Source organism: Microchirus variegatus, assembly GCF_963457635.1.
Source record: "Microchirus variegatus genome assembly, chromosome: 1".
In the NCBI taxonomy this organism is placed as follows: domain Eukaryota; kingdom Metazoa; phylum Chordata; class Actinopteri; order Pleuronectiformes; family Soleidae; genus Microchirus; species Microchirus variegatus.
In genome coordinates, this window is record NC_139802.1 from 32175272 (window position 1) to 32292175 (window position 116904).

General features: G+C 40.4%; 4 protein-coding genes across 6 annotated transcripts; 2 read left to right on the forward strand and 2 right to left on the reverse strand.

The window, feature by feature from the left end:
- Window positions 1-11091: 11091 nt before the first annotated feature.
- On the forward strand, window positions 11092-51280 carry prkx (protein kinase X-linked). 2 transcript variants are annotated; one of them, XM_083901386.1, is made up of 8 exons: window positions 11092-11144; window positions 34377-34545; window positions 36456-36719; window positions 39489-39608; window positions 43245-43340; window positions 46303-46360; window positions 49359-49436; window positions 50909-51280. In XM_083901386.1, exons 2-8 carry the CDS (start codon window positions 34448-34450, stop codon window positions 51032-51034), a joined length of 840 nt encoding a protein of 279 aa, XP_083757512.1. In that variant the 5' UTR covers window positions 11092-11144; window positions 34377-34447; the 3' UTR covers window positions 51035-51280. The 2 variants fall into 2 exon arrangements, with proteins under 2 accessions (XP_083757512.1, XP_083757511.1); XM_083901385.1 differs by lacking the exon at window positions 11092-11144 and adding an exon at window positions 27523-28213.
- An 18759-nt stretch (window positions 51281-70039) lies between these two features.
- On the forward strand, window positions 70040-80136 carry mxra5a (matrix-remodelling associated 5a). The gene is made up of 7 exons (XM_083887922.1): window positions 70040-70250; window positions 70386-70512; window positions 70928-71318; window positions 72037-75999; window positions 76736-77654; window positions 77755-78081; window positions 78377-80136. The coding sequence occupies exons 1-7, from the start codon at window positions 70060-70062 to the stop codon at window positions 79962-79964; spliced, it is 7506 nt and encodes a 2501-aa protein (XP_083744048.1). The 5' UTR covers window positions 70040-70059; the 3' UTR covers window positions 79965-80136.
- Window positions 80137-91058: 10922 nt separating this feature from the next.
- On the reverse strand, window positions 91059-99067 carry gyg2 (glycogenin 2; the record flags this gene model as incomplete). Its single annotated transcript, XM_083900534.1, has 7 exons — window positions 98937-99067; window positions 98645-98819; window positions 96736-96898; window positions 96305-96431; window positions 95841-96111; window positions 95245-95364; window positions 91059-91196 (listed from the first exon to the last, which is right to left on the reverse strand). The coding sequence occupies exons 1-7, from the start codon at window positions 99029-99031 to the stop codon at window positions 91059-91061; spliced, it is 1089 nt and encodes a 362-aa protein (XP_083756660.1). The 5' UTR covers window positions 99032-99067.
- Window positions 99068-101216: 2149 nt separating this feature from the next.
- Window positions 101217-113621, reverse strand: cd99 (CD99 molecule). 2 transcript variants are annotated; one of them, XM_083901682.1, is made up of 13 exons: window positions 113471-113621; window positions 111965-111997; window positions 111099-111155; window positions 110875-110907; window positions 110067-110114; window positions 109892-109930; window positions 109714-109770; window positions 109527-109613; window positions 108410-108451; window positions 106590-106610; window positions 103583-103699; window positions 103371-103424; window positions 101217-102930 (listed from the first exon to the last, which is right to left on the reverse strand). In XM_083901682.1, exons 1-13 carry the CDS (start codon window positions 113532-113534, stop codon window positions 102902-102904), a joined length of 681 nt encoding a protein of 226 aa, XP_083757808.1. In that variant the 5' UTR covers window positions 113535-113621; the 3' UTR covers window positions 101217-102901. The 2 variants fall into 2 exon arrangements, with proteins under 2 accessions (XP_083757808.1, XP_083757809.1); XM_083901683.1 differs by lacking the exons at window positions 101217-102930; window positions 103371-103424; window positions 103583-103699 and adding an exon at window positions 104777-106155.
- Between the last annotated feature and the right edge of the window lie 3283 nt (window positions 113622-116904).

Sequence of the window (116904 nt, forward strand, 5' to 3'; positions counted from 1 at the left end):
CTTTACGGTATTTTGTATATGTGTACTGGGAAAGTTTAAATAAAGTTTATTAAAAAAAAGTTTTGGCCCAACACGAGTCAACAGGTTGGTCGAAGACATGCACGACAGAACCCCCACAGACCCGGAGCACTTCCGTTTTGTTACTTGCTGGTGTTTTGGGGTTTGCAGTGTTTGCCCCTGTCGGCCACCATACAATTTACATCTTTAACATATTCAAGATAAAAAATGAGCTGTGTTATTTTGGTCTTCTAAGTCAGATATTTCAGCATCGTTTAAAAATCCACAAATTTCTGTACACGTTTTGTCATCATCTGACCAACTCCCAATTCAGGTCAGTGGTAATAAATAAATAATCACATTTGTCAAAAAATACTGTTCAAATAATGGAAGATACTCTGACATTTAAAAATTAATAAAAAAGTTAAAGTAAGTATGAAAGGCTACATAAAAAGCCAGATAAATAATACAGAAACATTTGGAAAAATATTATAAAATACGACACAATAAAATGGTATGGTAAATGTGGCATTTAGTGTAAAGTACACTACAACTCTTGCTGCGTCCCCATCTGCAGTCATGTTTTCACTGACGTGGATGCCCTTTATCTACCTCCTATAATCACACATTTTAAAAAAACTGAGCTGTCCCTTTAAAGTGGCGTCTCTCTCACCAAACATTTGCACGACTTCCTACAATTTCCCCTGCGTCCCTCTCCCTCCCTCCACCCCCTCGTCTCAGAGTGAGTGGAATCCTACTGAACACGGCAGGATTTCACACTGCGTATTAGTGAAGAGTCTTAGAGAGTCAGATTATCTCAGCAGTGCTGCATAGGGAGGACAGAAAAAAAATGGGTGAAGAAGAGAAAGGCATGACATCCCCTAAAGATCGTGAATCACATCCCGATCCCTAACAGGATTACATGGTCCGCACTCGGGGGTTTTCGGAGCCACCACAGTGGCAGACTGCAGCCTCTACTGGAAGCTCGTGTTGTGGCCTTGTGAACTGACACTGAATTACGACTGCTGCTATCATTCCGTCGTAAAATTTGGGTAATTCTTATCGTTCTGGATATTGATAATGTTATAAAGTGTTTGTATGAGGTACTGATACTGATATAGACACTTGTGGTCACTGATAATAGAACCAATTTTAGCTACGTAACAAAAAGCTCACCAAATAAAATATATGCCTGCTTGAATCTGCAATATCTTAAGTGTGTATTTGCCAGTTTATTGCATCAATAGACAGTCTTTTATAGCTGGAAACTCAAGTTTGTAAACTGCTCTTTCTCACTCTCTCTCCCACAGTAAAGTCCATAGAGGAAAATCAGCATTTTTTTAGCTCACAGGGACACAAGAGCGTCTGGTCTACTTCTGCTTCATATGTTTAGTTTGTGTCGCTGAGGAAAATCTGAACGACACCAAACATCACATTTGAACTTAAAGTGATGGAGGCAGCGGTGGATCGAGAATTCCTGTGTGCTGTGAGGGAAAAATTGCTAATTTCCCGATGGACTTTGGTGCAGGGAGTGACCTGATCTTAAAGCTTCAATTTCCTGTTGTGAAAGACAGTCAAACAGAAAGATAAAGTGGCAAACATTTCCTAAAGATACACTTTTAGGTGGCTAAAATATGTTGTCGTGAGCAGGCTACTAAACTTTGAAAAGAAAAACAGCTAATTACTTTAAAAACACATATACAAAGAAAAGAAAAGGTTGCAACCAGTGTTGCCAGATCAGATTGACATTTCCGAGCTTAGAACGCGCCCAATCCAATAAAAACCAGGCCAAACCACGAAGTTGCCACACTCTTAGAAATAAGGGTTCCAAAAGGGTCGTTCTATAAGGGCTGAGGTTCTACCTGGAACCATTTGCTTCTGAAAAACCCTTTCTCTAAGAAAGGGTTTTTCAAGGGTTCTTGGTAACACAAATGGTTCCAGTAAGAACCATTTTGATCCAGAGAACGCTTTAAAACCCCTTTCCTGAATAAAGGGTTTTCAAAGGGTTCTTAGTGGAACCTTTATAAAAAGGTTCTACATGGAGTCCAAAAGGGTTCTCCTTTGACGACAAGCCAAAGAACCTTGTATGTTTCTACAAAAAAAACGCATCCAGAGCTTTATATCTGCAACAAATAACCACACATAAATGACAGACAGGGTATCTGCGGGGTCTTAAAAAGTCTTAACAAGTCTTAAATCCAATAATTTGAATTTAAGGCCTTAAAATGTCTTAAATTCCCCTAAAATCTCATAAAAGGTCTTACGTACAATTTTGAAAGGTCTTAAAAATCTATTAACGTTACTTTTATTTAAAACATGCATAAACTTCAGTCTCGCTTTGAAATGTTTCTATTTTTGAGGATGCGATAACATTACTACAACACGGAACTAAAGTAGGCCACCTGTGCTGCCCGGTGAGAATTTACGGAGCACCACTAGCTAGTGTGCTGTGCACACGCCGCGGACTGTTAGAGCTTAGCATAGCAGCGAAGAAAACTTAACGAAAGCTCACAGCTAAGCCGAATTACTTGCATAAGATGGGTAAGTGCAAGTTCAACGATTTGTGGCTCTAAATTCCCTTCATGTATTTTGTAATTGTTTGCCAAATGAGTCTTAAATTGCATTCATTATGGTCTTTAAAAAGGTCTTTAAAAGTCTTAAATTTGACTTGACCCGCAGAGACCCTGGATAGATAAATAGGTTTTTGCCAATTGCAACCAACAAGAGCGTAGTAAATCCAAGCGCCAGTCCCATATTAGTAATAATGCCAGCTCCATGTAAAAAGGTGCACGTTTTCTGACGTAACTGACAACCCGTGCTGACTAAAATGATTGGTAGACGGCGGTAGGTGGCGCCACATGCCAAAACATGGTTTCAAAACATAAACATGATTTGCAGTCTGCAAAATATTTTTTTTAATGCAAATATTTTGTCTGTACTGTTGTTGTTGTTGAGTTCAGTTTGTTATATGAACATTATTCCTGAGTCTCTGTGACATATTAGGAGGATTTTATGGCCAGTTGATTTAGATTTATTACATAATGCATATTTAAGGTGCGTAGTCCTTATAAATTTCATTATTTACGTCACAAATGACCTGTATGAGGACTACAAAAACTCCCCAAATGTGGACAAAAGCAGCCAGGAAATCTGGCAACACAGGTTGCAACAGCTTTTGATCATGTAAATGTAATCAGCATTTGTGCCAAATTTGAACAACCTGACAACTAATGACTTTGCTCACAGCTTTTTACCAAAGTCAAGGAAAAAAACATTGTATTTCTGTACCGTACACTTTGCTTGTTTCCCCAAGGGCATGAATAATCTAAAATTGGGAACCAAGATGAAATTTCAAAAACCTGGTATTACACATGATTTTATCAAACCAGTGCACATGAAAACGCACTGCACTATCAAGTGTGTTGGTGGAGCAGTAGAGGAACAGCAGGCTTTAGCTCAGTGTGTGATTGACTAAGGAGATGTTTGCAGGAGACAGCAGTGTTGCAGAGTTTGTACACAGACTTCTTCACCTCTTCCAGCAGCAGCCTTATCTCGGGCTCACTTGTAGAGACTGGCTTCAGGAAGTTTTGGAGGAAAGTGAGGCAGGTAGACTTACAAGGGCCCATTACTTTCTTTATATAGTACACTGCCTGTCCAGAATATAGATCAGGTTGCGGCGCAGTATCTGCTCCTCGCTGTTCTGTCCTTGAGAGGAAAAAAGCAGAGGGAAAGGGAGACGGGGTGTATTTCTTCGGAAGAAAAGTTAGTCCATCTACAGCTTGAGGAGAAGCGGCTACAGTTTTGATAACATTGATCGGACACAGATGGTGGAAACTGAATAGCTCCTCAAGTATGTCCTTGAAATATTATTTCCATGCCGGTGATGTCATTTCAAGACGTTGAAGTTAAAGGGATGTTTTTTTTGAAGTGAGGTTGTGTGAGGTTCTGACAATCAGCGCTGAGACATTTAAAAACATGAATGTCAACAAGGACAACAAGAAAAACCTCCACCTAACAACATATTTGCCAGTCTGGTGTGTCATTATATGAACCACTTACTCCCCCGTGTTGATTCACTGCTGCCTCAAGGGTATGAAAATGCCAAGAAAAACGTTTAAATGTGGAAAATCAAGTCAAAATGACGAGCTACAAATATGGTGGTCAAAATGTTGAGAATATAGTTGGCATTTAGTTTTGAGAATAAGCGGAAATATTGAGAGTCGTATCGAAATTCAGAATATAGATAATTACGTCAAAATGTCAAGAATAAAGTTGAATTTATCCTCGGGTGTCAGTCGAAGTATGGAGAGTAAAGTGTGGAGAGTGTAGCCGACGCTCAGTTTTAAGAACAGGAAAAGTTGAGAATCGAGTTAAAGTAAAGAAGATAAAAACTCGGGGCATGGTGATGGTGTCAGAATGTCGAGAATAAAGATGAATTTATCTTCAGGAATAAAAGTAAAGAGTCGAGAGTAAAGTGGAACTGCTGGGAGCATTTTTTCAAAATATAGAAACATGTTGAGAGTAAGGCAAAAAAATCGAAAATGTGGCTGGAATATCAAGGAAAAGGTGAAAATGTTGTTGATTTTATTATCATTTATGGAAAAAAAATCATACTGTTTTGTCTTAAAAGGATGAATTCTATGGAGGATGAAACCTGACGTAATAATAAGGTTTCGTCCTCCATAGAATTCACAAAGAAAACTCTGTTCTAATCAGATTATCATGCTGAGAATGTTGAACAAGCTCTTCATGGAGCAGTTTTGTTCTTAATTCATGTCATCACGCAGAAATAATTCACTGGCCGAGGCCTATAATCTTTCCATTAATCAAACACCAAATGTTAATGTTTTTCTCCATCGATACGAAACACTTTTCTTTTCTCCGTGTCACGGGGTCAGTTCTCTCTCGGCTGAAGATAAGAGCTGGAGCAGACCGTAACACCACACCTGCCTTATCTTTCATGTTAAAACCCCCCTCGCCCGCTTAATATGTTAAATGATGGATCATCCTCTTGGTGTATAAGGGGCATCCGTACCCCTGCAGTTTGGAAACCCCATGCTGCCCTCCAGCCCGATGATAGATCACCGCCTTTATCTCATCCGGCTGATTATTCCTCCTCTATCGTGAAAGCCGAGTGCGAGCGGAGCTGCGATCGCCTCCTAATGTGTCCTGAAATAGCGTTGATTGCGCTCAGGTTCATTTTCCCCCTCGTTATCAGGCTGCATTATTTCAGCGGGCAGTCTGTTTGTCATTACTGCGACGCAACCGTCACGCCGGGGACTCCATATTTGAAAAGATGTATGGCAAAGGCAGGAGACGTACCTTCATTACAATCCGTAACCTCCAAATAACTGTCAGGTATTTGTCTAATTTGTGGCGGACGAGAATTATTAATATAATCAGAGGCGCGAACATGAAGTGAATTAAGCCGCGTCCTCGCTGGTATCTTTAACATTATCAGAGATTGAGATCTTTAGGAGAACATCTATCAGAGGATTATTAAGCCCACAATCACTCACACAGTGACAAACTAATTAGGTACACATGAGAGAAGGAGTTTTACAAGATTATTAGTGTCATTTATTAATAATCCCAGTCGGACTCGATTAAATCTTAAAAAAGTGACACTTCATTCACTACACATCCACTTTATTGGGAACACCTGTTAAACAAATATCTGGACATATCTAATTGTGATTTTCTGACAGATAATTTAGGGCCACGCGGTTGTGTAGTGGTTAGCACTCATGTCTTTGCAGCATTAAGACCTGATAATGACAGCGGGCCCTGTACTCCTCCAGAATCCTTGAGCACTCGACTGAGGTCCTGTGTGACAAATGATTTAGCATTAGCATATGGTTAATGTTATTACCTTGGTGGTAAAAATCCGCGGACGGATGGTCACTCACCCATCGCCGAAAACATTACTCCCATCAGGGTTTTTCTGCATGGAGTTTGCATATTCTCCCTGTGTGTGTGTGTGGGTTTTCTCCAGGTTCTCTGGTTTCTAGGTCAATTTGACATTCTAAATTGACCATAAGTGTGAGAGTTGATGATTGTTTGTCTTTATGTGGCCCTGCAATAGACTGGCGAACTGTTCTGGTTGTTCCCTGCCTATCGCCCTATGTCAGCTGAGATTGGCACAGCAACCCCAGGGGCCCTCATGTGGAGGATAAATCGGTAGAAAATGGATGGATACTGCAATTTAATCATCTTCTACCATTTTAAAGGGACACTGCGTAGTATTTATGGGTTTATATAACCCAAAATCCACTTTTTTATACATGTTATGTGCTCCTGCATGGTCTAGTCGCTGTATAATAGTTTTTGTTTCATTTTCGTAGTGTTTCAAAAAGTCATGTAAAATAACATGGTCGCGGGCCGCGGTTGCATTGTCACTGTTAGCAGCGAGACGCCATGTTTCTACCGGAGCCTGTAAGGACAAACGCGAGAGAACAAATCAAGCGTCACTTTACTAGTAGCGGAAGTCCCGCCTCCACTCTCTCCACTTCGTCTGCTACGGCCGCGGTAGCTCGCCCTCTCCCCCTCTCGTTGTCTGAATAAATACTAGAACCTCATCTGCTGACACGGAGAAAGACGACGAGGACGACATTTGGCCGGCTGAGGATACCGTAGCGCTCAGGGAAGGGAGGGGGTGAGCAGAGGAGCAGTTCTTCGTTGTAAATTTCAGCCTGTCCTCTAGATGTCACTATAAACTACTTACTTCACCTTTAACGTCCACAAAATATTGCAGGGGGCACTGGTGCCATTCCCAGCATACATAGGGTGAAAGGCGGGGTACAAAGAAAGAAATGTAACCCCAAAGAAAACCCACATATACAAGGGTAGAAGATGCAAACTCCATGCAGAAAGCATGTTCCTTCTAGCTGCGTGTTAACCACTGCACCACAACAAGTGCTCAGCATCTCTGGGAACTCCTTCAAGGCTGTTGGAAAACCCTTCAGGTGACTCCCTCATGAAGCTCATCGAGAGAATGCCAAAGACTGCAAAGCAGTGATCAAAGCAAAGGGTGGCTACTTTGAGGAATCTAAGATATGGAACATATTTATTAGTTTAGTTTCACACGTTTTGTGTTTACTACATAATTCCATATGTGTTCATTCATAGTTTTGATGCCTTCAGTCAGAAATAAAGAAAGAAACATTAAAATGAGAAGGTGTGTCCAAACTTTTGACTGGTAGTGTATATATATATAATACATATATATATATATACAAGGTTCAGCTGCTGTGAAAGAGAACGTAGATATAACCAAGACTAAAGCGCTGAGTGAATTCACTATAAACCCCCATAACCTGCTGCTGACATGCTCTACTGCTCCAGTGACTCCACACACTGATTAAAACATCAAGCCACAAAACAAAATAATTAAAAGTAACTGCTAAAATAATCTGATGCAGTTTTGTTTTGGGGACAGCAATACTGTACATAAGTGGATACACTTTTAATTTAGACGGTTAAATGAGTTAAAATGTCGACGCAGTGTTCCTGAACGTCCCCCGTATTGATCTGGGGATCAATGACAGCTTAATTTATCTCGATGATGTGTCCTGTTCCTGTGTGTGTGTGTGTGTGTGTGTTTTAATTAGTGTGCATGAATAATTTATGAATTTATTTTCATTATGACACCTGCCTCTGTAGAAAATACTGTATATTCAAATGCGCAATAATGCTTCGAGACAGTTAAAGCTGACACATTTTGGCTAGCGGCCCAAATATGAAGGACAAGTTCTAATGTGTTCTAGTCGTACAGGGTTTGGAACTGAAAGTTTTACTGTTTAATATATCACATTTATCACCCTTGTTTACTGCAGTGAATTTAATATACAAAGCAAATAAACCTGTGTTTATATGTGTCTCAGTCACACCTAATTCATTTACCTAATGCAACTTACACGTAAAGACTTGAAGAATAGAGTTTTTTCAAACTTTATACAAACATTCCACGCACTTGGGGATGAACTGATTAGCTGATCAGTAATGAAACACTATTACTGTCTCTTTTAGACCTGGTTTCATTTGTAGTACAGTAAGCCTGTACTGTATTATAGTTACAACGATAACACTTTACAATAATGGTCCCTTAATTAACGTTAGTTAGAACATTATTAAGCGTTAATTAACTGTTTAATAACAATCATTAGCATGTATTACTTTAGTAAACATATTAGTTAATGCATTAATAAGCAGTTAATTAATGTTTGCTACTCAAAGTTAGTTAGTAAATTCATTAATGATCAATTTAACCTTCAATTATACTTTTCAGCTTACCCTATTCACGATTGGTTGGTTTTGCCATTCAAGCCAAAACAAACGTGCCATCGGTATTCATGAAATCCGCTAGTAGTGTACTCCCATCAAAAATAACAATATGGTGAAGGGGCCTCACTTACAGATTTGGTCGATAGAATCCAAAATAACACTTATTCCTTATATTTCTTGCATAGTTTAGTTCAAACACTTACCGTCTAAGTAACAGTAATGCCCACACGGAACTGATTTACTATTCTTTCTGTTCCTGAAACCCAAGGCCATATTATTCCTCCTTTCTCAGGCGCCTTTTGTGTGCTACACAGATAAATTCATCACGTGAGCTAGCAGCTATAAAACTATGTATTTTTCTCTGGGCCTCAGAGACATTTTGACTTGCCCATCTTGGCTTTGTCTTTGCAAAGAAATAAACATCACTTCAACAAATCCATTTGATACTCAAGCTTGTACGTCCTCATCGGACATGTTAAGACACATTTTTCCACAACACTCTGTTATTTTTAGTGTATAGGCTTTCATAAAACTCTTGCCTTTGCAGCAAGAAGATCCGGGTTCACGACCCGGTCGGAACACGGGCTTTTCTGCATACAGTCACAGTCCAGAAGCATGCAATATGGGGATTAGGTAAACGGGACACTCTAAACTATCCAGGGTGTACCCTGCCTATCGCCCCCCAAGTCAGCTGAGACAGCTCCCCCCGCGACCCTCATGTGGAGGATATACATATATATATATATAAATACTGGAGTTTTTATTGCACAGTAATGTGTGGTTATAGTGTATACAAGTGTGAGCTTCCATTAAAGAGGTTCTGCCCAACGACGCAGTTCCCTCCTGATGGGAGTAATGTTTTTAGGCGATGGGTGAGTGACCATCCGTTCGCGGATTTTTACCACCAAGGTAATAACATTAACCATATGCTAATGCTAAATCATTTGTCACACAGGACCTCAGTCGAGTGCTCAAGGATTCTGGAGGAGTACAGGGCCCGCTGTCATTATCAAAACACACTCTCTCTAAAATAAAAGGTTATGCATTATTTAGTCTTACTCTGATCACCTTCGCTGATATCATCGCAGCATTTATGGATACGTTTAGAGTTTGATTTCGCGCACAGTAAGAATGAAGTCTCCCAGTGCATTCTTTTACGGTATAGATGTTTTGTTTTTTTTTATTGCTGAGAAGATGTAGAGATGTGTGGGTTATAAAATAGTCACTTAAAATGATATTTGGGGTCTTTTGAAGCATAGTATATATAGTATATAAGAAAGCCTTACGCAGAGTTAGCTCTGATTACGATGTGCAACTTCCCAATCAATTTAATATCAAGTTAAAATGAGTTAATTTTGCGTCATAAATATGTTATCATTCCATAAACAAACTGTGAAATATCATCATGATGTTGAAAGCAGGCTCAAGCAGGCCTACCTTTTTAATGACTTTTTATCTTGTCTTACATTTCCTAGTTATAGTTGCCTTCTCTTTTAGCATATTCATACTTTTAACTACTACCTTGTGTCTTATTTACTTATTTATCCACTTACTCATAGATCAGTATCTTATGTTACTTAGTTTTTAGTTGTTAACTGCAGTGTTTCCCCAGCGAGAGGGTGGAAGTGATTGTGTTTTTATTATGTGAAGCACTTTGTGCTACATTTGTCAGTAAAGTTTGATTGATTAATTGATAAATATATATATTTTTTTTTTGAGTTTTTTCCCCTTTGACTGGCCCTCAGTGGCCACCAGGTCATTGTAGTTCACCTTCACGAAAGTCCATAGAATAAATCGGCATTTTTAGCTCGTGGGGACACAGGAGCTGCTGGTCCACTGTTGCCTTGTTTGGTAAGTTTTTGTCAATGAGTTTAATGTGAACAAAGGATTTCAAACACCAAAGAGACAAAAACACACATTTTAATCTTAATTATAAGGGCAGGTTTGGGTCAACGACCCTGTGTGCTGTGTAATAAAATCAGTGATTTTCTCTATGGAGTTTGGTGAAGAGAATAAGGTAACACAAACTTAAAAAAAAAAAAAGCTGTCTCGCAGCGAGAAATAGCAACAAACATAGTTGTTAAAAGGTTCCAATCAGTTTGTCCTTTGTCTCTGCTGGCAGCCATGTTTCCACTGAAAGCGTGCATCCCATGTGTCAGCATCTCACACAGCCAAACCTGGACTGTGTGGAAGCGAAACAGATTTAAAAAAAATAGCATGCTCTGCAGATTAGTCTACATGTATACCTTCAGAAAATTTCCATTTCTTTCCATCCCCATGCACCAAGAAAACAGTAATGCACGTGCAATCTCAGCACAGGCCGAGCCACATGAGATAAACAGTGGTCGGGTGGGAGAAAATTACTATGTTATTGGGTTTTGAATGGAATTGTAGCCCTGTGGGAGAGTCTGACACTGCCTTTGTTATGTGTTGTGTGTTATTTTGTCACATGGCTGGCACGCCGCTGGCAGCTCCTCCACGCCCGCGTCTCAATTGCTGTGTTAACACAACTTTACATGGAGCTCATGTCGCGCGTGACAGTGACGAGGGACGGAAGGCGACGAGCGGCTGCGTGTTTCTGCAGAGGGTTAGAGCAGGTGATGCGTGTGTGTGTGTTTGTGTGTGTGTACAGTAGGATGAACCATAAAGCCATTGCTCTGAAAACACACAATAAAAACAAGATAGGAAGAAAATCTATAGAATTATTCATGGCTACTGTTTTTGTTTTTTTATTCAACAGAAAGGTGACAGAGGCAGCGTCGGCAACAGACATGGGGCCCCACGGTACATTTCTGAGATGAACAAATAAACTGAATCAATATCCCCGTTGTTGATGCCATGTGGCAGCGATTGATATTCCGCTGGTGCGTATGAAATATGCATGACTTTCTAAATCCAAAAATATTGTTTTTGTGAAACCAACCCGCCGCAAACTTTTAGATTGTGTTACAGGCAGCTAAGAATACACACGCCTTTGCCCTCCATGATACTGACTGGTATTTGAAACCCAGGATAATGTCAGGCACTGGATGCCACCGTCTGTGACTAAACAAAAAGAAGCGAGAAACTCCCACAGTATATGAAAATGAACAAATTAGTTTTGTTTTGTTTTCCTAATGAACTCTAGATATTGAAGGTTGTGAAAATTGATGTTTATGATACAAATTAGCAAAATGAAAACCAGTTTAAATCCATATTAAAGGAGACATATTCTGCAAAATCAACTTTTTAATCAATTTACTACTTTACTATATTTGGGACTCTGAAGGCCCTATGCGAAGGCAAAATGTGAGAAAAAGATGACTCACTCATGTTTTTGTGGTCCGCCTCAGTCTAAGTACAAGAAATAAAACATGCAATATTGACTACCACACTCATTGTTACGTCACAATGATACATTCCTGGAATTGTTGTGTGACGAGGGCAATAGTATCCGGAAGAGCGGAAGTCTGTGAAGTGTTCTATTCTTGGCTCCACAGTGCATCACAAAGTTCTCGACAAACTTCCAGCCTCAGAGGATTTATGTGTCCAGTGTATACATTTTATACATGACGGCAATGTGCCGGCTAGAGTCTGCAAATGATCTCTTTTCCGTTACTGCTGGAGCCTCAGTGACTCTGATGTAGTTTCCTGTGTCTCATTTGCATTCAAAGAGACAGGCACTCAAAACCGACCGTTCTGAACAGGTGTGTTGTGGCAGGGTGATTGAACTGCTGTGGTGCTTCATCCTTAAGGTATTTTGACCAAATCATGTGGCAGACATGTTCATGAGGACCCCAGGGAACTAGGTTAACTTTTAGAAATAGGGAATAATAGGAGCTCTTTAACAATTTTCCTCATGTTCCTCAGGTTTCCCCGTCGACATCCGACAAAATAATCAGAAATATCGTTATTATATTATAAATTATAAATATTATATAATTATAGGTTCCATAGTTCAAGTTCGTCACTACTTCCGATCCATTGAGCTGTCGCTTAAAAACTCGGTAGCCAATCAGCGGGCAGCTTCCTCAGGCCCGCCTTTGGTCAGAATTGCAAACAATTTAACAATTCCAAACAATAAAAATACAGCATTTTTGAATAATTAAATCTATATCCCTATAACTTCAGCTACATCAGATAAACACAGTCACTGTGGCTTTAAGAGTATTCATTATTAATATTAATTATGACTGAAAATACTTTTTGAATGCTTGGCAAAAACATGTGTATGCAAAGGATTCTGGGTACTTCATCTTTGCTGAGGACGCACAGCATGCGTCCTTGTAAATTTGTCTGTAAATGACTCGGTCCTTTGTAGAATCTGAAGGACCCACATTGGAACAGTCCAGTGACGGTGGTTCAGTGATACTTCAGTGATGCTTGAACTTCGGGGATCACTCTTGACGTGTTTGCGGGTTTGAGCTCGCTGAGGAGGATCATGTGAGGCTGGTTAGTCTATCCATAAATAAACCCTGCAATCAGTCTCTCTCTCTCCCCGCAGCAGTGGCACCACCCTGTGTGATGTGGCAGTCAGTGTTACAGTGATGTTGTGCATGTGTGATGTGAGCTCAAACACTCTGATCATCGCTGAAGCATCTTAAAGTAATGGTAAAGCTTTTGCCTCATCAGTATTTTATCCATAACTAAATCAGAGCGAGCTGCTGCTGATGCTGCTGATGCTGCTGCTGCTGGCTGTCATGTCTTCTGTCTCACAGAAACCATTTTCACTGCTGGAAACATGGATCTGTACAACATTAATCAGCCTCTCTGACAGAGCAGGCAACAGAAGGCATCAAACGGAGTATATTTTTGACTATATGCAAAGCATATCTGCATGTTGCAGATACACTAGAGGCACTGGATCGTCATTTGCCCGTGGGCATTGCATGCATGCATGCAGGTGTAGAAATCTCTTGCCATTTCACAATCTCTCTGGGTGATTACCACCAGAATAACTATGCTAATTGTTTAATAATCGCACTTTGCTCTTCATCAAAGGAGAGATTTTTGCATAATATTTCCCGCAAGTTCAAAGCTATCTTTATGCTGAACAAATGGCCCCGACTCTGGAGGCTGCCTTTAAATGCACCAAAGAGAGAGCAGGGTTAGAAGACAGCCATGTAATTGCATAATTAAAACAAGGTTATCAAAGTCGAAAGCAAAGCACTTTTGTCATACATTTGCCATTAAAAAGCTATAGGCTCGTTCGGTGCTGCGGGGCCTTACAGATCTTAATTGAGCACCAGTGTCAAATACTTAAGCTCTATCTAATGTGATTTAATGTATGCACTCTCTTCTAAAACCTCTGGCTACACAATGGGAATATCACTTTTCTGAGTGTGCGTGTGTCTTTTTTTTGTAAGTCCTCCAATTGTCCCCATCAGATTTTTTAAGTCAGCCAAGGTTGGTTGAGGTTGAGGTTGAATGTCTGCTTGAATCGCTCTGCATTCAGTCTCTGCATACGAGACATGAGGCAATATGCAATGCTATTGTGCATCAAGATACAAATAAATATGTTGATTGTGGTAATGTCCATTATCAGTATCGGTATCAACAACATGATTTATTTTATATCAGCGCCACAAGGGGGAGCCTGCATCTTTCCAGTCGTTCCCAGACCTGTTCATCACAATGGTTAAATGATTCTCATTCATTTTGTGCAGGATAATCATGACATTAAATGACTTGATCATCCTGTGCCCATTTGCAATACACTCTTAGAAATAAGGATTCCAAAAGGGTCCTTCTACAAGGGCTGAGGTTCTACCTGGAACCATTTGCTTCTGAAAAACCCTTTCCCAAAGAAAACGTTTTTCAAGGGTTCTTGGTAACACTAATGGTTACAGTAAGAACCATTTTCAATCTCCAAAAGGGTTCCAGAACTTTATAACTTCTTTTATAACCTTTATAAAAAGGTTCTATCTGAGGCCAAAAAGGGTTCTCCTATTAGGACAAGCTGAAGAACCTTATATGGTTCTACCCAGCACTTTTATTTCTAAAAGTGTAGCATCTGTCAGACCTTTGGTCAAAGTTGTGTTTTTTTGTGATATTGGTACCTTTATTTTGAAACTTTATGCCATTTTTTAACATTTGAGGTAATGGTACATTTCAGTAGCCATTTTAACACATTTTAGCAGGGAAAAGCAAAAACACCATGGCTCTATTTTCTTCATGTAAGTCAGGACACTGTGACAGTGAATGTGCCCTGAAACAGAGCGCTAAATGGAGCTCAGCCATCAATAATTTGTTTATTTCCACCTGTGTTTTTCCCTACTGTGATCTGTCAAAATGGCCGTTGTGTAAAGAGCAAAAACAAAAAAAAAATGTTTTAAAGTTATGACACTAATATCATGAATCATGATTATTTTTGTCATCATAAACATGACATTGTTATAGCGTCTCATGCCTATTAGGATGAGCAATTCCACTCCCTCTCATCGACCTTCTGGTCAAAGGTCTGTCCTCAAAGCACTGGAAGACAACTACAGTCACGTTTTTGTAACTTTAAACCTATTTTTGGGGGGTAATATAAGTAATGTCATGTTATTTTTTGAACAGTTTTAACCTTAGTTCATCTGCTTTGTGCCTGGTTCCCGTGACTCACAGCGAGTTTACAAGGTCACGGTGACAAAAAGGGATTGCATGGCTCACAGCAACCGCATTCATCGTCCTCCCCCTCTGTCTGCCTCACCCACTTTTAACAGCACAGTCACCAGGTGGCAACACTTTAACATTAAAATTTCATGAAAGACGCAGAACGCTCACTGTATACTTTTCATTAAAACTTGAATCTTACACAGGGGAAACACCCACACACACAAAAAAAAACCCTATAACAGTCCACTTCTCTGGATAATTTGGGTGACAGGTGCACTGAAACATAATAAGATCTCAGTGCCTAAATATTCATCAACCTCTGTGGAAACAGATCATTCCTCACAATGAACCGTCAACCCCACTGTGTTAATGTCAAAAAAAGAACATTTTTCAAAAATAGAATCTCTTCTCTCCTTCCCTCTATTCCTCCTTTTTGTCACCCCCATTCCCCTCTCCCTCGTATTATTATTATTATTATTTCCCTTAGTGTTTAATGTTTAATTTAAGCTCCCAGTGCAGAGCAGAATCAACAAGAGAGGGTGCTCCACCAGCAGCAGGCATAGTTCCACAGCGCCCCCACATGGATGTGAACGGAGACGTCCCCCTCATCCCCTCCTCCCCCCACCTGGGCTGTGAGACGCAGCAGGTGCAGTTCAGCTGCAGAGAGCAGACAGATATACTTAGACAGTGATGGGTAATGATGTCAGAGACCTCTGTCTTTGTGTGGACAAAGTAAGATTATTAACCTTTGGAGCTCATCTTCCGAAGGTCATGAAAGTGCTATTGTTGTGTTTTTAAGCAGCTACAGAGTCTGGCTTTTCTGCTCTCGGTAGTTGCCGGAGACCAAAGTCGAGCTGAGAGGAAAGATGATGTAGGACACAAACATGTTGTTTTGGTTTTAGCAATTTAATCTAATTATATTCTCTCGTGAATTGTGCTCGATTTGCAAAATATGTCACAGTGGACATTATGATTTAGTTAGAAACGGCTGTATATTCGTACAATTATTTAAATGTTCTTGCTCAGTGATGTGGGTTTTTCTCTTTTTTTAGTCTCTGAGATCTGGAGAAACTTTTCCTCTATCCCATAATACTTAATCCAATCAGGAGCCAGAACTCCACAAACAGTGGGTCCTCTTTGATCATTTGGCAAATTCTACAAAAAAAACAAGCTATCGATGCAAATCAGGGATTATTTTAATTTGTCTTGCACCTGTGCATCTTATTTCAGTGGAATAATCATTTTAAATGTTCAATCTTCTATATGCAAATTAAAATGTGCAACACAGACTTGGGGGGAGACGACTAATATTTTAAATCTCTCATTCATTTTCTGTCACACAGTGAATATTGAACTGAAGCTTAATCCAGCAGAAAAATTGCACTTCTTTTTTTTTTTGAAAGATTAATCTTTCATGATAGATTGGGATTATCCTAAATTCAGTGTCGTATGATCATATTGACAACAAAGGTTTGATTATAAATAATATTATTATTATGATACTGTGTCAAAATTGTATGCACTTAAAAAACTTCCTACTAGGCTGTATCTAATATTATTACAGATAAAAATAAAATAAAATAAAGCAGACATCCAAACTAAAGCCTCCTATCTTCACCATCAGCAGCAGCGGCAGATGAACTTGTTTTCTCAAAGAACACTAGAATATCTTTATCTGTGCTCTCGGTGAGAAGCCCCCGCCGCTCGCTCGCACTCGCCCTCGTTTCTCTTCTCCTTAGAAACATTTTGCCTCCAATCGGAGGGGAAAATGCGCAAGGAGTGAAATATCTGAGTCATCAGCAAAGACTGCAGGTCTGCAGGTGGTTGAGATGTGGAACATCAAAGTTCCCAAACTGCTGTGAGGAGAACTCTCGGTGCTGGAGGGAGCTTTCATCTCGGGCCGTGTTCTTAGAGGGATGGATACGGCAGGATGTGTGGGCAGTTTTACTCGCAGTGGCTCAGCTTTTAAATCAGAGCTTCCACTTCCGTAGTTTGTGATGGCAGAAACTATTCTAGTGATTCAGGAACCTTCAAACGGTTCTTGTTCCTGCTTTTCAACTGGCGGTGACTGCTAAAATGAAATTGAATCACTGTCTAAGCAGTAAAGCCCAACAAAGCATGTATTTTAAACATTATATTTCAGGTTGTTTAAAGTGTGGTTGTTTGAGGTACTGAAACGGAGGCTTAATGAATTTATTAACCCTTAAAACAGAGCATTTCAGCTACTTTTTTCCATTACTATGTTTAAACGTACAGTTTATACAGAGGCTATAAGAATGTGGAGTGTCTTATATCATTTTTTTAGCACAACATATGTGCAATCTGATGGAAAACTGTTCAAAATGTTTAAAATCGGATTCAATTTGTGAAAATTTGGAAATAGGTCAAAGTTCACTTGGCTCGTTTTTATGAGAAAAACACTATTTTGTGACTTCTACACAGTTATTGCTACTTTATATAACTATTAAAAATGCAATGTCAAAATGAATCATAACTTTGACTCAACAACACATTAGAAGAAGAAAGAAACTAATTTTTTTAAAGCCACCATATGTGACCTATAAGCACACACGCCCAGGATGTCCATATAAGGAGTTGCGTATTATTCCCACGGCAATTTACCATGGGTGCACCTGCCATTTTATTTACACTTTTTGTGAGTGGAAATTAAACATTGCTTTACCACATGGAGAAAATCAGCAAATCAGCAAGGATTTCAAACACAGAAGTCACAAAATAATAATTATATTAGCACTCCATTGTGCTGTGATGTAAAGATTTCCTCGGTGCTCTTTGGTGCAGAAAGTGAGTGACTCACAAAGACTGTCTAATGACGAGATGAAGTCGCTAACACGTTGTTTATCGATCCCGCTGCATGCCGCCCTGTTTTTATTGCACATCATTCATTCGTTCGCACAGCTGCCAGGAGCAATCACTGGGGTTTCGTGTCTTACCCAAGGACACATAAGTACACACACTGGAGGAGTGAATCACTGACCTTCTGTTAAGAAGATCGACAATACTTCCTCTTGAGCCACAACTTTAATATGCACTCCAAAAAAAATTGTGTATTATCTTTTATTTATTGAAGTGCTTCGACATCATCTGCTGCTTCGGTAACGCAAAAAAAACATTTTAAAGGTGCATTATGTAATAAATCTAAAGCAACTGGCTATAAAATCCTCCAAATATGTCACAGAGACTCAGGAATAATGTTCATATAACAAACTGAACTCACCAACAACAACAGTACAGACAAAATATTTGCATTAAAAAAAATATCTTGCAGACTGCAAATCATGTTTATGTTTTGAAATCATGTATTAGCATGTGGCGCCACCTACCGCCGTCTACCAATCATTGCAGTCAGTAGAGTCTCAGCTGCCGAGCAACCACGGGTTACCAGTTACGTCAGAAAATGAAACCTAAAAGACCTCGGTATTTTGAATTTGAATGTAGTAACCGTTTTTGGCCACATTCTTACATATGGCACCTTTAAATTTAAGATTTGATTTAACACCAAGGTTTTCCCCTACTGATAAAACTGAGAAAAGATCAAGTCTGAGCTGACAGAATTCTGACCAGAACACTTTATGACTCCTAAATCTTTCCACTAGTCAGATGGCGGCAGACGGCTAATTTTAAAATAGCTCTTTAAAAGAAAAAAAAAACAGACAAACATGCCTGATGTTTTTTTTTTTGTTTCCCCACAGTGCAGCTGAGGGGCATCAGACAAGAGATTCAGGTCAGGCAGCCTGGCAGCCCCTTCTCCTCTCCTGGTAGAGACTGTGAGCGAGTAAATGTTGTTTAACTCTTACACTGATCGCTGTGCTGCAGCTCTGCCTCGTGTCAACATCCACATCAGTCAGTGGCTCACACTCTGACAGCAGCTGACTCTACTGTCTGCTATTTTCCAGGTGACTGAGCTTATATTCACAGGGTTTCCTCAGTTGTTTCTTGCCATTTACCCCACACCCTTACTTACACTTGGAGCCCCATTTACTGCAGTTTTCATCATTTTTTTTTTTTTCAGTCCCAAACTCTAAAATTAGTCAGCTTCTCACCGGGGACAAATTAACAGCTTTCCACAAAATAGACCAGCAGCGTGATGTAGCTGAGGATGAGAACTTGCAGGGACATGACTGATGCTGCTGTCACTGTGAGTGAAGGCGCGATTCAAGCCAGACGTTCTCCTGAGTTACTGTTTGTCCAGACTGCAGGAGAACGTCCAGAGCATTCAGGCAAGGGGTGACAATGGGTTCTTTTGGGACATTCAATTTTGACTATCGGAGGCTGAGAGGAAAAGATTTTGGCTCTCAATTCACAAGCCAGTTCCCACTCTGACCAAGAAATGACTGTATATAAACCAGGGCTGAACCATTTTGATTAAGTATCTAATTGCAATTATTTCTGACTGAAATTGTGATTGCGATATGATTTGCGATGTCAGAGGCAATTTTGACATCATTTTCATTTGAATAATATGATTGCTGTGGGATATTTTTGCAGATGTGTGAGAAACATAGATGTCTGTAGAATATGATGGTTATAGAGCAGGACAATGTGAAATGTAAAATGGTAATTTGACCAGTATTTTGGCTCTAAGATATATTGCACCTGTGATTTATAGTTTAATTCATTATTCGGCCCTAATGTACACAGCAGGTGTAAATCCATGTCAGCCTTAAAGGACTCATATTATACCCTATTTCTACAAGTTAACCTAGTTCCCTGGTGTCCCAATGAACATGTCTGTTACATGCTTTGGTCAAAATACCTTAAGGATGAAGCACCACAGCAGTTCAATCACCCTGCCAAAACAGCCCTAATCAGAACGCTCTGTTTTGAGTGCCTGTCTCTTTAAAAGCAAATGAGACGCATGAAACTACGTCAGCGTCACTGAGGCTCCTGCAGCTAACAGCAGTTAGCATTTGGAAAAGCGATCATTTGCCGACTCTAGCCGGCACATTGTCGTCATATATAAAATGTATCCACTGGACACGTAAATCCTCTGAGGCTGGAAGTTTGTGTAGAACTCTGTGCTGCACTGTACAGACAAGAATAGAACACTTTGCTTATTTCTGCTCTTCAGGATACGATTGCCCTCGCCTGCATTCTCGTGTTTTTTTAGGGACAAAGCGGAGCTCCGTGAGACAATATTTCCAGGAATGTGTCATTGTGACACAATGACACATTGTAGCAATGAGTGCGGAAGTCAACATCGCATGTTTTATCTCCTGTATGGACCACAAAAACATGACTGAGTAATTTTCACACTTTGCCTACTCAGGGCCTCAAGAGTCCCAAATATAAGTATTAAATTGATTAAAATGTTCATTTTGCATTATGTGTCCTTTAATATTATTATTGCCACTAAATGAACGGAAACAAGATGCAGTCATGCAGCCATACATGTATAGTGAGAAAATATCCTGAACTAATTTCTGACTATTTGGGATGTCTCAACCTCATTTAAATGGTTATGTCCCTCTTTCACAATTCTATTCTTAAAATATTTGCACAATGAACTCCTATTTACACAAATTGTTGTGTAAAGCAGCTTTGAGTGGTCATCATGGCTAGAAAAACGCTATATAAATACAGAGCATTTATGACCAGTGGAAAATGAATGAATGTCCAACCCGAGGCGGCGTGCTTGACCCTTTTTAACATTGGTCGTAAACTGAGGCGTGCATGCTAATATCCACATGTATTATTGGCAGTGTTGGCAGTATTCACTTGGACTGAGCGGGTGACACGACCACATGGAGGCACCATAATTGTCCCTTTTTCACAATGTCGCTTTTTTGGTCTTTTTCATTGACTCCACTTAACATCAGTGCTGTTTCGTTATTGTTTAAATGTAATCTCAGGATGCAGCATTTCAGTGAGAAATGTGCTCCCTCACATGCCAGGACATTATCCTGATAGCACTTCAGAACTAAACATGATCCTCAGACGTTGAATAGAGCAGCTGGGACAGAAGCTGCAGTCTCTTTCAGAGTGTTCTCAAATGCCTTTGACCTTTGTGGTTCACTCTGGTTTTATCTTTGCAAACCACAGGCCTGCACAATATGTCTTTCACACCAGTCTGGACTCTCCACACCTTATCAGTTAGAGCACAGAATAATGGTGCAAAAGCTCTCTGTTTGAGATTGATAAAGGAAGGGGGACAGTTTCTCCCATCACACACTTACAGCTTATCAAAGATGCTCGTCTGGAGAGGTGGTTGGATAGTGAGTTTGCATTGAAGCCGTCCTGGCTGAGGAGAAAGGAGACGCATTCAGCATTACAAAGTCGGTGCTGAGGAACTCAACTTATTTATGCTGTTGTGTTCAACAATGTGCCAAAAAACTGGTTTTGGACAAGCATTCACTTGCCACTTTATTAGGTCCATCTGTTCCACAATTAGCCAAACCTATGACAGCAACTCAGTGCATTTAAAGGACTCATATTATACCCTGTTTCTACAAGTTAACCTTGTTCCCTGGTGTCCCAATGAACATGGCTGTGAAATGCTTTGGTCAAAATACCTTAAGGATGAAGCACCACATCAGTTCAATCACCCTGCCAAAACAGCCCTGATCAGAACGCTCGGTTTTGAGTTCCTGTCTCTTTAAATGCAAATGAGACACAGGAAACTATGTCAGCATCACTGAGGCTCCGGCAGCTAACAGCAGTTAGCATTTGGAAAAGCGATAATTTGCGGACTCCAGTCAGCACATTGCCGTCATATATAAAATGTATCCACTGGGCACGTAAATCCTGAGACTGGATGTTTGTGTAGAACTCTGTGCTGCACTGTGCAGCCAAGAATAGAACACTTCACATACTTCCGCTCTTCCGGATACTGTCGCGATCGCCTGCACTCTTGCGTTTTAGGAGTGTGGAAGTCAACATCGCGTGTTTTATCTCCTGAACTTAGACTGAGACAGACCACAAAAACATGACTGAGTCATCTTTTTCACACTTTGCCTACTCATAGGGACTCCAGAGTCCCAAATATAACTATTAAAATGATTTATAGTTGATTTTGCATAATATGTCCCCTTTAAGCATGTAGATAAACTGCTGAAGCTCAAACCAAGCATCGGAATAGGTGATTTAATTTTCTTTGAATGTGGTTACCAGATGGGCAGGTCTGAGTACTGAGAAAGTGCTGATTTACTGGGAATTTCATGCGCAATCATCTCGAGGGTTCACAGAGAATAACCGCTGAGCGCGTACGTCAATAAATTATAATTTATTCCTATTCGCAAATCACAGTTTGCCCTAAAGCTGCAGTAATTCCGCACAATACCTACCCAATGCACCTTTAATTATCTCATTGTGCTGCCACAGAAATTATTTTAATCATCACAGTGAGAGTAATCTTCACTGAATATAACTCAAAAATGTGGGGAAAGGGCCACAGTGAAAGTGACGGCACTTTTATCAGCCTTTATCTGGATTTGTTAATATTTATACTGTGACAGGGGCTGAGTGGAGAATGTTCCGCAGTGCGCTCCGCAGAGACTGACTCGATTCTGGATGAATCAGTCACAGGAAAGAACAGCACTCTGTATACAGCACATCTTGTTCATATTGAATTGCAGTCCCCAGCTGTCTCCAAGATTAAAATCCTCCCGCAGCTCGTCTGCTTTTCTTTATTTTCCTCTGCTCTGTGATATCTGTGCAGATTTGATAAAAGATGTTCTTAACAATAAGGATTTTATCTGTGTTCACATAATCACTGTTTGTAGTGGACCGACTGTTCGTATACTTTCTGTAGCAGACAACAATGAGGAGGGGGGGGAGAAAAAGTTCACGAACAATAGTTGTTGTTGCTTGTGCTTTTTCAGCATCAAAAAGAGCTTATTGAAGCAAGTTTGGGCCCAAATTGTTTTCTGAGTGCAGAGAAACTCTCCAAGCTCCAAATTGCAGGAAAAAAATCGAAAGACTTTCAATTGAGCAGTACAAAAACACACCGGGGCAGAAGAAAATGTGTCGTTTTCATGCAGCACAAGCTGCCAGGCTTTAATATGACCACCAATGTGTAAGTTATGAAATAGATAAAATTTTGTGAAGGGTAGCTGTATGAAGTACTGAGGCAGGTGAGGCTCAAATGCAATTCTCAAAACATAACAAACACTGTCATTAAGAATTGGTGCTGAATGATTCCATGGTGATTTCACAATTATGTTGTGGATTTGAGCAATAATTATTCTGTTGAAGGGGGTTTCTTTGTTATCGTAGTTTTGGATTTTTCATTAGTTTTATTTTTTACATTGTTTTCATTCGTTTTTAGAGTGGGTTTTCTAGTTTTTATTTGTTTATATCACAGTCTACAAGAAAGTAACCTGAAGTGTAAAATGTGCATTATGCTGCTGAGGTTGGATGCAGTTAGTGTGAAAGGTAAAACAAATATACATAGCCAACAGACTAAAGACACATGAATATAACAACATAAATAACAATGTATATCCCTCATGAGACACATTGCTTGTGAGCCTCCACAATCAGTCTCAGCAGCTCAATCTTAGGAAGAACATGAGCAAAATGTAAGGTTTGATTCACTTACATGAACCAACTCAACCCAATGAACTACATAACAAATATTAGGATTGTTTAAATAAAACCTTTCGAAATTGCCAGCAGAGAAAAAAAATACTACACATTTTTGCACATTTTCACTATAATTTTAGTATTTTATGAACACACAATTCAGTTTCAATTCGTTATCTGTTTGTTTTGTTTTTTTAACTCTCGTTTTAATTTTTACGAAAATGTCCGTTTTCTTTATTCTGTTCGTTTTCATTAACTATAATAATCTTGGTTGTAAACATGTGACGGCGTTAAAGTTTGATTTGCAATTTTGTATTTGGACACCAATGCAACTGGGTCACATGACCAGAAATGGAGTTCCTAAAATAGAGATGCATACATATTTATTTGTATTGTTTATTATGTCAAGGTATTTTGAATAATATGACATTTTCATACAACACTCTTAGAAATAAAAGTGCTAAGTAGAACCATATAAGGTTCTTCGGGTTGTCCTCATAGGAGAACACTTTTTGGTTCCACCAAGAACCCTTTTAAAACCCTTTATTCAGGAAATGTGTTTTAAAGGGTTCTCTGGATCAAAATGGTTCGTACTGGAACCATTAGTGTTACCAAGAACCCTTGAAAAACCCTTTCTTCTGGAAAGGGATTTTCAGAAGCAAATGGTTCCAGGTAGAACCTCAGCCCTTGTAGAAGGACCCTTTAGGAACCATTATTTCAAAGAGTGTATAAAGAACAAAAAGGTCAATGTAATTGGTCAAACTTGAATGTGTATTAAACCACAAAAGCTGTGCTTCTGTGGCAAAGTGGTTGTCTCCCAGTCAGAAGATTCAGTGTCCCTAGACAACATAATTACCCCCCAGATTTCCATAATATAGCCAGCCACTGGAAGTCCACTACACACTCTAGTCCCGGTCCCATTCCCAGATGAAGACAATTGCATTAGGAATAGCATATGGAATAAAATCCATGCTGAATTATCAATTTAGCAGGGGAGAAACAACGACTGTTTTCCTGGTCCTGGTCACTTTCTTTTCACAGCAATATTTTTGGGCTGATGATTGGAGGCATTGAGAAGAGAAGACGTGTGATATCATATTGTTCTATCTTCTTACAGATCTGCCCAGTGGTCATAAATCATGCTGCCTCTCTCTTTCCCCCACCCAATATATTCTCATTCCCCATGTCCTCTTGAGGCCTTTTTCTGTATTCAAGCAAGAATCAAAGAGAGGAAAGGAAAAATAACGCAGTCTTTAAAATGGTTTCTTAACTACTGAATAATTTAAGATTTTATTAAGGTTTTGGGATAGTCCAAGCCAAGGTTAGGTTCCTATGTAGAACACTAAGAAAGTACAACCTTCAACAAGATGGACACTTTTTTTTTTTTTAAAGCTGCATGTGCCGTTTGACTATATATACATTTAGTGAAGCGTGTTAATGCTTCGATATGCATGCGCTCAATGATGCGTGGATGCGATGTGATAGATTTTGATTTTAATGTAACTTCAAAAATGACAATCTCAATTTCACCAGTATAAAACTAATAATCTGAAAAGAATGTGGAAGATAACGTGACTGCCAGTCGCAAGAGAAGGGGACATTTATTTCAGGCGCACATAATTAGTACCAGTTTAAATCTATGATTGTGTAAACCCCTGAATCTTGATCGGTCGCGCTCTTGGGGCTGTGGGGGATACGCAAGGTTACAGGCAGGACAGTTCCATCGCATGCACACTCCGTCACTGAAATCGCTCCCACCTAACACAGGCAGGTAGGAACCAAAAACACGAGGGGTGGAAATAAAACATAAATTCACATTAAAATAATCGCCCTTATTATTTATAGACACATATAGATGATGTATCAGTTTACTAGTCAAGATATTTAATATGTTCTATATAATATAATATAATATGCACAACGCTATTATATTTAATAGCCTATATGAAGATTAATTTGTAATTATGTGCAACTGAAAAAGAGCATCGTAAATTAATATCAATACATAACAATATGTGTCATCTTTGTACAAATATACCTCTGTGACACAAACTTCCCAAACAAAGCAGCATCAGACCCACAGCTCCCAGATTTTGGTTTTAAAAAAAACAAACAAAAAAAAAAACTTCAGTTTCCAGCTGTAAAATGCTGTCTATAGCTGTTGAAGAAGCACTTCAAACTAAAAAAAAAAAAAACTGAATTATCCTTTCAACTCATCACAATAACTCATTCAGTCACATCAGGTAACGCAGCAGCCTGAAATCCTCCTGAAAACCATGTCTCCTTCAGCTTCAGAGACACACTGTCGGTATCATAGTGGAGTTCCAAATAGGTTCACAGCTGGTTAGGCCACCGCTGTCGATATCAAGCACATCTTTATTCCATTCACGCTGCAGACAGACTGATAAAAAAAAAAAAAAATGAATATTAAGGGAAGAAATATAGAGTGCAGCATGAATACTAACAGTATCTCCTCTGCTTTGCATTGCTAATGTGGTCTGAAAACTTTAACTGTGAAATAACTGAGTGTGCAAATCTGAGGGTCTGAATTAAGTTTTATTCAAATTTATGACATCGTGTTGCAGATTCTATAATTTTTTTAAACATCTGTGTGATACGACTCCTGATTGAATAAGCTCAGATGAGGCAATGCCCCCGTTAATGGAGAGTTATGTTACATTTAGGTCAGACAGGATTCCTCGTCTCTGGGGAGTGAAGTGAGAAGTGAACAGAAAGCAGCTGACTCAGGACGGACTATCTTAAGCCTGTGTGAGTGACACACATCTTGGGTTTCCTCTTTTACACCAACGGCAACTTCCAACACATGTTAAAAATCACCCACGCAGCCAAAAGCAATGTTGTCTCTGAAGATTAATATGTTCCGAGATGCAGTACGCATTCAATTAAGACATAAGAACCTTGACTGGAAACTTACATTTCTAAACTTGCTGACTACCCTGCACTAAAGGCCATAGAGGAATTCATATAAAGTTTAACTTTTTTCTTTTTTTCAGTTTAAAGCTGTAAAACAGAAATAAACATTTTATTTAAAAATATATTTTTTCTTATGTCTATGTGGGCAATCATGTTTTTATTCAAACTTTACAATAGTGATAATATGGTGCATGTACCAAGAGAGAGAAAACCACACCACGGAGGGGAAAAAATAAATGAACACAAGAAGTAAAATAATTAAATTATGAATCAAACTCATTTATACAAAGCTCCACTGATGAAAACTATTGTTTATAAAACCAAATGTAAGATTGCTCCTGGGTGTTACACTGATACTGCTCCTGTCTGTCTTTGGTTGCCACCCTCTCTCTTGCACCTGATTGGTTCATGTCCTCTGACAGCGTGGTTTTCATTGGCCGAGTTTTGTCAACATGCAGCGCCTGTCGACCATATGTGTCAAGGCACCTCGAGTCAGGTAGGAAACACAGGAAGTTACCGGGATACAGTACAGTTTATGTGCTGTATGTGTCCTGTTTCCTTCCTGGGAGTAACCACATTAAACAATGTATATGAAGAAAACTATTTTTTCAAGCAATTTTGTTCACATTTTTAATTATTAATGTAATACAATTGTTTTTATCAGATGGGGAAAACACATAGATATGTGATATCCAAAGTACAAAATCTATGCTGGTCAAACTCCATGTTTGCTGTGTAACTCCTGTGACTGTAACATAGTGATATAGTTAGTGACACAGTTAGTTATCACCAACTGTTTGTTCAACAAATCAGGGTTTTTTTTATCCTTGAAAAAACATTTCTGGAAAATGTTGTTTGTCATACTTTTACTTTGAAGTTTTACTGGACGCTGATACCGGGTCGTTTCCGGGTGGTTGATGTGTACGGACAGGAGGAGCTGTGGTGACGGGTGAGGTCTCTTGTTGTGGCTGAGACAATTGTGGACAAAGTCTGGAAAGTTAAGACCGAAAAGGGAAACGGATTTTCGGAGTTAGGGCGCAATTGAAAGTCCCCTTTATTCCGGAATAGCAGAGATTTTTTTCCTGCCTTTTTACCACTTTTCTCCATTGGCTGTCCATGGATAGCTAGCTGCTAACGCTACATTACATACCGGAGCACCTGTCTCCATTGTCTCTGTCACGTCGGCGACTTCCGGTCGTCGTGTCCGCCAGGTCCTCTCAGTCTGGTACGATAAACAGCCAGCTGTTTTTGTTGTTTTTGACAGTCACACTGCTCTGCTGCTTCCACTGCCAGAGGCGGACAAACAAGATGGAGTGAGAGGTGCCTCTGTCCCGGAAATGCCCATCACAAACTGTAACTGGGTCCCACTGGTAGGGCTGGGCAATAATTCAGTATCGATATATATCGCTATAGTATTTCACTAATAGTTCATTAATAAGCAAACTTAATTGTTGATATGGTGTTTGTGTACTGTGTAAACGCACTTTGAGACATAACATATGATTGCCATGAAGGTTTTATGTCTAATATGTGACATGTCTCACAATGTAACAAGCGTGTGTTGTTTTCTGCCCACAAAGAAGAAATTATTAACTGGTTAATTCCTACAACTGTCACATTTGTAATATTTATTTAGCGATTTGACACTTTTCAATCATAAAAAAAAACATTCTTGGCAATATCGCCCAGCCCTCCTGTGCTATATATTTCATAGAACACTGAATTTCCCAACCATAAAACATGGCATCCCCTAAAGCAAAAGTAGGAGTCAACAGTGAGAGCAGCCCGCTGAAAGAATGCAGTGGTCAAGCTGGAGAAGCAGCTCCAAATCATCGGATATACTGTCTGGATGACCTGGAGACCGTCGCCACAGTCGGTGAGTTTCACTATGTCATGTGACATTGACTCAACACAACAGAAAACACATCAGAAGTGTTTGGACATCGAAATGGGGAAGGGTCACTACCACTTTCACATGTCCTGATACGATATACTTTACCAGTGATTCCCAAGATTGGTTCTGGACCCTCAAATTGGTCACTGGATATATTTTTTTTGGTTCCCCAAATTTGCAAATATTTATTTGTGAATTAAATAACATGATGTGATAAGGGCTGCAACTGTCGATTATTCACTTGATTAATTGAGTAATCTTTTCAATCATAACTGTCAGAAGATGTCAGTGTGTTTCACATGTGGAAATTATGATATTCTCCAATATTTAGTTTTGTCCACAGACCAAAATGATTTAATGATATCTTTGTTAAATGGAAGAAAGAAACTAGAAAATCAGAAAAGAAAAAAGAAAACTCAAACCAATTCATCAATTATCAAATTGTTGTTGTTGTTTCAGCCCTATCAGATGGATTTACCAAACATCTCTTGAAAATGATTAATTAACTAATAATTCAAAATGATAAAAACATGACATGCAGACATAAAATGTAAATTAGTTGCTACTTTCTGTGCAAATTGGATCTTATCATGACTGAGATTGTGATTTGGGTCAAGGCAAGAGGATAGAAAACACTGACTGTTCTGTACTATACTGATACAATATCTCAGCCTGAGTCATTTTACATCTTGTAAACTACAGTGCTCTTTATAATTGTGCTGTATATTTATTCTCTCTGCATAGATATGTATGACTCCAACTGTCTAACTACAAATTTAAAGGAAGGTTTTTAAACTGCACATGTGACTAAAACAATAACATGTTTGTTTTTTATATTGACATAAGTTCTCACAGCTGAAATGACCACTGTCAGATGTTGACTTGACGGCTCTCTTTATAGCCTGTGCTCAGTGAAGCATATATTGTTTGTATGTATTATTTAACATCACAATCAATACTCATGTCAGATTTAACTTTCCTTTATTTTTGATATCAGACTCTGACCAGTCCTGCATCAATACCATCCTGAGTATTGTTCTTCTTCACAGGCTATTTTTATTTATTATTACACCTAAACAACTACTGTGTTCAAATCCCCCCTAAGGACTTCTCTTTAGTTTTTAAAATGCCTTGCATCAATTTAACTATTTGTATTATTGCATCCCATAGGCAGTAACAAAAGATTTAAAATGTGTGTATTAAAGTTATCCATAAAATTCCTAGAAGTCCACTGTTGACCTAAGGAAGCTTAACTCACAAGACTTGTGTTCTGTTTCCCTGTATCCCTGCCTGCAGCCATGGTTTCAGTAGGAGCGAGCCCCCATGTCTCAGACTTGCGTACCTAAAGTAAAGCTTATAAAACCTTAACGAAAACATTTATTACCTAGACCGTGGCAGCTCACACTCTGCGCTGATGATCTGAAATGCTTTTACGCTTGTCATAAAAACAATAATGATCTCAAGCTTAGTGTTTCGTGCCATTGCTTCATCATAGGTGTGTTGCAGTCTTTGTCCTGCTCTTGCGAAATAGCCAAATCTGCATTTTTGTTCCACCTTGTCAACTCTCCTCTCATTGACAAGTGCTGCGCCGGAATGTGATGTTACTCTGCTCAGCTGCTGCACAGAGCATCAACCAGTTTCTGGTGTTTGTATCTGTGTGATTAACTTGTCTACACAACAGCTGTGTTATTTAAATGCGTCAGACACACAGGCTATTTAATTAAAATGAAAGTAACATAAATTAAGTCTGGGATTGGACTCGGCATTGGCAGATACCCAATATTAAAAGACTTTGACCAGGTTAGATGCCAAAAACCTTAATCAGGACATGGATCTTAATACATTACAAGTAAGATACTAGAATTATTGCCTCTTTGTGTGGGTGTCAGGGTTTACATTATTCAGCATATGCCGTCTTTGGCTGATATTTTTGTTGGAATAGAAAAGGAGATGACAACCACACCATGCAACCCCCTTGTCTGCAGCTCAGATGCTCAGCAAGATGATGTAGATTTATGCAGATCGGCGATGTTTGACAGAAAGACACTTTTTCTACTTTTCAAAAACCACCTGCTTTTTGTCAGCATTTTGAATTGACATAATCAGCATTCACTCTCTGGTCAATATTGTCTGGATGTAAAACTAGCATGCAGTTGGAAACGAGAAGCAGATTTTATCCTTTGCAGTTGTTCACTGAGTCTCAGAAATGTTTAGAGCAGGAGTTTGTTATATTGGGGCAACAATGAGGTGGAGCTAAAAGTGAAACTGACTGTTGATGATTATTCAAAGCTGATCCTGGAAAACTGTCAAAATTCCATTCATCAGACAATTATTCCAGTAAACGATTACTCTGTTGTTTGGTCTATAAGATGTCAGAAAATATTCCATGCAACTAATTTTGTTGAACATCTGATATGTGTAAAAAGCTTATCTGCATATTAACAAACAATAACACAGAACTACCACTGAGAGTCTGCTTCCACCATCCATTATTTTTTGCACAAAAAGCACAAGTATTGCGCTACCTAATCCAACCAGAGAGTAAGTGCTGTAACAGTGGTGCAGGCTGATCATAACAGAGCAGATGGTGATGGGAAACGATAGCAAGCCCCACAGAGTGATGATGATACGTCCCTCAGACCTTTTTCATTAACTATAATAGAAGTATTTTACAGAGAGATTTACCATACATTCTCATTTATCATCTCACGCTGCGTAGTTTATGGATGGCATGTATTTCAGTGGTGTACATAAGGTTGCATGTGGAGCAGCAAAGCCGTGGCCTGATGTCTGGTAGAGGTTTGCAGCTGGGAATGACATTCATCCTGCATTGTTGCTGGGAAAGCCCCAAGCATATGAGCCCTGTATTTAAAAAAAAAGAAAGAAAAAAAAAAAAAAGCAATTTACCCAAGGCTTTTTTTTTTCTGATGACAGGGATTTGCTGCCTTAAACAAATCAGGTAAAGCTCTTTATCTGTTCGCTGCTGTTTAATTGTCATTGAAATCATGAGGCTGCATTACAATTTTTTTTGCTGCTGTCACATCCTGAGATATGGCCTGGAAAGTATTAGCAGAAGGCAACACCAACTGCAGTCCTGTCAGAGGAAATTCATTTTTCAGCCGGATCATATTCCCCAACCTGACACCTTAAAAATTTGCTGTTTAAAAAAAAAAAAAAAAAAAAAAATCTAGAACTTATGAAAGTTGCATTCAACAGAAATGTCAAGATTTGTGAGCAGTGAAGTTGTTTTCTAGAGCCTTGGGAAATGCAAGTTGATAAGGAATGACCCAGTATTACAGTGAAATATTATACTATTTTATTGTGCATCAAGACAAAAAGCTCACACAATAAGTTCAGTATCAGCATAATCTTAAATGAGAAAAGTTGTAAATATTTCATGAACTTCAAGAGTTTAACGCACATTCGCAATAACATTGTAATGAGTGAAACAGAAACAATTTGGTCAGGATAATTGTGACATGAATTTTTCATGTTGTCCAATGCCCACTCAAAAATCAGCTGGCCTTTCCTTGGTTCTGCCTCATCATGAGCTGCTATGTCCCTGCTGGGTTTCTGATAACAGCCTTGGCTCAGCAAATGCCAAGGAAGCGGTGATTTACAACATCACTATGTGTGTAAAGAGAATAGCCTCTCGTGTTCTCTGTGTTCGAACAAGTTCTTACAACGCACACCTTTTGCAGTTAAAGAGTTGTTCAGCAAGGTGACGTGTTGGTGTTACACGAGTTGAGCACCCTGTTCTGACAGGTAGCAGGTAGGTTAGATACCTGCTGATTCTTTATATGTAAATGTTGAATCTATCAGCCTTGGCGTTGTTACCATGGATATTACATATTCAAATAAATTGTGTGTGTGGTCAGACGGAAGTGAACATTTCAGTCCTGCATCTCAGTTTTGCTCGAGTTACCAGGCTACAGTTCTCCCTGCCCCTGGAAGCCTAACTGCTGCTTAAAACCCTAATTATCAACAACCCCAAAAAAAATCAGATAATACACATACACAAATATTTTTAATTTTCAACATAGTTCTGGAACTAATAGTAATATATATGTTTTAGTTGGTTGTTGTCTGTTGTTTCCAATCAGTCTAGTTTTGTGTTGTACCAGTTTCATAGTTTTTTCAAATTTGTTTTGACAGATCATTATTATTATTTTTTTTTTTTTTTAATACTAGAGGAAATGAAGATGAAGATCGACCCAGACGCTGGTGTGTGATATATCTCAGACTGGGCACAATCCTGAAACCTGGCATATGGTTAAAGGTGCCATATGTAAGAATGTGGGCAGAAACAGTTACTACACTCAAATTCAAAATACTGAGGTCTTTTAGGTTTCGTTGTCAGACGTAACTGGCAACCCGTGGTTGCTTGTCAGCTGAGACTCTATTGACTGCAATGATTGGTAGACGGTGGTAGGTGGCCCCACATGCTAAAACATGATTTCAAAACATAAACATGATTTGCAGTCTGCAAAATATTTTTTTTAATGCAAATATTTTGTCTGTACTGTTGTTGTTGGTGAGTTCAGTATGTTATACGAACATTATTCCTGAGTCTCTGTGACATATTAAGAGGATTTTATGGCTAGTTGCTTTAGATGTATTACAAAATACACCTTTAACAAATATAACTTATCTTATTCTGCTTTGAACAACAGATCCAAGGCACACCAAGCAACTATCCACACTTGGGAGGATCCAGACCCTGGATTGAGTCACAGCTTATGACTAAACTTTCTGTGGTCATGTTGCATTGTGGGCGATGCTGGTGTATGCATAGTTTTTATTAAAGACTGGATCTCTTGTTCATTTTCCCACACAAGCTCCAGCCATGGCTGCAGTAACTATGTTTTCCGTTCATCCGTCCTGTGTATGATATTTTCTATGAGATATCGCCAGAGGGTACAATTCAAAAAATTGTTTTATTCAGTTCTACATTATACATCATTGGAGAGATTGTTGCAATTACTAAAATAACAGAATGTTCATGCTTCTAACAAAATAGGCGAGGCAAATGAATTTGTAAGAGCCCATCTCGACAAAGCAAATTACTGAGACAAGGGTGCTGCTCACCCTCACTGAAAACATGGCTGACAGTGGAAACAAAAGGAAAAACAAATTACACCACTTTAAAAAAAAAAAAAAAAAAACCTGAAACACTTGGTAATAAAATGTATGCCCTCTTGAATGCCTACGATATGTTCAGAATATGTTCACCTTGTTATCTCGCACTAAGTCAGCCTTTTTCAGCTGCCTCATTTGTAAGTTTGTGTAACTTACTGATGAAGACTGCTGTGGATCGACAAGTACTGTGTACTATGATGTTAAAATGTCAGATTGTTTTTCTTTTTGGGCTTTGGTGCAGAAATAATTCCCATATTAAAAACCGATTCGTGGCTTAATGCACAACCTGGACACCTGTTAAAATACCACAAAACCCCATTACCTCACCACAACCCATGGTCCGTCTAAAAATGTTTACTGCTCTGTGTTGCCATGGAAACCAATTGGCTTAGACAAAGGTTCATTGTAGGTAAAGCAGAGAAACAAGACGGTTACATCACACAGTACAAGGAATCACAAGGTACCTCACGATACTATACGCGATACATGGTCCACGATACCAATACAACAACAAAACAATTCTGTGATAATCAATATATTGTTAGACAAGCATATCGCGATACATCACAATATCTGTCTAAAGGATGGAGAAAAAAAGTTAAAAGTGCAGAATTTTGCTGTTTATTCACAACATAGAGAACACAGTGTCATCTGCCATTTATTGTGACTTTAGCAAAGAAGGAATAAAATGACAAATCTTTCTCCTCATCCCTGTATCAGTTCAGTTTTTCCAACAGCCAAATGTTAAAACAGCTCCATCTCACCCACATTTACACCGATTAACAGAAGATGAAAATGAATGTAATGTAGATTTTATTGATTGTTGTTTTCTGATGAATTTGTTTTCGACCGTATGTCAAATTCATTGTGTTACTTAGTGGAGCTATTGAGCCAGATACATCTTTACTGTGATAAGAGCTTATTTGTCAGGGTCAGGCTTCCTGTGTGTGCGTGATGTGTGTTCCAGTCACGGTTGTTAATGTCCTCGCCTCCTCCTCTTCCTCAGGTACTGGGACATTTGGCAGAGTCTTCCTGGTCAAGGACAAAAAGAGCAGGGCCTTCTTTGCCCTGAAGCAGATGAAGATACCAGATGTGATCCGACTGAAGCAGGAGCAACACGTCCACAATGAGAAGGAGGTGCTGACAGAGGTCAACTACCCCTTCCTCATTCGACTGTGAGTCCACCATCTTACCTATAAACACCCTGGGTGCTGCACAGTCCTCTGGGTGGCCATATCTAATGACAAACGTTTCAGCTCGGTTTCGACACTGAATCTCTACACAGTGATTTCAGTCATAAACACTATACATCTGAGTTCATCTAATGGTTTTATCGTCATGATACTGATGCTGTTGCACCTCAATCTATCTATCGATGCAAGGGAAGTCTGTCTGTCAATTACATATCAAACATATTACATGAGTACTGCACTAGTCATATTTTAATCTTATTGATCCACTGTCAAAAAGCATTATCATAATAAAAAAAATAATAGCTGTGCTTGTATTGATCCAAAAATTGGGAACTTCATGTGTTATAGCAGCAGGGTATCAGGCAAATAACAGACTATACAAAATACAGAATAATGCTCCACAGCTATACAAAAGATTTGGATGACCAGGTAAACAATAGAGTCCAGTCCCTTGGCAGGAAAAAATTCTTATAGCAGTCATTGTGACAGTGAAGCTTTAAAATTAAGCCATCTGTCACATCTGGCTTTCAAATGCTGTTGTATTAGTAAAATACATCTCATTTAATGTATACCATCCATATTCACTGATCACATTGGGATTAACATGGTGCCTCATCTTCTGTTCTTTATCCGTAAAGGGGACATAGTATGCAAAATCAACTTTTCAATCATTTAAATCCTTATATTTGGGACTCTAGAGGCCCTATCAGTTGGCAAAGTATGAAAAAAGATGACTCACTCATGTTTTTGTGGTCCTCCTCAGTCTAAGTACAGGAGATAAAACACGCGATGTTGACTTCCGCACTCATCGCGACGTCACACAATGTGCTAATTTCCTGGAATTGTTGTCTCGCAGAGTTCCACTTTGTCCATAAAACGTGCGAGAGTGCTGACGAGGGCAATGGTATCCGAAAACAGGAAGTCAGTGAAAAGTTCTATTCTTGACTCCACAGTGCAGCACAGAGTCCTACACAAACTTCCAGCCTCAGAGGATTTATGTTATATATGATGGCAATGTGCTTGCTCGAGCCTGCAAATGATTACTTTTCATAATGCTACCTGCTGTTAGCTCTCAGTAGCCTCTGTGGCTGATGTCATTTCCTGTCCCTTAAGTTTCGTTTTACTTTTTTTAAGGTGGATCTTTAGGGTGGACCTAAAGATACTACTAAACCGAGCGTTCTGAAAAGGGCTGTTTGGGCAGAGGGATTGAACTGCTGTGGTGCTTCATGCTTATGGTATTTTGACCAAAGCATGTCACAGACATGTTCATTAGGACACCAGGGAACTAGATTAACTTTGAGAAATAGGGTATAAAACGTATATAACCTTTGACATAGGTTACGAAAAACTGCCCTTTCCTGTAAAGTGTGCAAATAAAACTACTACAGACGTTTTTGTATCTTCTATTGTGGGTAAAACAACATAAAAACTGCTGACTAAACTATAATATGTTTATGCGATGTTTGTGCTGGTGTACATAATATGTCCCTACTGTATATCTGAATGTATATTAGGTAATAAAAGAGATTGCAGATTTAGGTAAGAACAGAGTAAGAAAAAGGAAGTACAGAGACGAAACAGCAGTGTAGAAAAGTCAGTAATTGTCTTTGTGGCCTACAGCCAGCACTTATGGAAAGCACTGGAGCCTCCTCCATCTTCATCAGTGACAGTGCTCTCTTGTTTTCATTCCTCTGATGTGCCCTTCCTGCTGAAATAGTTGTACCATAGTGCTCCAAACCCCACGAGGGAATTTAGAGCCTGAGACTGATACAGCCTCTCATTTTATTTGATTCTACAACTTGTCCGACAGACAGACCGTCGAGCACTTCTGACCTAAAGTGGACCATTTGCATCTTATTCCACCTGTGTTTATCTCATCTGTTGTCCCTCAGGTTTTGGACTCACCACGATGAGCGCTTCCTCTACATGCTGATGGACTACGTTCCAGGTGGCGAACTGTTCAGCTACTTACGCAGCCGTGGGCGTTTCAGCAACAACGCAGGCCTCTTCTACACTTCTGAGATCGTATGCGCCATCGAGTACCTCCACTCCAAAGAAATTGTTTACCGTGACCTAAAACCTGAGAATATCCTGCTGGACAGTGAAGGACACATCCGTCTGACCGACTTCGGGTTTGCAAAGAAACTCTCTGATAGGTAAATTATTTTTGTCAACCACAGTTACAACATAATTTAATTCAGTCAGTGAATTGCGTTAAAGCTTGTAAATTTAAAAAGCTAAAAATCAACACATCAGTTATGTACCTATCAACTTAAGTTGTGTCTCAGAATTTTATTTATAATTTGAAATTGTATTTGAGGCAGCAACCTAACCTTAACCAAGCTGCTGGTCTACTTCTGCTTGTTTTGAAGGTTTGTGTCAATTGTATAAATCTGAACCAAGGATTTCAAACACACAAGTCACAAAATTACTGATGGAGGCAGCAGTTGATCAACAGCTCCTGGGTGCTGTGATGTAAAAGCGCTGATTTTCTCTATGGACTTCAGTGTGAGGAGTCAGCATAAATACTCTTGATATTGCAGACTTAAGCAGGTGTAGATTTTATCAGACGAGCGTGTGAGCGAGCCTGTGATCTTTGTGTCCCAGCCGGCAGCCTTGTTTTAATTAGAGCAATCGTCCAGGTCTCAGTCAGGATTAGTCAGCACTGTGCTTTGTATAACCAACACTGCAAGAAAACCAAGACGATCCATCAACTTAATTTTTTAATTCGTTCAATTAGCTCCCGATATGATGAACTTTTTAAATAGTTAAAGAAGACATTTTACCACCATGAAACTTGTACTGTATGACAGTAGAGAAATAAGGAAGGACCACACTCCTTCACCCCTGTGATTTTCAGTGTCCTTGCAATACTATTGCTCTTTGAGAATTCTAGGGAATCCTCCCAACACAGAGAGACCCATGGCAATGTCACTGAAGGATGAGCTCCCTCTGACTGATATAATGTAGGCTGAATTAGAGCGAGGCCTCTCTGTGACCGTAGCAGAATTGAGAAGATGCACTATAGGGGAGGAAAATAGACATCTTTCTATCTACTCTGCAGCCTCATTACAACACTTTTCCTCAACAGCCTTTTTACCCAGCACTGCGGTGACCCCCTGCTGACATGTAAACATAATGGAGTAAGATTACATTTTCCCCCAGACAGAGCGAGAGCAAAACAGATGGGGAGAAGATACTTCTCTGATGTGCGAGTGACCCACTTGTGTAAATGGAGGGCAGCATGATTGCATGGGATAGGAAGACGGCTACCTCATTGCCACCAGCTCTCTTGTACTTTCCATGTTCAGGGTGTGATGGAGTGTTGTCGCAGCAGCCCTCACTATGCTGCCACAGTGACCCCTGCTGGCAGACACTATCATCAACACGTTTAAACATGAAGTGTATTGACACACAATGACAGCACGTGACTCATTTCCTCTGCGGTCGCACCTCTGCCTATCCCGTACACAGGCTTTATTCCCCTGACATCAGCAAGCCTCATCATCCTCCACCAGGACCAACATCATTTCCATACAAATTACTGCTGCCATGGCAACTGACTGAAAGAGGTCATTACCCAGGTGATATTGGTGACAGGCGATGAAAGGCTGGCGCCAGGCCAAGGGCTCTTCATCAGAGGACAAATGTCTTTGAGAGAGAACAATATGCGTGTATGTTGCACATGCAGCGTGTCAATCAGCTGCAAATAATCTGCTCCAGACTCCACTTATTCACCTGCACTTGTTAGCCTGTGTAGCATGTACCGAGTGACACTTTCACATCTGTTACTGCTGTATCCATACACAGGTCTTATATCCTCATCACGACACATGATCCAGGCAGATCACTTAACCTGTGGGTGTCATCTTCCACTCCTCTTTCACGCAGTATAGAATGTGCGTATCATATATACAGAGTGAGCAGTTATCCCCGTCCACACTACCTAACAAGAAGTGACACTATGGTGAATGTGTTTGCATAGGGAGAAAGAGATATATTTAAATACTGTGACAAACTGTGACAATTTTGCAGCACTTTTTAAGCTAATGAGCACAAATATTTCCAAGGTTCCGATATGATATACGTTCAAGTGTAAACACGTCACAACAATCCTAAACAAACACACAAACGTGCACACGCATACACAAGAGCACACACAAAGTAAGATGATTATAAGTGTAATTGGAGTTTCTGGTTTACATATTTGACCTCACAGCGCAAAGTGACTTGAGATAATGTATGTTGTGACAAATAAAGTTGACTTAAGCACTTTCAGCTCTTAGTACCTTAAAATGGAGGAACTTCATCTCTGGTTTCTAATTGAACAAAGGTGTGAAAGTGTGAAAACACTGCAGAAAAAGAGAAAAAAGGTTGTCATGTATAATTAAAATCAAGAGAACTCTAATTATATTAAACATTTGCACATTTTCTTCTATGCACTCAGCTGATGAGACATAATTCAGACATATTTTTGATAATTGATAAACAAAGAGAACAATTTGTTTTAGTTTTATTTCAGACATGATTGTCAAAAGTAGTTTTGCAATGATATCATGAAATTTAGCACCTGGCACTAAAACCTGCAGATTTACATGATTCTAAATGTCCAGTTTGTTACCACGTGGGAAAAAGCTGAATCCCATGAACATAAACTCCTTAAATGAGAGCATTTCAGAACACAATACAGTAGTATGATTTATCTACAAGTAGTAGGATTGAAAACTGGAGTATTTAATTTTTTAGTTTTAATTAAAGGTATTATTTTAATTCGCCAGAATGATGTTGCTCGTTCAATGAGCTGCAACTGCTTTAAAGTACGATCTGAGACAACAAACACCTGAAGAAAGAGCTCAAATAATGCCCACAGAAAAATGTCAACCTTTATTATATATATATATATATATCTGTCTCTCTCTGAACAGGACCTGGACTCTGTGTGGAACTCCTGAGTACCTCGCTCCTGAAGTCATCCAAAGCAAGGGTCATGGCCGAGCAGTGGACTGGTGGGCTTTGGGCATTCTTATCTTTGAAATGCTGGCTGGGTAAGTCACTGCATCATGGAACAGTGTACACATGCCACCGATTTCACACACTAGGGGCCGCTCTTCTCCATCAGAGCAGCATAGGTGAAGCAGTAGAGACAAAAACATTGACCTTTTATTGCAGCACTTGCACTTGAGAATGTTGCAGATGTTCATTCTTTATCCCTGGAGTTATTCATTTTTATTAAAATGTGTCATTCAAAAACAAAAACAGGTTAACACCTTTTGTTCCATGGGCCTCTCACAGTACCAAATCTTTATTACTGGATTCTGATTGACAGTTTAATTTCCTCTTCTCTGCAAAACTTAGCATTTGTATCATCAAACAGAAAGTTAAATGACATCGACTCGTATTTCAAAAGATTGCACTGGATTTGATAATATTTTTGCATCTTTCCAGTTCCAACTTCTTTGCTCTATTCTCTTTCATGTCTGGGTGCATTGCCTAAATGAGTAACATCAGACCAGACACCTCTGCTGCAGAGCTGCATTCTTAATCAAGCAGCTTGTCGTCGTGTCAGATATTAGCATTTTATGTTTTCTTTTGGACTTAAATAAGTCAGATTCAGTCCTGTGAATGAGGCGGGGAAAGAGTCGGTTTACACAGAAACAGAGGAATTATCTATTATTTCCATTGCTGTTATTGTCTCACTGTGGGAAATCTGTTCATTGTGTGCAGCAGAGCCGCGACAGTTGAATCCGCAAATGGGATTCATTGTTGTAGGTGAAGAACAATGACGTCGATCCCCCTTTAGAAAGCACCCAGGCTTATTCTAATGTTCTCCATCTACCGCTGCGAATAATAATAATGCCTGTGCCTCGTTGGCATTCAGTGAGAACAAGCCTGAAGGTTGAGATTGACTGTAACATTGATTTAGACATTGTTTTAGGGACACAACAGGTGGCGCACTATAATCCAGCTGTTAATTAGTTTAGCGAGTACAATAGCTGCTGCTGCTGCTGCTATTCTTTGGCAATGTGCACTAACTATTTTTTTTTCTTTTTATTTGACTGTTATCAGATGGGATATCAGAATAAAAATAAATGATGTTTTATTTATCCAGGGCATGCAATTATGTCTGGCATTTCTGCCTCCAACCCAAAATAATCGATATGAATTGATCTTCAGTTTATCCACTTTCAAAAACACTGTTGCCAGTGCAATCTGGGGATAAACGGCGTAACTGGGACAGTTTTACTGATAGGACAACAAAAAACTTTCCTTATGACTCAAACAGGGTGACATTTTGCTATATACCTGAACTAATACATTTACATTTTTCAATGTTAAAATGTTATTCTCTGTTCATGTTTTGTTTTTCTTGTAGAAAACTAGTATTTAGCATTTTGGCTATAAAAATGTAAAGTAACAAACAACACCTATCCATCAAGTAACTTTTGGTCAAACCTTATCGCTTTAGCTCCTGAATATGGAACAGCTTCCTCCGGTCCTGCTCAAAGGTCACTTGTGTGTTACATCCATCTTCTTTATGCTCGGCTAGGAAAAACTGTGTGGCTTAAAATTAGTCATAAGAGTGTGACCTTTTCCCAGCATTCATCAGGACATCGGTGTTTTCAATGTCAGTTAATGTCAGTACCTCATACAACCACAATTTCAAAAAAAAACATCCCTTAGAAGGAGGAACCAGACTCCAAGAGAGGAAACCAAGAGAGCAACAGAAAAAGAAGTAGAAGAAAGTCTTATGGCAGTAATCCTGCCTTGAGGGCCAAATTTCCACTCTTAATGGGAACCAATCATCTTCTGTGTGTATGAAATTGTGTGTGGCAGTGGACATGAAGTCTGACTTTCTCTCACGCTGAAAAACCTGCTTTCTCTCTCTTTTTATTATTTTTTTTTTTTATTCAACCCTAGATAAAAACCTGCTTCAGTTTACAAAAAAGCAGTGTCAGGTTGTGGCGGCTCAGTTGGTCCCCGTAGAACAAGGCTCCCCTTTAGAGATGAAACACTGTCCTCTTAAAGCAGCCTGTCACGCACAATGTCAAAGTGTCATGGAGATGGAGTATTTTTGTCTCAGGATGCTCAGTTTACTAGGACTTCCATAAATCACACTTGAGATACAGGGATGAGGTGACATCAGTTGATCATTTGTTATTTTTAGTTTGGGAGGGGACTTCAAAGGAAGGGGACAATAAAGGAAAATTTGAGATATGAATTATGGATACCTGTGGGGACACAAGGAAAAACACATTGTAGCCTTTTAATCAAAATACCTTATGAAGTCTAAGACATCTTAACCACGTTTGCCACTTAATTTTGCCGTTAGACAGCCTTTTTTGACTGGAAACTGACGATTGTGTCACTTTTTAAATCACTGTCTTAGTCCACCAAATTCCATGGAGAATATCTGTGTGTTTACACCACAGCACACAATTGCTTTTGTTCCACTGCTGCCTTCATCAAATGAGTAGAAATGTGTTACAGAAGCAATGCAAATGGGCCAAACATTGCAGCAGTAGCCTCTGTGTCCCTGTGAGCTAAAACCACAGATTTTCTCTCTGGGCTTTGGTGGAGGACAGTGAGAGGTTTGCAAATTATTATTTCCAGTGGGAAAAAAGGCTCTTATTGCAGTGCTCGTTATAAGTCAGTATCACATACAAACAAAGAAACCTGAAATATCCCTCTAAAATATTTGTCATTATGTGTCAAATATAAAAAGCTGAGTGCAGCTGGCATTAGTTAGTGCTTTCATCTCATCAATGCAACTCCCAAATGACGTCTTTGGCAAAAGACCAAAGTTTGTTGTTGTTTAATTTATAGCATCCCTCTTTATAAGATTGTAATGTGATATTTAGGCTAATGGCTGTCATTTGTTCTCCAAGTTTTGCTATTGCTCTTTCTTCTGGGTTAATAAATTCTGAGCAATTATTCAGAGGCAACACACTTCCACCATAAATCACTCCCACGTTTGCGTAATTTATTAGTATTTGTTACATCCTTTGTCGATTTCTCCATAAACCATCGGTTAAAGTCAAAATTCCTCATATCTTTTTTTATCCTCCCCCATTTTGCTGGAGTGACCCAGATTCTCCAGCAATGACTGCATCAGTTATGGGGGGAAAAGAAAAACAGGAGTGCAGTCTGCGGTGGACACACTCCCCCATCCCACAGTCTACTGACCGACTGTGGAGCTTTTCTCTGGGAAGGCAAGCGACGTGTGACAATAACTGGTTCGATTTTGCGCTTGTCTTTTCCGTGTGTAATGCGTTCAGAGGCCAGTGCCGTTATGTAATTTGTGGCTGATAACTTGTCCAGGCCGCAGCAGAGGGAAGAACAGGAGAGCTGGGAAAACACTTAGTGGAGTGGAGCAGGAAAAGGTCTGTGGGTGACAGAAAACACACATAGTATTGTGAAAATAGCTGTAAACAAAGGTTCTTCTGTCCTTTAGTGAAGGTTTTCTGACTGGTGACCTCACCACATGTTCACTTACCATTTTTTGTTCAGACTGGAACACTTGATTGTATGTACGCTCTTACCTGCTCTGTCTGTTTCTTGCATCACGCTGTTTTGGCAGAGTACAAATTGTGTTTGCACACTCAGTGTGTGTGTGTGTGTGTGTGCATGTAGGTGCAGCTTCAGTCGGGCAGGCTGGAGTTGACATTTATGTTTCTCCACAGGTACCCTCCATTCTTTGATGACAACCCATTTGGAATCTACCAGAAGATCCTGGCCGGAAAGCTAGAATTCCCACGCCATCTGGATTTCTATGTCAAGTAAGTGCCAGACGCCAGTATTTGCCGTATAATAAGCCTGTATGTCCTCGTATGCACCTATGAAGAGACACAGATGTACACGCATAAAAACATCACTTGGTCCCTGAAATGTAAACAACAATGTTAACATAAAGACTATTTATATATTAAATGAAGTATGATAATTAGAGTTAATATTCCACAGTATTACCCGAAAAACAATGGACATATACTATTTTAAATGGCCTACGTGTGTCATGACATCTTAACATCTATAAAATCTATAATTACATACCAGCTCAGTGGCTCTGTTCATACAGGAGGTGAATGATTACTCTTCTGCCTATTCGTTATTCTTTTATTATAGTCTTATTCTGAAATATCAGGGATTTGCGAGATTAAATCTCAACCAAAACATGTAGAGGAGCTGTTTCGGGAAAGAATCATTATGTGCTTAAGAGTGTAATGAAACAAACAACACGAAAATGAACACCGTGTCCTCAGCAGTGATTTCAGCAAACTGGGAAATGATTTTGTTATCGTGCTTGACTTAACCTCATTGGCCTGATTGGATAACCTGAACCATTAAACTAGTTATCAATTGGCTCAGTCAACCCAGGGTTGGTGCATTCCCACCACATAATTAATAATGATCAGGACAATAAGTTGTAAAAATAAGTTTCTAAAACACAGAAATCTCTTAATCTTACATTTTGGTATGCAAGGCATAGTGTAGGTAACTTTTTATAGTGATAAATATGCTTAAGTAAGGTCATTATACAACAGGAGGTCATGTCCTGGAATGACTGGAAAAATGCAGTCTCCCCCTTGTGGTACTTTTATATAAACCGCTGTGATTATTTTTTGGTGAGCTGGACAGCATTTTCAAGTCCCTCACGTCAAATATTCATGATTCTCCACGTCCACGATATATCCTGATAATGGAAATTCGCCACCATTAACTCGGTGAGTGCTTTTTATCACGGCGCGCGAGACACGTCTTCCCCACTGATATGCCATCTATCTTGTGGCCGGCAAACGGAGAGATTTAAAATATTTCCACTGTTTTTATCACTGTTAAACAGTTCCACGTCACACACTCCCATCCATCATGAAGTGAAATGCCTTTCAGAGGACTGCAGGCAGCTGCTGCTGCGCACAGACAAACAGAGTGAAGACGTGTCCCAGGTTGACCCCAGCCATAAAAGTCTTGTAAGGCGTTAGTAATAAAATTAGCTGCTAGTTTAGGAGTAGTTATGGACATGTTGACACTGTGTCGATCTGACCTTTAGCACTCATTTCCTCCACTCTCTCTCTCTCTGTATGGTGTGTTTGGTTTCCTAGGGGCTTAAGAAGAATGTGTTAAAGCAGTGGTCACACCCTGTGTATTTAGTAGTAATGTGCAATAAAACCCGTGGATGAGATGTAATTAATTGCTCCTCCGTTATGAGCTAATGGAAGGCACAAACATCCAGCTGCTGCATTGGGTCTGTGGATCTGTGATGCCAACAGTTTAACCTGCAGCATGCACTGATTTGTGTAACAGAGGCAAATGAACTGAGAAGAGCGTGTACCTCAGCCAAGTTGTTTATATTTTTACAATTTAATAAATAATGTAATAACATTAAAAAGCACATTACAAGGTATGGAAGTTTATTTCACCCAGGAGGATGATTAAACAAAAAACGTCCCCGTCGATCGGGGATAATGAGGCCATAAATTCATGTTACACTCAGTGAAAGTACACATTTTGATATTAAAAACCTATAAAATAATTGTCATAAAAGTTGAACATTTCACAGTGAAATTGAAAAACCTAAAATGAGAATGAGCGATTCAAAGTGTTCATGTATATTATGCATCACTAAAAACATTTTCATATGAAAACATCACTAAAAGGCTTGTCTTGAAGCTGCAGTGTTTTGGTTGCTTGTTATGTTAATTGTCTTCCTCTGTTTTGCTCTTTGTGATCAGAAGCGTGTCATAGTATTTGTGTCCTTTCCTCTTAAGCATTACTATCAGAGCTGACTGAGGGAGAGTTTGTGTGTAAACAGCAGTGCAGTGGCGTCAAACCTCGTAACCGCCAGGTTTTTTTTTTTGACAAGTAGAATTCATTCCTGAAACGTTTCGTTGGCGCTTCTTTGTGTTTTCAGTAGTGCTGGGCACCAAGTTAATACGCGTTAACCCACAATGCATTTCCATGACTACTGACCGGAAAAGACGCGTGTGAAGTCATGTTTACGTCCCGCGACACCGGAGTCCAGGCACCGTTTACCAGTTAGCTCCGTCAGTTCCATTAGCTCGTTTAGCGCCGTTAGAGCGCCTACAGTCGAACTGGAGCGCTCTGTTCATTAAACGAAAAGAGCAGCGCTTCAAATAACCAGCGTACCTGTGTACTGCGTATGTGTGCCTCTGTTTTTAAAGTTTAGCGTTACTTTAGAGTCTCATTTTAACAATCGGGAGTCGCGTAAACGTGACGTCACACACGCCTTTTTCCAGTCAGTCATCATTTTCCGGTAATGTTGACGCCTTTCACGCGCCCAGCACTAGTTTCCAGTCAAACACCAACCTGCTTGCAGTCGTCTGGCTTTACTAGCTCAAAGTTGATGTTGTCTCTGTCTGTCTTGACATAAAACAGTTAACCTCCTGTCTGCCCTGCGAGAATGCCTCGCGATCTAAACACTCCTATACTGGGAAACACAGAGTTGTATGAGCTCATTTTACAACCAGCCACAACCATTTTATGACCATTTATATCACCTTTCTTTCTCATACACATATTAAATTACAGATAAATGTCCTCACGTTCTGCAATTAAAAGATCAACCCAACACAGCTCACTTTTAGACTCTCTCTGTTTGCATGTCAAACTGGAGAGTACCAGGACGACTCCATGTGACAGTGAAGAAGAGAGACCACTTCTCAGCGATGTACTCTCCAGCTGTGCATTCACTCCCTCTTTATGTGTTTTTTTTCCCCCCAGAGACCTCATCAAGAAATTTCTGGTCATTGACCGAGCCAGACGGCTAGGCAACATGAAGGTGAGTTGGTTAGACTTTCTGTCTCTGTTAGCTGTACGGCAGCTCCCTATGTTTCTTCCTTCAGTAGGTAGTTTGACGTCAGCAGTCAGAGTGCAGAGCCGGACGGGACGGGGGTTTCACAGTGGGACTGAGACAACACATGGTTTCAGTTAGTCATGAATGAAGAGAAAATATAGTGTCAATAGGTGAGTGCTGATATTTGTAACTGGTCTGTCTTGCAATCTAAATATTATTATTCTCTAATTAGAGCAGCATCTTTTTTCCTGTCACTTCTCCCAGGAAACACAGACTTACAGAGGCCAATTTAAGGAAGAACAGACCCAAAGAGAAAAATAAGACTTTAACTATCTCTGTATCTATCTAGTCTCAGGTGGGGTAGAGTATAATTGTTATTTAAATAACAGTTTGAGTTTGACCAGCCTCTCTTTTTTAAGACAGACATACATTTTGTAAACAATTGTTGTTTTCCTGCACCAAAGTCCATAGAAGAAAAAAAGCACAATTTTTACCTCACAGTGACACAAGAGCTCCTGTTCTACTGCTGCCTTATGCCATGTTTCCACTGGCTCACCTCGGCACAGCACAGTTAAGTTGTGTTTCCACTAGCAAAGTGCCTTTTTTTAGTACCTGCCCTATACTATGCGTGACGCCACTGATTGGTCAGAGTGCAGTTACAGGAAGAGACACAAGAATCAAGCCAGAAAGTGCCGAACGGTTTTAAGATCAAAAAGTTAAAAAGACTTAAGAATCCTAAAAATGTAGGTTATTCTCCAACAACTACCAGGGAAATGTCTAAAATCTCAATATTTAACAGAGGAGTCTGGTGAATTTACGACAGCTAAGGCTAGGTGAGCTGGGACCATAGTGGAAACAGGCCATTTACAAGGGGTTTTAAACATTTGAACCTACTGCTGGATGCAGAAGTGGATCAACAACATACAGTTCAGGGCAATACAATCTCCAGTTTCCAGTTGTGAAAAAGCCTAACAGAGAGATAAAGCGACAAACATTTCTCACATACTCCGTAGATGTCATAGGGTTTAATGAGCATAGATTTTATTTGGTGAACCTTTTTGTGTTATGTGGCAAAAATCTGTTTTTCCCTGGTCCCCGGCTGGCAGCCGTGCCTGTTTCTTTAATGATCATCACTCATTCACGTTCAGTCGTTGAGTTGTTTATGAAGAGGTCTGTCGTGGGTTGGAAGTGCTTAGGTTTCATGGAGGCAACATAAATCTAACTTAAATGTGAGTCAAATAACCAACATAGCAACAATAATTTCTTCCCTAAACAGTTTAACCTCAAACTGACCCTGTGTGGCCACACAGCAATCCAGCTGCTGCCTCATGTGCACAGAGGCTCCCTCAGAAAAGTAGAAAAGGGGAATATGAATCTCCATGACGCCCACTCATTATGTCAGATGATTTCAAACGCATAAATCTGCTGCTTTTGGCCTTTCTTAAAGCTTTTGCAACAGTTCCACTGCAGAATCAAAACCCTGAAAAAGCTCCGGAATGTGTAAGAAAACCATTTTGACTCATTAGTCTGTTTACATAGCGGTCGGGATCCTGGCAGACATTTCTTCAGTGTATCAGAGAAGTGAGTGATGAATTAAAGATCTGCCACTTCGTCATCTGTCAGTGTGAGTCGGAAAGATTCTCATTCAGGGCGCAGCCTTTCAATTAACAGTCGTGAAAGTAGCATCTCAATAATACTAATACTTATCGAAGCTCAGTGATTAACTCCACATAATCCCAGACAAGATGAGTGATTTGTGGCTGCCAATATTCATCTCATATTAACACAACACAGACGTCGCCGTTTAACCACAGACTCAGAAACTTAACATAATTACTGTGTTTTGCAGTCAACTGCTACAAATGTAATCACTAATAATAATTAGATTTGTAAAAATACAAAAGAATATTGTCTAAATGTTGCTTTAAAAAAGGGCTACTTCTATGTTTTTGGCTGGAAACAGTGCTGACACGTGCACTAAGGGGACACAACTCCACTGACAGGCGACCGAATGAAATGCACTGTAACCATGATTAAAGAAACAGATTTCTCTGGGTTTGAAAATGACTGGAAACATCTGGGATAATATAAGTATTCTACTCAGCACTGTAAAGTATGAATGGTCTATTTGCTCTTAGATATTTGACTGTGGAAACACAATGAAAAAAAACCAGCTCGTCATTATTTGATCATATAAATTCATAAATATTTCAATATCTAGCTATGAGTTTTGTTTCATAACTTGTCTTCCTTTGACTTTACACATAAGCAGCTCTGTTGTTTTCTCTTAAACACAGAATCTCTCAAAGATTAAGTTTGTGTTTGTTTCTGCGAGAAGAAAAGGTTCAGAGGAAGTCGTCACATCTCAATTTCAGACGAATCTACATTTGCAAGTCATTCATTATTTATTTATTTAATTAATTAATAATTAAATGTACAAGTTTGTTCGTCTCAAAACAGAATTCATTATTTAAAGGAAACGGAATTATTTATGTTGAACATTTTAATTGGATTTGGCTTGGTGAATGTATCGTTATTGTAGTTTCAACAATTGCCAAGCAGTTTTGTCAAATTATAAAAGTGTTTTTAAGTGAAGAGGTTTTGTGATTTTATTGCAGAAGTTGATGTTTGTTTTCTGCTATTTTATATTGGTACTGAAGGAAACTGGAGAAAAACCACAGAGGGAAGAAGATGAATATTTTGTGTGTCAGTGTCGTATGTCGGCGATAACTAATTTAAAGTGTTGCATTTGTGGTTATTTTTGAAGGGAAGATGCTGTCTGATGAATACCCTTCTCCTTTAAAAACACTGCTTTGGTCGTCGGCGCTCGTCTTCATATGTGCAGCAGCTCTGACAGCAGCTTTCAGCTATAAATAATCTCTTCGAGTCAACTACCTGTCAGCAACATGTCTTATGTGTCCATGTTCAGTTCCAGACTGCAAATGTGCAGAATTTGTGTAAACTGCCATGTTCTCTGTTTCAGAACGGAGCCGATGATGTGAAGAAGCACCGCTGGTTCAAGACAATTGATTGGGAGTCAGTTCCTCTGAGGAAACTGAAGGTAAGAGCTGTGGTCTTGCAGCTTGAAAGAGGTGGTTTGAGGAGTTTGAAGTAAAGTTGTGGCTGAAAAACAGATTTTATCCACTGAACAAAAGGGTAATTTTATAAAAATATGCACCTCCTTAAACCTACGACATTTTAGGAATATGTTTGCAGCTCTCTCTTGCTGTTAGACATCCGTCTTTAACTGGAAAATAAGTGGTCAGTTTCCTCAGTTACTTGCTGGTCTACTGCTGCCTTGTGTGTGTCATTTAGGTAAATCCAATCAAAGGATTTCACACACCAATGTCACTAAATATCAGCTAGAATTGTGACTTTGTTTACAATCTGTGGTCCAAGTTAGCTATGAGGTCCGTTAGCGGTGGCTCCAGTGCCTTAACGAGCCATGTTTATGGCCTAACTGAAAATTCTCAACACAGATGTCATAAAAATAAAGTTTAATTGGATCACTCTACGACTCAGTAATTCCTAGTTCACACATTTTTTTTTCACTTTTCACTAGGGCTGTAAGTTAATGCGTTACTCATTGCGATCAATACAGCCGAGATTAGCGCGATACAATCATTTAACACAGATAAAGCAAGTTTGATTACTTCTGGTGAAAGCCTGGGAATTATCTCACAAAACAGTCACTACAGTCAGATACTGTAGAGGAGATAGTAGCTGAAGATGGAGAGAGGTGAGAGATTTGGGGCCGGAAGGTTTCATTTTAAGAAGCTGAGCGACCGAAACATCAATAAAACAAGAGTTTTATGCAATATGACAACTACCTGGGTGTCAAGGCATCATTTATTGACGTTAACTGAAAGCTGCGATCCTTTGCCTCGACTGTCAAAAAAAACAGATGTGCTACTAATTGCTGAGACCCACGCAGAGGAATTCCTCCACATTGCCAACGAGTGGAAAGTAAGTGGCAAGCTAACCACTTGAGGCACAGATAGTGCGCGTAATTAGCTGGCAGCTGCCCGGTGACTTCCATTTGAACACCTGACATTCAACACATGTTCTTGTTCTTGTTGCATGGCAGTGATGTTGGCCTTTATTTGGTCTCTTAGAAATCACATAGTTCCATGTGGAGTTCTGCGTTTTAAAAGAAAGATACAGTTAAACAACGGTGTCTGATTACTCGTTAATTTAGTCATTAGAAGAACTTTTAATTGGGATTAATCTAGCTTCACGAATTTCAAAATGTGAGATTATTTAGTCCATATTTTTTATTCTATTGACAGCCCTACTTTTCACACATTTTCAGCAATCATTTTCTAATTTGTATAATATATACAATGTAGATGTGTGCGTCTGTAAAACGAAATCTTTGATAGATATACTTCCTGGTGTTTTGTCGCAGATGATTGGCCTCTGGTAACAAAGGGGCGGGATATTTGTCACAACATTCGTTCTCATCAGTGTATCTCTGTCTTAATACTCCACCAATGTCATGAGCTGTAACTGCCTTGCATGCTGTGTCCACAGCCTCCGATAGTTCCCAAAGTCTCGCACGAGGGCGACACCTCCAACTTTGACATTTACCCAGAGGACGACTGGAAGAAGGACCCTCCCGTGCCTCAGAAGGACTTGGAGATCTTCAAGAACTTCTGATCAGTCAGCCTGCTTTATTTATTCTTGAACCAATATATTGACAATGTACTGTTACAGGTACTATGATAGAGAATACACTCATTTATGGGGATGTAACGGTATTTCACAATATCACATGAACAAAAGTGTCTCACTACCATTGGTGTTCTGGGGCAAATTTTCTCTCAGAGCTGAGGGAAACTACAGCGACCATGATCCTTTGCACGTCTTGTTGCCTCTACAGATCTTGGATAGAGAAAATGGTGGCGGGCCAGTATTAATGGCAACAGAGAACAGAGCGTGGATGTAGGAGAGAGGCAAAGTTTTTTTTTAAATTGTGACTCTTTTACATCATTCCTTGGTGTCAAGAAATGCAGAAGAAAAAAAAGTATATGAAAAGCCACTTGACAAATTGTCCCCACGAAAAATATTTGAGAATATATGAGGGAAAAAAGGACTCTAAGGGAAGCATTTAAAGCACAAGAGTTTGACCTGCAGCCATTTTCTGTAGTGGACATCAAAGGATTAAGAGAATTAGCAAACACACTGAAGCCAAAGTATAAAATTAATTTACAGACATGCATTACTCCAGTCAAACACTATTATTCAGCTGATAAATATTCTGTTGTAACTGAGATTTTGATATCGTTACATCCCTATCTCTTATGAAAGCAGGGAGTCATTTTATCCACAATATGACCTCCCTTACTTCCTACAAACTCCAAATAATTGATGCTGTGACCTGTATCATATTAGATTTGTTTTATTATGTTAATTTAACAGACTTAATTCTTTTTTATTACTATTATTATTATTGTTGTTGTTGTTTTTTTAATAATTTCTCTGAGCCTACTCGTATGCAAAAAAAAAAAAAAAATGGTTCTTTTGAAACCAAATGACTGTTACTTTCTAGGTTTAAAAAAGAAATAAGAATAAGAGGAGAAAAATCAGGTCTTTTTTAATCTTTTTTTGTATTTTCTGGTTTTTTTAAATGTCCCTGTGTAGTCATATCTGAATGTGACTCCAGACTGGTGCTGTGAACTGTCAGCTGGCCAGTTTTGGACTTATCACACTGTATGTGGTCATGAGTCAGACACTTTTTTTTGGAAAACGTGTGACCATTAGCACTCGTAAAAAGGTGCCTTAGTGTACGTCACAGTTTGACGGGGCATGTTGCGCATGCTTTTGTGAGCCTTCAGTTCACTAAGGGATGTTGGATCTCATGTTGAGGTGCAGCTGAATTTGCTGTTTCCTTGTTGAAGCTTTATTGACAGTTGGGCCTTTGTTATTACAGATGATTTTTTTTTTTTTTTTTTTTTTTTTTTTTTTAAACAAGGCATGGGAGGTGAAAGGTGTGAGAATGTAGGGCTGGGTATCTTACCACTAGTCACAAAGCCTAGATTGGATTCAATTTGATATTGATTCAGTTATGGATGTTTCGGTAACAGAGGAAGTGAAATGAAGTTTTTAAATCTTTAAAGGTCCCATATTATGCAAAATCAACTTTTTAATCATTTAAATCCTTATATCCGGGACTCTGGAGGCCCTATCAGTCGGCAAAGTATGAAAAAAGATGACACACTCATGTTTTTGTGGTCCGCCTCAGTCTAATTACAGGAGATAAAACACGCGATGTCGACTTATGCACTCACTGGGACGTCGCAATGCCCCAAATTCCTGGAATTGTTGTCTCCATAAAAACGTGAGAGTGCTGGCGAGGGCAACGGTATCCGAAAACCGGAAGTCGGCGAAAAGTTCTATTCTTAGCTCCACAGTGCAGCACAGAGTCCTACACAAACTTCCAGCCTCAGAGGATTTATCTGTCCAGTGGATACATGTTAAATATGACGGCAATGTGCCTGCTAGAGCCTGCAAATTATCACTTTTCCAAATGCTAACTGCTGTTAGCCTCTGTGGCTGATGTAATTTCCTGTCCCTTAAGTTTCGTTTTTACTTTTTTTAAGGTGGACCTAAAGACTACTAAACAGAGCGTTCTGAACAGGGCTGTTTTGGCAGGGTGATAGAACTGTTATGGTGCTTCATCCTTAAGGTATTTTGACCAATACATGTCACAGACATGTTCATTCGGACACCAGGGAACTAGGTTAACTTGGATAAATAGGGTATAATATGGGACCTTTAAGTGAGGTGAGGTAGTGGATGATCCTGCCATGTTTCCAGGTTCATTATATTAATTCTTTTTTTTTATGGCCAGAGCTTGCAAGACTCAACAAGGTTCTCTGTACCCACGGGGGAAAAGAATAGGTATCAGATAATTCAAGTGAAATTAATTTTATTAAGCCAGTGGTGATAGACGCTGCACTCGCAACACACCAGCCAATAAAAAAAATATGTCGTGCAAACACAGATCTTGGACGTGACCGCCAGTTTAGTGACGTTAGCAGCTCTTTCTACAAAGACAGACAGACAGACATTGCTGTGCTAAAGCCACTTTAAAAATCGGGCACGCCCCACCATCAAACCTTAAAGTGTTTGTGGAGGTCAGAGTTTTCTATATTTGCTGCTGATGTTCCTCTGAACAGGTGGCACTGGCTCCACTCCTTCCGCCCTCCATATTCACCATCTCCTTGATCAGCATGAAATCGTGAGTAGACACGAGTCGTTCCGTTTTACACTTGGTGCTCGGTGGATTGTGGAGTTTTTTCCAAAATTCGATGTGTGCTTCCTTATTTTTGCCGGCTCTCTTTTTTTGTTTTTTCTGTAAGCAGACATTTTCACAAATGAGCAACGCGATTCCGCTTAGCCACCGTTGCATCTGTGAGGTCACGTCTCATCGTGCTTGACAGCTCCACTGTTGGCGGGCACAATATTTCATTTATGCAGTCCCCGCAGCATCCCCGACTGCTGCAAGCTCGCTCATCACTATCAACAACGTCAGTATTTATCCGTGTCAACATAAATCCTTGAGTCTTAAGTATAATTCAGTCCATGATTAGCCTTCAAAATAAACTGCATTTTGATGTGTCTGTTTTTGTTTGTTGCCTTCAAATCCCCTGGTTCGGGCATTGTGTTACAGTTACATGTGACAACATGTTTACACAGGCAGCACTTTAGCAGCAGCTCGTCTACACTGGGACATTAAGGCACAGCACTGCTCTGTGATTACACGGCTCTCAGCTTCACACATGTGAGTCCAGTTTGTGTAATAAATGTGTTTAAAAGGAAATGAATGGTTTACCTTTGCCAAGCCCTTTAGAATGTTTTAAAACTGATTGTCAAGCAGAGTTTGTTTTATTGTGTAAATCAATCAAATGTGATGTTCATTTAAATTTTAAGTGACTGGCCAGTTGCTGCATCCCCCCATATAAGCCCTCTGTGTCAGGTTCCCACTTTGCCATCACAGTGGAAAGAGTGAGAAAGCTGAGTTTGTTTTGTGTTGTTTTTTTCACACAGTGAAGACAATGGTTTCTGTCATTTTGTTGATCATATCAGTGGAACAGCTGTCTGCAGTGTATTGTCAGCACTGTTTGACTTTGACAGGAGTAAACACTTGAAACACCGCAACGTGTCGTCGCTTCTTTGTTCCTTACCAATCTCGCCACTGTAATGTTAACATTTTAAAATGATTAAATTAAACATTTAATTGTATATAATTGTCGAGTTTTAATTACAAATGTTTACATGTTGATTTAATGTTTTATTTCTGCCTGTTTTTGTTATTTACTGATTTTTTTTGTGTCAAATGTTTTTTTGTTGTTCACTTTTACTTTGAAATGGTGTGCAATGTCAATATGTGTAATTGTAAAGTCAGAATGGATTATCGAATGGATTGTTTTCATTTCTTTTTTTCTTAGTTTCCTGCCCCTCCTGACCAGATCAGAAGGTCATTTTGAATTTGAGGCCCCTGCTCTAAAAAAATTTGTATCGGTCATGTCACGATCATTAACATGTTTGTTTTTTTTCCACACAGGTGAATTGTATTGTTTATTTTAGTTTTGTTGTATCAGGTACTGACACAATTAAGTCAGCACTGACCGACCTTTAGACATTCAAGCTCCCGCTCACAAAAGATACGGCTTATTTTAGCCTCTAATTAAAGGCTTGTCTAATACAATGAAAGCCTACTTAAGTCTATGATATCTTAATAATAATAATAATGTTCATCACTTTTCAGTGGTTTAGTGTACGTGATACGCTGTTATACAAAGTATACCCACTTCAAAAAAGGCCAGGATTTTATGTATAACCACTTAATCAACTCTGGGGGGTTTTGGCAGTAATAATAAAAATTCATCATGTGCATACTCTTTTTTTGTAGGTTATTGTGCTGCTGGTCTGGCAACCCATGCTGGCACTACAGTAGACCACATTACACCACTGCCTGTTTTGGTAAGTTTGCATCACATAGACATAGGTAAATCCGAGCAAAGGTTTGTAAGTAATACATTTGAGCTCAATGATGGAGGCTGCAGTGGATATTGTGACTTCTAAAATCACTGGTTTTCTCTGTAGACTTTGGTGCAGGGAGTGAAATCTCCAACTTCTTTTTTTGATTGTTTTTTATCCATACCCAGGAGTCAGGGTGATGGAGTGACAGTAGATGCAGTAGATTTCCCAAAACTCCCCCTTAAAATGTCCACTTGGTTTGGAACTTGGTTCCTCTCTCAAGGAACTAGCGAGCTAGCTAGCTGGCTGCTTTCATAAATAGTCAGTTATTTTCTGACATTAGTGCTCAAAGCTCAACGGTCCTTTGGATGTATATCAAACCAACATATTCCAACGCATTTTGACATCGTAACGTGCTTATTTGCGAAAATATATTACAACAAAATTGTTCCTCTGCAGATGTGGCAGCCATCTTTGTTTTTAAAAAATCAGCCGCCTCGTTTAATTCGCTGAGCATCATGGGTAATTTCATCTTCCACATTAGACCTCACTACATGTTGAGGGTTGATTATAAGGGCAAAATCGCACTCCCCTTTGCTCCCCCCTTCACGTTAATGCGGAAAATTTAGGGTTATGGGGGGTATTGGAACAGGGAAAGGGATTTCTAAGGCTTCAGGACATGCTTTATTTTTTTTTTCTTGTATGGCTAAAAATAAGTTCCTAAGGGATTTTTTTTTTTTTTTTTACCACAGAATTGATCTGCATGTGGTTGAGCTGGAAATAATGAGTAACCAGGATTGTTCATGTAAAGACCACATCCTCTGAGACTGCATGTCTGCACACACAGGGGAGACATTACTACACCAGAGCTCCTGCACTTCCTCTCACGACCGTGTGAGGCCGCCAAAGTGCGACTTTACCCAGTGCTGCTTTGCTTTTTTTTGTGCTATTCTGACGTGCAGATGGTTGAAATTAAGAATGTTATGGATAATTTGCCTTTTTGATGGAAGCAAGGTGTTGGTGGTTTGTCTTAAGTTTCTTTGGATTTTCCACTCTTAACCGTGCGCTTTCCAACAAAGGTGTGACTGTATTCCCAGAAGCTGTTCTCATCTATATTTTCTTTACATCCAATCCCTTTTTAAACAGCAAATTATGTGAAGTTCTCTGAACTCTATCTCTGGAGGCACACGAGCAAGACTAGTGTTAATGTGCTGAAGGCGCTGATTCACGGAGGGTTATTATGTTTACTGTGGAAAAGTGAGTCATGTTTTTGTCTGGAGTCCATGCTAGTCCCACTTTAAGTGATGACAGTCAGGACGAGAGCGGCACAGCTCTAATAGTCTGCTAATGAATGCCTCATGAAATGCTTTCAAGGTGAATTTGGTGCAATGACGGCAGAGGCTGTGGGAGTGGATGGTTTCTGTCCAAAAAAACCTCTATTACAGGAAATGCTGGGAATCAGGAGGTAATAAAAAGGTCCATCCTGTGTCGAGTATCAGTTACAAGACCCCGCTTTTAAACCAAATCATCCATTTTACTCACTTTTACCTTATTTGAGAAACTTTTTTTTTATTGTCCAAACTCGATTGATCTGTTTTCTTTTCCTGCAAAATCAAAAACAGGAAACCGGAGGAAGGATCGTTCATCACAGTAAATGTCAACGTTCAGCTACATTCATGCTCGAACGTGTGATGAAACACATTCGTTTAATCAACTGACATTTTCGAAAACGATGGCGTTATAGCCACAACAAGAGAATGAGATTCAGGTTTTGTTGTGACAAATGTCTGGAGGTGATGTAAAACAGATCCTTTCACCTTGTTTGGTGTTTTATGGCAATTGTCATGTCTTTTCCTTGCATTGTACCCCAACTTCTGCCTCCCATAATGTTCATATAACAAACTGAACTTGCCAACAACAACAGTAGAGCCAAAATATTTACATTAAAAAAAATATTTTGCAGACTGCAAACCATGTTTATGCGCCACCTACTGCCATCTACCAATCATTGCATTCTCAGCTGCCGAGCAACCAAAGGTTGCCAGTTACGTCAGAAAACGAAAAAAACCTTGGTATTTTGAATTTGAATGTAGTAACCGTTTTTGCCACAGTCTTACACATGGCACCTTTAAGAGGACCCCCCCCCCCCTGCTTTTTTTGACGGTTGTTTTGCCTTTTTATTGTTGGAAACGGAAGTTTATAAACTGCGTATTCTCCCACACCAAAGTCCATTCAGAAAATCAGCATTTTAAGCTCACAGAGACACAGGACCTGCTGTTCTGCTGCTGCCTCGTTTGGTAAGTTTGTGTCTTTAGTGATTCTTAATGAAGGATTTCAAACACATAAGTGACAAAATAACACACTTTTGACTTAGTGATGGAGGCAGAAGTGGACGAGCAACTCCTGTGTTCAGCGATGCAAAATCTGCGATTTTCTCCATGGAGTTTGGTGTGAGAGAGTGGCGGTTTATAGAGACACTTCACAAACAAAGCCGTGTTTTCTGTGAGGGTGAACATCTGTGCCTCAAGCATGTTCTCAGCAGCGGGGCACGCCGAGTGCACTCAGTGCTGACAACCACACAAAAACTCAACTATGCCTTTAAAGTGTTCATTGGTTTCAGCAGTCGAGAGAGAAAAGATAATCCACATTTCTGCTAACCGTCTCCAAAAACAGCATCTCAGCCATGGAACAAAAGTAATACAATTTCTTTCGATGACTCAGCAGGTCCGTATGTGTGATGCAGTGAAGTGACTGACTACGATTCTTCTGATTGTCTTGATTTAAAGGAAGGAAACAGTGACTGCACTTTAAAGCAAAACTGCATATACACACTGTTAATGATCCGACCCTGTCTTGTCTTTCATGTGCCGTTGGAACCGCGAAGCCCCACCTGTCCAAACAACAGGGTTTTCTTGTTTACATGCCCTGTGATGTCGCTCTAATAACAAGTCTGCTCTCAAGTCATGTCATCAGCACAGGCTGTGAACGCACCCCACCCCACCGGGAAGGAGATGACACCTGAACTCACACCCCCGCCCTCCAACCAAGGTAGTAGCACCCATCTATCTGCACTCATCTGCTTCACTGTTTTCCACATCTTTCAACATCATATAATTTGCCTAAAAGAGATAATTTAGCAAAGTCCATCTAGAAAAACAGCCATTTTTGTACATCACAGCACACAGGAGTTGTTGATCCACTGCTGCCTCCATCATCACGTCAACGACTGTGACATCAGTGTTCAAAATCGTCCACTTGGGTTTTCTTAATTGACACTAAAGTAACAAGGCCGCAGTAGACCAGCAGCTACTGTGTCCCTTCAAGCTTAAAACACAGATTTTCTCTCTGGACTTTGGTGTGGCAGAGTATGTGGTTTTAAAAAACGAATCCAATCAGAGACGGCTGTTTTGTCTTTGTCCACATGCTTCTCATAAACTTTTTTCTTCTCTTTGTTATTAAGTAACAGTTGGCTGGCTGGTTTAATTTCATAATTCCGCTGCACTAAGTTTCTAAACATCAGTCTATGAGTTTACTGGTTTTGTTCTCACAGCTGCAGAAATATTGCAGGGCGTCGTCATGGATCTACCTTAATCTGGTTTAATTAGAAGGATTTACCTGTTGGAACAAAGCGTGATTCTCTTTAATTAGACAGTCACGTCCTTGTCTCCCGACAGCCTGAGGTCACGACTCGTTTATCCCCCCCGCTTCCTCCATTAGTAAGCGTTATATCTGACTTTGATGTTTTAAATTTTTCTTTTGGTTTGAGTGACACAAAACCAAATGAGGCAGCAGTCGACCAGCAGCAGAACCTCATGCAATCGCACTTGCGTTAATGTAACGTGAACTTTAAAAGAAACTATTTTGGATTTTTCCATTTTCTTCTCCGTCTTCCTGATGCGACTGCAGGTCGGAGTTAGCCAAAAAAAAACAAAAAAGGAGTGTGTTTGTCTGCACATGCACATCCATCAGCACAACAGCTCAACAGCTGGATGTGATTGGGGCTCTGTGCTCTGTCCTTAAGTCCTCTGGAGACACACACACAGTTTCACACTCTCGTCTCGTCTCGCTGTCTCACTCTACCCTGCTTTTTCTCTCTCCCGCCATCAAACCAAAGAGAATCTCTAAAGGCACCAGTAGGAGCCTAATCACCCAGACTTCTCTCAATAACCTCTCGCCTAAGTCTGGTGGGGTTTTTTTCAGCTGTCGTTAGATATGTTTCACTTCATTAATGAATTTCCATATTAGCGTTTTTACCCTCTTCCCTGCAGACACTGCTCAGCTGTGCGGTCATGCTTGTTCGCACTCTAAGCCCACTTAGCCTCGTGACCTCCGCTGACACACAGAGTAAATGTTTTGCCGATGCCCCGGTGCTCGGCGGATGCCTTCCTGTCAAGCACAACGTGGGATTCGTCGCAATTGAAAACATCTTCTTGGCTCTGAAGAAAGGAAACATTAAACACAAGCTGATGGCTGTAAGACAAGAGAGAGAGAGGGGGAGATTTGGAGATTCATCATCCTGCTGGCCAGGAACACGTCCAAACCCTGCTGCCTAGTTCACTTGGCTCAGCACGGGTCAATGAATCATCCATGTTTCTGACAGCTAATGTGTCTGCTTTACAAAACTGCACATTTTCACTCGTGCTAGATAGTTTCCAGAAAATCACTTGTACTCTTCTCCTCACGCAGAATTCTTGCTTGGCAATGTGTGTGATCCTACTCAACTGCCATGGAATATGTCATTCAGACATTCAAACACACACCTACTAACCATCCGACGTCACAGTCTTTGCAATTTCAGGTGTGGGAACTCGCAGGATCGAGCCTCGGCTCATTTTGCCTGGTGACCGATCAGTGCCAAGAAACGTCTGCTGCATACATTTTAGCCGCTTAACAAAAGGTTCACCTTATAAAAATCTATGCATACTTTAAGGTACAATATGTAGTATTTATGGGTTTATATAACCCAAAATCCACTTTTTTATACATATTATGTGCTCCTGCATTGTCTAGTCGCTGTATAATAGTTTTTGTTTCATTTTCGTAGTGTTTCAAAAAGTCATGTAAAATAACATGGTCGCGGGCCGCGGTTGCATAGCCACTGTTAGCAGCGAGACGCCATGTTTCTACCGGAGCCTGTAAGGACAAACGCGAGAGAACAAATCAAGCGTCTCTTTACTTGTAGCAGAAGTCCCGCCTCCTCTCTCTACGCTTCGTCTGCTACGGCCGCGGTAGCTCGCCCTCTCCCTCGCCTCACGAACCTCATCTGCTGACACGGAGAAAGACGACGAGGACGACATTTGACCGGCTGAGGATACCGTAGCGCTCAGGGAAGGGAGGGGGTGAGCAGAGGAGCAGTTCTTTGTTGTAAATTTCAGCCTCTCCTCTAGATGGCACTATACTTACTTCACCTTTAAGTCTATGATATCTATAACAACATGTTTGCCTCCTTATCTTCTTTGCAGACTGGAAACTGAAGTGTGTGAACTTGCTCACTCTCCTGCACCAAAGTCCATAGAGATAATCTCCATTTTTCCCTCATACTTCTACAGTACGCAGCTCACAGGATCACAGGAGCTGATGGTCTACAGCTGCCATGTGTGGTACTGTAAGTGTGTAACTGAGGTAAATCCAAAAACAAAGGATATCAAACACACGATTCACAAAATGACACGTTTAAACTCACTAATGGAGTGGATCAAAGACTCATGCGTGCTGTGATGTAAAATCACTGATTTTCTCTATGGCCTTTGGTGCAGGGAGTGAGCGGTGTACAAAAGTGGCACAGTTTCCAGTCAGAAAGCGCAGTGATGAGCATTTTCTGCCACATAAAACGCAAGGGTTTTGTGCATTTATATTTGGCTTTGCAGTTCTGTGTACGTTACTAACCAGACTGGTGCAGTTTACTGCGAGTTTATTCACTATAATTGACTCCATGAGTAATTCACTGTTTGCCTCCATCATAACATTGGCTCGGGTCACATTTTTTATTGGAAAACCAATATTGCCAAAGTGACTAATCAATGTAATTGTGTGCAGCAAGTATAGTGCCTCTCAGCGAAGCCTCGATACTTCACTCCAGGTGTAATTGAAGTGAACACTGGCTTTCAGTGTGCCGCTCTTCAGCGGCGTTAAAACAGCCGGCAGCTCTGCAGTGTGTGTGTTATTTCACCAACTGTGAGTAGTATGAGCAGTTCTGGATGGCTGAGCATTATTCTCTGGAGACACGTCCCTGTGCTGATGGAGACAAATGGGCCTGGCTGAATTTCACTTCCCCAGCTGAGGAAACAGAGTGGCTGGCTCATGCCCAGGGGAGAGGACGCTGCCGAGAGGGAGAAGCTCCAGGGAGGGAAGATTTGCCGAATGAGTGGATGTAGCTCGGATTTGAAATTGAACCCTCTGATACTGAGACTCTGGTTTATCGCTATAATCTAGCTCTATGACTGATGCATTTTTGGTCAGCTTCTCCACGCTTTGGAGATAACGCTGCGTGAACCCTCGCTGTCAAGTAATAAAGAGCAACCGAGGCTAAGATCTCTGTGCAATGAGGCAACAGAGCATTAGCGAACACACACACACACGACACTTTCCGGTTCTAAAACAGGTGGCCACCCGAACAGCTCTGCTCTCCCATGAAACTCCGGCTCCCACATCATCATTCCCATGCATAGCTTTGTCGTGATCCAACAGCCTGACTCATCATTGTGTCATTTACAGCTAATCTATCGTTCTCTCTCTCTCTCTCTCTCTCTCTCTTTCTCCTCCCTGTGTAGAAACATCCACCATATACTGAACCTGTGTCTGGACAGAAGCGCCGCAGTCAAGTTTCCAAGTTTGCTACTTAAAACTGGGTAAGGTGCTGCTGTTAGCCCGTGGCCAAAAGGAAACGGACTTGTAACTGAATGATTGTTCAAATCCCAGCACAGATCAAGGGCTGGGCTGCCCTTGAGCAAGGCATCTAATCCCCAAAATTGCTCCCCAGGCACAGATGCTCCTGCATCTGACTTATACTGTATGTTCACTGGTATGGGTGGGTTAAACGCAGAGGTCAAATTCACTATCACTAATTATTAATATTATTATTAATTATTATATTACTTATTCTAATTCTGTTAGCTTTCACAAAATGTTTTTATTTTTATGTTTAACAGTCAACTTTTTTTTCTGGAGTGTGGATTAGAATGGATTAGATCTTTATTGATCCCAAAGTAGGGATTATCGGTGGTTACCACAGCAAAAGAAAAAGGTCAGGATTAGAAGAGAGACAAGTACAAAACAGGACGAGAATATGTAATGAATTAAAGGTGCCATATGTAAGAATGTGGTCAAAAACAGTTACTACATTCAAATTCAAAATACAGAGGTCTACAGAGGTTTCGTTTTCTGACGTAACTGCCAACCCGTGGTTGCTCGGCAGCTGAGACTCTACTGACTGCAATGATTGGTAGACGACGGTAGGTGGCGCCACATGCCAAAACATGATTTGCAGTCTGCAAAATATTTTTTTAATGCAAATATTTTGTCTGTACTGTTGTTGTTGGTGAGTTCAGTTTGTTATATGAACATTATTCCTGAGTCTCTGTGACATTTTAGGAGGATTTTATGGCCAGTTGCTTTAGATTTATTACATAATGCACCTTTAAGATCAGTGTAAAAATATAGAAATACACGTGGAAATTAGAAGTACTGCAATAAAATATAGAATAGGAAATTATATTCTGTATTATATATATATATAATTATATATTGCATATTTTTAGTAGCAATAATTGCGCGGAAGTCATAAAAAAACGAGCCAAGCAAACTTTAAAATGTGACGTATTTCCCAATTTCACAAATTCACTATGATTTTTGTTTATGTAAACAAAAACCATGTCATCACATTACCTATAGGTTGTGCTGAAAAAAGGATATAAGACACTATATGTACGTTTTAACATGGTAATGCGGGGGGGAAAGCAGCCTGAAAGTGCTGTGTTCTTTTACTGAAAACATGACTGCCAGTGGGGACACAAGGAAAATGAAATCTTAGCCACCTAATGAGTGTTTTCAGTGGTGGAAAGCTGATCGTGTGTCATGAAAAAACAACTGCAGGCCACAGCAGTCAGTGAAATAACTGTTGCAAATTGTCTTAATGAAAATCACAAACACTCTCTGGAGAAGTAAAGATCAGCTGGCCTGAAAAAAACCCTCAACATTCCTCCCTCTGGTCCAAGTGTGTGTGTTCCTCTAAGTGTCAACATGCCTGTTGGCATAAGTGTGTGTGTTTAATGTGAACCCATTCCCATTCCTGTAATTAGGGCGTATGTTTGATGACGGCCAGGCTCTGCAGCACCTGGCCAGCCAGTCGCAGCGTGACCCGTTGCTCCTCTGTCTCAGGTGGTTCTGTGTTAGCGGCTGCTTTATGAGAGCCGGCACAGCCATTCTTTTCCTTTTTTTTTGTTCCCCCTCCACCCGCCAGCCAGAGGCATGTGCAGGGTGTGAGCACAGCTGCTGCACAGCAGGCAGACGGGAGGCCAATCATTCTCTCAAGTTAAGACTGCAAGCAAGCGGAATACAAAACAGAGAAGAAGACTCCCCTTGAAGTGACCTAGAAACCTGTGACTGAGAGCGCACAACCGCAGAAACACAACAGGGAGAGCTCCGCAGCTGCCAGCTGCCTCCCTGGACATACGGCGCGGCAATAATTGATTGTATATGGACCATATTAAAGCATCAATCCGTTTTATTACAGCTGTGACAGTAATGCCTGAGTAAAACTAGAAATTAGTTTGCAAATCTCTGCCAGGGCTGACTTATTATCATCGCTAGACGCTTAAAGACACTATCTCTTGCAGTGTTTCCCCAACGTTTTTATCCAGAGTCCAACTTTTTAAAGATGAAAAACCATCTGAGCCCATTAAAAAGATATAAATCACAACAAGATGGTGACAGATTTGTGCATCATATAATATTTCTGGCTATTTTACTGCACATTCTAATATTATTTTCATGTGTTAATCTTAGGGAAAAGGCTGGAAAAATTCTGCATATTTATTTGGTGACCCAAAAAATATCTCCCGTGACCTGTGTGTGGGTCCCAACCCAGTTTTTGGCAATGACCGATCTATGAGTGGAAAACCACATTTGAGTAAAAGTAGCAGAAAATGACTTTGGTAGACGTTAAAGTCGCCTATTAGAACCCTACGCTCTTAGAAATAGAAGTGCTAAGTAGAACTATATAAGGTTCTTTGGCTTGTCCTCATAGGAGAACCCTTTTTGGCTCCAGGTAGAACCTTTTTATAAAGGTTCTATCTGGAACCCTTTTGGAGGGTTCCACCAAGGATCTTTTTTAAAACCATTTATCCAAGAAAGGGGTTTTAAAGGGTTCCCTGGATCAAAATGGTTCTTACTGGAACCATTAGTGTTACCAAGAACTCTTGAAAAACCCTTTCTTCGGAAAGGGTTTTTCAGAAGCAAATGGTTCCAGGGAGAACCTCAGAAATAAGAGTTCCAAAAGGGTCCTTCTACAAGGGCTGAGGTTCTACCTGGAACCATTTGCTTCTGAAAAAAAGGGTTCTTGGTAACACTAATTCCAGTGTGTTCCAGTAAGAACAATTTTGATCCAGAGAACCCTTTAAAACCGCTTTCATGAATAAAGGGTTTTAAAAGGGTTCTTGGTGGAACCCTCCAAAAGGGTTCCTGGGACCCTTATTTCTAAGACTGCACTTGTGAAATCTGAACTATTTTCTGTACTTGAGTATATAAGGGCTCGGTCTTTACTAAATTTAGCAGACAGTACCTCGTACAAGCACACTTAAGAAACAAATCTCATATGAACGATCCCTTTACGCATCAGTTTAAGAACTGACATAAGGTTGCGTATATTTCGATTGAGTCACTTCCTATTTTCAGAGTCTATCAATCTGAGTGAGTTATGAAATGACCTGCTGGAACAAATTCTCCTCGTTGAAGAATCATCTGGTAAATGGGAGTAACTCGAGTGTGCACTGACTCTCTTAAAGCTTTAAAGCTGCACTTACCCTATGTTGATATTAAGTTCTATCTGTGCCTGCTTCCTAAATTCTGCTTTGGCTGTCGGAGGCTCAAACAGCGTGGGCATGTGAGGAAATCTTGAGGGATCTGGCTTCACCTTGCGCTGCCTCTCTCTCTCTCTCTCTGAATGAAAACTGACTAGAGTCTGGTGGGAAGAAGGGATGAAGTGCTAATCCCTTTACCTTCTGCTGCCTCATCACCTTAGAGCCCCCGACGTCCCCGGCATGTATCTGCAGATGTTGAGGATTTCACCTTCTAACTTTCCATGCATTATGCTTCCCTTGGTGTTTACGTAATGTCAGAACTGAATCCAGGAACCCCTCGAGCCCCCGGGTCCTGTGGGCTTTTTTCCAAGCAAATTATATCATTAGATCACAGAAAAGTCATCCTGACCGCATATGAAAGCCATATGTCGACTGAGATTTACAGTATATGTTAAGACCAAAATACTACATCTGTCTCTCTTTTACGCAGACTTCCAATTTCAGTTTATTTCCAGGTGGGTCGTGGTAACTGGCTGGGCACAGAGGATCTTCTCATTCACTGGCCATCTCCTCATCTGGCACAGACGGACCTACAGCACCATATGATTAAGTAGATGAGCTCAACTACTTCATTTCCAACACATAAAGTTCCTTTTCATCTTCGTCTATTAGGAAAAAACTCCATCAGAGTTGCTTTTTTCTGCAAATTCGATAGGTTATAGACGTATTTTTAAATGAACATGGGGGTCAGTAGCGACTTACAGCTCGTGTGCACCTGAGTTAATGCAACCCTGATGGTTTATGGAGCGTAATTCAACATTTTATATACATCACCAACGTTTTCGGTTTTTCTTACCATAAGGCACTGATTTCTTATTGGAAACAGACTGCTCATTCTCCTGCACCAAATCCCATTCAGAGAATCAGTGTTTTTAACTCCTGTGGACGCAGGCGTTGCTCTTCTGCTCTTGCCTCATTTAGTCGGCCTGTTTCGCTGAGGTTAATCCGAACAAACAATTTAAATCACCAAAGACACAAAATGAATCAGGAGAACTAATTGATGGAGGCAGCAATTGCTCAACAACTCCTGTGTACTATGATGTAAAATCGCAGATTTTCTCAATAGACTTTGGTGTGGATTTACAAACTGCAGTTTCCAGTTAAAATAGGATGTCTCATATGAAATAAAGCAACACATATATTCTATATATATTAGTGATTATCCTGTTATGCTACATACTATAAACTATTGTTGAGGAGGTGCAGTAGTACAGTCATGTTATGCGTGGATTGTTCCGGGGGCTCTGTGAATTAGTTATTCTTCACATGACGTGATCCATGCTGTAGTGATGATTCATAGAGCTTCTTCTTCTTCTCAGAAGTAAGTCCAGGTCACGGCGCTTCACTAACCTTACTTCCATGTGGTTTTGGTGCAGTTGTGATGGACTGTCTGTGACACCGTGACGGATGGAGGCTCTCGGTCCAGCAGCAGCAGGAACAGGAGGCCCCACCACCGCCGCCGTCGTCTCTCCGTCACCTCTGGCCTCCACTTTATTCCAACTTAAACACTGTCACAAAGCTGGGATTCATCAAACGCTGGCCTCTCGACTGCAACACATAGGTGATGGAGACTTCCAGAGAAGAGGAGGAACGCTCGCGAGCCAAAGCTAACACCGCTGCTGGTTTTTGATGAGCGCAAATTCAACATCTTCGTAGATAAGTCAACGTTTCAGGCAAATCACATCACAGCAAGAGTCCTATTTAATCATCTATGGAGTCAGGTTTTATGTATTAACAGAAACCCCTCTAGGCTTTAAGCAACGTTGGCATCGTGTGGAAGATTGTTGTTATGTGTTTGTTTGTTGTTTTCCGATCTCCATACACACTATAAAATAGGATTCAAGTCACGTTATTGTTGAGTCAGAATGAAGCTCTTTCAGACAAACTATGCTTGAGTCTGCCAAACAATCAAACCAATCAATAGGGTTTAATTATGTGGCTGATCTATGTATGGGTGACCCCATCCCCTCCCCATCCCCAAAAAAACATTATTACCAGAGCATGCAAGCGTAGCAGAACAATGAGAATTTCCGCTCCCTCGCTCCCCTCCTCACAGTCGCTGCGAGCCACTCCACTCTGCTGATTATTGCTCCCAGCTCTGGTCAGCCTTCACCTCACTTTAATGAAATCACTCAGTGCTCGCTCCAAAAAAGAAAACAATCCATTGTTTTCCTCTGTGTTTACAGTGCTGATACACACAGTATCACCAGGTGATTGTCAGCTGAAGACTGTGAACGGGGCATAGCAGATGTAGTAAAATTGACACTGAGGTTATCTCTTCTTTGCTCACATGGCCTGATCAATGGTATCAAAGACTTAGTGTAGATTTGAATAGGTGAGCCGTTTGTTATGTGGTCAAATCTGTTTGGAGTTTTGTTTTTTTTCCCTTGTGTCCCCAATGACAGATTTATTGACAAATTTATCGAAACTTCATGGAACCATACTTACCAAAGTACCTTAATAACCTGAATTATCCCTTTAACTGAAGCACCACACCATGCTTGGTTGAGTTTAGGACTTTAAAGTGCGTGTAAAGCGATTTAAAAAAAAAAAAAAACGTTGTCAGCTTGCAGGAAAATGCCAAAATTGAATGACTGAAAAAAACAATAACTTGGCGTTTTTTCAGCAACATTCTCTGAAATGCAAGCGAACATGAACACACACACACTCATAAACTTTAATTGGGACTGAAGCAGTCTGTACAGAATGCACACAAACACATAGCTCGTTTAGCTAGAGCCCTGCTCTCTGTCTCCCTCTTTCTCTGTCACTGGTACTGCAGCCTCACAGCAGGAGTCTGCGCTTCTTTTTGTTCTTCTTCTCAAATTCATTCCCTCATTTTTAGGAATTTTAAATAAAGTGGTGTAGACAATAGCGTCACAGCTAGCAAACCAAATGTATTAGTGTTGGAGCAAATTCACCGGAAGATGGTAAATGACATCATCAAATAATTACGATGTGGAACACCTGCTGCTCGTTTCAGTCGCTAAAAGTCCCCAATGACCAAAAAAAGTCACTTTTTTGTCACTCGTGGGTTTTGACAACTCGCTAAATATAGAGACAAAGTCGCTAAGTTAGCAAGACTCTTGGTGCGTTGGCTGCGTCCAAGTTGGAGCCACCCCGACATAGGATTCCAAGATGGCTGCCACCCACGTCAACATTTCTCTACGCTACTGTGTCGTGGTAATTGCACTTTTGCCCAATTTGTTTCACAGTTAATCAGTTGGACGCGTAGTACTGTTAAATTTTTATATATGGATATGTTGCTAAACTGTTTGTGGGTCCAAAATGTAGAGCGTTGTTCTTGAGCGCTATTGCTAACAATGCCAGGTAGAGCGTTGTTATTGAGCGCTATTGCTAACAATGCCATGTAGCCTGTGACTTATTTTAAGCTGTTTTTTGCTTGTTCTCAGCCCCTATTTCCTAATGTTTTAAATGTGGAAGAAAAAAACAGGGGAAACCCTAAATTTGCTTCACACGCTCTTTAAAACGAGGCTGTATGTGTGTCCAGCCTCAGGTTTCCTGCTGCTGCTGTTTCTCCTCCAGCTGCCCATCTCCCTGTCAGCTTATTCACTTTTATGTCACTTTTTTTCCACACATAGTTTCAGTCTGACGGGTCCACGCTGACCCAGCATTGAACAGCACAGCGTTACTGTATCATATTCTCCGTCTGTGTAACTTGTGACTCCTCCTGTTGCGTCTCCACGCTGCGCTGCGCTCCTGTTCGTTCACTCCTCTCTGCAGCTCCGCAGCGCTCACTGCCATTTACTGTAAATCAACTCCGTTGCGCATAGATGCCGCTGCGTGCGTCTTATCTCTTCCAGCGTCTGTTGCGTCGTCTTCAAAGTTAACGTTTTCTTTTTCTTCTTTTAACTTTTTAACGTTTTTTTTTTTTCCTTTCTTTTTCATCCACGTGGAAATGGAATATGAGGAGTTTCCCAGAGAGACGCTGTCACTGGATTAAAGTAAGAGCTTCTTTTAATTTAATAAAACAAACAATAAAAATATATCGTTAATTGAGCAGTTATTAAGCAATTTGGCCAATATTTGCAGCAGTGCAATATTTTCAGCAGTGCAATATTTTCACAGGTATACAGTAATAATAATAATTATTATTATGATCAGCAATGTTATTGTGATTATTAATAATAGTCACAAAAATAATATTTTTAACATAAAAAATTGGGTTTATTGTTTAATATTATGAGGTTATGTTCATTCATATTGTTCATTAAGTTGTGTAATGCTATTCTGGAATGTAGTTTACAATAATATATTGTGTCATCTATCTATCTATCTGTAGAGATACAGTAAATAGTATTTGTAATAATAATAATAATAATAAAAAAATATAGTATTATATCCTACTGCTTTTGGTTCCCACCTGCCTTTGTTCAGGGGGACTATTAAAGGTGACAGTCAGAGTTGAACATGTGAGGTTGATTAAATAAATGTGTTAGTTGGTTATAATTAGTGAAACACAACTGTAACCTGTGTGTGTAAACCACAGCTCAGAGGAACCTACAACAACAACAACAACAATAATAAAAAACAGTAGTGGTCGTGTTGGTAACATCACTGTATTCATGACAATCACAGCTGCTGTGAGTGCTCCCCCTGAGGATGAAAATGGATCCTGCAGTTGTGTGCTTCCTCCACACACTGCTGGTGCTGATGGTTTTACCCCCTGCTGCCTCCGTCTACTGCCCCCGGCCCTGCTCCTGCCCACAACCCACTGAGCTCCACTGCACCTTCCGCTCCCTCGCTGCCATCCCAGCTGCTGTGTCTAAAAATGTGGAACGCATGAATTTGGGGTCAGTCAACTGATACTGATACTTAAACGTGCTGTCAGTCATTGAACATTGACTGCATATCGATACCCAGGAGTATTTATTGTTTCTCATGATGTGTTATATATTGTTTCACCCGTTCTGGTTTTGGTGTTTCAGGTTCAACAGCATTAAGATCACAGAAAAATCACTGGCTGGTCTGAGGAAGCTGGAGCTTCTGATGGTTCATGGAAACGACATGCAAAGTGTACCTGATGGAGCATTCAAGGACCTCATGTCTTTACAGGTATATTTTATTTCCAGTAATATATCCACAATAAATACCCTAAATAGTCTCTGAATGTGTTCAAATGAACTTGTATTTTGTCTATGAGTACCTTTACTCACATTCTAAAAGATCCTTTAAAAAGACTGAATGAACTTAACTTCCATAATATCTTAGAATAGTTGAGGGGAAAATAGTACAGTAAAGCTTACAGAACATTAAATATCTTATATTTAAATCATTTTCTTGTATCTTATTCCCCACCTTAATTATTACAGTATGAAGCCCATGAGTTTGGTTTCAATACTTTCTTGAAATGGAAATAGTATAAATGTGTTCTGAAGTATGATGGATGTCTTTGACTGGGTGTGGCAGAGTTGATAGGATTCATACTGTTGTGATGACTTACTTTCTTCTTGTTGCTTCACTGGATTAGATGTTGAAGATTAGCTACAACAAACTGAAGGAGATCAACAGACACACCCTTCAGGGTCTGCGCTCGTTGGCCAGGTTACACCTGGACCACAATCAGCTGGAGTTCATCCACCCCGATGCCTTCCAGGGCCTCACCTCGCTGCGACTGCTGCAGCTGGAAGGCAACCAGCTTCAGCTGCTGCACCCAGCGACGTTCACCACCTTCACCCTCATGAACCAGTTCCACATCTCCACTCTAAAGCATCTCTTCCTGTCAGACAACATACTCACATCACTGCCATCCAAGTTAGTGGCCTCAATGCCTCAGCTGGAAAACCTGTACCTCCATGGGAACCCATGGACCTGTGACTGCAACATGAGATGGATCCATGAATGGGATAAAAACTTACCAGGTTAAATCTTTTGTTTGTTTTAACTGAAAAAACATAAGACAGGCATCATTGCTCTTAGTGAAAATATGGCTACCACAAGGAAAGAGATTTTAGCCACTTGTAAAGGTTCATCTGATAAAATGGAAATAATGTGTTTGTTGCTTTATGCTTTATCCTGCTGTTTTTGTCTTTTTCTTTTTTTTCTGACTGCGGGCTTTGTAAACTTCAAAGCCCACACAGAAAATCTGAGATTTGACATCATAGCACACACAAGTTGTTGATCCACTGCTGCCTTCATCCCTAAGATCAGAGTTTTAAATTCTTTGTTCTGATTTATCTAAGCAACACATGTTTTTGCAAAAAGGCAGCAGGACACCAGCAGATCCTGTGTCCCCACAAACTACACTGAATTTGGTGTGGGAGATTGAGTGGTTTACAAACCTCATTTTCCAACCGCAAACGGGTGTCTAATGGCAAGATAAAGAAGCAAAGATATCCTTACGATATCATAGACTTAAACAGTCTTTGCTTTTATCAGGTGAGGCTATTGTCAAGTGGCTAAAGTCAGTTTTTCCTTCTGTCCCCACTGGCAGCCATGTTTTGAGTGAGGGCAAACATCTGTGTCTCAAACTGGTTCTCGGTTCAGGGGATTCACTTGAACCCCGACCTAAATGGTTTCACTGCTTTTTTAAAGTTTTTATTTTTCTAAAAAAAAATTAATTGTTTTCTTTTGCTTTAGGTGTCTTGAAATGTAAAAAGGACAGAGCCCTTCCTGGTGGACAGTTGTGTCCAATGTGTTCTTCTCCCAGGAACCTCCAGCAGAAAGAGCTCCAGGCTGTGGAGAGCATGGTCTGCAGCAGCCCTGTCATCAGTTCTCCTCACAGGACTTCCCCACCCGAGGACACTGAAAGTGAAGTCATGACTGTAGACACTTTTAGGGAACCATTTGGAAACATCTCACTGGGTCTATCTGACGAACATGGTAATGAGGTGGATCTGGAGTGCAGAGTTGGTGAGCCTGGGGAAATTACCAAGATCAACTGGGACCAGGTAGACCAGCTCCAACTGGCCTCTAACATCACTTTGTCTGTGGATCTTGAATGCCCCGTTGATAGAGAAAAGTATGAGCGGCTGTGGAGGCTAATTGCTTACTATAGCAATGTGCCAGCTCACTTACAAAGAAGGGCTATGCTCAGCAAAGAGCCTCATCCAACCTATGTGTATAAGCAGGACTCTGAGAAGGATGCGCTTTACTATACAGGTGTTAAAGTTATTGCCATGGCTCAGCCGGAATGGTTAATGCAGGCTTCAGCAGACTTGCAGCTGAACAGACTTCAGTCATCAGCCAAAACAGTGAAACTGATCCTCGGCTTGGATCTCTCTGAAACAGTGGAGGTAGAGCAGATGCAGAGACAGAAAAGGTCCTGGGTCTTGATCGAGTCAACAAACATGACTCATAAAGTGTCAACTGCTATCCTGGGAAACCCAAGTCAAATGGACTGTAAAGTGCACAGTTCTGAGCAAGCTGTTATTCAGTGGATACTACCAGACGGCTCCAGAGTAAAAGCCCCGTTCAGCAGTGCAGACAACAGGGTGTCTGTATCCAGTGAAGGGAGGCTGGTCATTAAATCAGTCAGCCACACAGATGCAGGAATTTACTACTGCATCGCCAAAGTTCATGGGGACCTGGCTGTCCTGCCGTTCTATCTGACAGTGCAGGAGACCTCCAGCTCTCCTCCAGGAGAGGATGCCTTAGTATCCCCGACTGAGGTATTTGTAGGAAACCCCATTTCCGTGCCTTGCTCAGCATCTGGCTCCCCTGATGCTGAAATTACCTGGATTTTACCAAGTAAGAGCATAGTTAGTATCCAAGACAAATCCACACAAGCTTTTGTCCACCCCAATGGCACCCTTCATATCCCACAAGCTCACTTTTCAGACAGTGGTCATTACAAATGCATTGCCATTAATCAACATGGTGTGGATACACTGGCTGCACAAATCACTGTCATCAGGCGTAAAGGGCTGATAAGGCCGTTAAGAAAGTTTCCAGCGAGACCTCAGTCAGCATCGGGCGTCAACATTCAGATTAAAGTCCTCGCAGATGATACAGAGGCATCAGGTGACATGGAAGTAAATCAGGAAGTATCTTCAACAGTGAAGCGACAGGATCCTGTGAGAAGATTTCCGACAGGTTTGGCCCCAGGGAGGAGGGGCATCCATCCGTCAAGGAGTACATGGCGGAGGCCACCAGTGCTTCGAAAGCCAACGGGACCACAAGCTGAAGACAGGAAGCCTATAGTTGATAGCAGGAGGAGGATTAATATGTCAAAAAGGAAAATAGACCGAGAGCAATGGGCTCATATTTTTGCTAAAATCAGAGACAGAAATGGCCAGAGTAACGTGACATCTCCTCCAGTATGGCACACAACAGAGAGAAGGCTGACTGAGCAGACAACACAGGCACAGGAAACTATTGAAGGATCATCAGATGACATGACTGTGGATGACAACGAGAGCCAAGATGACCTCACAATAACACCCACTCCAGTGCCACATACACAAATTAAAGCTAATAAGCACAATATACAACGCCAGGAAACCGATGACATGGCTAATCACTACAATGCACATAGTACAAATGAAATGACATCAAACAGTCAGCACACACACATTACATATGCTTCAGTAGTGCCAAACACAATGCAGACTCCGTCCAGTGCACCGCACACAAGCCACGATAGAAACTTGGATCCATACAGCACTTCAAGCACTGTATTCTCCCTCCCACAAACCACATCTGTTCCCCTACATGCTGTCACTGTCTGGCAGGCGAAAACAAACAGTGACAGCGATAGTACATTTTCTCAAAGACAGAATCATAGCAAAGATACAGATGTTAATGGAGTCAAAGCAATGGATGGGTCCCAGGCATCTGAGAGAAGTGAGAATATAGCGAAACCCAGTGTCGCTGCCAGTGCTAATAATGACAGAGAGCTTTCTTCAAGTGGAAATCAAATGATCCCTTCAGTTGACCCAGTTGAATCAGATGGAAGCCAAGAAGAAAATGGAAACAATGTGAGGGAGACTGCAACGTCACGGCCGCATGCTCAGCCACAGGACACAACACTGCTCACAGCAACCGCTCCAACAACTGCCCTTGTGCCTGAACCTGTAGCACAACTTCCCCCACGTCTCAGACAGCCAAACTCCAGGAGAAGGAATGGGAGCCGGAGGAGAAGACCAAACAAAAGGAGAGAAAAGTTGAATGAAACCCCCCACTTTTTTGCTTCCACGCCTGGAAATGCGCACCTAGAAACAGTCCGGACTACTGCTTCTTCCAAAGAGCTAAAAATAGAACCATTAGAAGTTACAACAGCAAAATTCAATACCACTATTCCATTCACCGAGAGCCAAGCAGTATCATCAGGCAGTCTGAGTCATAATGAAAACACAGTCTCCAGGCTGAACACCGAGCCAACCACCAAGCCCCCTTCACGATTAACTTCACCCCCAAAAATGAAGGATAGTCTTCACCGCTCTGCCAAACCTCTTTTTAATCGCACATCAGTTGCACCATCATTTCCAACAGCCTCTCCAGCAGTGGGTCATGGAAAGATGAGTGTGCAAACAGCCTTGAGACTTTCAGAGAGTGCATCTCTTCCGAGAGGCTTTGATACACTCACATCAACCACTCAGCAGATATTTACAGTCAGCAATTTTCCACTGGGGAGTCTTTTAGATACACAACAGACGAGCACTACAGAGGAACCTGATGGATCTGTGCCAATGTCTGACAGTTCCTCTGTGGTTTTTCGAACTACAACAGTGCAAGCAGATCAGTTAAACCATCACTATGCACCCACTGAAAAGGATGACGGGGAAGCACTTGTGAAAGACAGTGGGATGCAATTTTCTCTACTGCCACCCCCAACTGCCTCATCTGCTTCCTTGATTAAGAATGAAGCCAAAACAACTACTGGATACACTTCTCCTAGTTTGCTTTTTGAGGATGATTTGGAGATGAAAGAGGTTACTACAGAGAAACTCAAACAGCCTGGGAGGTATTATCACACTCCCAGTCAAAGCACACTCAACGATTCAACGGTTGATCGACTTCTTAAAGACACAACAGATATTGTTATGGTTGATGCTCCTGTCAGAAGTACCACCGTAACATCATCTCCCACTGAGACCTCATCGAGACTTGATGCTGTGACCCCATCCACAGAAGTGTCCCGCGTCACAGTACCGTTTTCCACAGCAGCTAAAGTGGAGTTCTCGCTGAAGGCCACTACTAAAAAGACTCCTCAGATCACAGAAAACCACAGTCAAGACCAGCAAATCAAAGAAATCGTTACAGAGTCAGACAACCATCCTACAACCCAGTCACCTGACCACAAAATGACTTCCCCAGCTTTAAAACTGAGCAGGGGGCAGACAGTCACTCAGGAAGCCACTTCTGCCCCAGCAATTACAACAATCCAAAGCAATCCATTTAGAGAGAGACTGCAAACGAGCACTCAGGATGTGTCCACAATGCACCGACTACCTGGACAAGGATCTATTCTAAGAGGGAAGCCAAGGATAATGAAGAGCAATTCCCAAACATTCTCTGTGAAAGCTGAAACAGATGCTCAGCTTCCCTGTGAGGCTCAGGGCGAACCAAAGCCATTCCTGTCATGGACTAAAGTTGCGAGTGGTATGTATGAATAAAAGTCTGAACTGACACGTCCTTCTTTCCAGAGACAGAGGACAATAAAATATATACAAACATGATTTATTAGATGTATCTTGTATAAAGCAAAGTGTAATCCACGACTAGCCCCTAATATTTTATAAGCCAGATAAATGCCTTTGCACATCAGTGGCTTTGCTGCCAAAATTATGGATTATTTGTTGGAGAATTTATTAATTATTTAAAGTTTAAGAATCGGGGAAGAAAATCAGGTGGTTGCTCAGTCCTTTTACAGACTAAAAATAATAAGTAGTACTGAAAGAGGGAAGAAGAAATGATTGTTTGTTTCAGGGGATTCAACTTTAAACTTTGGCTCTGCCAGCCATTTTGAAAACTCGAGGAAGGTTTGGTTTGTTAGTATATTTAATGTCACAGCATCAGTAACTCGCATTCTGATTTGTTAGGTTTTACTGGCAGCAAACATTGTATTGAACATATTTGATTACATATAGTCTCACCTACCCACAGAAGCGTTCTTTTCTTAGCAAAAACCCTAACTGCAATGCAGATTACAAATGATTATTTATTATAATAGATAACAACTCAAATGACCGACTCAAATGTTTTAAATTGTTAGGTTCAGTTAAGTCAAGGTGTGAAAGAGGGTTGTTAGGCTCACCTGAGAGACCCAGTCTGCTATTGTGTCTGTGTAATAAAACACTGTTGTGTCTGAATAATGTGTTTTTTTTCATTCATGTAGGGGCAAGTATCGCTCAGAACACCAAGGTTCACAGGTTTGAGGTCCATCCAAACGGGACCTTAATCATCAGGAAGATACAACACATTGACGGGGGCCAGTACTTGTGCACGGTCCAGAACCAGTATGGTACAGACAACATAGTGGCCAACCTCATTGTTCTGTCTCAACACCCGCGGGTGCTTCAGCCTCGCAGCAGAGAAATCACAGTCCACCTCGGTGGGAAAGTGGATTTGGAGTGTAAAGTGGAAGGGGATCCCGTGCCTAGCGTCACGTGGATGCTCCCAAACCATGTCCACATAACTGCTGCCTCGACTGGTTTGTCCCCGCAACAGCGTTTGGCTGTCCTGGATAATGGAACCCTCCGGATCAGCCAGGCCAGTTACACAGACAGAGGGATTTATAAGTGCATCGGGAGCAATGCAGTTGGAGCTGTTTCTGTCTCAGTTCATCTTCATGTTTCAGCGTTGCATCCTGTGATTCAGCAGATAAAAACTGAAAACATTACCCTCTCAGAAGACACCAATGCTTACATTCATTGCACCGCAACAGGTGTCCCTCAGCCTGTCATCCGCTGGATGACACCTGACGGCATCCAGCTCACTTCTTCCCAATTTTTGACTGGGCGCAATCTTATGGTCTTTCCCAATGGGACACTCAACATACAGAAAGTAGGCCCTGGAAATGTTGGTAAATATGTGTGTTCAGCCAGTAACACAGTGGCGACCAGCAGGAGAACTGTGATACTGACTGCGCGGAAGACACTTTCCTCCTCCAAAGCCAATATCATTTCATCGTCACCAAAGAACACAGACGTAATGTATGGTCATACACTGCTACTCAACTGTGTGGCAACAGGAGAGCCAAATCCTTGGATTATCTGGAGGACACCATCAAAGAAACTGGCGGATGCTCAATACAGGTATAAAAATGTGCTGATCTGACATTCCTCTTCAATCTCTGTTGAAAGTTAGAATCCTCCAATCACTCCAATGTGTTTTTGTTGTTGTTGTTTTTTGTAGTTTTGACCCCAGGATCAAGGTCTTCCGCAATGGCACCATGGCCGTCCGTTCTGTGACTGACAAGGACAGTGGTGACTACCTGTGCGTGGCACGTAACAAGATGGGCGATGACTACGTTCTGCTGCGCGTCAATGTTCTGACAAAGCCAGCCAAAATTGAACAGAAGCAGCAGCGGTCCAGTCAGGAGGTGCTGTACGGTGGCGATTTAAAGGTGGACTGCGTGGCGTCTGGTCTCCCCAACCCTGAGATCAGTTGGGCGCTGCCAGACGGTACCATGATCAACCCTGTGAAACAGAGGGAGCGTGTAAGCGGAGGACGCAGTCGCAGGTATGAGCTGCTGCTGGCGGCCCGTGTCTTTGCTACCTGAACACCTAAAACCTGAAGCATATTTATACGATATTAAGCTAGTTATCAGTATAGGGGGAAGCCACGCCTCAAAAAACATGAACTATCCCTTTAAGTTAAGGGGCTTAGTGGTGACACTGAGTTAATTATAAGGATATATTATTCTCATATTGTGATTTAAAATAGGTTTCACCCAAAAAAATGCAAATGCAAAATGTCATTGTGGATAATATGTGTATTAATCATATTTCTGTTCGACCCTCTGCTTGTTTTGTAGGTATTTAGTGTTTGACAATGGGACATTGTATTTCAATGATGTCGGCATGCCAGAAGAAGGCGACTACACCTGTTACGCCGAGAATCAACTTGGAAAGGATGAGATGAAGGTCAGTGTCAAGGTCAAGGTTGCAACTTATCCGCCAAAAATCCAGGATAAGAACCAAAAGAGCGTCAGGGTTTTCTATGGTGAAACAAGCACAATTAGATGTAACGCCAAAGGGGATCCGATGCCAGTCATTACATGGATATCCCCAACAAACAGAGCAATTTCCCCTGCATTAGATAAATATCAGGTTCTGGATGACGGGACTTTGGTTGTTCTAAAGGTCCAACGTTCTGACGGAGGTAACTACACCTGCATGGCCAGAAACAGTGCCGGACATGACCATAAAGTGGTCAGGATGGAGGTCATGGTAACACCTCCAATGATCAACGGCATAAGAGAAACCAGCAGTGTCATAATAACAGCTACCCGGGATCAGCAGAAGCTTGTGGACTGCGTGGCAGCAGGAACCCCCAAACCTCGCATCATGTGGGTGCTTCCAGGAAACGTGATCCTCCCTGCACCGTACTACAGCAACAGAATGACCGTTCACCAAAACGGTTCCTTAGAAATTCGGTCACCCAAGAGGACAGACTCGGGGCAGCTAACCTGTATCGCTCGAAATGAAGGAGGCGAGGTCAGGCTGGTGGTTAATCTGGATGTGAAAGAGTTTGTTGAGAGGCTGCGAACCAGAGGTACAAAAACAGAAAGCCTGTCACTGACTGTGGGGAATACCATGACATTAAACTGCTCATTTGAGGCCTCAACACAACCTCACGTCACTTGGATCTTACCTAATGGCACGCCGTTGCTTAACGGTGCTCGATTCTTGAAGTTTTTCCATCGGCATGATGGCTCTTTGGTCATCAGTAATCCGTCTGTGGGTGAAGCTGGTATGTACCGCTGCCGGGGGAGCAATTCTGGAGGTTTTGTGGAGCGTACAGTCACACTGTTTCCAGGAAGAAAGCCAGAGATCATCAACAAATACAACTCTCCTGTTAACGTCAAGATTGGTGAAAGATTATTGCTCCATTGTTTAACCAGTGGTGAACCCCCCAGATTAACATGGACGCTACCCAGTGGGGTTGTTCTCAATCGGCCACAAAGAGCTGGACGATACTCTGTCCTTCCCAACGGGACACTTGCAATACAGCAAGCGTCAGTTCATGATCGAGGATCCTACGTATGCCGTGCTTCCAATGAGTATGGTAGCTCTCTGCTTCCTGTTACAGTAACTGTGATCGCGTACCCACCACGGATTACCAATGGCCCTCCTTCTGTGACCTACGCCAAACGTGGAGTTGCTATTCAGCTGAACTGTGCAGCAACAGGGATGCCCAAAGTGGAGGTAGCGTGGGAAACGCCCAATAAAATGCGTTTGGTTGTCAGCGCACAGCCTCGTCTCTTTGGGAACAAATATCTGCAACCACAAGGTTCCCTCATCATCCAGGACCCGACACAAAGAGATGCTGGCACGTACCGGTGCACGGCCCGGAATGCCATTGGCACAGACTCTAAGGCGACATTTCTCAATGTGTTTTGAAGGATTTCACTGTTCATAGCGGTTGATGCCGTACTGTATGCCCAAGCAACTGCCTGGTTAAAAGCAGCTAATGTTTTTAATGATAAAAAAAAATGTAAAAACTGCTGTCGCAATGATGAAACAAAGAGTTGATTAGAACATGCAGTGGTACTTTGAGTGTTTGCTGTACAGTGATCAGAGGTTCAGTGGTGTTTTGTGCACCATAGCTTACAGTTTCTACCATTGTGTGCATATTCCTCATCACTGGGAAATATCACTCAGCTTTTCTTCTTCATTGGGCAATTAAGGTTTTAAGCCAATGATTTTTATTGTCTATTATACATGTATATAAGACACTTTGGATCACAGTTCAGGTTTTTTTGGAGTGTGGTTGTATGAGGTGCTTAAACAGGGTCAGCGCTGATGACACAAAGCTCACCTTGTAAAACCTTTTCTCCACACAAGAAAATCCATTAAGAAAATCATCTATTTTTAGGTCACACAGGAGTTCCACTGCTGCCTCCACCAGTAAATTCAAATGTGTTATTTTGTGACTGCGGTTTTTGAAATTGTTGTGGTCGGATTAACATAAGTGACACAAACAAAGCCCCAGTGCACCAGCAGCTCCTGTGTCCCTGCCAGCGAGAAACCCAAATATTCTCTGGGGGTTTGCAAGATTTTCGAGTCGCATTCAAGTTTCCATTTGGAAAAGAACATAAAATGTACTCCTAAAATATCAACTAATAGACTCAAGCGGGCTTAGATTTTATTAGGTCAGCCTTTTGTCCCTGCAAGCAGTAACTTATAAAACCGCACATCTGAAACCTACACCTAAATCTTTAATATGACCAAAAATGTAAGTACAATGGTCCTTGCAGTCTAAGGTTAACAGTGAAAACATACTAAAGTGTTTTTTTATTGTTATTATTATTATTATTATTATTATTATTATTACACTGGCCATAAAAAAACTACTTATTTTGCACATTTTCACTGTTTTGAATAGTTATGCCTTGTACTTTTATACGCAGACACAGGGGAGTTAACACATAAAATGTGACTACCAATGATAAACTATTTGAATTTTACCAATAAAACTGGGAAAACCTGGAATTAGTGCAAAACTGTCTTGCCCTCACATTTGCTCCAGACATTTTGTCAAACAAATCAGGTGATCAGCCTCTGCTATTTGTTCCACTCAAAGCATGTTGCAGTAAAGCGATTTTCTTATATTTGTTTTTGTTCGCTCTGTGGCGTCCTTAGCTGTACACGTGTACCTTTGCTTTCATGACATAGTTCAGTTATGTTGACAATGACAGATTATGTCCAGCTATAAGGAATTACATAACTTCTCATTTTATAATTATTGTTTAACTTAATTAAAACTTGGATTTAAACTATGTTATATGTTGCGGGGGTTGTTTTTAAGGTGTCCTTTAAGACATTTTATAATTTGTTTGCATTTTATGGCGTGTGTTTCCACCGGCTTGACTCGACTTGACTCGCCTCATCGCGGTTATTTTGCGTTTCCACTCGTAAAAGGAAGTGGAAAAGGGAGTTTATAGTCAATCAGAGAGTTTCTCAATCCTGGTTTCATACGGTTCGTTATCAGGCTTTTGCGGAGCTCGACTGACCCTTTGACTCAGATGTGTTGAAACAGGGAACTGTCTAAATAAAGCATGCAGGACCAAGACTGAGAAACACTGATCTATCACAAGTGCCACATCAGTATTCTGCGCTACACCATCTTTAAATCTGCGTCTGAATATGCTGATGCGAGTTCATTTGTAAATTATGTCTATGACAGACTGTGATGCACAGCAATTTTCCTCAGAGTTAAATAAAATAATTCCACTCTTTTCTACTACAGTTAAAGTCAAAAAAGCACAAACTTTTTTTTTATTATTGCTGAGGCGGGGAAAGCAAAAGATGATGACTCAAGAACGTTTGCCACTGTACTACTATCCTTGTGTGGGAATAATGTTTTTAAAATAACATGGAACTATCCAAAAAAGAAAAAGGCTTTATGGATAGAAGCTATAGGTTGGACGACAGATATAAAAGTAGTTTTTTTTTTTTTTGTTCTTTGCGGTGAAATTAATCAACAGAAAATGTTCATGTCCAGCCAGTGCGGAGAAGATGAAATGGAAAAAGTGCTCAACGTAGCATTTTGAGGAAAGGGGAAGTAGGTCACCATTTGTTTGATGAGGAGAAACGATGCTGTCATTGCTCTGGGAATGCAGCTGTAGTTTACTCTTTAGAAGGGAAAAAAAACATCTGGATCCATGTGGAAATCTCCCATTAGTTCAGCTGATTCGTCGTCTGTCTTGTTAAGTATCAGTAACTGTGTTGGTTATTGAAGATCAACCAGTCTGCGTGCACCACTTCATCAAACTTCCAACAAAAATCATCTTAAGCTTTCTACCTTCTTGAGGATGATGTCAGCATTTTCCACCCGACCAAAAAAAAACTGATTAGACTTCAGTGATGAATGTGTGACTAAAGAGGTCGGACAGCTGAGGCTGCGTTCATGACCTCTTTGTGTTATAAAGCTGTTTGTGACACACGATCTGCCTGAATACAGTTTGGAAAACTTGCACATGTGCTCATCTGTTTCCCGTCATGTGTGACTGGATTTTACAGTCAGTCTAGACATTTATCAGCATCCAGAGGTGCCACCTTTTTAAGTTGCTTACATATGACCGTGTAACAGTTAGTCACAGTACACTGTTAGATATTAAAGTGCTGAGTAGAACTATATAAGGCTCTTCGGCTTGTCCTCACAGGACAACCCTTTTTGGCTCCAGGTAGAATCTTTTTTATAAAGGCTCCACCCGGAACCCTTAGTTTTTCCAAAACCTTTTTAAAACCCTTTATTCGGGAAAGTGGTTTTAAAGGGTTCTCTGGATCAAAATAGTTCTTACCAAGAACCCTTGAAAAACAAATGGTTCCAGGTAGAACCTCAGCCCTTGTAGAAGGACACTTTTGGAACCCTTATTTCTAAGAGTGTAGCTATAGTTACAAAGCTGACATAGGGAGATGTAGGGTTTTTGAGGCCTGTTCACCTCAAATATCTCTTTGTTAAATAAATTGGTAAACCGAGGTTAGGTAGGGTTAGGGTTAGGGTTAGGGTTAGGGACACCTCAACAAGAAGTAGTACAGAAGTGCACTCTTAGAAATAAATGTTCCAAAGGTGTTCTTCTACAAGGGCTGAGGTTCAACCTGGAACCATTTGTTGTTCAAGAGTTCTTGGTAACACTAATGGTTCCAGTAAGAATGATTTTGATCCATAGAACCCTTTAAACCCCTTTCCTGAATAAAGGGTTTTTAAAGGGTTCTAAGTGGAAACTTTATAACATTTTGAGGCTCTCATGGACTGCTTTCAGCCTTTTGAGGACAAGCCGAGAACCTTATATCGTTCTATTTGGCACTTTTATTTCTAAGAGTGTAGTAAAAGTTTTCAGGAGTTCTTCCAGTCCAGTCATTCACCCACACATTTGTGGAATGTTCCCAATGTTTTAGATGAGATTTATGTGTAATAATAATAAAATTGGTAAACAGAGGTTAAAGTTAGGGTTAGGATCACCTCACAACTCCTTGAAAGAAAGGACGTAGTACAGAAGTACACAATTAGAAACAAGGGATCCAAAAGTGTTATTCTACAAGGGCTGAGGGTCGACCTGGAACCATTTGTTTTTCAAGGGTTCTTGGTAACACTAATGGTTCCTGTAAGAACCATTTTGATCCAGAGAACCCTTTAAAACCCCTTTCCTGAATAAAGGGTTTTAAAAGGGTTCCAGGTTTTCAGGAGTTGGTCCAGTCCAGTGATTCATCCATAAATTTGCGGAATTTTCCCAATGTTTTAGTTGAGATTTATGTGTATGTGATTTAAACAACGTGCATTAAATTAAGCTGTAATTCATTTACCCAACATTTTCTTTGAAGTTATTCCTTTACCAATTCAAAAAGAAAATAGGTGGCTGTAAATGAGTTGCTACTTTTTGGGTCATGATTGTTTGCCATCTTAAAAAAGTGGGTATTTCTTATGGGAAACTAAAACTTAAATCAGAAAACCAAATTGTAATATTGTAGTGCAGAGATCCACAATCCTGGCCACAGCTCTCCTTGATAATCAGGAGCTTCATCGACTGCACCTGTGTTCTCTCACAGCTGAGGACAGCTGGATCAGCCTGACTCGGAGGATACGAGGGCAGGTAAGAGCTTCTCTTCTCGGCTGGTTCTGTGTCTCCAGATTAGAAATCAGAGAAGTCAGAGTTTGTTGCGTAGTCTCGATTGAAATCATGTTGTTTATTAGAGAGTGGACTGCAGTTTCAAGATGAATGAAATCAGATGTTTCAGTCTGAAAAAAGACTGTATAGCTTATGAGTGACCCTTCATTTAATCAAATCATGTCGTCTTTTGTTCAGTTGCAACTAAATATATGTTTTAGTGCAATGCGTCACAAACCTTTTTCAGTAATTCTTGTTGGGCCAAGTACCCCCACTTTTGGTTGCAAAACACAGTGCAGTGCCATTTGACCCCCATTGGAGGGGGGAAAAAATAGTATTTTAGTGAGTTAAAAGCACTAGTGTGATCAGCGTATGACTGGAGATCTTCACGTTCACTCTTCCCGGCTGTCGCTGATGGATCGTTCAAAGCTTCAGCTTCAACTGTGGAGACTTTCTCGATCAACATCAGTGCGTACGTGTCTGAGCAACAGAGATGCCGCGTTTGAAGAGCCTTTCAAAGCTCTGCTCGGTCAGAAGACATGAGCCTCACTGTGTGTGTGAGCGGCGTCGATGTAGATTCCTTGCTAATGAAAGAAACGCCGTGCGAACTCTGAGGCGTCTGTGTGATATTTTGATCATGTATTTGTAATATACTGCTTGTTGTTCAGTCTGTTTACATCAGTGCTGAATTCCCTTCATGAACTCATGTGTTCGTATAAATCACACGATCATCCGTCTCAGGAAATGAGGCTCTGCGCTGCAAAAGAAGTGGCTTCGGCAGTATTTTTGTGTTCAGCGCTCAGTAAACCTGACTGTTCAGAGTCAGACTTTCTGATTTGCATACAGAATATTGTACTGACGCACATCTATTATTCAGCTTTTAATGTCACCTGGATGAATAAAGTTCACGTACCATGTTTTTGTCCCTCACTCAGAGTCTAAAATGAAAGATAAATGAAATAGGAATTGAGCCAGAGTGCTTTTACAGAAGAAAAATGTTTTTTGACAAATTAAAAAAAGGATAGAAAAAGACAAAATGGCCACATGTGACTTTAAATTGGACCTTAGTCTTTGTCATTCATTATTAAAGGTGCATTATGTAATAAATTTAAAGCAACTGGCCATAAAATCCTCCTAATATGTCACAGAGACTCAGGAATAATGTTCATATAACAAACTGAACTCAACAACAACAACAGTACAGCCAAAATATTTGCATTAAAAAATATATTTTGCTGACTGCAAATCATGTTTATGTTTTGAAATCATGTTTTGGAATGTGGCGCCACCTACCGGCGTCTACCGATCATTGCAGTCAGTAGAGTCTCAGCTGCCGAGCAACCACGGGTTGTCAGTTACGTCTGAGCTACAATGGCGGAGAAAAACAAAAACTTTAAGACCTCGGTATTTTGAATTTGAGTGTAGTTACCACATTCTTACATATGGCGCCTTTAACCTGATACATAGCCTACAACTTACAAATTAAAAAGTTGCATGAGCTGAAATGAACTTAGACGGGGTTGGAAAGGAAGCTTAAATTCACCGTTGTATGTTGCGATTCATCATGTAAAATGGAGTTTGCTCGTCTCTCTCCGTCTCAAACACCGACCTCGACCACTTTGACAAACTGATTATGAGCATTTCTCAGAGACAAGTTTCCGAAGCACGCGATTCGACTAAAGACAAAACAGATTAAACCAAAGCACAAAACAAAGTCAACATGTTGTTTTTTTGTTAAATTCAGACAATAGAGAATGATGGATTAATTGCTGGAAACACATCTGCTTCCGAGTGGCGGAAACGTCTGCATGTGTTAAGTGGCTAATATTTGTTTTTCCTCGTGACCACAATGGCAGCCATGTTCTCAGTGAAAGTGAACATCTGTGTCTCACTCTTTTTTTCTGGGCACAGACTGTATCGCAATATCACTTTCAAAAAACAACAACCCTTAACTATTCCTTTAATTGCTACACTGTGAATCTGCTTTGTTCCAAAATTAAAAAAAAAAAAAAACAGATTTCAGCAGCTGTATCCTAAACTTTGAACCTTGGATCATCTCCTGCTCTGGGAGTTCGAGATTAGAGACAGATGTGAAAATGCTTATCAGCTTTTTATTGCCGCTGAATTCAGTTCATAAAGAATTTCATGGATTTATGTCTAATCTACAAGTTCTGGACCCCAAACGGTGAATACGTCTCCTCTGAAGATATCTCGGCAGTAAAGTAGCAACTATTTGACATGAAATCATCCTCGAGTGGCATCTGTTCACTCAAAATGCTGACTTCTTGTCGTCTAATTGTGGGAACCTGGTTTGTGGCCCAGAGTCGAAACTTCCTGGCACTGCAAGGGCCAGCTCCACCCAGCTGCTCCGCCCCGTCAGGAGCTCCATATTCCCCTCCACAGCTGACTGTCATTATTCTCGCAATCCCCCCCCCACTCCCCCCCACTTAGCCAAATTACAAAAAAGAAAAAATCACGGGTCATTAGAATACAAAGCCACTGGCTAGACCGCTGATCAAATTAGCAGCAGCTTAAAGCATGAATCAAAATAGTCCTGAGACTGCTACCACACATGATGAGGAGACGGTTCACTGAGCCCAAAACATATGGAGGTGCTTAGTGTTGTCTGTCACTTATTACGTTTTCTGAGAGGGGGGTATGCATATCATCAGCTGAGTCTGACTGGCATGGACCTGCAGTCTGCACACACACACACAAAAACTCCTCTGTTTTGTTCTGTTCGATCACACACAGCCTTGTCCTCAATCATCACCGCATCACAGACACTCCATCAGTCAGACAGCTCCATGACGGGGACATTATCAAGACTTTATTTCATCTAAACAGACACACAGAGGTGGGAAGCGTTGTTTTTAAAGTGATACTTCAAGGTTTTTTTCTTCATTTTTTTTTTAAAGTGTCTTTGTGTTTGAGATACGGACACAGAGGGTGAGAGTGCAGGAGGGGATCCAGGGGGGAGAGGGTAAGGCTTAGTTAGGACAGAAGATGCTCTTGGAAGAGCTGGGTCCTCAAGAGCTTCTTGAAGATAGACAGGGACGCTGTTTCTGCCAGTTCTCTGTAGGTCATTCCACCAGCGTGGAACGACACACGAAGATGTTATGATGTATTCGTTGGATTGGCTGAGAAGACCAGCAGTTCCATTTTGGAGAGGTATCATGTAGATGTAGATATTATGTCAGAGAGACAATCCTGAGATTGGTATCCCACACAGTATCCCAAGACCATGTTTGCTACATTTTTAGAAATAAAAGTGCAAAGTCGAACCATATAAGGTTCTTCGGCTTGAACCCTTTTTGGCTCCAGGTAGAACCTTTTTATAAAGGTTCCACATGGAACCCTTTTGGAGGGTTCCACCAAGAACCCTTCTAAAACCCTCTATTTAGGAAAGGGGTTTTAAAGGGTTCTCTGGGTCAAAATGGTTCTTCCTGGAACCATTAGTGTTACCAAGAACCTTTTTTCAGAAGCAAGTGGTTCCAGGTAGAACCTCAGCACTTGTAGAAGGACCCTTTTGGAACCCTTATTTCTGAGAGTGCACTTAATCTCACTGTTGGACGGAGGTTTCTGACTGGATTTATTTATCGTTTTTGTTAAGCTCTCACTGTCCCACACCAAAGCCCATTGTGATAATCAGTGATTTTGCATCACGGTACACAGGAGCTGTTGATCCACTGCTGCCTCCATCAGTCAGTTCAAATGTGTTATTTGGTGACTTCAGTGGATAAAATCCTTTTGTTTAGATTTACTTCAGTGTCACAAGCTAACCTAATGGGGCAGCCACAGACCAGCAGCTCCAGTGTCTCCACAAGCTAAAAACTACGATTTTCACCATGGACTTTGGTGTGTGAAAGTTGGCAGTTAACAAATGCCATCTCCTCTTGGTAAGGGGGGGATAAAGTGGCAAAACAGAGGCTCAGCATCAGCACTGACTATGTGTCAGTACCTCACACAAGCACACTGAAATAAAACCAGTGCTCTCCCTGTAGAATAATCCAGAATAAACAAGCGAGGAAAGACAACAGAATGGGACCCAGATGCTTCATTGAGACCAAACAGCTTGGAGCTCCTGGTTATTTGACCAAGCGTGTCATTCAGTTCCACTTCCAAGCACGTATAGGTGTCATTCCCTTACTGTCAAAACAAATACACACTCAGTCTCTATGGTGAAATTCTTCAGTGGGGTCAGGGCTGGTTGCCTGTGACGCTGAAGTTTCCCGGTGAATAGTGTGCATTGATATATTTCTAACAGATTGTGCACAAGTTTTCACTCAGTGAGGAGAATTAACCAGAAACAGGTTTTGACATGTTTCTAGTCAAAATATGAATCGTGTCCATTTGTATCAGATAATTCAATAACAACTGGCAAATCGTTGGGATTTGATTTTCTTTTCAATTGTGAGGCAATAAAAGTCCTATATACACTCACCGACCACTTTATTAGAGACAAATGTACAACACCCAGTCATCTGGAAGCAAGTCATTGCATGTACACTCTTAGAAATAAGGGTTCCAAAAGGGTCCTTCTACAAGGGCTGAGGTTCTACCTGGAACCATTTGCTTCTGAAAAACCCTTTCCCGAAGAAAGGGTTTTTCAAGGGTTCTTGGTAACACTAATGGTTCCAGTAAGAACCAGAACCCTTTAAAACCCCTTTCCTGAATAAAGGGTTTTAAAAGGGTTCTTGGTGGCACCCTCCAAAAGGGATCCAGGTGGAACCTTTATAAAAAGGTTTAAGTTTAACCTTGAACTTGAATCTTGAAGTGGATGAGCTACAGCTGCAAAAGATCACTCTTGCCACTCATAGGTGTTGTTGTCTAATAATAAAGTGACAAATGAGGAGTGTATATCGATATGCATAATACACAATATTTCTGCATGTTTACCTCGCATGTGCTGTCTGTTTTCTGTCCATGCAGAAGCAAAGATAAATATTTGATCTGACATTTATTGCTATAAATATTGATATTTATCCATTTAAGCAATTATCAAAATGACCTTTTTTGTATGGAGGTTATTCCCCAGCTTAAAGTGACACAACATATAGATATCAGTGTTCCCCAAGCCGTTTCACTGTAACAGTATCGCTTCTCTTTTTTCAGTTTAATGACTGAGACAGTCAGAGGAAACCAGCATCTTATCCCAGATTGATTCTTGATGAATCGGAGTCAAGGAGCCACTCAGCCAAACGCAGCATGTGTGCCAGATTGTCTTTCAGAGCAATCATCACGAGGCCTGAGCTCTGCCGCCAGCCCGAGCTTCACCTCCTGACATTTTAGTTTTGTATTCGGCGCGCCATCTTTCATCACTGCATCCCAACATTATGAGGGGGAATGCCTCTGGAAATCACATGCACTGTGTTGCCCAGTGGATAAAGATCACACAGCACGCTTGTCGACTGCACTCAAACAACTATTAATCTGTGGTCCTGCTTCTCTGATTAGGTTAAAAATGATGGACAAAGCTCATTTAGAAGAGCCACAGTGCCCCCTGGTGGACAAATGCTAACACAACCTGATGGAAGCACTGCTGGTTTCAGTTATTGTGCTCAGTTTGAAGTTTAACAACATAAATCACATAAAAGCTTTCTGGCAAGGAAAGAGCAGTTAACTAGCTGTGGCTCTGTCCAACTGGAGACAAAAGTCATGTTCACAATTAGTTTCAAGCTGATCTTTGAATGGGTAGGCTATGGTTTGTCAGGGTTACAACAAAAGCTTTTATCCCCCCCATCAACTCACTCATGTTTGAATTATTACATATTGACTAACCATGTAAATAATTAAATGGCCCTCAGGCCTTGTATAGTTTTGGACACCTTTCAGTTGAAGCTACGATGAAATCTGTGGGGGTGGTGTTTTATTAGTTTTTGATCACAGTTTAGTGCAGGGGTGTCAAATGTAAGGCCTATGGGCCAGAACCGGCCCACCATTGGGTCCAATCTGGCCCCCAGGATGAATTTACGATTAGAATGTAATCGTAATGTGAAATATTATATTTTCCAGTTCCAGATGCATGTGGCTAAATGTTTTGTACCTTTTGTAAATGGTAAATTTATACATAATATTGTTGAATTTGCACTTCTTTTTCCTCAAGACATTTCAGGTTGTGTGGTAAAAAAGATATTTCATTAAAGGTACAATATGTAGTATTTATGGGTTTATATAACCCAAAATCCACTTTTTTATACATATTATGTGCTCCTGCATTGTCTAGTCGCTGTATAATAGTTTTTGTTTCATTTTCGTAGTGTTTCAAAAAGTCATGTTAAATAACATGACCGCGGACCGCTGTTGCATAGCCACTGTTAGCAGCGAGACGCCATGTTTCTACCGGAGCCTGTAAGGACAAACGGGAGAGAATAAAACAAGCGTTGCTTTATTTGTAGCGGAAGTCCCGCCTCCTCTCTCTCCGCTTCGTCTGCTACGGCCGCGGTAGCTCGCCCTCTCCCTCACCTCACGAACCTCATCTGCTGACACGGAGAAAGACGACGAGGACATTTGACCAGCTGCGGATACCGTAGCGCTCAGGGCAGGGAGGGGGTGAGCAGAGCAGCAGGTCTTTGTTGTAAATTTCAGCCTCTCCTCTAGATGGCACTATAAACTACTTATTTCCCCTTTAAATACTACTATTAAATACTAAATTAATTTTTAGTGGTCCTGCCCACTTGAGATAGAAAATTACAAATAACACCAACCTCAGTCTTTAACTGTTAATAACTTGAGTGGTACAAACATTCAAAAAACCAAAAGTGGTAAAGTTGAGTACTTAATGAGTGTTTTTATAATAATTATTTTGTTTATTTTTTTTTAGCATGGGCCTTTTGTAGAAAATAAAAACAATCCTAGTCACAGAGGTTTTTGTATGTGTATGCTTCTACTCCAGGAAGCCGTCCAGCATCATCTGGATGTTTTGGAAGGCGTCTCTGCCCAGGTAGTCGGCCTGTCCAGCCTCCCACAGCCTGCGACGCTCCAGCTGCTCTCGGTCTGTCTGCTGTGGACTGTCTGCTGCACTCTGTCGCCACCAAGTGAGAGAAAAATGACATCAAACTTCAGAGAGAATTTATCACAAGGAGCATCCCGCTTTTTGAAAAGTATCAAATTGGATCAGGGATTAAGGCAAACAGTTCAAACTGGAATTATGATTATTTGAGATTTGTTTTTGTTGTTTTGTCTGTTGAAGTATGACACAATAGTCCTGAACAATTAATTTCCCTTTAGACAAGTTTAAGAACAATTTCATTAAAAAATTCAGATATGGTTCCAATGTTTAAATATGGTTAAGTTTTATATATAGTATATGTTAAATATATAGTCTTTGCAGTTAAAATGTGGTTCGTGGTGTTAATTTGTTCAATGTACACATAAACCAGAAACCTACAGCCTAACCTGCTAGCAGCAGGAGATGTCAATCATCGGTATTCTTCACCGTTATTGGAAGGTCATGACCCAGCAGCCAATCGAATGATCATCCCAGGTAGGGGGGCGGGGTTTAGTCGTAGCATGCAGCGGAGATAAACATCAATCAACGTCGCTGAGTGTTGTAGGAGAGCATATCTATATATGTATGTGGTAAATATATATCTATGTGTTTTAAAATGCTAATATACTGAGTGTTATAGTTTAAAATAACTGGCGTGTCACTAACTGCAAATAGCCGTCAGCATTAGCATTAGCATATTCGTGTTTCACATAGCTGTCAAGATTGTTAGCTTTCTATGTGAAATTAGGATAAGCGACTGCAAGTACTTTTTGAAATGCTGTTTGGACTTATGCTTGGCTATATTATTCGACTTAGGACAACGCACATTTGTGTCCATGACTGAGAAGTGACCGTGAATGAGAGCGAGAGAGGACCAGGAGGCTCCTTTGGACTACAGCCTGATGGGGTCATAGGTGATCTCGACTGTCTGCTGCTGCTGCGTTCTTCTCCTCCGGGGGTTTCCCCCTGACACCGTGCCTGCTGCCAGTTACCAGTTTGTTCATCGTATACGTCCAGAATTCGTGAGTACAGATTACGTTTTGCTCGTGCTTTTTGTTTTGCTGCTTGATGTCTGGTTTTATTTTGAAAACCGGATGTCCGAATCCTGCCTGTCCGCTCTCAGGATCATCAGGGCCACCGTAGTTTACATGTTTGACTGCAGCTGAGTGTGTGTGAGAGACTGTGGGGCCACATTTTATTGAATTTAGTAATTAAAGGTTCATTCAAGTTGCAAGCCAAAGAAATTAAAGCTACACTATTATTATTATTATTTCGTTTTTTCCCGTATAGAAACATTTTAATATAGGATAAAAAGGGTTTAAATGCAAAACGGGTAAAATTTATTTAAAGAATTTACAATTTTGTGTTTGTGTTTGTGAAGCAGTGAGAAAGGAAAAGTTGACTTACAGCATCACTGTCTTCCATATCCTCTGTACCCAAAGACTCGAGGTCTTCACTCTGTTCGCTCTCACTTGATTTTGACTCTTCTAACACAGGTGTGCAATCTGTGTGAGAGAACTAGAGAGAAGAATTGTTACTCAAATGTCATGTTGCAACAGGGGAGATGATGCACGCAACTGCCTGATAACCTTAGTCCACTGCAACAATACTTATTTAAGAACCAGTCCAGAATGTAACATTTAAAGGTGAAGTAAGTAGTTTATAGTGCCATCTAGAGGAGAGGCTGAAATTTACAACAAAGAACTGCTGCTCTGCTCACCCCCTCCCTTCCCTGAGCGCTACGGTATCCGCAGCCGGTCAAATGTCGTCCTGGTCGTCTTTCTCCGTGTCAGCAGATGTAGTTCTTGAGGCGAGGGAGAGGGCGAGCTACCGCGGCCGTAGCAGACCAAGCGGAGAGAGTGGAGGCGGGACTTCCGCTACAAGTAAAGAGACGCTTGATTTGTTCTCTCGCGTTTGTCCTTACAGGCTCCGGTAGAAACATGGCGTCTCTCGCTGCTAACAGTGGCTATGCAACCGCGGCTCACGGCCATGTTATTTTACATGACTTTTTGAAACACTACGAAAATGAAACAAAAACTATTATACAGCGACTAGACAATGCAGGAGCACATAATATGTATAAAAAAGTGGATTTTGGGTTATATAAACCCATAAATACTACACATTGTCCCTTTAAGAGGATTTATTGGCAGAAATAAACCTGTGTGTTGTGAGATTGCTGGAGCCATTGTGGGCTCTTGTAAAAACATGGTGGTCCTCTGTAGCCCAGCTCCTGATATAAATCATTTTAAAAGAAAATGACTTATTCTTAGGTAATGGAAAACAACTGATTATACACAATTGTGAAAAATGAAGTATAATTATTTCTGGTTTGCCAGAGGAATATTTCCACTGAATTCAAAACACTAGCTCTTTTAAATACAACTTGTTTTGTTAAAATGGCTTTCCTTGAATAAGCCTTTTGTCCTTTCTGATATGTGAAGGCCACGGTAGTTCTCTGAGACTTGGGACTGAGTGGAGGAGGCTTTTCTTCAACTCCAGGGTTGGCTTTGTAAAGGAGACTACTGTAGAGGGCCTTGAGCCCCATAATTCCATGAAACACCCCCGTATTTGATAAAAGAGTTGATGTGTCCTCATGGCCATTATCTGACTGGAGTGTTCGTGTTCGTGTGTGTGTGTTCAGACTAATTGTACAAGCTTGTGTAAATAGTGCATCAAGTTGAATGAATGAAACAAATGACATAAATGCAATATGAAGCTCAGCATCCCATGGCAGATAATAAGCTCCGACTGTCTGCGTTCCTCTTTTCTGCCGGACTCGAATTCAGTCGAGCGGAAAACTCATAAATTAACATTCTCATCTACTGGAACTAACAAGACACACTCAACCTGCCTAATAAGCCCCACCATAATAATCACCATGATACACTATAAACACAAGCAGCTATGCTCATGAGGTCTTTCACTGAGTTAATTGGTGGGCTGACGAGCAAAATGTTTTAATGACTACTTACTTCTTGAAGTTGAGCTTTATACAAATCGTGGTCCACGCACAGAGCTAACTGTTAACGTTTCCCCATAATTAAATATGCATTTACTGCAAAGTCATTGTACGTGGACTAGATTCATGTTTCAAGAACTTGTAACTCCACTGGACCTGAAACAATTAATCGATACCTTAATAAATTGTCAACTATTTTGATAATCAATTAATCGGTTTTTAAAACAAGATTTCTGATTGTTTTAGCGTCTTAAATGTGAATAAATGTTTCTTTGCTCCACATAACAAACAAATCATTCAAACGGAATCATTTTGGTTTGTGGACAAAACAAGACATTTGAGAACATCGTCATTTCCAGGTTTGACAAACATTGATCAACGTTTTTAACATTTTCTGACATTTTGTGGACCAAACATGCAAATAATCGTTATTTGCAGCGCTCAACTCCACTCCAGCAATTTAGTTTAGTTTAGGTTATTAGTTTATGCGATATGATTTTATGATGAGATTGATCTTACATTTAATTGATTAACTGATGGTAAACAAATGTTTACTTTGAAGAAAGTACAGAGAAATGTCTGATTCCTCTGTACTTTCTTTCTTAGATGAAAGTAATGCCCCATTAATAATTAAAATGAGGGCAGTTGTTCAATCAAATGTAGCCTTAACCTCCTACAGCCACAACTGCCCTGCTTGCCAAAAGAAGAGGTAAAATGAGCATCTATTTCTCACTTGATTTATAACGTCAGTAAATTTTTTCCCAGAGGAGTTAAATCTTCTAGTTTCAGCCCTTCTTCAATCAAATATTTATGTAAATTTTTGCAAATTAGTCCAATAGATGCCTGGTTACAGGTGACGTCTATGAAATTCTGGTTGCAAAACCTCAACAGTGCAATTCTTGACCTCACAGTGCAATTCTGGAGGCTTCAAAACAGGAGTTCACATTGTTTTTTGGTGACATCATGACCAGTTGCCACCTTGTACAGGACCCACACATGGGTTGCAAGACATTTCCCTTGGGTCACTAAAATAATTTAAAATAATCTAACAAAATAGTGGGTCTTAAAAGTTCACAAGAGAGTTCACAAATTTCCACACAAACAATATATCCTGTTTACCTCCGCTCTCTGTGGTTCAACCAGTGAATGTGGCTCCTCAGTGATCGGGGAGAGTGCAATCAGTGAGTCAGACGTGTCCAACCTTTCTATAAATGGCATCTTGGCTTCTTGTTCTTGGCCCTAAAGAACAAGAGCATGAGTTGAGTGGTGAGACAACGCAACCAAGAGCATGTTTGGGCAGCCATGTCTCATGTTTGGATTCACGTCTGCATGTTTTGTCACAGCCAAAACTCTGTGGCTGCTGGAGTGTTTGGAAAGAATATAAATGATTTTCAATGAGAAACTTTCAACAGTGGTTGAGCCACTGCTGCCTCCATTATTTGGATCAATGTGTTATTAAGTGACTCAGAGCAACAAAGCAACAAAGTTCCCAAACAAGAAAACAACAGACCAACAGCTTCTGTGTCCCTGCAAGCAAAAAACAGATTGTCTTTGGTGCACAAGAGCAAGCAGTCTACAGACTTTTGTTTCCAGATGGAGAAGGCATTGAGATAAAGCTCTTTATTGTCCATGACATCTTTGGATCAAGCTGAAGCTAATACGTAGAGTAAGTTTGTTGTTGTTGCTTTTAGTAAATTGCAAAAAAGTAGACAGACCTGAGTTGAGACCTGTTGTGTTCTCTCAGAGTCTTGAGGAGTCTCCTTCCCTGGTGCAGGTGTTGTTGTGGGTAGTTGTGTCCTCTCCGAGTCGTGAGGAGGCTCCATTCCCGGCGCAGGTGGTGTTGCGTGTCGTTGTGTGTCGTATTCCCTCCACCACAGAGACACAAACCGTCTCATGGTGTGTGAGTGGCCTGCTTCCCACTGGCTGTGGGAACTCCAGGGTTTCATTGCTCCCAGGAAATGGACAATCTTTGCATTGTGGCCAAAACTGAGGAAATGCATAGGACTGTGTGTTTTTGTTGTACCAGTTAATTTTTGCACAAAGATATGTGAAGTTTCACTGATTTCCATATTGACGCAAGAGAAAGAATGGATACAAGGTCAGTGTTGACTGAGGCAATGATGTCTGTGTATGTAAAAGTACGTCGTCGTGGCAACAGGGGGGGTGCAGACATACTTACTGTTGGAAAGCAGGCAGATAAGTGTAGATGGCGCTGGCACTGAGGTTGTAGATAAAGGGCAGGTGTTTAGTGATGTCTGTTTGTGGCCAGCTGCTGAAGAACGAGTTCAACAGGCCCTGGTCTCCTCCTGACAGCAACAGATGCAGCAGAGGGAAATAAAACATTTGAATTAATTTGCTATTTTTATGTCCCGCAGGTGACAAACTGTCCTCGTGGGATGTTTTATTTTGAAATCAAGCAGTCGGTGATAAGAAAAAATGTATGTGTTCCAGTTTAGAATGTATGAACGTGACATAAATAAACTCACCCAATCCCTCATTGGGCCCATTGAAGGAATAGTTCAGGGTTGATAGTGAGACACATATGCTCATGGTACACATCACCTAATGAATTTGGTCAGGTTTCAACCTAAACTTGTTGTCGTGTCCTACCATCAAAGCTGCCGTGCTGCAGGGCATGATCCAGGAGTCTGGCGTGGGTGTGGAGTGATGGTTTGAAGACAAACACGCCAGAGTTGAAGCAGTCTGGCCAGCCAGGATCAGGAGCTGCTGACAGCTCGTCTCTCTCAAACAGCTCATCCACGTTACACAGAACCTGAGAGGAAGTAATGGCATCATGAAGGCTTTCATTCGTTAAGTGTCTGACATGTATGCAATACATGGACGTTTTTCCATCAAGGCTTTTCTATGAAAATGCTCACCCGATCAAATCTATGCCATGTAAGGCTGATTTTGTTTATCCTTTTCCTACCGGAAAAACAGCTTATTTGTCAAGCACTTTCTCAGCACGGAAGTCCTTTGAGGAAAAGCAGTGTTGTTATCTCACAGGGAAATTTGAGCTGCCGCTCTCCTGCCGCCTTGTTCAGTCAGTTTGTCACTTCGATCCGTGAATCAATTATTTTGAACACTTACTGGTTGTCTTAAGCAGTGATAGTTTCTATGAGGTCTTTTTGTTTTGTGGCAAAAATGCAATAATCCATACTCCAGTAGAGCAGTGACATGGAGGGCAGTTGAGTCATGTCTACAACATCATGTACAGTATGTGCACGAGTTCGTGTGTGTGCTGCGGTGTACGTACGACCCTGAACTCTCATCTCGATCAGTGTTCATCGCGCTGCCTCTTCAAATGTATGTTCCAACTGACGTGTTTGCACTGACCAAACAGACAGAGAAGCTATAGTAACATTACTGTCAAACTCTAATCCAAACAAAAGTCTGGCTTTATTGATTGACAGAGGGATATTAGCCAAGTGCTAGACTTTTAACTGTTGACTCATGCTCATGCTGTACAATGATTTGTGCAATATCTGGACGGCTTCATTGAGAATGAGCTCAGTGTGTTTGTTTCTATGAATGATTCCTCCAAAGAGCGATCAAAGCTGTGATTTTAAATGTGCAGAAACATAATACAAAGGAATAATCTCACTTTATGGTAAGCACCTTATGCATCTCTTGATGTGTTTTTGGTTATTAAAGGCTTTTAAATATTTCAGACACTGTTATTTATATTTTATAGCGGCAGTACTTTCAGAATCATAAATGTACTTTCCTTTGTTTTAAAGATTTACATCTTCTAACTTATGTTTCAATTTATGACTAAGAAACAATATTTTGGAGAAAAAACTGTTAGCATACACTTCAGAGAGCTCACCCACTAATCTACTACTACTTAAGAATATGTTTGACACCGTATGTATCTCACCGTTAAACAGCCCTTTCTGACTGGAAACTTAGGTTATAAACTGCTCACTCCCCCCAAACCAAAGTCCATATAGAAAATCACAATTTTTTGCTTGCGGGGACATGTGATTTATTGGTCTGCTGCTCCCTTGTTTGGTGTTTTTGGTGAATTTGTGTCACTTAGCTGAATCCAAAGCGGGACTTCAAACCCTGAATTCACCAAACTTGAACTTGATGGAGGGAGCCAGTTGATCAACAATCCCTGTGTGCTGTGATGTAAAATCACTACTTTTCTCTATGGACTTTGGTGTGGAGGAGTGAGCATTGTACGCAAAGCAACTCATATCTAAGTTTCCAGTTGGATAAAGCTACTATTATTGTACATTGTATTGTTAGGGTTAGGTTTAGGTTATTGTATTGTATTGTATTGTATTGGACATTGTATGTTTCCAGTGAGAGCTTCCCTTGCATGTCTTGTGATGGTTCTCAGTGAAAGGGAGATGCACAAAGCCCAGACAGTGCTGAACTTAACCTCAAGAGACCTGGACTATCCCTTTTAAGACATGACTGTCCATTCCTTCATTCTCAGAGTCCATTGAGTAACCCTTTAGGACACAATGTGCATATTAACATTCAGACTTTGTTTATGGAGGTAACTTACGAGTGTGTCAGCATCCAGAAAGATACACTTGCTGTACTGAGTCAGTGTCCAGCAGTGGATCTTAGTGAAGGTGATGCCGAGCTCAGGACGTTCCAGCAGGGCCAGGTGGTGATGGTCCTCGCTGTCCATCATGTCCACCACAATGACCTCGTCAAAAACACTCTTGAGGTCAAGCCTGTTTTTAAAAGGGGGTTCGAACATGTCAGTAAACTGTACATCACCTGTTACCTTCAGAGAAATCCTAACCTGATCTGTTCTTGTATGAGTCTGGGCAAAGTTCTCAGACACTCACCTTGACTTCTGTGTGACATTTGGCGTCACCATGACGACGATGCTGCGAGTTGTCCCATGTCGTCGTAAACTCCTGGCCACCACTGTGGCTCCCATGCAGTAGGACTCTGTAGTGGCCAATGTGACAAAGGCCTCGTCTGCTACAGAGAACAATGACATGACAGGTTACAGAGACTGAAGCTGATACTTCTGTCTGTCCCTGATTAGTTAATGAAGTTATGTTTGCCACAAATACGTAAGTATTTTATGTCCTTAATCGTCACGAATGACTGAATTTGATGTTCACTAAGAGTTTAAAATCCACTTTAAGCTCTTAAAATGTCTCTAAAACACAATTAAATTATTTAATAACTTACTTTTCTGCAATAAACATAACTTTTTTTATATGTCACAAATATGATTCATAAGATAAGATTACATTAGACAAGATGAGATAATTATTAGCCCCCACAACAGGTAAAGGTAAAAATAAAAATGTCAGAAAACGTTGATCAGTGTTTGTCAAACCTGGAAATGATGAGGTTCTCGAATGTCTTGTTTTGTCCACAAACAAAAATGATTGAGTTTTAATGATTTCTTTGTAAGATGGAGCAAAGAAATGAAGAAAATTACATTTAAGAATCTAATCGATTATCAAAAAAGTTTTTATAATTGTTTCAGCTCTACTTTAAATGAGATCATTATGAACCATGACGCCCTGGAAAGTTTGGAGGCATGCAGGCTTCCCCTTGCGGAACTTCAAAATAAAACTTGAGGGCTGTATGCTGGTGAATTAGACACGCTTTTATGTTATTTAAAATGTCGTTAAAATATTCATGGTTTTCCGCATTTACAAATATCTCAAATAATGGAATTTTCTTGTTATTGTGAAAGCTTTTTTATCACAGTGCACAGTAAAATTGCACATTATCCCAGCCCTTCTCGGTACGGAGTGTTCAAAACGTTCAAAAACTCAGAAAGAGAATTGCAGTGAATGGAAATGAAGTCACTGACCTGCCATTTCTGATGTCTTAAAACCTCTGCTTCCTCAGAAAGTCTTCCACGTTCAGTCTTTCATGTCTGCTCCAATGACACTTGCAAACAAGCTCCTGGAAACCCTTGGACACTGACATATCAGTCTGTTTTAAATGGCAAAGGGAAGTGTGTGTGTTTGTGTGTGTGTGTGGCGAGGGGGTCCCTTATCTGTTAGTTCAACAGGTCATTCAACTAGTGTAACAGACACACCGGCTGCCCTGTTGACCCTCTGCTCATGTCCTGCTCATACATGCTGAGAGCAGTTCACTTTCACTTTCTGCACAATGTCATCAGCCCACAAACATCAACACATTCTTATTTCATGGTCTTCATCAGTGAATGGCCTTAACGGTGTTGTCATGGAGACGGGTCTGTTACGATTCACTAAATTGTTTTGGACTCTGAGGTTTAAGAGATGGACAAAAAGTTTTAAAATCAACACCTACTCAAATCTATGATATCTTAAGAGAATGCTTTTCTACTCGCGACTGAATTGTGTGTCATAATAAAAGCTCAAATCCTTGATATTGTGGCAAATTTACGTTAAGCACAAATCTATGTATAATGTTGCAAAGAGAAAGAACAGAAGTTTTAATGTTTAACAGAAATTCAAATGAAATTCTCCACAATAAATCCCAACCAGACGAAAACGTTTAGTTTAGTTTAGAACTGTCTTTTGTGCTTTTTAATGACATGCAGAACCAAATGATATCTTCAGCCTTCATTGAAAATAATAATCATATCATTCTTTCTTTCAATTATAGTGTTCTAATTGTGTATTATCATTTATAATTACAGGACTGTTACAGGACAGATGAAGGCAACGGCGACATCCTTGAACGTTTACTGTAAGTACAGCATGCAAATATGTGTTGACTGAACATTTGTTTGTTTGTTGTCACTTTTAAATCTGCATATATATTAGTATATTTCATTCATTGTGGAATCCAACACTGTTGAAGTTGATTCAACATAAGTATGAAGTCAGGTGATCAATACATTAAAGGGGAAAGAACATGACCGCTACACATTTGTAAATTCTTTAAACACTGCTTCGAGACAAAGTTTGGTTTTGTTTGGATAGAAACTGAAGCTACAAAATCTCACAGAAACTGAGCTGAAATTAACTTCAAAATAACGTAAACAAAAGGCTGTGGTGTAACATTATCCGATAGCGTCACAACAACAGGACTTACCTAATAGATGGCACAGTTTGACTTCAGATAAGTCTGCGTTGCATGTGATGGGGAGAGAAAAAAAATGCTCAAACTGTACAAGGTTTTTATTGAAAACACGTACACACACACTTCCAATCGAAAAAGTAACATTCACCTGATCATCCGGTGCGACCACCCGGATAAAGATTCTGCTTGTTTAACTCAAAAGTCACACAACACGAGAAAATTCCCCACAATACACTTCAAACTGAGATCATGAATGTGGACAGTAAAATGCTCAAAGCGCAAAGCAGCGAAAGCAAAACTCAGGAGGCGTCTATACACATGGCTCTAAAATATTTACAGCTCACAATACATTATCATTCTTTAACATAATTAGCCCTGAGAGCTGAGCACTCTGCAAATCCGTTTTTTTTTCTTTTTAAATGTGCTTCTATGAGTTTGTACGGGTCTATGATGTTTTAAGAATACTTTAATTCCATTCTGACTGGAAACTGGCGTTTGTACACCACTACACCAAAGTCCATAGTGTTATTAATTTGCAGGGACACTAGAGCTGCTGCTCCGCTGCTACCTTTTTGGGTAACTTTGTGTCACTACACTAAATCCAAACAAAGGATTTCAAACATGACATTCAGAAAATAACACATTTTAATTTAATGATGGAGGCAGCAGTTGATCATCAACTTCTGTGTGCCATGATGTAAAATTGCAGATTTGCTGAATGGTGTGGAAGGAGCAAGTGGATTTACAAAGCAACAGAAATGTAATTTTCCAGTCAAAAAAAGGCTGGCTAATGATGCATTTAGGTGGCAAACATATTCTTAAGAGATCACAGACTTCACAGGTGTAGATTTTTTTAGGAATCTGTCTGTCCCCTTTGCGTCCCTGTTGGCAGCCATGTTTTCAGTGCGAGCAATCAACTCTAACTCAATCCAGGTTCTGGCACAGGGGCAAACACAGCAGAGTCAACAAAAAAATTACCTTAGTGATATGGTTTAATCAATCATTTGGTTGTTTTTCTATGCCCAGAAAAGAGGAGGGGCTAACATGTGGAGAGGGACATCCTTGATTTGCGTGGAAAGTCTTTTTTTAGAGTTAATGATAACATAAATATAGCTACATTAAGGAGCTAATTATTTGGCTATCACTTTATAAGTGATAAAAATTGCATATAAAAAGCTTTTCAGCAGTAGATCCTGTTTCTTTTTCCTGTTTATTTGAAAATATTTAAGTTTGCTTTAACAGCAGCTTAAGCCAAAAAAGGGAGAAGAGTAAATATTCTACATACATTCTTTCCAAAACAAATGAAAATGACAAACGTTTGTTCGATCCTTCTTATACCAACTGAGTGGGGTCTGTCAAAAACCCAAACCAAAAGAACTGTAACAGACACTCTCTACCTGACTCACCCCACCCATGGAGCAATAACAACACACTCTTTCTCTACGACGTAGAGTCAAGTGTGACAGACAAAGAAAAAAAAAAAACACAACACTGAATTCACATGAACAGTACTCACACACTGCTGAAGCACACGGACACAAAGACGGTTCTGTGCAAAACTACAGTACATTAAAATCCTCACGCAGCCGGGATTAAGGGTTTGTTAAAATTAAACAGAAATCAAATGACAGGGAACTAAGAGTACTTTCAGAGTACAGCTGTGTTTTTGGTATTGTTTAAAAAAATAAAATAACATAGAGTGTGTAGAAAGACACCGAGACAGCTTCTTATTTCTTCTTCTCCTCTTGTCTTGAGCATTCAAAGTGAACTAGTTGGTCCTGAGCAGGTTGCTGAGAACTGGAAATTTGAAAAGAGTAGCATGAGTGAAGGAGACTGCACTACCTGCAATTAACCACCAGGTGTCAGTCTACACAAAGTCTCTGTGCAATTTGAAATTTTTCTTTTATCTCATATTTTGTTCTACAATGGATGCTCATATAATTCAGTAAAATCAAAATAAGAAGTTTATGCTATAGTTCAGTTCAGTGCCATTTTGAATAGTTTGTACTTCTTTGATTTGGCGTTAACTTTGAGACAATACTTTAAAATAAAATGTAACAAAGTATTCGACAGATACAAGTAAATACATTTGTATTTAATATATTTCAATCTTTTGAGTTGCTCTGGAGAGTAACAGCTGAGCCACACTGTGCTAGTCCTCTATAATGATGACTAACTCCATCATCACATCAGCTCCCTCTTACAGGAAGTGTCTGAGGAAAAAATCAGGAACTTACCTTGTGGATCAGAGTGACTGCCTTGCGCGTGTTTACCACTCTCTGGATCTGTACCTAAACAAATAACCATTTCATCAGTGTCATTTGTGTTGCAGTGTCAAAAACTGCATCATGCTTTCTTTAATTTGCGTTTGCATACATGTGTTGTCTATATTTAGTCCGTAGTGTAATAATGCCAGGCTTTGAAGGATAAAAAAAAAACCCATACTGACCTCCCTGTATCTTGAAGCAGAGCTTTTTCTTCTGGTAAGCAAAGTAACTGCCTGCAGCTCCTGCCAGAGCCATTCCTATAGCACTGACGATTCCTGCAATCTGTCCAGATCCAGCTTCTGCAGGACGACACATGCAAACAAGAAATGTGTATCCTTTAGGAACAAGCGAACAAACAAAGGCTGCAACTACCAATGATCGATCTGTAGATCGTTTTCTCCAATATATTAAATTCACTGTCGAGGGAGAAAAGAAACTAGGACTTGTTCACATTTAAGATGCTAAAGTCATAGAACTTCTTTATATATTAAAATAAAATAATAAGAAAATCAGGTTGGTGATTTAAAGACAGATTTGATTGGATGCTGCACCACTATTATTTAAAATTTTTATCATAATCAAATCTAATCATAATCTCATCTGCTTCACTTTTTAACTCCTCAGTGTTGTTCTTCAGCCTGAACTGTCATAGCCTCGGTTTTCCACAAGGTGGCAGGCAAAAAAATAACCTTGAATCAGAGCCAGAATCTACAAAACATGTTCCCAGAATGCACTGTAAACGGATGGAAAACTTCATTAAAAATTTAGTTAAGTCAAAGCACTGTATGTCACTATTGTACTCAAGACAACGAGCAGTGGTGAAGGGAAAGAAGTCCTAAAAGCTGGTTTTAATATGGACAATGAACACACCCAAACCCCAGGGCGGGTTAGATCACACACACACATCTGTTGCCTGGCAAAACCACAGTGAGTTATGAGCAAAGGCGGGAGCAGCGTCACATGACGGTGCAGTGAGTAAAAAATAGGGCAGTGTCTGTACAAACAAAACGAAAACAGGATGCCAACATACAGAATGACTCACTGCTGAAAAACGCTGAGCATGAAGTGCATGTTCTTTCCTACACACATGAATGACACCTGAAGGCCAAAGCAACACTGTTCCTTCTACAGCTGGATTTCAACCCTGAGGGGGGATTTAGGTTTAAAACACAGTTTATGAACCGACATATAGATTTTTCCTCATTACTGAAGTTCTGATTTCTTCTTTTGTTGTGCAGAAATCGCCGTCAGCTCCTGCTGCATATTTAACCAGAGACGCTGGGAAACTTGTTTTTCCCACTCCTGCTGCTTCACATGCATCGAACACCAAACACTTAGAACTGTGCACCGATTGTTCTACGGATTTATTCATGCGTCGTTGCGCCAATCATGACTTTCTTACACAGCGGTGAGTGCAGTAAATTTACAAATCCCAGAAAGACTCAAAGGCAAACATAACCCACACTTTAACAAAGCCAATGAACGAACCCATGAAAAATAAATATTTTGTGGCCAGTTACCAAAATAAAACACAAGGCACAATTTATAAGGTGCAAAATACCAGAAGAGAAAAACATAACCTGATCAAATATCACTTGAAGACGATGATTGTGTTTTTGAAGGAAGAAAGTTTACATTAGGGCTGCACCATATATCAAACATATTTCAAAACCAACACCTGAATTTACCGTAAAGTTTGATAACTGTTTTGCTATTTTTTTTAAACTTTACCTAATATCCACTCATACTGCAAACCCTCGACAAAGATATGGTAGCAAAAAAATACATGTTATTGTTCCTGCAAGATCACAGTCAAGTCTCACGTGATTTGCAATAGTCTTGCGAGATTTGAGCTGAGGACACAGTCTCACATAGTAATTCCACATCAACATGTTCTCGTTTACGACAGTGCTAGGAATGTTAAGAATGGTGTGCTGGCTACGTACGATCCACTACGAACGTTTTAACTGACAGCAAAGCAGAAACCAAGCGTGTCAAGTCATGACATCAAAGTTATCAACAGCACTCTCTCTACATACCAAATTTCTTGTCATATAAGCTTATGTTGATGTAAACATATGATCTTCCACCATACAAAAAAAACAACCAACATGAGTAAAGTTTTCAGAAAACTAACACATATACGTGTACTGTATTGTGCTTCCATGCATAAGGTAACAGAATTCAACACCTAACTGCGACACTATTGTTCTATCAACATAAAAAAAAAATGAGTCATGGACTTCATGGAGAGCAGAGCAGGGTGAAGAGGAGAAGAAAAAAAGGAAAAGTACTGGGTGTCCACGCCCAACTATAGGGTGTCTGGTAAATCTGGAATCACAGGATAAACGCAGCACTTTATTATCACTGTCAGTGCTGCTGGTGTTAACCTGGCAATCATGACTTAGCAGCAGCTCTGAATTATACTTTTCCTTTATCGATATTCCAGATATGTGATATTCCAAAAAGAATAATTCCTTGCTGATTCCTGATCTTTTAAACACCATATAACTGTATTGATTTGTCCATCATCATGTCCAACAGTTCGCCAGCAAAGCACTAATCGGACGTAACCTCAGACCAGAGGGTCAATCAGAACATGGAACAATGGCTCATGGTATAGCGTGGAGCAGATCCATGGCTCTCTCTAACAGAGGTGTTAAGATTTGCTTTAAGTTGGACATCCACACATAGAATTCCTCAGGCATGTTAGTATTAAGCATCTTCAGGATTTGGCCCCACGGAAGGTCTGGACCTGAAACGACACAAAGTTGTATCGTTTTAGCCACAGAAACCAGACCAGGGGTACCAATGTGAAGGATACGCCACTATAAACGCGACCCAGTAGTCAAAGACACCGACTTTGTCTGGTGAAAAGATCGTAATACTAAAATCTCCAACATCAAGCTGCGACAAATATGGTCTGATTATGGAAAAACTCCAGTGCTTTGAAAGCCACACGTATGACAACAAATTAAATATGTATGTGTGACACACCAGCACAAGATTTCACCATTAAAACAGATGCAGTGAACGCACCGCTTCCTCTGAGACAGGAAACAGGAAATTCACAAATGCAAGAGCATAAAAATTCTCCAGGGAAACATAATGATGTCCACAGTGGCAATTACACACAACCATACACACAAAGAGAGGAAGCATTTCAACAAAGATGAGGGATGTATTTACCTTGAGGTTTATCAGCGCCACCTGTGAAGAATAAAAGAGAACACTTTCAGAGAAAATAAATGGACAATACATGAAAGATATGTTGCAAAGAGACAACGTTTTGATGAGCGGCACTAAAAACTATTCTGTTTTAAAAACAACTAATATATGATGAAAATGTCTCTAGTTTTTGGTCTGGAATAGTGGGCGGGTTTGGTCAGGTAGTGAAATCGGACACCTCGTTGCAGCTGTCCAACCAGGTGCTGCTCAAACTGCGCTTCTATGGCAAATGATGTCACTTTTGCCTCTAATTCCAGTTTCAGATATCTACAACTTAAGTCTGGCTATCTGAAACTTAATTCAAGATATATCTAAAAAGCACAAAGTAGATTGAAGAATTGAGGATTATTAAAGATATCTTGAACTTGAATAATGACTTGCCATAATGACGTTTCGTGCCCTGAACACCTGGATTCTAGCCAACTGTTTATCAGGTTTGTTGGCCTTACTGGACTGAATCTCTGGTATTTTTGACCCCTGGCTAAAACTGAATACTCCTTTGACCTGATTTCTGCCTCTGTTGTGTGTTTTTGGTTCTTCTCTGCAGGTACACTTAACAGAGAGTGACGAAGGAGTGTATTGTAATACTTTACACTAAACTGTGAAGATTTGCACCTGGATCAACAAATAACTACATAGCCGTATACTGGTTTTCACCTGGAAAAAGGTTAGTTACACCTTAAATAGTTACAGTTTGTCTTTCCGTGTGTCCCCACGGGCAGCCATTTTGAATAACAGCAAGCACACCCACACGTCGCGTTTTAAAATGTACTGTGGCAAAACTTATGTAGACACGTGTGCGTACACAGTCACAGGTTGCTAGCAGAGTTGACGCTAACAGAGCTAGCTTTGGCTCACGTGTATTTCAATACACTAAATTGTGTAGATTTGCACCTGGATCAACAAATAACTACATAGCAATATACTGTATACTGGTTTTCACCTGGAAAAAGGTGGGTTAGGGGTTTAGTTGCACTTAAAGTAGCTACAATTAGTTTTTCCGTGTCACCCCACTGCCAGCCATTTTGAACAATAGCAAGCCCACCCACACGTCTCGTTTTACGATGTACTGTGATTATGTCTGATTATGTAGACACATGCGTGCATACACAGTCACAGGTTGCTAGCAGAGTTGACGCTAGCAGAGCTAGCTTTGACTCAAATAAGCCCTGGTTTTGGTTTTGTCCTGGGCTAAAAAGTTCAAATATAACACGGGTTAAAGTGACTACCACTGTGCCACAATTTCCATGTAGTATTAGTCATGACGTGGTATTTTTGGGGACATTCGTTGCGCTGGCCAGCTGCTAGCTACGTCTGACAACATGGATGCACTGTGCTGTCCATGCCCCCTTCACGACTAGTTTCATTTCGTGCTCGGCAGAATACTGGTTCATCCCGTATTTTTTTTGTATACCAATTTTTCATAGACAGCAGACCGGCAAAAATAGAACATGTGGTACACATGCTAAGGACTGAATAAGTAAAGGTTGTTATTACTGAAGCAATGAACACTCCACCAACTTAGCAGAAAACACACCAATGGTACCAATAATGTATGCAGTTACGCACTCACACAAACACTCTCGATTGCACTGCTCCCTCCCACTCGCTCAATAAGTAGACACCCACACACACAGAGTCAACCATGCCTCTCTCTCCCTGGAGCACTCGTTCATACTAATGCATAAAAAAAATACTATTGTATTCTGTGAAATAATTAAAATTTTTAAATCTTGGGTCATTATGCAGAAGACTCAGTTAATAGAAGAGAAAATACTTACCCTGATCATAGCCTGAATCATAGCCTGAATCCCCTCCCTGACCTGGAGTCAAAAGAAAAAGTCATGTTAAACATTTTCAAATATTTTTTGTAGACACAGGAAAGTGCACTGAAACTGTGGGTGTGACTTGTTTACATAATGTCTCTCAACATGAAACACACACAACAGCCCAGTTGTACTTTCTCGTCACTGAGCTTATTCTTATATAATTTGGTGTTTTTTTGGGGAGGGTAAAATTTTAGCTGAGAAGTTCGGAGTGCAGTGAGCTGCAGTTAACAACAGATTACCACAGTCATGTGGATTCAATTATACTGGAAAGTCTGTGGCTTTTTATCCCGTTTTCTTTTTTGTCTTTGGCAGAAGAAAAACTAATTCCTTCCGAAAGACACAAAGACAAAATCGACCAAAATAAACCAAACGACATTCATTTTGCTCTAACAGAGGAGGAAAATGACCTTGTACCAGATGCATATACAAGCATCTGTTTGTGGAACTAACTAAAAGAAAGTACAACTGAAATGAAATATGCACAAATATGCAAGTACAGTTCCGCTATCTCCATCATTTATTGTGTATTAACACTGCACACACTCAAAACATGTACATAAGGAATATAAGGCGTAAGTCACATACTGTTGACTCTGCATTGTGACAACTACTAAATAGTTCCATTTCTCTTCAAACAACTTGGAAACAAAAAAGGAAATGGCATGTGACCATGTGATTGCCTACAAAATTAGCCAGACTTGGAGCATGGCAATAAATAAATGTTCTCATGACAATCTCTTAGAGACACTGAGTCAGCAGCAGCAAAGGACGACCACACAAAGCAACAATGGAACATGAGATGAGTGGTGTTGGTAGGGGGGAATCCCAGATTGTAAAAGGCACTAACAAAACCAACATGTTACTGTATTCTGGACAGAAACATGTGGGTAACTCTAGTCTAAGTCTGATTCTAAGTCTATTACTTAGAATGGTATAGAATACTATTCATTAAACATTTGACAATTAATTTCCATGGAATATCTATTCCATGGAATATTTTGGTCTATTTTGTAAGTGGCTGCGTGGTTATGATGTTATAACAACTGTTATTATGTGTTTAAAATGTCACCTTTTCCTCCTGAGCGGCCCCCATCAGGCTTGTATTCCCCACCACCACCAATATCGAACAAGTCGGAGTCACCGAAATTTCCACCACCTATAAAAAAAAGGAATACATCCATAATTTATATGACTGAAAATACAGACATAAACAACTATTCACACTTTTAGATCACAGAAGAAACAAACAGCCTCACCTCCTCCGTTCTTTTCTGGTAGGTTGACATTAGGTTTGTCAGGTTTGGGTTTGGAGTCTGTGGGAACAAAACATTATCAGAGAGGCAGGGAGGCTGAACTGTCAGTTATAAATGTGGAGACGTTTTCATGTGATCAAAATGCTTCTTTTTTTTCAGCATCAGTCTCTGACAGCTCTACCTGGACCCAAAGCATCCTCTAGATCAAAGCCGAAGCCACCTGTAATAAAAGGTACACAGAATTCAAACACTGACAAAATGGCAATTTATAAAAGAAAAATAACAACAAAATCAACGTCTCAACATGTGACTAAAAAATACTGGAGGTGCACATAAAAAAAAGTTAAACAACCTACCAGCATCTCCAGAACTTGGCTTCTTTGGTTTCTCAGTCGGCGTCTCATCTAGTGAAAAATGATTCATGTCAACAAGGAAAATTGTAACATCTATGTCATATCAAAATAGAGATTATTCACTCCTATGGCTAAAGTTGCAGCTTATTTTAACAATTCAGCTGATATTCAGCTTTACGTAGGTGAAGCCAACGTCTTCAGCCTCATCTAATTATGTAAAATCTTTGTCAGTTTACAATGGGGCTACAATATCTTGATCTAAATAATAATTATTATATCTATAATATTATCTAAATAATGGCTGCTGCTATATCTCTGCACCCCCTTTATCAATTGAAAAGTTCTTCACTCACTCACTCTCTGCACTAATGTCCTAAAATGGATAAAATCAGTGATTTGACATCACTGCACACAGGAGTTGTTGATCCATTGCTGCCTCCATTATGAAGCTGAAATTTGTTATGTTGTGACTTTAGTGATTGGAAACCTTTGTTCAGGTCTGTGACATAAACTTGCCAAACGAAGTAGCAGCACCATTCATGTCCCGTGTATGGACTTTGGTGTGGGAGAGTGAGCAAACGTCAGTTTTAGTTAAAGCAAAGAACATCATACCAGATAACCTGGACTATCCCTTTAAATTTCTATATACAAACTATCCACCTGTGCGGAAAAATAGTCTCAAGCCCAGAGCAGATATACTCGATATGAACTAAGTTAAATAAGAGCAGCAACTCAGCCTGAGCTGGAGGGTTAATTTAAGTGGGTGTGTCACATTTAAACAAACACCAACAGCTTGCACATTGTATTTTACCTGGTCCAAATGCATCTAGAAGGTCAAGTCCACCTGGAGTAAAAAAGAAAGTGGTATCACTTAGAACACATATTTAAGAACAAACAAAACATCCCTTATTGTGTGATGTACAGCTTTCTATGCCAAGCTAGTTCAACCACATCCTGCCTGCAGCTTTCATAGAGAAGTCCAAGACAGAAGACATGAACAGCCCTAGCAGACGTAACAAGTAAGAAGGTACCAACCATCGCTTTTCGGCTTCTCTGGGGCCTTTGGCTTCTCTTTGGGTTTTAGTGTTGGTTCTGTAGGAACAAAAGCATTTCCTGTGTTAATGTCTGACAGCAAGTCAACAGGAGAGAAGCTCTGTAGCTGCAGATTTCTGAGGAAAACCACAAACCTGAGAACTTTAAAGGTTCAGGTGGTTAACAGCAGGAACTCAAGGAAGAAACTGATTTTAGCCACTTGGAAAGGGGCTCACAATTCTACATTTGCATAAGTCTATAATAGCTTAATATGTTATGCTACTTGATCTCTGCATTTTCTGCCTGGAAACTGAAGTTTGCAAACTGCTAAATCAATTCTATTCAGAAAAAATCTGCGTTTTTAGCACATAGGCATACTGGAGCTGGTGGGTTACTTTCCAAACAAAAGATTTCAAACACAGAAGCTGAAAAATAACTAATTCAAACTTGCTTATGGGGGCAGTAGAGGATAAACAAGTCCTGTGTGCTGTGATGTAAAATCACTGATTTTCTTTATGGACTTTGGAATAGATAATAGGCAGATAAACGGTTTTAGTTACCAGCTGGAAAAATCTATCATGTTCTTAAGATATCGTAAACTTCAGCAGGAATAATTGTCATTGGGTGAGCCTTTTTTGCTTAAGTGGCTAAAATCAGAATTTCCTCGAGTCCCTGCTCACAGCTCCAACTATGTATCAGTATCCCATACAACCACACTTCAAAGAACCTCAACTATCCCTTTAAAATCCCTGGAGTCGCACACATTTTAGCTTGTGTCGTTTTATGGCTCTGCGATTGAAACCGTTTTTAGGTCATATGGATCATTTACCATGTTTGTGAAATGTTCTTCTACTGAAAGAGAAACTCACCTGGGTCATCGAGGGCATCAAGCAAGTCAAAACCTGCAAGAACAGAAAGAGAACTGCTTTTCAATCAGCACTGGACATGGTATACCTAACACACAGCAAAACCAGTAGAATATCTTTTCAGTTTTGACTCACAGCTATGGACTATGTACAGTTTTTATCTGCTTTTTATTAATACTTGTGACTCTATTGTCTCCACCCTCACTGTAAGGAGTGGAAACACATGTGCTTGGTGTCTGTGTGTTGTAAACACTCATACACAGTATTTTCTGGTTGCTATGGCACCGGACAATCATACACTGTGTAGCTTTTTAAAGCATGAGTAAGCACTGAAACTGGGGGTGTTTCTCAATAGAAAAGCACATGCCAGCACTGTTTTGGCCCAGCGACTTCAACTCTCACACAACACTATCCCAGCATACAGACCAATATTATGATAAACAATATGGAGTACACACCCTTAAAAAAACGTAATCGCAGGATAATGTCATAAGCAAACTTCTGCGTCACAGGGAGGTTCTTAGTGCACTTAAAACAACATCTCTTTAATATTCAACATAACAGTTTCATTGTTATGCTGCGGTTTTGCCTCCAGACGAGTCAGACCAGTTGGCAAATAAAACTCTTATTTACAACTTCCTGTTTTCTTTACTTTCTGAAACGAGACTTAACTTTTTTTTGTTGTTCTTACCATGTTCAACAATAATAAAAAACTCTAAATGATTACGATAAAGCCTTTATTTCAGTCCTGCCTACTGCAGCTTTAATGAACACACACAGGCTGAGTAAGGCTTGGATCCCAGGTGTGACCTTGGATGTGGTATAAAAATAAATGTCGCTGCTTATTTGAGGCTACGCTGGAACAAACACGACAAACACATGCACAGTTTGCAGAGATCGCAGATGTGCTTTTGTCTTTATGATCAAACAGATGTTTTTTTGTGTGAAAACCAATGACTCATCTGATGATCAGTTGGTCCAACTTAATTATGTTTTCAATTCATTTCCTGTACAAATTTTTTTTTTGCAATTTGTTTGCAAACTTTAAACAAAAATCCACAACCCACCATTAACAGTCATACTGCATGTTCTGATGTATGAGTTATGGGGATTTCCCTAAAGATTTTCTGGGGCAAAAGAAGAAGAATAAGCTTCATACATGTTGTGAGGGACAACTTTGATATTTAATCTCAGCAGGAACTAATTGATTAATCAATTATATTATATTATCTTTAGAGTTATTCAGTTTGCTTTAAAAAAATGAAGATTCCATCTACAATAACTTCACGCCCATCAGGGTCCGCGGTCCTCACTTTGGCAATCACTGTGCTCCGATAATTGCCTCCCCTGTTGCACGCAACCCAACCTAAGTCTTTGACTTAAATTAGCCATATGCATTCTCCGTGTCGTCGTAAAGGGCGAGTCAACTATCAGACTACAGTCTACCATTTTGTAGTGAGACATTTACAACACGACAGAAACATGATGGTAATAATCACAATGACGTACCGTCTTGCGCTAACGTTCCAGCAACGAGCAAAAGAAGAAAAATAGTCCTCAAAGACAACTTCATGATGGCGGTAAAGTTTGTCTCTTCGTGTCGGTGTTCAGCTCCTAAGTATTTGTAGACACAGCTTTACTTTCCCTGCCCCTCACTGGTGTCCTCTTACACTTTGTGAGTCAACTTTACCAGACTGGGTGTGGCCGTGGCAGCGTTTAACGTGGGCGTCATTATGGGCATGTACAAAAAAAATTTAATATTAATCCTCGGGTGTGTCTGTTTTTATCAGTCTCGGGCGCTTTTTTCCCCCCTAAGTTCGTAAAAAAGAAGCTGAACGCCGTTCACAAAGTTATACGATTTAACAATGACATTGGTTGTGAAGAAACGTAGACAACTTGCACAACTTTCTCCAAATACATGTTGGCTACGGTCACTGTTATTTTCGACATTAAATAAAGGACATTTTTATGTTATCATGACCGTCGTAACTCACTGGTCAAACCAGCCGCACCTAAATATGGAGCGCGCCTATATTCATGTCTTTACGGTACATAACCGACCCACACCGAGCTGCCCGCTCAGCAGTTCACAATTTCTGCTTCCCAATCCCAGAACGTTCTTGGAACGTTCCCTGAAGGTTTGCCCTAGGTTGTCATGGAAAGTTTTCCTAACGTTAGCTTTTGGTTGCACATTAGTTTCCAAGAACATTGTCACAGCCTTCATAGAATGTTCTCTAATGTTCTCCTAACGTTACCTTGTCACAACCTTTAGGGAACCTCTGTCCATCCTTTTGGTTGCATTGACATTTGACAGCATTTTACTACATGTTACATGTTATTGATTTTATTATTAATATGTAATATAACTGAACATTAGCATTCATTATTGAATATTAATTGGAAAATCGTGTTTGTCTTTGTCCAGCTCTACCTATGGATTGCTTTCACTGTGTACTTCCACTGCTTTACATTTATTTCTGCTGTATAAGTGTTCTGAATCATCTTCATTTTCATCTCAATTTAAATATACATGAACTTCTGGTTATTTATTAATTGGGTGTAATCTAAATTATAACCACTGGGTGGTGCTAGGAGCATGCGTTGCTGTGTCTGTATGCTCCATCTTCTCATGTTTGTGTTTTACCAACTCTAACAGTGTTTTCCTTTGATTTGGTCAGGCTCATATGGCCCGAGGAGGAGGACGAGGAGGCCATGGAGGAGGCCCATCGTTCTTGTGTCGCAGCAGCAGGAGAAAGAGGAAGTGGAGTAGCAGGAGTGGTGGAACTTTTCCTAAAAGCATGGGTAGATGCAGTATAATTTCATATGAAAAGAAACCAATGTGATACCATTGGACCCCACCCCTATTCATAAAGAAATATATAATATTCATGATCCTATTCATGCTAAATTGTCCATGCACTTATAGAAAAATTATTACAATGCATTCTGGAGTCAAATCAAACAGAATTGAATAATTGATAATTGTAATCATATCATGAGGTCAGTGACGATGACCGTATTTGCTACCATATCATTACTGTGTTATGTGTTGAGTGCTGTTATCTTATTTATAGGTATGCTGCTGCATGCTGTTGTCAAATATGTGTCTCGTTCTGTGGAAATCATTTTTACAGAGGATACAATAGGTTTAATCAAGGCTGAAACGCACAAAATTAGATAAAATGTATAGTTTTTAATGGATCACAGGCTAATTGTGTGTAACATTTTGTGTGTTTCGCAGCATGGACTGAAGTACTTCCAAAGAAAAATGATAAAAACACATTAGAGTTCTCATACTATTGGGTAATTGTACCCCACCTCCATCTATGGTTAAAAAATGCATTACCACAATGATGTCTGCTTTCAGTGACTTCGAGTCATCTATTGTGGAGGTTGCTGCCGGTGGCTGCATTTTTCCTCTTTTCTTCGGAGGTCATTATTAGGGAGCCCCTCCATTTTAATCTTTGCTCACTCTGTAATTTGAGGCAGGAAGCTGAGCCAAAGCTGTGTATTATTAATGCCTCAGAAACTGAGCAGGGAACAGAGATGAAGCGCACAGACACAATATTCATACTGCTACACACTTCTGCGTTTGACCTCTCAGGTGCATTAGTGATGTCAGTAATCAGTCTGGACATAAGCTCTCGACAGTTTAATTTGGTGATGACTCTCTCGCTGATGTGCTGCCTCCGTGGCCTTCAACTAAACTGGCCTGATCAAAGTTTGATGAAGGAGCTTAGTAACATTACACGGTACAGAAAACACGGCGAGTCCCTGTGCTGGAGCTCAGCTGGTCCTCTACCTGGCATGACCGTAAACAAGCGCTTCTAGGCCACATCTGTGAGAAGACGGGCTACATGTAATGAGGTAATTTGACAATGGACAGTGTGCGAGACACCTGTGCAAAAGCAGTTCAATGTGGCCATAATGGGTGACTACATTAAATGCTATAAGTTAGGAATTAATGAGGAGAGAAGAAAAAACTGAAGCACAATCGTCACTGATGCTGATTCACCAAAATATCCCTTTGATAGTGTGTTCAAAATTGTCTCAAAAATCATTTTTATTATCTGTTTTCAGTCAGTACCGATTGCATCATCACATCTAAGGTGAGAAAAGTCATGGCATTATTGTTTAATTCAATGCTCAAAAGCCAAAGAATCCTTCAATCATGCTAAAGCATATCTTTCCTTTTGTTGGACTTCAATAATAACAGTTCAGGTTGCATGTGAGGGTTTTTCTCTTTAGGATCAGAGTCCTATGACACTTTAACGTTGCCTTTTTGTCTTTTTTTCTGAATCTGAATCAAACCTTTTCCACTTTAAAACTATTCTTTTTATGTAACAAACATGAAGATTAACAAAAGTTAAAAATCGCCAAAGAGATCAAGCAACAGGACAAAAAAGACCTGGTGAAAAAGTGCTTGAGAGGAGGGGCAGGTGAGTCTAACGCTGACTCTGGCCTCAGTTGTTGCAGGCTTTCATCACTGCTGGGTGGTGTGCAGAGACACAGCAGCAGCAGCAGCAGCAGCAGCAACAGCAGCTCCTGATCCGGGCTATATGATCTGTTCCAGCACTGCAAAGCCAGCAGTACTGACCACAACTCAGGGATGATCCTGCCACAGGTCAGTCACACACCTCTTGCGTTTTAGCTCCTTTGGTGTGTTATTCATTTTAACTTGACTTGATCATTTAAAAGAAGGCTTTAAAATAAAGCAAAATAGTGAGACACTTTTATCTGTAGATGATGTGTTACATGTACTGTATGTTTACTAAAGTGATTATTCAGCACACCTGCTTTCATAGGGAGATTCTGTCTGGGCTGTCTAATGGTTGGCTAAAGCAGTGAACATGATCATGATGATATTGTAAATTTAAGCCTTTTGTTAAGTGGCTAAAATCTGTTCTTTCTTGTGTCAGCCATTTTATCAGTGAGCATGAGCA

Coding starts and splice junctions, on each gene's coding strand:
- cd99 (XM_083901682.1), bottom strand. CDS start 113,534: ATGAAGTTGTCTTTGAGGACTATTTTTCTTCTTTTGCTCGTTGCTGGA. Junction 109,931..110,066: donor GCCAAGTTCTGGAGATGCTG/GTAGGTTGTTTA, acceptor CTTTTATTACAG/GTGGCTTCGGCTTTGATCTA. Junction 106,611..108,409: donor TGATTCAGGCTATGATCAGG/GTAAGTATTTTC, acceptor TATTCTTCACAG/GTGGCGCTGATAAACCTCAA.
- mxra5a (XM_083887922.1), top strand. CDS start 70,060: ATGAAAATGGATCCTGCAGTTGTGTGCTTCCTCCACACACTGCTGGTG. Junction 76,000..76,735: donor ATGGACTAAAGTTGCGAGTG/GTATGTATGAAT, acceptor TCATTCATGTAG/GGGCAAGTATCGCTCAGAAC. Junction 78,082..78,376: donor AGCGGAGGACGCAGTCGCAG/GTATGAGCTGCT, acceptor CTTGTTTTGTAG/GTATTTAGTGTTTGACAATG.
- prkx (XM_083901385.1), top strand. CDS start 28,078: ATGGCATCCCCTAAAGCAAAAGTAGGAGTCAACAGTGAGAGCAGCCCG. Junction 28,214..34,376: donor GGAGACCGTCGCCACAGTCG/GTGAGTTTCACT, acceptor CCTCTTCCTCAG/GTACTGGGACATTTGGCAGA. Junction 36,720..39,488: donor GCAAAGAAACTCTCTGATAG/GTAAATTATTTT, acceptor CTCTCTGAACAG/GACCTGGACTCTGTGTGGAA.